This window comes from Teleopsis dalmanni, chromosome 2, assembly GCF_002237135.1.
Source record: "Teleopsis dalmanni isolate 2A chromosome 2, ASM223713v2, whole genome shotgun sequence".
Lineage (NCBI taxonomy): Eukaryota > Metazoa > Arthropoda > Insecta > Diptera > Diopsidae > Teleopsis > Teleopsis dalmanni.
Window position 1 is genome coordinate 83990425 of NC_051847.1, and position 144179 is coordinate 84134603.

General features: G+C 31.1%; 3 protein-coding genes across 3 annotated transcripts; all 3 read right to left on the reverse strand.

Moving 5' to 3' along the window:
- Nucleotides 1–2886: 2886 nt before the first annotated feature.
- Nucleotides 2887–88327, reverse strand: LOC119680591 (tyrosine-protein kinase Dnt). Its single transcript, XM_038093496.1, has 11 exons — nucleotides 88222–88327; nucleotides 58923–59949; nucleotides 40127–40254; nucleotides 39714–39951; nucleotides 39470–39638; nucleotides 39223–39383; nucleotides 37210–37352; nucleotides 5837–6222; nucleotides 5607–5747; nucleotides 3126–3425; nucleotides 2887–3059 (listed from the first exon to the last, which is right to left on the reverse strand). Exons 2-11 carry the CDS (start codon nucleotides 59032–59034, stop codon nucleotides 2948–2950), a joined length of 1890 nt encoding a protein of 629 aa, XP_037949424.1. The 5' UTR covers nucleotides 59035–59949; nucleotides 88222–88327; the 3' UTR covers nucleotides 2887–2947.
- Nucleotides 70678–74916, reverse strand: LOC119674950 (uncharacterized protein K02A2.6-like). Its single transcript, XM_038086107.1, has 2 exons — nucleotides 74052–74916; nucleotides 70678–73790 (listed from the first exon to the last, which is right to left on the reverse strand). Exons 1-2 carry the CDS (start codon nucleotides 74914–74916, stop codon nucleotides 70678–70680), a joined length of 3978 nt encoding a protein of 1325 aa, XP_037942035.1.
- Nucleotides 88328–105283: 16956 nt separating the features above from the next.
- On the reverse strand, nucleotides 105284–106498 carry LOC119674951. Its single transcript, XM_038086108.1, has one exon. It carries the CDS (start codon nucleotides 106496–106498, stop codon nucleotides 105284–105286), a length of 1215 nt encoding a protein of 404 aa, XP_037942036.1.
- Between the last annotated feature and the right edge of the window lie 37681 nt (nucleotides 106499–144179).

The following is a 144179-nucleotide window of genomic DNA, read 5'->3' on the forward strand; positions in this document are numbered from 1 at the left end:
TTATTACAACAATTTACACATAGAGATTTCGAGTATAGACGAATGTTAACGATCATAGACGAATACACACGAATGCACATCGATAATACACGATTCATTTAAATACATATACCATAATTTGAAATATTAATGTATATCATTATTTTTTTAATATGAATACATACAATATATATATGTAAAAATAAACATTTAAATACATATATCTATAATTCTTAATAACAAATAATTAAAATACAATCACAATAATTTTTCGTTTTTTGACATTTGAGTTTGGTAACTCTTTTATATTACTTTTTTAATTTTAATTACTCTTTTTATCTTTTAATTCAGTCAACATCAAAGTGAGTAGACAGACTTTTACACTTAACATCGAGAGTTAAAATTAATTTCAATTAGTTTCATATAAGTTATATATACTTTTGATTTATGGATTCATTATTTAATAGTTGTAGAAATTCAGTACACATAGATTTTTTTACTAAGAAAAAGTTTAATTCATGTTACTTTATCTTAAATTTTAGTTTAAAGTAAGTTACTTTAGTATAGTTATAGAAGCTTTGAGTTCAAAAATTGCTGTATTTAATTAGGTTTTGTTCTAAAGTCGAACTTAGTTTTACAGACTTAATTTATGGGTGGAACTTGAGAGCAAATACACAACTTTATTTGTGGCAGTTATATGTTATATATCACGTTTTATTACTATTTTTTAGACACCACATTTATTGATTTGTTAGATATGAACCCAAATATGACGGAAATACAACACTGTTTACTGTATTTGTAGAATGTAATGGTACGTTATACGAGTTTACTACGAAAATTGGAAGAGTTTAACTAAGGGATGTGCAAAGATTTCTTACTATAACAGTTTGAAAATGTTTGGAAGATTTTTGAAAGCTTCAATTTGAAAAATGATCCTTGATTTGGAAGGCCTCTTGCTGCAAGGACCGATGAAGTTATACACAACAGTTAACAAAACTGGGATGTAAGCAGATGTAATACGTCCCATTCAAGCGGATGAAACAAGAATTTAAGTAATATACATAGATCAAAAGTGCTAGAAAGAAAAAATATTGTATTTCAAAGCGGCAATGCTAGGTGACACACATTTTTGGTATCCCAGCCAGCTGAAATTGAGAGACCGTGTCTAGGAAGTTTTAATATGTTCATGTTCGTTGAAACTGATTAAGAGGAAAAATAACGTATTACCTCACATGAATCCTACATGTCACGCATTTTTGATGTTCCAGCTCAAATCAAGTGACCTTAATTGTCAAATTTCGATGCATTCACTGCTTAGTAAATTGAACCATGAGATTGTCACATTATTGAATCTTTACATTAATACATTGCTTGGGAAATTGATTTCAAAAAAATAACTATGAAAACTATTTGCGTTTATTTGCAGTCATAAGTTCCTGGGAATTTTACAATGAAGCAAAAATGAGTAATGAGCAGTGAATCTATGGCTTGCTTGGGTCAGCCTTTTATTCGATGCGATCTGTTTAAAAATTAATATGTGAGAATTGCGATATGCGATCCTTAACAATTTTTCCATAATTGTTTCTATAATTCTATTTGTTATAGGACTTTGCACTTAATACGAGTATCGGAGAATAAATTTTAAAAATTATCTTCAATATTGTATGCACATTGATAATATTGTATGTTATCATAGCAACATACTATTAGCAATACTCATCGACAAGCACTAAGAGATCACACAAAAAATGTACTTTTTACTTATTTGTAGTGTCAATAAATGAAGTATTAGTGATTTACAATGTGAATATATCTGTAGATAACATTTTGTATTTGTCGCTAATAAAATTATTTTGTTTTTTTGATTAATTAATAATGGTTCTGGTTAAAGCATATTTGGATTAGTAAAAAAATTTTAGATTAAAGAAAATACTTAGTTTTCTAGAACGACTGTGGAATACTTCTAACGCAATTCTAACATATGTATAGTTCAACAGGGTGCCTAACTTAGATTTTCTTAGCTTGGTTGCAATAATGCATAATGTGCAATAAACGGATAAGTAATGTAATATTCGAGCGAGAAAAGAATTCTTTCATTTTTTAAATTCAATTCTTATCCGCAGATATACCGAACATTTGCTCTGCAACCCTGCACTTAAAGAGGGTAGCCCACTTAGATGTTCTTTGTTAAGCCTTGTAAAATAAAAATTTTTTTCTGGAAATTTTTTGTATTTCTCCTTAAGAAATACTAACGTCTTATTAGAGAAATAGTATTTTAATTTTAAATGTTTGTCAAAGTTAACTTTCTACAAAACCACATCAACAGCACTTTCACCTCAAAGCCACATTAAATCAAAGGAAGAAAATTGAATATTAAGTAAAGTAACAAATTAAAAAAAAAATAATTCTTTGGATTTAGACTATAATAGTTACTTTGTGAAAATAAGGAAAGAAAAACTGGAATAAAAGTTGTGTAAAAATACTTATTTCATAAAATTTCTTCTTTACTTAATCGTTAAACACGATAACAACTTACTTAAGACAACATTAAAACAGAACAAAAATAAAGTCTTAAGTCGCCTAAATTTAATATAATATCTGCTCTTAATTAAATCTTAAAATCTCTTATACTTTTCTTGTTAATTACATATATAATCTAACTACAGTACGTCATTAAATGTTACTTTTCAGTTGAACGTTACTTTTATTCACGTAAAAATGTACGTATTTCTGCTTAGCTAAAAAGTAAAACTTAAATTTTTATGGCTCTACGAACAGGTAATTCACATACATACATTAAACACATTTTAAATGTAAATATTTAATTAATGTAGACGTAATATTAATTTACTAAAATGCAAAAAATTGATACCACTTAATTACTTAAGGACAATTGCCTTCCTCCTGTGAAACAATCGCATGTAAATGCAGCTTCAGTCGTGTCATATACACTATTGCGAATAGCTTAGATGTACTTGCCCAAGTCTTCATGGAAGTCTTGTAAATAAGCTACGAGCTGCGGAAATGATGGTCGTTGCTTTGGTTCTACAAGCCAACAACAGGACATGACAGTGAAACTGCAAATAAATCAAAATTTACAGTTATTAAACATACCTAATTTTGAGTCACTATCGGTTACTTACAATTCATCTGGACAATTAATAGGCTGACCCAAACGAAATCCGTCTGCGAGATATGGCATCAATTCAAAAATATCTACTTCCTCAAATGGTGGCATTGCAAGTGTAGCTAATTCCCAGAAAAATACACCCAAACTCCATATATCACTGTATGTGGTGTAAAAGTATTTCTTCTGCAGAGACTCTAATGCCATCCATTTAAGTGGTCGATTTTCATTATCTCCTACGCAGTGATAGTCATCGGGAAAGAGATCACGTGATAGAGCGTTGTCGCAAATTTTAACATGAGCGTCGATGTCCAAACTGCAAAGAAAAATTATAAGAGAGTATAAGAAGAAGGCTTTTGTTAACATGACATGTAAATGGATAATGATTGATGAAGTACACTTAAATATAGAAAAGGAATATTAAAAGTTCAATAAATATATCTATATATTTTATGAATGTGCTAAGAAAAGACAATATAATAGTGTGTTTAGAATTTAAGCTGTCATAAAAAGGCGATTAAAATCCTATAAAATCCATCCTGTGCAATTTTGGAGTGTAATTGATAGTAAATATGTTTTCATTTGTGACGCCTCACCAAAGATGAAATCTGGTACCGCATAATCCAGGTGCCTAAAACTTCGATTGTCAGGACGCTGGGTTAGTTTACAAAGCATTATCGTGGTTGCTGTGAGTAAACCCTGAAGCTATTCTAAAAGGGTGTCCACTTCATATCGGTGATATTTTTTTTAATGTGACGCTTATCAGAAAATTTTTTGAGAACATCGTTTGCTCACAATAGTGAAGTAAAGGAGAAACAATAAATTTGTTAGCGGACGATTAACTTAATTGAAGAATATATAAGTAGTTCTTAACACATCCAAAACTTTTTCAACCAAATCAATTATTTCTACCACTTAGGATTCGGGCACACACTTCTGTGAATACAGTGTTGTTCTTAATTTAAACTACGCAAGTTCTACGACTCCGGCAGCACTTTTAAGGTTTAGTCATTAGTGACAGACATAGATTTCAAATTATATATTTAAATATCAAAATAAACATTTTAGACATTTAACTCTTATTTTTGCGTAATAAAATTTCTTTATTCTGTAATAAATATCGCAGAAGATCTTCAATGACGAACGGTTTGTGTACCTTTATCGAATTGTTTATATCACTTGTACATATTTGTTTGTGACATATCAGAAGTCCTTCTGTGATCAGGATTAATCACAAAAAATGTTTGTATATAGTATAAGACCAGTTCAGAATAGGCAGAGAAACTATTGAAGATAAAAAATGACCCTGACGACCATCATCAACTGATAAACAATATATCAATGAAATCATAAATTTGGTAATCAAGAACTGTCGAATGATGATTAGTGATCTCGTCGATACTGATAAATTTTCATTTCGATAGATCAATATAGACTATTTTAAAAGATAGTTGAAAGTCTAAAACTTTCAGTCAAAACATATTATATACGGACTATAAACTAATCACAAATTTCAAATATTTTCTAAGACCACTGATGATGAGTACTTGGCAATGCTCGAAACAGCGTTGTATGGTCAGCCAAACTTCAATAAATTAACTGAAATTTTTGTTGTTGGCTTTTAGTTTCTATTCGAACCCATCTAATATTGATATATGTTTGGTAGCTCAAAGAAGTAATATCTCGTTGGGTGCCAAAAACACTCAATTTTTTTGCAAAAAGCAGCGCCGCGTTAAACTTTGTTAAACAAAGCTTTCTGAACCAGACGACGGCGCAAATGTCGTTTAAAAATCAATGTCATGTAAGCAATTTTCTTTGATCATCATAGTGTGGTGCAGTATGAATTTCCTCCGCCGGGTACACGGTATGCAATATTTATGTGAAGCTTTACACAAAAAAGACAGGCTGTATTAGATAATGCACCATCTCATACTGCATTGTTTCTTTAAAATTATTCAGAAAAAGAACTTTTTTTTTTCATTAACCATCGAATTCATCTCCTGACTTATAGCTAAGTTACAACGCTTTGTACTTTAAAGGCCATTCTAAAAATCAACTATAGCAATCCAAATAGCTTCCAAATTGGACAAACCGTTGTCGTAGGTATGCTGTGTCAAAGAAAGAGTACTTTGAAAGCGATAAAATAGAAGAATAAAAAGAAGATGGTCATAAAGAATCTCAATTTATTTTTTTTATTATAGTGTTATGGTGTCTTATCGCCCAACAGGTTAATTTATCGTAATCTATCCTACAGATACCTTTAGACCACAAATCTAGCATTATCGTGTCATTATTTTATTAGGCTCTTAAAAAGGAGCCTAATGTAACCTTTTGGGTAGTTTAAGAGAGTTGTTATAATAATAACAAATACAAGTAGAATAAAGGTGTGCTTTGTTATGTGAAATTCTTTAAAAAAATTAATTTATTAATTTAAGTTTTATAAACATCTTTTAGTTTATATAATAATTAAATTAAATAAATATATGAGTCTACTCACTAGCAGTTCCGAGTTGCAATGTCCTTGTGTATTATACCCAATGAGTGAAGATGTGCCAGTCCTTTGGAAACGTGTAAGCCAAATTCCACAAGTTGACGAGTGCTTAACGGGGAGTTCATTTCACGTGATTTTTGTAAGAATCTGTAGAGACAGAATTCATTAGGAAAAATATTTAATTAAGAACAGAAGGACAAAAATAAACATTTTATACGGAAAACCACAAAACTTACATTTTTAAATTTCCCTTGGACGGATATGGATATGCAATTTCTGGTGGTCCTGGCAAATCAGTATTAGCTAGCAAAGGTGGTAACACATTTAAATGAGCGACTCCAATTAGCATTGACGCATCCTGTAGTAAACATGCTACTTGGGTTAGTGAAGCCCCATCAACAACAGTTTTAATCAACACATCACAAGAGTCACCCAATTTGCCAGCGTAGATTCTGCCATATGTGCCTTCCTTAATGAGATGTTGACAAATTAATGCACCTGGCTGTACACTCGGTATACGACGTAGTTTCTCTTTCGGATCAGCACTGCGCCCACCAGTGCTAGCGCCACCAAAACTGCTAGCATTGCCATGACTGCTCTTCGGTGTGGACATGCTGTACACCTGAAATAGATAATAAAATTCAATTAGATAAGATTAAAATGGACTAGTGGAGTAGTGGAAAAGTTAGTACATTGAATTCACAAATTCCTGAACTGCAGTGCATTTGCATATATGGAAAGTTGTTGCTTATGAAGCATTTTGGGCATTTGCTAATGCGCAGCAGAGATGTGAACAAGTTATTTATGATGTACTCAAATTAAACAGAACGAATTTAGTACGCAAATTAAGTAAGGGTCAAGTCGGAATGTACAAATCCATAGTGGTAACACACAAAAACATTCCTAAAATAATTGTTGGCCATATGAAATGCATACATTGAATGCGTTCGCATTACATGGAGAGTCGGAATGCTCATATAATCCAGTTGAGAGGACGTTATTACTGGAAAAACTATTTAAACTTGCACAAATATAACGAAGGGCAGCACTCAATGGAGAACAATGCTAAGCAAAGGTTAATTGTTGTTGCACTGTTGGACTGTTAGACTGTTGCCCTCCACCAAAGGCAACGTCAACAGCAATGGCAGAAGCAACACACCATCCATGCATTCTATCCATTCATTTCAGCCGTTGGCTTCATTTGGTAAGTAAGTGGTGGGCGTGTGTTATGTTGCCATCCTTCACACAACGTGAATAATTTATAGGGTGGCTAAAGGATTAATTTGAGAAACACTTTAGGAAGCATAAAATACTTTGCTGCATATTACCAGGTACTTTTGCTCGTTTATAGAATTATACACAAGCAACACATGGAGGTACAAACAAACCCTGCTTTACGAGTACACACGCATCCACTCACGAACACAGGATAAGATTTTCCTTTTTTGGAAGGCAACCTTTTTGCTTTGGCATAAAAACTAGTGCTTCAGGCTCTTAATTTTTTCCTGCTTTTCTAGATAAAGTACATCCATCCTTTAATATTTGCGTTCCACTTCATAGGATTTACAACTTGAAGTTCATTCATAAAATCCTTTTCCGTTTGCAGATACTGCAATTCATAGCGCATTCGAAGGCTTTCAAGAAAATTTAAATTGTATCAAATTCTTAATGAAATAAAATAATTTTACGACTATTCACTGCCTTCCTATGTATTGTTTGTATTTATTTAAGAATGTTAAAGTTTAAAGTTTTGATAATATGCGAATCTCTAAAAGTACATATGTAACTTTAAATTTTTAAGAGACTTTAAAATTTTAAAGTTATTTGCACGAATAAGTAATCTTTCATCCAAGAACAAATAGCAAACTTTTAACTTTTATTCTTCTCGAATTTAAGAGTTCAGAAAGGAAGTGAGGTTGGAATATTATTTATTCAATATTTGCACAGTACGTTGAAAAGGAACGTCGAGCATAAAACCTTGTTGGTTTGTGAAATAAAAAAAACATATGAAGTTATCGTAAAGCAAGGCAGAGAGATTTGGACTGAAATGGCCACGTTTCGAAAATCATTTTCCGACGTTTCATATGCAAGTTTTGGTACTGTGTTTCTGGTCATGAAATTCTAAGTTTAAAAACCAAACTAAACAATTAATGAAGAGGATGATTTTTGGAAGTTCTTTGTTTGGAATGCGCGCACTTCCACAAGCAAGGTTTTGTACCATATACTTTATACTTCATAGAATTTTAAGTTTTAGACCCAATCTGTGTGTCTTAGATAAAGAATATTATTTTTAGAAGATCCGTGTATGCGATGATCGCAAATCCACATACAATTTATGGTACCACATACTTGGTCATGGAATTTTAGGTTTTAAAACCAATTTAGAATCAAAAATTAATTTGTTTTACTAATTTAATATTAATTTTGGAAGCTTCGTGTTTGTGATGGTCGCGCATCCAGATCCACATTTTGGTGCTACATATTTGGTTATGAAGTTTTAAAAATTTGAACTAATTTAAGTATTTGATTTAGAAAATTAATTTTAAAATATCTTTGTTTAGGATGTTCGCAATCCATATACATATTTTAGTACCATATACTCGGTCAAGAAATTCAAAGTTTGGAAACCAAACTGTTCTGTAAATGAAAGAGAATATGTTTGAAAGATTTTTGTTTGGAATGCTCTCACATCCACAGGCAAGTTTTGTTATCGCATGAAACTCTAGGCCTTAAGGTCAATCCGAACTGTTGATAAAGTAGATTATTTATCAAGTATGGCATCATACTTGATACCACATATTTGGTCATGAAATACTAAATTTTAAAACCAATATCTGCATTAAATATAAAGATTATTATTTTTGGAAAATTTTTGTTTGTAGTGATTGATAGATTTATTAGTACGTAGGCTTCTCTTATGAAATGCATCACTCTTGCTAGGCTTCAGCATTTATTTTCGAAGGAAGTGTTCAGCTATTTAGTTTTCCTGTTCTTACTTCCACCTTGCACATTTTCTATTTGACTAAACGGAAATGCCTTTTTTCGGCATGGATGCACTGGAGAAAGCCCTATTAGTATCGTCACGAGATTTGCAGATTAATCTTGTCTTAAGCCAATATGATTTTTGTTCTCGAAAGTTTGTAGCTTAGCCATATCATTTGAATTTTTTAGAACCAATTGTGGTATACAATTTATGATCTACTACTTTTAGAAAATGACTATGTATGTGACTATGGAGCACCGTTTAATGTGATCAAACTAGTACATTCAAAATTTTAATCTAAATATTTGATACTTTGAATTGGTTACTCTAAAACTATCTCATGTCTCTTGGTTTTTTACAGCAGTTGGATAACGTGAGAATTACAATTTTACTAACATTTGTGTTGATCCCTGCAGTAGCATGGACTAAATAATAACTACCAAATCATAACTATAAAGCCATTTCTGTTAACACTTGGGTAAAAAAGAATCTCTAGTTTTTTATAATTTACTATAATATATACAGATAACAAATATTCAATAGATTTAATATAGCTATAGCGAAAGCAGATGAGAGTCTTTAATGGCAATTGTTGTGTATCTACGATATGCACGCACGCATTATCTCCGAAATATTCAAACACCTTTCCCGTGGAGTTAATGTCTTACGACAGTTGTAATAAACTATGGAGCAATAATTTTCATTGGTCACTATCGAACGTGTAAGAAAGTTGAACAAAAAAAAAAAATTAAGCCTTCTGAAATTAGACCTTTAAGTTCTAATTGTAGATCTAAAATTTCTAATCTCAGAACGTCCATTGCATGTGATTTCTGCAAAAAAGTGTTTCGAATATTTAGCATTTCTCCCTCATCTTCCATAATCCATTTAATAGTCCAGAATTTTTGCACCTTCCGTCTTTAAGTTCTTATTTTAGAGCATTGAATGCATCATAAACTCCGTTTCCAATTACTGAACGATTTAAAATCTAAGTACTCTAAACTCTGAGCATGTGATTTTCACATTACAGGGGTGCGATTATGTAGGTGCATAATATCCACACCTCCTGCCATGATAATCCATGTAACCGTCGGAAATTTAGCGATATTTGGTTTATAGCTTAGATATTTATACAAATATGTGAAAGTGCTTACTTCAGTCAATTACGATTATTCGAGTATTTTCTCCAAACTTGATTAAATTTTTGCAAACATTGGGCATGATTAGAGCTTAATTAGTAATGAATAGGAAACATTACTCTAGTGTTGTAAGCAACGTTGCCAGTTTTTACTTAAAATTTAAAGTAATATTTGAACTATAAATAGTAAATTAGTTGAAGAGAATATTTCTGTTTGGGTTGGACTAGTTCCGTTCTGGTTACTGTTAATATTTCATAGCAATTTTATGAAAGACTTTTGACAATTATTGCATATTTTTAATATTTCCTTTACAATAATACCAAAATGTTGAGGTTCCTATGCCCGTGAGGTACTTTTATTAATTGTTCCTATTAATGGAAAAGTGAAAACATTAAATAATATATTCATTGGCCAGCCTGTATTGTTTTTGCGACATTATTAATGCGATCGACAATAATTTTTGGCATTTTATTTCAGTTCAAGAGTTTTTTTACAGTGTGTTTTATTTTTTATTCATCCAAGAGTCGAGTCACATAGGAGGTCTATGAATTTCATAAAAACCTCGATGTGGGCGGAGGCTAGTTAATGGCTTTTGTCTATCGTAAATCTTCATCAAGTAAAAATTACGCACATTTTCATTGTGGTTGCACCGGTGTTTGACTCGACAATCCTTGTTTGTTGTTGTTGCTTTTTATTTTTGGTGGATGTGTCAATTTTCGGTTATAATAAAAGACCGACAACAACAAAAATACTCTTGGCTACGGTAACAAAATATAAAAGACTGACTAAAATAAAATGCAAAAAAACACAGAGGATGGACGAAACAAACATAATAAAATAAAAAAAAAAAAAAATTGACAACAATTTCATTTATTAAAAGAAAGAACCGCAATATGGAAAATTTATTTGCGTTTCGCCACAAATTGTTGTGCCCGCCTGTGGTACTGCCATACAAAATACAAAAAGAAAAACAGAAACTGAAACCTGTACAGAAACAATAAAAACGACAACAACAACAACAGCAGCAAGAGCAATGTTCCTACAATACAACAAAACACATAATAACAAGAGCAATAAAAACAATACAACAACAATAATAATAATATCATCAGCAAACGATAACAACAACAACACAACAACAGTCACAGCAACAACAATGACAGTAACATTAACAAAAACAAAAGCAGCAGCAGCAGCAGCATTCAGTTTTGTGGCTGGCTATATACAGTGAAACAACAACAACAAACCGCTAATAATAAAAGCTACAAGCAAATGCAAAGGCAAAGGCAAGCGCAACATGTTTCAGAACATTTCGTAGGCTACTACTACTACTACTGGTATTATACGGCTATATACACACATCTATACCAATCTGGCAACGGTGCCCGCGCTCGTCATTTGTCCACAAAGAAATTTCAATTAAAACGAAACAATACACACTCCATCATCGCACTCGGGAAGCTCCGGTACCAGCGAAACTAGTGATAAATCTTTGTCGCCAAATAATATTGTCGTCGTAAGCTTTTGTTTGCAGCGAAATTGGAAACCCAACTACCTACCAATGTTGCCACTGTACTACTGCTTCCTTTACGTTATTGTTATTGTTTTTGGTTTTCGTTTTGGCTTTGGCTTTGGTTGTGGTTTGCCTGTTTTTTGTAATTTTTATGTGTTTTTGACTTTTTTATATACACTCTATTTGTCTCCACCCAGCCAACAACAAAGCGAAAGTGTAATTAAAACTTTGACTAACGATAACGAACATGAACTGCCAGCCAACACCATCTGCATGCAGAAATCTTGTGGACAAAGGGGAAAGCACGGACACGGGTACAGCAATTAAAGCATTTCTGTGGTATGGCATAGTGCAAGAATGGTACACATAGCAGCAGCAAGTGTACGCTGTGAAAAGCCATAACTTTAATCTTTAATAAAGTCCAAAAATTAGCTTAAAGTACACTGTTCAAGCAATAAACAGTATTAAGCAAAAACAAAACAAAAGCAACAGAATAACAGTTACAACAGCAACAACAACAGTGAAGCATTAACATTTTTATAACATTCATGAATTAACAGTGCTTTAAACGCACACATAAACATTGCTTGCTTGATGCTTGTCATTTGTGTAATCAATCTTTCAAATCAGAATTTTATTTTAATTAATTTTATTATCTATAATTAGAATTATGTAGAAAACATTTTATATGTTTTTAATTGAGAAAATAGCAAATGTCGCTGTGCAAATCAATTTTAGCTTTTAGTTCCCCCTAAGCGACATGCACCCAAATACACGTATACACATACGTATGTGGCCCTATTTGATGATTTTGTTGTGACGTTTGAAATGACAACCATGTGTAACCCCTAAGAAATTAGAACAACATATGAGAAGGTAATATCTGTATATGTGTGTGTGTGTGTGTTGAGGAGTTGCATTAGCAGCATATACACTACTATTATAATGAACGAGTAGTAAGTATGTTACACTGTTAGCAGAGAACAGAGCGAATGAAAATCAAACCGTAATACAAAAACAAAAGCAAGCACAAAATAAAAAATAAAAAAAAAACAAAAAAGGATCGAGGGAACAGGAAGAAGTACGAGTACGAGCAGCAAAAGTTAGAAAGCAACACTTGACAGGCGACTAGATTGTTTACATAACATTGTTGCAAGTTTCTGCTGACTGCCACTTGCAACATATGCATACGAGTATGTGGGTCGACCGACTCAAGCCAAGCGATACTAGTTGCAGCTGCAATGAGATTTGACGTTTCCAGATTTGGTGCTCCTCGCTCGTTCTTCCTTTTTGCTGTTTTTTTTACTTTTTTCTTTTTTGAGATTAGCGATAGCACAGATAACGAAATGTGTAACTTTGTATTTAATATTTCAACATTTTTCATCACGTAAATATTTGTAGCTGTTAGATTGCCAGCGGTACGAGGAACTCTTGACTTTGTGTAAATTATATGAAAACAATGTGTTTGCAGTTGCAGTGTAAAATGATGGGAATATCTGGAGTTTCACAGTGTTGACGACGACAGACATTAAGTTTTCAGTTAATTTTAACAAAAATTTATTAAAGTAAATGCACTCAGAGAAATTGCAAATGTCACTTATCTGCAAAAGTTGTTGAATGCGTCATTTAAACTTAGGTAAAATTTTTAGCAGCTACGAAGATTAATTACTGTTAATACCAAACGAAGATACGAAAACTAGATACACTGCTCGGAATGAATATCTGACACAACTCAACACATTAGAAGTAGCTTTTTAATTTAAAATAATGAAGAGAAATGAAAAGGTGACTTTTAGAAAATAAAAGAAAATGTTTTCGAATTATATGAACTAAATTATAGATTTTGTGATTTCAGATAGTGAAAGATAATGAAACACATTTATGATTGAATATTGCTCAAATTATTATGGTTTAGATCTCGTGATGAATTGTGAAATACAACATCATTCAAATAACATCCACGAAGCATCTAGCACACTGGAACTTTTTAAGGAAATTTCCGATGAACTGTCAACAAATAGTTGTCAATAGCTGGGTCATATCTTCATGGAACTTATTAAGAAAACTTTAGATGAACTGTCAACAAATGGTTGGCAATAGCTGGAATGTTTTGCTTTAAAGCATCAAAAGTTTAAAGATTGCCTACATAAATACCATCTCTTGTGTCAGCTTTCAAAGTAAAATTAAGTAGTGACAAATGGCATGATATTGAGGAGTAATTCACATTATCAAAATATAATATAACATGCCCAGGAAAATTTTAGGGCAAAGTCCAATCAGGACTTGTTGTCTGGCTTGTGGGATTATATCACATATATGTCATATATGTATATGGTAAAGCATGTCTGGCGTTAGAGGCGACTAGAATCCACCCTATACTGCTAGAAGTATAAACGGCAGTGAATGACTGGAGGAGTCTGATATTAATGGGCGTCACTGTCCAAAGTTTCAGCTATTCTGAGCAATGGACTTTTAGTGGAAGTACCGTGGTAGCTGTGATAAAATCAATGATTACGCAGGTAAAATGATCATATTCATTACTTTCATTCGATGTGAGTTACATTTACCAAGCAGGTGATGTTTCCCAAGAAACAACAAAGGTGTCATATGGGCCTCAATACCTTCTAAGAAGGGAGCTCTAAACGTAAAACTTCAATTAGTACCAACGGAATAATTTGAAATTCCAAATAATATACTGACTTTTTAATAAAAATTCCGTTATCCTCAGTTCTGATTATCAGATACGATATTTTATTGTCATTGAAAAAGGATTTTACATTTGACCTAAACCGGTTTCAATCACAAATAGTTATGTGTTTCTGATGCGAAATGAATTTTACGTTCCATTTTTCGAAGATGGAAATTATTCCATAAATCTACTTGGAAGTATGTAAACCTAAACTAAGCCAAACTCTATTGGTTTGCGCAAGTGATTAAGTTGACAGTTGGATAAAATTCCTTGAGGACCATTCAAACCGCCAATAATGAGTTTATAAGTGTAAATGTATGGATTTTATACCAAAACCAAATTAAAAGAATTAAATAAGTTGAAAAAAAAATATTGGCTAGTAAATAGAAAGTTTATTTATAAGTACTTCAGCAAATTCACTAATGCAATCCTCTCTTTCTCGTCACGTTGCCTACTTATACTGTATAATTAAAGCTAGTTAAGCAGTGCCAAACTCAATTGATATCAGTGAGGAATTAAATCTTAACTTCATTATTCAGTCCACGGTCCTGATAATAAATTTTCAATTAAACTAGACAGAAAGAAACCAAATATATCCTCGGCAAATGGAATAAGGAGTGAAAAGAGACCATTGAAAACATACGGTGAGGTTTGTCCAGATGAGGCATTTTACTATGAAAACATATTAAATAAGCCAGTTGTGGAAATTAATTTATCATAAATCATATCTCTGGGTATGTGGTAACAAAATGATGTTATGTATAACTTTAACAGAAGAAGAGAATCTGCGCTTCCATAATTAAACAACCAAACATTAAACAATTATTTGAAAGATTTAAATTTAAAAATTTGAATTATTTATTTAAGCTTTGTACTTATCTTGATATGCTAACCTTAATAATATAAAAATACAACAGAATAATTCAACACAACTAAGCATGAACTACCATGAAAGTAAGTCACATGAAGAATTCATGGAATTTGTGTAATTTAACACAGAACAATTGTAAAGCATCTGTGCCATGTAGAACTACTGGAAGGCGACTCAAACATAGTACAAATTTTTAATCCAATAAGTACACAAAAGAAGATAACCACACAAGAATGGCACAGCATACCGAAGTTGATGCTAAAATTCACATACCTTGCACTTAAAAAAATAAATGGGTCATGTACTGCAATAAAAGCAGTATCAAAAAATTCTGCATTTATCGGTAATACAATGCTACTCTGAGTACTGGAGTACAATGTATTTGGACTGACTCGGTATTTAGCTAAATGCTAAACCATGTAGTTATCTCCTTTATTCTTTCTCGGTAGAATTATAAGTCAACGCTTAAATCAATAGATTTTGATTTTATTTATTTATTCTCTGTGGAAATTTTTGGTAAAGAAATGATACGATTACTTCGACCAATAACTTCACATTCGTTAACTCTGTAATGTGATCTCAGATCCAATGACTATACATTCGTTAATTCTGTGACGCACAATTACCGAATTGTACGTTCTCAAAATGCTAGTTTCAATATGTTTCAATATTTATAATTTGACAATTTAAAAATATAATTTTCTTGAGTTTGCAATGTGATTAATTAAAAAAATTTATTTTATTTAAGTCTTGTTTTACTTCTTAATAAGACACAGAAAATCATTGTATAATTTTCTATTTTCGTGCAATTCGTTCGACCAGAATTCTTATACACTTGTTTTTGGGCGCAAGCACTCATTCATTCAAAATTCATTCATTCGATGGTTATTTATGTTACATCTCCCAAGTTTGCTCCCATGATACAGATAACAATTACTTGTGTTTGACAGTATCAAAAAATTTTGTGGTTATCGGTAAGACAATGCTACTCTGAGTACTGGAGTAAAATTTATTAGTATTTCATAAAAAAGGTAATCTTTTTAAAAAGGACAGCTTTTTAAATTTATTTTTTATTAAATTTAAAATAAAATTTTTTTAATACTATCATTTAAATATGACTCTAAAATTTAAATTCTATAAACTGGCTTAAACCGGAACGTATTTCATTATCGTTTTTATATTTAAAACATATTAATAAATGTTTCTAAATCATTCGTTTTCTATTCGGTACGTTTGAACGGATGTGCTCACGAATGCTTAAATGTGATATCTAATTACACGAATGCAGTTGATATCTAATTATAATGTTTGAGTGGCTTCAAGAGTAAACACTTAAAGTAAGGGACATGGATTATCTACTCCAAACTAAAAATTGATGTGTTTAAAAAGAAAGTAATCAACTTAAAAAAAAATAAAAGAGATATTATTATTCTTTTTAAGTTTTAGTTACTTGACTTTTTATGTTCCTTAGTTAATTTTCTGAATTGTATCAATGTTATCATTATTATAATGAAAGCTTGTGGTTCATTCGGATGTAGTAGTCTTGTTAGCTTTATCATGTCTAGAGAATGGATGACGACGTTCCAGCGATAAATATATTTGACGCGATTGTTGAAGGTAATGTAGAGATTGATCTCTGGTATCTCTGGTGGAGTTAAAGGAGCACTAACTGTACTTGAAGTACGAGATTGGAAAATGCGTGCACACATCAGAAGCGTCTGCAGAGGAGTGCTGCATCAGGCTGATGTCCGATAACGGCTTGGCATGACCGTAATCGGCTAAGTAAGAAAATAAATATTGTTAATTGCTGTTTTAATCTATATCTTCATTTTCTAAGTTGGTCATTACAGTCGTGAGTCGTCCTTGATAGTGTCTCAGCCAACCAGTCAAATCAGTTGCTTGCTGTCTCCATTTGTTAGTACTGAAAAGCTCCCGATCCCCTATTCCTTTCACCAAATATGCTGACCCGCGGGTACCAAATTAAACACCTTTCTAACCAGAGTACTTTCTGTCTTTCTGAATTTCTTTCTGAATTTTTATGAGCTTAACTATGTCAACGTTGCGGTAAGTCTTGCACAACTTAATGTTCCATCTAATTCGATACTAATTTACATATTTTAATCAGTATATTTGAGTTAAATGGGACAGAAACTACACTTTAGTGCAGTGTGGAGTACTCTTTAAAAATTTATGTAAATTCAATTAAAATTAACTTAATATGTGTGTGAAGAGTATTTAATATTATTAATTTCAAATATATAAAATAAAAAAAGCTAGTTAGATATTATCGATAATTGCAAAGCAGACGACCTAGCCAGAGAGAACGCTTCAGGTAATCGTTTGAAGCATCTAAGAGATATGGGCACACCGCTGGGATCATTTAAATAGTTGTTGAAATCTGTTTGTATTGAGAAATTTAATATCAAACGTTACCGTGAGACCTTTCATTTATGTTCAGGTTTTATGATCAGGTTTAAAGTATCATACGTTTATAAATAGATTTAATGGCAAAGTAAAAGAAGACAATATTTTTCAATTTTCATTGATAAATGATGAAAACATTATTGTTTCATCGTAGCCATTTTAGGGACTAGGATGGCGGAAAAATAATATTTTATAATGAGCTTGGAGTAAGTTATAATAACTCTTGCTAAGAGTAGATAATATAAACACCTTAATACTCTTACTAAGACTTACATTACATAGTAAATTTACATTACATAAATCTTTCTACCCATTAGGTATGTTAAAAAATAAACTAAAATTTTTGTTAGTGGGTTTGAAGTGATTGATAGTACCCTTTTTAAAAAATTTAGGTTTTTTAATAATTTTTTATATAAACCAATATTGCTACTTTATTCTATTCTCATCTACAGGTTATCCTGAAATACCTTGAACTAAATTTGTTTTTTTAAAAAGTGTATTATTTAACTATTGGCCAATTAGGCCGTCTTAAAAACAAATATTTTACAATTTTGGTGATTAAAATAATAAATTATTATATATTAAAAGTTTACAAATAAATAAAAAATGAAAAATATATAAAATTAAATATTATAATAATAAATTATCACATTTGACAGGACCCGAGTTCGATTCCTGGTACTTGCAGTTTTAAAAATAATTATTTACGAATAATTAAATACAAAAATTACTTCTAAGACCTCTGATGGTGGGTCAGCCAAAAATTCAATTAATTAAAATAATATAAAAAAATAAACTTTTGTTGTTGTAGTTCACAACTATTCGAAAAACCTCTTTATAATAATAAATTATGAAATAAATTATTTTTTCTAAAGCCACTTTAAAATCAAGAAATTGTAAATGCCCGGCTTAATTACTTTAGTAAATGATGTTAAAGATTTTTTGAAAAAATATATATATATATGTATATTCCCTTTTGTTTTTTTTATTCTACTTAGTACAGCTGCGGGCTTAAGGGATATATTTTTTTCGTCGAGGGAAAATGCAATTATAATCTTCGTCATTGAAATTGTTAATTTTCTTTGAAGTAAGCTCAAACATTTTGTATTAACTTTTCTTTTGCTAATAATGATTTTCCACATAAATGAAAATTAATTGCAAGTTTATAATGAGCAATTAAAAATGCTGAATTCTAAAAGTAATTAAGCTATACTTCATGTTTCTTTTACTCAAAATAAACTTTAGAAATATGATGATGTATTTTATAACGGACGAGTATTTTTGACGACTCGTTACAGTATACAAACGAGTAAATACAATTTTCAAACATATTTTAGGTTTCCACTCCCGCACTCGTCGAATAGAACCCAAAATTTTAAATTAAATAAGGTGTTGTGTGTGAAAAAGGAACAATTTTGGGTTTGTCACTCAATGTCATTACCTTTACCATTACCGTTGCCATTGCCATTACAGTTACAATTACAATTACCAACTCCATAATTATGTGATTTTGTGAAAATCGTGTCGGAAAGCGACAAGTAACAAAAATTTGAATAACCTTGCTCTGCTCCATCATTATGAATACCTTTAGCATCAGCAGAACTTCACAATGCACAACGTACCGCACCGCACCGAACCGCACCGAACCGCACCACACCGCATCGCACCTTACCATACACAGCAGTTTAATAATAGTGGTAGAGTAACAATCGTAGCCGTAGTCGTTCTTGCTGTCGCAGTCAATGGCGCCCCACCTGCTTTCCTAATGAACATAAATTAGACAGGTGTTGCTTGGGTACGACAAGCATAAATGATAATTTGTTGCTTGCTACTTTGTGCTGGTATTTCTGTATGTTGGTATGTTTGTGTGAATTCATTTTCAAGCGAATCGGTGTGTGTATGCGTATGCGTGCAATACATATTTAAGCCGGTACGACTTAATGTAGTGCGTAGCGGTAATCCCTGCAATTATATATCAATTTGCTTAACATCTAATTTATTTGTGTTTTGCTTTCGGAATAGCTTTTACCACACATACTCAAAAGAGCAATGTGTGTGTGTGTGTTTGTGTGTGCATATCAGTGGGAAACACTATTTGGTTAGAGCTTGACTCTAACCTGACTCACACACTTGGATTTATTTTTTTATGTTTGTTCGGTGTGAAAAGCTTTTAATCGTGTACGAAACTATTTACTTACAATTCCAACAAATACTCAAACAAATCCCTATGCAAATACCCAAACAAATCGTTTTCGAATTCAAACAGAAATGCCTTGTGAATGCCTCCTAAATACCTTCCCAAATACCTTTGAATACCTACGCAAGTGTGAAACTCAAATTTTAATAAGATTGCTTGTGTTCGATACTGTGGACTTGAATGAGAATTTAAATTGCTTCGGTGACGCAGATGGATTGATTTCCATCCATTAAAGAGAAAAAGTAGTTAACTTTTAGATTTAAATCAATGGCATGTGAATGCAATTAATGAAGATTATCACAAATTAAAAGGATTTTTAAAAGAAGATTAGTGAAAATACCGAAATGAAAGGGATTTAGTTGTATTTAGTTCAATTGTAATTAATGTAGATTTTTTTATCGAGCATATGTATTTACGCTTAAGCTAATTTTGTAAAACTTTTATTTCCATAATCAAGTAACTGAAAATTTTGTAAACCAAGTCACGAAATCCATCAGACACACCCCCAAGAGCGGTAGATACCGGCAAGTCAAAACCGGATAGTGGTGAACTTGATCTCGGCACATGCTAAATCGATAAAAATAAGTCATTAATTAACTTAACATAAACTGTTACATGTTTTCCTAGGATGAAATCGTTCATTCAGCCACCAAATGCTTTAAGTACCGGTAATCCAGAATCTGTTACCGTTGAGCTTGGTCTCTATATACGCTGAATCTAAAGAAATAAGTCCGCGAATAACTTGGCAAGAACTGATTTAGTTTCAAATTTCTTCCAGTTTTACCCTTTTTGTGATTATATTCATCCACGGCGAAATTTTTGATAACTAATTGGATAGAAATCAAAATCGAATGACTGTCTCCTTCAAGAATAAGTGCATCTTAATGATTGCAAATCTTGATTGTTCATCCTTACCGATGAAAAGTACAACAGACCAACTGTAAATGAAGTATTTCCCTAAGGTGGTTCTATCCAATAGAGTAAATTGGACAGAACCATCTTAGGAAAATACTTTATTGGCAGTTGGTCTGTTGTACTATTCATCGGTAAAGATGAAAGATTTGATAAACTAACTAAATTTAACAGGTTTTTGATCATTAATTAGATGTAATGATTTTGGCTTTATAATTACAAAGAGGTGCTCCAGTAGTATAGAACTTACTTTAGCGGAGCTCTGCTTTGACAGTTGGTCTGTTAGACTATGCATCGATAGGAATGCAAGATCTAATAAACTATGAGTTGAGTTGTACCTCCCTTTTAAATCTTCAGGTTTCTTGCAAAGAAAGTGATAGTAAACCCACAAATCATCGCTGATTACGGAAAATGAAAAAATAATGCTGATCTGCTAATACAATGGGTAAGTTAGTTAGAACGAAACTGCATAAATAGACAGGATAGCTTGTGATATGATGTCTTAAATGATATATTGAAGCCTCTACCTGGTAGGACATCAAGTTACATTGTTTATGATTGTTTAGCTTTGACTAGACCACATGGACAATACCAGATTTTAGTAATTTATCAAGAAGACGCATTCTAACCTTAAATAATGTATGGTATTTTTTTCATAATTATTATATGTAAAGGTGCATATAACAAAATTGAATTTTTATTTATATTCATTTTTCAAAGGCTTGGTTGGTTTAAAAATTTATAGAAATAGTAAATACTATAAATTTTCTGAACTTTAAGAGATGTATGCATAAATTTTTTTCGTATATCTGTTGAGCTTAAAGTTAACTGCAATTGGCAAAACCATTAAATATGTCACATTTTTATGAGCAATAAACTAGGTATATGGGATTCACATGGTTTGAATGAATGTTTAGTGGAAAATAGCAAAGTCACTTATGAAATGTTTCTTCAAAGCCACTAAAAAAATTTTTTATTTTGAATTCTGTAGGGTTCTTCCATGAAAAACAATAAACGATTCATTAGGTTAAAACGTGAGCTTAAAATTTGTTGAACCAAGTTCCTCTAATCATCTTCATGTTCTTGTTTAATTTTCTCTGTTAATTAATTTTTTAACTTTTTCATCTTTTTGTTAAATTTTTCTTTTATAAGTTTTCTTTTTATGTTTTCTTTTTGTGGAGTGTAGGGTGTCAATTTTTTATTTAATTAAATATTTGAATTGTAGGTTTTATGGAATACGTCGCTTTGCAAATGAACTAAAATTTAATCATTTATTGTTATTTACATTTTAATTAACATAATAATTGGATTTTTTTGCAAGAACTTCCATACGCAAAAGTTAAGTGCTCTCTATCAGCTTCTGCATAATTTACAATATTTTTCGTATGATTTTATTACAATACAGGATGGATCAACTGTAGTTCAACTTTTAAGAATTTATATATTTTTATTTGAAATTCAAGTTGAACCTTTGGTATTTGTAGTCTCAAAAAAATTATTCACGAATAATTGAAGAAGACCAGTGATAATGGATATTTGGCAATATGTTACTAGGAATAAGAATAATAAATAAGAATAATAAATAAGAATAATAAAATTTTGTCATTATAATTCACTACTGCTCAGAAATCTCTCATTTAAAACAATACTTTCTTTTGTTATAACTGGCTATCAAATATAATTTAATATGACATTCATTTTCATATAACCAAAAGAAAAAGAGATGGAAACTGCTCATTTTTTTAGATTTGTTTCCATTCCTGATACACCCGCCATTGCCGCAAACTAAATTTCTAAGGGATCCACATCTTAATCTTAAATGTTAACCTATTCTCGCGAATATAGTAGGCTCTCTTTCTCACTGTACCAATCTGCTATTTTTTAGTGTTGATCTTGCTCCGCAAAGCGTTCTAAACTGAAACATTGATAGAACTTGCATATAGTGATCATACAATATACTCTGCGCATCTAATGTAGTGTGGAAGTTTGTGTCTCAAATATTTTTTATGTTATGTTTTAGAATTTTGTTACACGATCTATTCTATTTGATTAACTACTAAACTTCCAGAAACTTTTTCATTACAGAATTCACATTGACCATCACGTCCCTGTTTGAAAACAAAGACAACAAAAGTCTTTTCATTACTCAGCATTATTACCATTACAAACGTTTAAGTTTGACTTTATATGGCTATTAGAATGTGTAAAAATTTTCGTAAGACCTCTCTGGTAAAATAGCTCAAACTTTTCATTTACGAGTTGTTTAATTTGTAAGTTTTTTTTGTCAAATAAGAAGATATTCTGCATTAATGTACAGATATATGCGATATTTAAAAAATATATCTTCGCTTACCATAATATTTTTTCAATCAATAGCCAAATGTTAAAGTTTTAAAAATGTAGGATGGTATTTCATGGATCAAGACTAGGAAAGATAGGCTCTATACTGTCTTTCATTTAAGAAATCGGACTTATAGAAACACCTTAATCCGACTAAGGGGCACAATAGTTCTTTTTGATCGGACTGTACTACCTATAATCTATAATTTTCTATAATTTAATTCTTGAATATGGGTGAAATATCTTCATCAGTGAAGATGAACGTATAGAGCCTCTGTAATATAACTTTAATAGTTATATTCGTTTTTACACAACGAACTCGAAAACTAGAGTAGAAATGTCCTCAACCTCTCAAAAATCAGGACACAGTGGAATTGAGGGAAACGAAAAAGCAGATGAACTAGCGAGAAAAGAGGCGACCTCATATTATATTGGGCCACAACCATTCTACAGTCCTTCATGAAGCTTTTTCAAACTTAAAATTAATGAGTTGCTGGAAAGAGCATTTGTATTATTGGGATAATACAATTGCCTGCAGACAAGCCTAAGAATCCATTCTGTATCGATCAAAAGCCAAAACTAGGGAGCTACTAATGTAGAACAGAAAAGGCATCCGACGTTTTACAGAGTTTCTCACTGGACATTGCGGAGTCAAAACACGTTTATCGAATCTATGTATTGCAAGGGACGATAGCTGCAGACTTTATCACGAAGAAGAGGAAACAGCAAAACACATTCTGTGTCAGGTAGTGGATTCTGCCTAACCACTTATAACGGAATTTGCCAACATCTCTCCAAAGGACATAATTGCATTTTTAACTGCTACGCACCTGTGGAAATAATGTGGGTTTGTCACAATAATGCTCAAAGGATGCAGTGACGTGGTGACATTGTTCTCCACACTTTCAAAATCTAATCTAATATAATCTAATCTAATCTACAACGAACTCCTTTTGCGATATTTTTTTCTCAGTTTTATCAGGTAACCTAGGAATCACTCTATACGATACCCTGTATATTGTACATTAGCACATGTGGTATATGGTATAATTCAATGATTTTAAATTTTTTATTACGTCAGTAGTTATGAAAAATTGTACATTTTTTTTATTTAATTCAATTTCGTTTTTCCTGGCAAAGGAAAAATGTTTTAAATGTTTTTCATTATAAATTCGTTATGAAAAAATATCCTTTCATGATTTTAAATGAACGCACCGCGCCGCACAAGTCTAGTGAAGCGTAACAGGCAATTAAATGTACACGTACTCAGTATTGGCAGCTAGGAGTTACGAGTTCCCGGTATTGATTCCTTTGAAGTGAACTAAATTGAAATTGAGTGTGCTGGACAGTCGGAAGCATACAAGTTACATCAATTAAAGTCCATAATTTCATTTCATAACATGTGAGCGTGGTATGAGCAGCTCCAAATATTGAAGTAACCTTTAATTAGCTTTAATTGAGCTGACTCTGATGTTTAAATATGCAAATTGCCCGGCGTTCGACGCATTTACCCAACGAAATGTTGTTATTTGTTTGCGACCTTTTCGAGCATGTATTGTGGGCTTCGGAAATTAAAATGATTTTTAAACTATTAACGAATAATTAAAATCGAAATAAAGACGAAAAGTAACAATTTACAAATTTAAAATCGATGAATAATTAAAACCACTGCAATCAGCTCTCAACGTCAATTGTAGGCAAGGCCAAAATCATTTCAAATATGTGGCTGAGAAATTAAATTATATTTTATTAAGTGAAATGCAGGACCTGTTTTAGCTTGAATATTCTGATGAGCCCTTTGAAGATTAATTAGATTCAAATTTAATTAGTCATCCTTTGAACAGTTAAAAATAGATTTACGTCATAAATACTCAAAACTTTAGAATTAAGCCACAATAACGAACGGTTCATAAAATAATATAAATATAGTAATGAGGAAGAAAATTTAGATACAATAATGTCGAAATTTCAATTCAATTCCAATAGATCGACAAATTTGTCATAAATCAATTTTTTATACAAGTGATTTATTAATTTTTAATAAATTTAGATTTATTTTCTAAATCTATCTTTTTAAATTCGCTCAACTTCTTTCTGTACCTCAAAACCTTTTTTAGATACTTGACGAAATCCTTTCATTGATTATTCAAGCTACTTATATCTATTTCAGAAAGTATCGCACCTGTAAAGCACTTTAATCGCAGGATTAAAACACGGATTAAGTGCTCTTCGGATGTGCTTTAGAGACATTTCTAGGGGCAGCGCCCTAAGTGTCAAGGATTTTCTTTTTCATTTCTGTTGTACAAAGGGATTAATTGCATTTAGTTTAACTGAAAAAGATTGCGTTTTAATGAATTCAATATTTTCCATCAATTTGTATACATCTGTAATGTATGTGATTTGTTATTAATTCTTCATGAGTTTATTGCACTCTACATAGATACGTTAAGACAAATGATGAGTGCATTTCTAAATTAAATCAAATTTGTAAATTTAGACAATTTATTTTACTGGGCAATACAGGTTATAGTAAGCCCTAATGTAAATTTTCATTCCACTTGCTCCAAAAATATTGACTGATTTGGTTAACAATAAGTAGTCGATAAGCATTAAACAGGCAGACTCAAAGTCAAACAATAAAACATCAGACCCAGTAGACTAATAAACAGTTTGAGCTAATAAATATCTTATCGCGCGAATATAAATATGTTTACTTAAATCGTACTTGCAAACCTGCAGATGTTATCAGGAAAGTACAGAGACAGAATTCTATATATAAGCACCAACGATGGTAGAATAGATTACCAAAAGACTGATTAGCTTTTAAACTACTCTTCTTGGAGTATAATAGAACCGAAAAACAGAAGACTATTAATAGGCTAATAGGCTACTTGAGATTTAATACTAAGGATGGCTGTTAGAACCAATATAGTTTATAATTTAGGAGGATTTATCCGTCCCAACGGCGAAGATTTTAGCATATTGAAGTCTCGTATTATCTGACAGAAAAAAGAATAGACAGACAGACAGACATACTGTTATTCAAATAAACAAGCAATAATGTATCAATAAAGTAATGTTACGGTAGTAACATTTCTTCAACGAAATTCGTTGGGCTAACAGAAACCTATCATAGAGATAGATTATGTCAAACGGGGTAATACTAAGAATGAACTATTTATATACGTATTCTACATTTTGATGATAAAACTGTAGGCAATGTTAGGTTGAATGTTCAGTGGAATTGAAAGAGAATTGCATATTATAAACTGTTCCAGCGTAAAGCAAAGGTTAACTTGGTCTTTTATTGCTTACAATTGGACCGTTTGAAAAAAAAATCAAGGAAAAGCAACGAGAATTGGCCAGTAGGAAATGAGTTGTGTTCCATCGTGACACTGCCCGGCGACAAATATCTTTGCTGACTCAGAACAAATTGGTGGAACTTATTTAGAAAGTTTTGATGAATCTTCCGTTTAAAATCCATTGCTTTTTAACATGATTACCAGACATTAGAGCTTGACATCTTGGTGCTCTTAACAATGTTTCAGTATAATGCGACGATATATGTATCCAGCGGTATTCCAAGGAATTCTGCGAGTATTAATTGAAGCTATATATTTACAATAAGTGGGCTATCTAACACCTCATCGCTTCGTTGGAGCACAACACCCGTTTGGAGAAAACAACTCTATATCGAATTAAATTAGTGAATTCAGTCATTCAATTCGCGTAACCCTTGGTCAGGATAGGCGAAACTGTAGGCCCTTACGCTCGTGGAATCACTTATTACCATTTATACTTCAAATAGTATCGGATGATGCCTACTTCATTTGAGTTGCCTCTGACGACACACATGCCTTACCTTGATAAAATTCTAACCGCTTTCGCGTGGGTGTGCATCTACCGCAATAGCCCGGATCTTACACCGGCTGACTAGCATTTGTTTATGGATAGTAAAAAATTGACTGGCTCGGACAAATTTTTCGCCGAAAGAAATTCTACTCCAATGGAATTACTAAGCTATTCTAAGAATGACAAAATGTTATAAATAATAATGGACAAAAAACTTGATTAAAATGGAAAGCAATAAAGAGACGGAAGCATAAAGCATTTAAAATGTAAAGAATGCTATCTGTGATGTACTACTCGTAGGATTTAAGATATGGAGTTCGTGAATCTAGAAAACGATAAAACTGAAACTATTTATTTTGAAATAATTTTAGATTTTACATAACTGATGAGCTATGATTATCTGTCTCATAATGCTAGTCGGAACTGATAAAGTCTATTAGTAGATTATTTTGTTGACATCACACTTTTAAATGCTTTTAGCTGAGTTTAACTGCTATAAATCGACAAATACTTTTATGACTATTTTAAAGTAACAGACCAAAAAGAGACCAACAATTTATGGTCCGTTTCGATTGATCAAGTAATAAAACGATTGTAATTTTCTGCAATTAAAAGCGTTGTTAATGTTACCGAAAACGACTGACGTGGGTGTTATGCGTGCAAGTTCAGTAGACTAGCAAAATTAATTAATTGGAAGTATTTGAAGCAATTTATTAAGTTTCCGGTCTAACATAATAAAAACATTTGTTTGTGCTAACTTCGAAATTAATTCAACTCTCCATTTTATGGTGTAATAGGCGCCCACATGTGGCATGAAATAAATGGAGCCTGCTGTTTGCAAATACGAGTTTAAGCTGGCTAACTCATTTGTTTCATTTGGTAATTTTCCACTTGGAAAAGTATGAAAAAATATTTTTGCTTTTAATAATAATACAATAATACTAGAATAATAACAGTGAAAGTAACTGAAGATGTCTGGAGTTAATTGGATCTTACTTGCCAATTGCGTACCATGAAATTGCAGGAAAGTAGAGAACGGAAACATATCAATCACCTTGTAATTAAAAGCTGTTGGAAATGTACACTTCAACCGGCACAATCTTTCCTCCAGTGCAAAGTAAATCCATAGATAAAATAATGCTATAAAATGACCACATCTTGTGCCGGAACTCGAAACACAAATCATAAACATTTCCTGCATTCCGTTCGTCTGGTATTCGCACATAAACTATCCGTACACATAGGAGTAGTTGTATTATGTATGTAGTTGTATTCCGCATAATACACGTACATTTGTCTGTATATATCTGTGTGTATTTTCTGTTGTCTATCTGTCAAGAAAAGTGACAAATTGTACAATTATTCGTTGGTAGTTTTTATTAGTAACCCCAAACGCCATCCGTTTTTTTTTTTTCATTTCTTTGATTGCTACTTGGTACGACACGACGGATACGGATGCTATTGTCCACCATTACACTATTGATAACTTCCTGTCAGCCACAGACCAACGGAAGTAAGTAACGGATATTAAACATTCACACAATTTTTCGCGCAAAATTACGTAGTCCAATGCAAATACCCGTTTCGAAAATGAAGTACCACACAGAGGTGTACGAAAGAAAGGGGTTAAGTGCATAAAATTCGTTTGTTTGTATATATTTTCATTCGTTTTTAGTCTAGGGGGAGATACATTTTCAATATACAGTCCCAATAGACAATCTGTCGTTGTAGTTTGAATAGTCCAGTCATAGAATTATGCATTTGATGAATACATTCGCTCCTAATGGAGTCACAATGATGGGCGTACTTGGTTCATTTTGACCTCAATCCGCAACTATAATTTTTATTTTATTATATTTATACAAACATTGAGTTTTGCCTGTGGTTTAGAGTGCGTCGAATTTCGCAAACTATTCGACTGAACAGTGTATATTTACTCATTACCCTCGTATTCATTGGCAGCAGGTCGCAAGTCAAGTGAGGTTGACCGATCACCAATATTTGTCGTTCCATGTTGTGTTAGTTGTGTGGGTTGAAGGTTCGGGGTATACAAAAGTAAAAATTGATTGACAGTCATACGAAAAAATTGTTAGCAATAAAAACCACAATAAGAAATGAGGTCGACGATATAAAAATAGTTCTGTGCAATTAAATAAAGCGCACTGGATTGGGTGGGAAAAACAAAAGCATAATAACACAGAATGACCCAATTTAATTTGACACAAGTTTCCATTAAGAACTGAAAGGATAATTAAACCAAATCAGTACGAAAAGCAAAAAGTTGGAAAAAAAGGATACGATAGCAATAAATGCTGCACAGAGTAATTGTTATAAAATGGAAAAGCAATACAAAAGTAAACAAGAGTAGCAAAAATATGGTTTGGTGTCACCGCAGGAAATGGAATTCGAAACTTCACAAAAACGAATTCCATTTTAATTTTTGTTTTGTTTGCCAGGATTGCAGTGAGCATGAAAGTAGAATTTTTATACCTCAAATAGGAGAAAGCTCTATGCTTTACTATTTAAATGATATACATTTAACGTTGACTTCGTATGGATATCCCTTCAGAGTTCTCGCAAACAATAAAGGGACACAGCAAGGAACTTTTTCAAAATGTTTACTTTAATGTTGCTTAATCCTTGAAATGTCGTTAACACTTATGTGATACGAAGATGAAATTTAAAAACATTTAAGCACATAATTTTATTCCCTGATTTAAAGGGTTTAATCATGTCGTTATTATATCAGAAAACTTTGATTCATTCTTTATGTGATGCATTTGATTTTATTTTTTGGGAACTTCAAACAAAATCCAACTAAGAACAGAGTTTAATTGCTAGAGACAGTGGCGTATTAAGGAGAGGGAAAGATTCAGTCCTCCTCTAACAATTTGACGTTAATACTAATATTATAAGAAGATAGGATATAAAATTCTTAAGCACTTAATTCCATCATTTAAAGAATATAGTAATATTGTAATTTCATCGCAAATTTTTGTTTCACTTTCATTGAAAGGATTTGAAATCTTTAAAATGGTAAAACATAAAATGGACATAAATTTGTAAGAACAGTGACAAATTCAAAATTTTAGTGGAAAATCACTCTTTGACAACATAATACAAAATATAGAAATTACGGGAACTGCAACAACACAGCCAAAAATAAAAAAAATCCACTATATCACTACCTTTTGACACAATAATGGTTCTGTTACTAATAAGAAATCGAATGCTTTCAATGAGTTAAAATATATGTGTCAGTCGTTCCTATGAAAAAACTTTCAGATTGTGTTTTAAAGCAATTTTTTTCTGAAAATCAAAAAAAGAGAATGAAGAAATCACAACTTAAGATCTTAAAAGCTTTAACTATAGTGGGGCATCCTACCTGCATAGAATAGAACTGAGATTTTTGGTGGCTTATCTAACCGGTCATCATAGCGTGCATTATCATCTTATTAAGATAAGCCTGTATCAAAATTAAAGAATGTCATCTCTGCTTGGAGGCGGATGAGACCTCCGCCTTACAAAGAAAGTGATTTCCAGCTTTGATTTGGTTCCGAAGTTAATCAAACCTAATTTATATTTTATTCAGTACTACTAAAACTGTCTATTTTTTGGTAAGCATGAATTCTATCAGAATTATTTGAAAATTATTTTAAAGCACCTGATCAATGTTCACTTTTGTGGACCCTTTAGAAGCAAAAAAGAATTCACCTCAATGTTTAAGTGCAAAGACTATCAAGCCGTTATGACCCAAATTAAAGAAGAGTGAAACGAAAAGGTTTGCATTTTGGTCTTTAGTAAACCTATAGTTTATGTACTTATTGGAATACTAACACGAGATTGTGCCATTTCGCCGTTTATTTGATCATAGCGTATTCCGATAGGTAGATTGCTATCTTCATGAGAAGGAAAAAAAATCTATCAATCACTTTCTATGGGTTTGTTTAGGATTACAAACGGAACGACTTCGATGTCTTCAATATTGTTTCTTTACTTATCTGAGAGCTGTAACGGAATCGGAGTTGTCATATTTCCTTAACTCTATGTGGAAGACCCAAGAGATGTGGAAGAGATTATCCCAAATATTTTAAAAGGTATCATAAAGCATTTGTCTCTCCAAAGCAATTTGTCTCTTCAAGCAATTTGTCTCTCCAAAGCAATTTGAATATGTAATATTTTATAATATAAATTAATTTTAATCGATTCTCTCTCTCTCTCAGTTCCTTTGAGTGGCCAAGTTGGGAGAGTACTAACCACGCACTGGAAAAGGCGTGCAACCATCACAGCGGTCTAAAGAGGTGTACTGCTTCAGGCTGAGACCCTGTAATGTGTTGTTGTGACTATTTAAGCAAATAAATATCTGGTAGCGGATTGTTACAGTCATTTAAGTAACTACGTACCCAGTTCCATTTCGTTTTAGAGGCATTTTTCTGGAAAGTGAGATCTGCTTATAAAAATTTTTCTTGATAATAAAAATTGAACTGAAAATGCTAGCTCATTGCATATTAATTACTGTTGAAAGTCATTTGCTGACGAAATATATTATCTTTCAATGATTTCAAAAAGCAACACGTAAATAAATTCTTAATTGCCATTCGTAACTTAGCATCTTTAATATTATTGCAAGTAGAGTAACCAGCATTTTATGACGATTCAAGATATTAAAAGCCCTAGTCTTCTTTAAAATAAAATCCTATATTGCCTCCGTAATGAAGTTATTCATTGCGTTTTCGGGTTTTTCGCTTTCAATTTCATTTCCTTATAACTTTTATTGGCTTGTATCTTGTATCTTATTTAATGAATGCTTGTAATTTAATAAGATTTTATTAAAAGACTTTTTGTACGTGTCTGCTATACGGTATACCTATAAGAGTACGATGTTAGGCAGTAAACAGAGTAAGTAAAAAGTATGAGGTAAGAATGAGGTAAGTGGATTCAGTTAACGATTGCTTCTCATTTAATTGTTGTTTTTGTAATAAGCAAATGGCTGCGACTATAGCTTAAGGCTAAAAAGTAAGTTTACAACATTTGTAAATGAACAAATAATGTCTTATATTTCATTTGGTTTACAGCTATGTTTTACCCCCAAACTTCATCTATGTTACTTTACTGCACAAGCAAAGTACTGTCATTTACAGTTACCACTCACCGAGTACACAAATTTCTTTAATGAGGCGACAACATTTTTAATTAGCACCTGTTATGCTTTATGCTAAAGCATTGAAGAATTTCAGGGCTGCAAATGGCAAATGGCAAAACATGTGCTAAGGGTCCATAAAATTAATTTCCAACCTGCCGCAGTAGCAGCCACAGCCGCAGTCGCACTCAAACTTAACAGCTACTGTAAGCATTCATTTTTGTGTACTGTAATTTAAATGACGGCACACACTCATTCATTCATTAATTTTCATTTACTTTAGCATAACGTAAACAAATACAAAGAAAAACAAAATATGCAAGAGTTCTACGGAAACATTTTATGAAGATGAGCTAAGACCAAGACGGTGTTAATACAAAACTTCACTAATGCCAACACACACACACCACACCATATATTAAGAAGTATAGTGTAAAAAAAACTCGCAAAAAGCTTTTTAACCCATTTAACAGTGTTCTATTTTCAATGTCGTCGCTTTCATTTGGTATATAATTTTATACTCCCTTTGGAGCGATCGGGTGGTCGGGTAGTCGGGCGGTTGTGGATGATGGTCGCTTACAAAGCTCATCGTAAAGTTGCCGCATAAACATATTTTTGTTATTCTTTTCATTGTGTTTGTCTGTCCGCTTGTCTGTCTGGCTGCGTGTTATTGTTATTTCAGCTTTACGTTTGTGCTTTGGCAATAACTTGTAAGTGTTTCTAAACAAGCACAAAGTCATGTTTCAACAGATGTAGTCTGGCTGCAGTGGTTACTGCTGTTGTTGTTGTTGTTACTGTTGTCGATTGTTCTTCTTGGCTTTAATATCTCATGTTTTTTTTTTTTTTTGATATGTAACGTATATATAAACGTAAATATTTTTTATTTCTACATCTATTTTCATTTTCTAATGTTTTTGTTTTCAAACTCTTATTGTTGCTTTCGTTGCTTTCCTTGGGTTTGTTTTGTTTTGTTTTACTTGAAACGCACATACACATTGATATGTGCCTAGCAAATTCAGTGCTAAACTCAGCTCACATTAAAGCAATTGCCAACGTTTATGGACTGATTTAATAGAAAATAAACGATGTGAGTTAATGTGGAGACAATAACGTACACACACACATAAACACACATACTTCGATATTCAAACAAAGTGAAGTGGGTGTAAGTGCAGCTGAAGTGAATTTGAGCCCCAACTCCAACTTGATTTTATTGCTAACAACGGCAAATGGCAGTACGACAGCAGTACAACAGCAGCGACAAAAACAACAATTACTGCGTGATGCTTACTCTAATTTCAAGAGCTTTACTTTAGTCAGAAATTCATTTAATTCTCTTCCGACTGGTTGACTATGGAGTACGCTTATACAAATACATAAATATTTATGTTTAAGTGTGTGCCTGCCTATGTGTTGGAATGTTTCATGAGCTGCAGAATTAATAAATGGGTCGCATCGAAGCATACTGCAAGCGTATAAGTAACGATATGAGGCGGGGTAATGAGGGATGGATGCCTTTCTGTTGGTTGTTGGTTGTTGGCTGTTGGCTTAATACTAAATACCAAACTCATCGCAATACGAGGGTGAAATTGAAGTCTAAATAAATAGACATAGTTAAGTAAACACGCGCTTTGAAATTGTGTATTATCCAAATCCTTATGAACTCTAACGAAATTAAAAATATATAAAACATTAAACATAGCATAGGATATTTAATTCAATTTTTCCGGTTCGAGTTTTTTTTTCCAATATACAAACATTTTTCTTCCTCTTCCATTTAATACAAGTGCAATTTAAATGGAGAAAATGTTTACCCACAATCTTTACAATTTATATCTAAAGAAAATCTCACTAAGAAAATTGACATTCTGCAGATTTTTAAAAATATTAGGAGTTCATATTTGATGACTTACTCATTATACATTAATTTAAAAAAAAATAGAATTTGGTACATACGTGAGTATGGAAAAGAAATGGGTATGGCTTTCACGAAAATTAAAGTAGGGAACTTTGTGAGATAAAATATATTTGATGTATGCTTTCGCAAATATTAAAAATTATGTAGGCTAAAAGTCAATGTGTGCAGAAACAAAAAAAGAAGAAACTGTTAATAATATTACATATACAGTAAAAGTGAGTTTTGAAATTAAAAGTAATCACTCTTAAAATAAAACATTTGAATATGAAACGATATTCGTATAATTTTTTTTGTGACGCATCAGGTGTATGCATAAGATTTTTCCCGTTAAATTATGAGATGACGTCAGTAAAAGCACGAAGTATATATTAATTTGAAACATACCTTCTTTTGTTCAACTGACATTAAACCACGAAAACACAAGTTGATTCCGCCAAAAACTACCGTTGAACTTTAAGCCTGAAAAAGAACATTTGCGGTACGCATTGCTTTTCTTATTTAATCAATAGAAAAAGGCAGTTGATAGTCATTGTTCGCTGTTAGAAATACATGGTCAACACAATTCATGGATTAGAATATGTGAGACATGGTTTCGACAATTTAAAAGTGGTGATTTCTATTAGTAAACGCGCTAGTAGATTACAAATCTATTATAGTTCTTCTATAGTTGTTGTATGATAACCCAACTCAGACTGCTCAGATTGTTGTTGTATGATGACTAAACTCAGACTGAACTGCCACAGACTGAACTGCCATTGGTAAAAACATAAAGTGTATCACAAGAAACAATCAACAGATTTTTATGAGCAATGAGGAAGATGTTTAAACTGGCTAACCTGGTCCCTCACAGTTTGAATGAATGTCAAATGACAATCGTAAAGTTACTCGTTAAATCATGCTTTAACACCACGCAAAAAAAAATCGTTTTTGTATCGAATTGTGACGGGTGACAAAAAAAGCATTTATTTTGATTTATTTAAATCACACTTTGATCGAAAGACGATTTAAATGGGTCAAAAGATATGGTAAAAGGTTTTTGTTACACGACAAAGTACCGTCTTACACAGCAAAACCAATCACAGACCAAGACAGACAGACTTTGAAATCGCTTGAATAGGACATCATTCTGACTATCACTTTTTCGCACTAATGTGGCATACGTTCGCAGAACAGCACTTCACTTACTTCGAGGAATTTTTTCTGACTTATCTGGCATGGTGTTTATAAATTATCTGTATGATAAAGAAATGTACAGAAGCCAATGGCTAATATTTTGAATAAAAATATTTTTTTCTCTCAAATTACGTGTTTACTTTACTAAAACAAAAAAAACCAAAAGTGCAACTGGTGTTTTAATGCAAGACAAAGACATTTAATCATTACAACTAGTATACCATATATATGGTTGGAAGTTTGCTTGGTTGCAGTAGAAGGTTGGCACGTAACTTCTGGTTGACTTCAATTAAAAAATTTTCGCCATTTTGCTACTACATTCGTCACAAAAAACTTTTAGATACAATAAAGCAAATTCGACAAGAGAGAATACTTTACAGTTTTTTTTTTACTATAAGTTTATCCAACTACTACAGTTAAAAAAAGTTTAATACTTCGGTATAATAAGGAACGCGCAGTTTCTCTGCGACGATTGCTATACATCAGAGAGAACTGAGTTGCAGTAATGCGATCTCTCTTAATAATATTCCAATATTCCTAGTCTATATATATACACTTAAATATAGACTTATATAGAAAATGATCTGTGTCTTTCATTCGTTATTGCCAAGTTGACGAAAGTAGAAGTAAATGTTTCTGTTCACGATCGCAACATAAACCCGTACTCTAGAGTACATCTAGGGAAGCACCCTGGTAGATCAAACTGTTAGTATGTAATAAGTACTAGATTTCGTTAGATGACGCGACTACTTTTTATCTGAGTAACCAATGTAAAATTTTTAATAGGTTTCTTCAGCAGTAGTGAATTACAACAAATAAATTGTATTATTTTTATTTAATTGAATTTTTGGCTGACAATACAGTTATTTTAAGTATTGCTAAATATCCATCATCAGTGATCTTTTCGGAATCAGTTTTATAATAAGTAAAAGTTTTATATTTTATAGCTTGGTACTTGAAGCAGAAAAATATATAGGCATATAGCATAATCGAAAAGGTTATTCAGAATAGCCGCTTTTATGTGAAGTTTTAGTCAAATTGTGGTGCCTAGAAATATTGTTAACGCGATTTAAATTTTAAATTGCATTGGAAAATAATTATCTGTACATCTATATTTTAGATTAAAGCAAGTATATCTTAGAGCTTACATTTACGTTGGACAGAAAAGTTTCTGTGTTAAACATTTTTTTAAAAATATCAAAAAATCATGCTCGAAACGCTGTAAGTAATAAGAGATGAGAAATTGAAATTTGCTAATTTGAATTATCACAAATTTGATTAAACACATCAAGTTGATATTGCAATTTAATCCTGCGATATTTGATCAATAATGAATACAGTATTATCGTACAAAATACGAATCTAGTTACTTTATTAGCAAATTTTTAATTTACACTTCCCATGCAAAATACCATAGAAATTTAATCCAATTCTGTCATTTCTTTACTGGATGAATTATTTCACATTTCGAATTTTGGTTGGAATATCTGCTGTCATGTTGTATCTATGACTACAGGTATTTATTAGCAGGAGACTCAATAAACTTAAGAACAATTTATTGAACCCCACAAACAAGCACACATGTAGGGCAATTTTCGACACTGAATATGAAAATTTGTACAAGAATTTGTTTCCTTGCAATCGAAATTATAAAACATAATCGCCTCACCGGGTTTGCCTATTTGCAGTTGCCTTTGGCATAATGAATGCCATGAGAACAATCCAAAGTACTGGTGTCTCCTTGTTAACGTACATGTGCTTAGCTTATATATGTATATACACTGTCATGTGATTTCAGTATATCTGCTTGTATACATGTGTGTGTGCTGTGTGTACGTATGTTAAAACAAAAAGTTTATTGCTTATCTTAAAATGAATGCACGAGTGTTCCATAGTCTATTAATTCACCCTTGCCGTTTCATGTTAGCTGCACCCTTGACGGCATTTTGCATACCAACCCAGTTTAAAGTCCCCCAACTCTCCCATGGGTACACTTTTCTTGCCTAGTAAGACAATGCTTACATCCATATTTATTAATGCTTTTTACGGTTTACACTCTTTGAGTGCTTTATCAAGTCGTAAGCATAAATAAGTTTAATTTTTATCTCGAACATGTTTCGGTTACAATGTACTCGCATGTCCTTGTTTGTAGTTATGTGTGTGTAAACCTAATTGCGCAAACGGCATCTCTGCCTGCATCAAAAAACCGTAAAACCAATCGCCCGTGGTGTATTTTAAATTTGAACCTTCAAACTAGAAACCTTCAAATAGGAAATTATTTTACAGGCATGAAGACTAAGTTGATTTACCCAATTTTAAATTTTGTACTATCCGGAATGCCTGCACGTGTTGAAAACGTAAAATCCTTTAATTTTAAATAGCGTTCAAATAATTGGCGCACAATGTTCTCGAAATATTATTGGAGAGGAACTTCAAACGCAAAAACAAAAGGAATACATACCTGGGTTAACTGTGATGATGCATAGTACGATATTCTCGAGGGACAAATCGATTCTGGCTTGGAATAAATTGTTTCGGTGATTTGATCACCCATCGGCAGTAGTGCTGTTGCATATGGCGAAGGAGTTGGTGAGTTACGAAAACCTAGTAAAATGTGAAAAATTGTTTTTATTAAATTAGTTACTAAACGTTTGTGAAAATAACTTTTCTATATACTTATATTAACTTAAATAAACGATAAAATATTCAATCATAATATTAATTCCATATCCAAATAGATAGCGTTAAGTCAGCCCGGTTGTTGTTATTGTGGTCTCTAAAGCCTAACATGATACGGTAGCAAACTCGGGTTGCTCACCGATTTTAGGGTGGGTTTCTTAGCTAGGAGCTAACAGCTGATATCAAACAAAAAAAATTCGTGGTATTATTTAACTGCAAACACCTATATAAATTTTGTAACCTTTCTCTCTATTCGCATGGTATAGTCCGTCGGTTTAAGTCTACTCTCTCTAACACAGTAATTTTCATAAGTAGTATACGAAATTTTAAAACGATTACTATTATGTTAGTTATTAGCAATACTACTATACGTATACGTAATTTAGAAACGATGAGGAGCTAACCGATATTCTGGAGCACCAGCGATCTCATATAAGTTCACAGGCAGTTTATCATAAAAACGTGGTATTGATAATATAGTCTAGAAACTAACAGCCGAAGAGCCCTTTAATATGTCTAAAATCCAAGACGAATCCAGGGACTCGGTCCGATGGGCTACACCGTTAAGAAAAATATGATATTGGTAGTTGGAATGTTTGGAACATCGAATTTTACGCAATCAACTAGAATATCAAGCAGAAGGTAGTTGGTGTTTGTTGCACTGTATTTGTGAAACGAAATTGCTTTGAGGCCTAAGAAGCTTCTAAAAATCTTGTACCAAAAGTCTGCAGTACATGCTAGCCCAGGATATAAAACATTCATTTGACATGCTTCTAAACCGCTCACTATGACTTTCAAAGTAGTGGTAATACTAAGGTAAAAATGGTTGGGTCACATAAAATTCATAGCTTGAAAAAGTCTTTTGAAATCATATCAGTTAACTGACAGTGTTTTAAAAGTTTTGGTACCAGACTGGTACAACAGCAGAAGTGATGTGGAAAGTTGAGGTTCGCATTGAACGCAATCCACATCAAAATCGCAATTGAAAACAAATGGTTTCTTAATTGCATATATTAAGAGGAGCTGTGATCACTATGTGCTGTGAGCACCATTTCCAAGAAACAAAAGATTTCACAAAAATTCGAAAAAAATCAGGTTCGAAACTGAAAAGTGAAAATGTTAAAGAGGAAAAGTAGATGTTTATGCACTGTCCTGGTAAAGACGTTTCTACATTTTAGAGACACAACTATTTAAACAAGTGTTTAGTAGTTTCCGACAATATCAGATAGAAACTAGCTGACTTCTCGGTATTGGTTGTTTTGCTCTTGATTCAAACTCATCCAGGGTGAAGTACATTGTGTCTCTACAAAAGATAGCGGCAATATCTCAAGAACTTTTATGTTAACTTTATTAACTTAACTGTATGTTAACTTTATTTATTAACTTCACTTGTTCATAAGTTTAAACAAAACTTATTCAGTTTTTTATTATTCGTATATATATCTTACATATGTTAGATACCATGGATACCTTATATATCTTATGTTACACTATATTAGGCATTTTTTTCCTAATTATATATTAATAAATTATTAATATTAATAAATTGTTTTTATCACAAATAATTTTTAGACCTGGCAATTCTTTTTCATTTTTATCGCTTACAATATTTACATTTTTAATGCTTTTTAATAACCACTAACGATTATTGCTATTTTGTCTACCATAGCGTTTTGTGTTTTAGTTCTCCTCATTTTTAATATTATTTGGTTGTTAATAATCAGTTTTAATACTTTTTATAACTTTTACCTTGAACATAAAACTCATTAAATGGCATAAATAAATAAGTACTTACGCTCAAATATGCTGCAGGACTTTTTAGTATCTGAGGGATACTTATTAAGACTAGCTATAGTTGCGTACGACCCACTGTTAGCACTGGGTGGTCGCCCTAGCGGATCAAGACGTATAAAAACATTTTGATGGCTACCATAAGCTGCGGTTGTGAAGCTTGTGCTTTAATATTGAAAAATAAAGAAAAAATCAATGCAAATGAAATTACTTTAGAATTCAATTGAGCTTTCGAGTATCTTTTAACTTACTGCAAAGAATCCTGACGTAATTGTTTACGTGCACGCAGGTACATTGCACTTGCAATCAAGCCAACCACTAATACCAAACCCAATGCACAGGCTGCAGCGCCTAACAGTGCTGGACCCTGCGATGGTGCATGTGCAGGAGCCGGTGATTGATTTGGTGCTGGGAACATACCTATTAGGAAAACCAATATAATAAAATTGTGTAAGCTTATTATGAACTTATCTTCTGCTACTTTAAACCACAAACCTTTTAAGCAAACTTTATTGCGTTTAAAATGCAATCTTGTATCATTAGTCCGTGGTGGGCCACGTACCACCATGTTGACACTAAGTGGTACTTGCTCGGTAGCGTTTCCTGTGCAGGGCAGATGCACCAAAAATGTTTCAATTTGCGACGGCACTAAGCCCTTGTCTGGTATACTCAGTGTGGGTGCCGCCAAAGCCTCCTGCTCGTGCTCGAGCTCTATGGTAATGGCATAAGGTAGCTGCAATAGTTTGACAAAATATAGGTTAATGGAGTGCAAATTAGTTTTTGACTACCGTGCAGCATTACAGGCAATAGAAATTTCGAAATTTAAAGCTGTTTATATTTGTAGTTCTTTTTACCTTAATGCACAGCACAGCAACAAAATAATAGAAATTTTCCTCAATAATACTTACCGGGTATGTTGTCAGACTCTGCCATGAGAATTCCAGATCATGTACATCCGCCGGCACAGGTACGGTGAAATGCATTGCGTATGTGTTTATTGCTCCCTCGTGAACATAAAATAAATCCGCTTCCAAGCCTGTGTCAATGCACATATAACATATTTAGCGACGTCGGGGAGAGGGGGATTGAAGCGTGAAGTAATGTTGCGTGAAAGAAAGCAGAAAGAAAGTAATGAAAGTAAAGCATAAATAAAATTGTTGTATCACATTATAAAGCAATTTGCTATTGTATCAATTTTCTAAAGGGACCTTTTCATGCTTGCGAACAGAATCTTGCATGCAGCAGGGCTTCTGGCTGACATTATTGAACAACATAATACACAATGAAAGATAAATGGAGCGGTCCGTACGGGGCTAGTTCGAGTGTCTGCTCACTTTAAGACACTCTATACCTTTGCTGCTATTAATTTTCTTACAAATAACTAAGTAGCTCACGTAGATTTGTACGCGTACTCGTATGTGCGAGTTAGTTTCCGCATAAAAATTGAAATTTTTAGCATATCGGATTTTTCCGTATTTCCTTTTTTCTATTTCAACGCTTAAAAGGATAAATTCAACAATGGATTTAAATTGCTTTGTATATGTAAGATGTTGTTGTTGCAACATAATATTTTCATCCATTTTAAGTGGTTCCAAGAAATCATTTACAAAACAAGCATGTAACATGACGAGTTCAGGATGCTTGAATTTAAATAAAAACTGCCAGAACTGAGCGAGCTGCAAATAAGATTGATGTAATTCCATGAATACAATATCGCAAAATTGCATGATAAACGAGGGAAGTCAAGTCGGTTCTGTCTGTGCATATAAATATTTGTATACTTCGACAGCAATTCTAATTTTATAGAAAAAAGGAAAAAAGTAAAATTTTCACTGAAACGAATAGACAAGTATTCGTAAAACATGAATCCGATATCCAGAGATATTCACTTTATTATTTTATGTAGTTTCTTAAACAATACTTAAGAAGAATATACTAACTGGACCAGAAAACTAGAATATGTCGCGAAAAAAGTTAGAAATTCTGGCAACTATTTGATAATATTTAATTTTTTAATTCTTAATTTAATTCTTCTAATATTTAATTCTTTAATTCTTCATTTAAAATAACTACAAATACTTCTCAACCCGACAAAGATGATGTTAGTACACAGCTTCAATGCTATATTTGCCGAATGATTTCAGGTTGATTAATATAGACAGTTTAATCTATGTGAATATAATCACAAATGTGGTAAACTAAAACATAGTTATTAACAAACTATACCCACTAAAACTACAAAGTTTGATAAATATTTTTATTATTATCAACGAATCGAAATTACGACAAAAAATGATTATAATAATAAAATCAAAAACTTGGTTTTACAAGATCGAAAAAATTAAAACGATTTTTTTGTGTTAGAATCATGGACCGTGAAAACCAGAAAAAGTTCCAACAATATTATATTAGTCTAAGGAAATATTAATACTCTTAACATATCGAAAATATACAAGTTGTTTGGATGGCCAAAACCTTCATTTAGTGTTAAGGTAATTCAGAAAAAGAATATACATAGATGCGATTCCGATTTCCTGAGCATTCTTATTTGACTTATTTGGATTTTAGTAGAGTAAGCTATCTTAAGTTATTAACTTTTACGTTAATTATACTTTCAAAAACTACACGCGCTATCTATCAAATTTCACATTGATAACACAAATGACCAATGGCAATAAGAAGACAACTCAGGTAGTCATCTGAACCGATAGCGCGTTAACTTGTTGTTACTTTTTACTTTTAAGCTACATATTTAGAAAACAAGTTACAAGATACTCACATACAGCGTAATGAAAGTTGTTGACAATAGGTTACCATATTAAAATTCATATCGTCATTACTATTAACATGGTCTCTAATATTATTACGTGATTGAGACTAATTTTCATCATAAGAGAATTATCTCAAACTATTTTTGTGTTTAATACTGACGAAAAGATATCTCTTTAAAAACATTTCTATATATTATTTTAATCTAAAATGTTAAAATAGATAAAATAGATTTAAAGCATACGCCATCATACAACCACCTGTATTCTTATGTTTTTATGCATGGATAGTTTTCTCATTCTGTTTACACTTTTTGCCTGCTTTACATGTCATAAGCAAACCAAGGATTTTCCCGCTCATTAATGAGGTCATTCAAACATTGGATCTTTATAATGCTTGCTAACTCTATTTTAAGCACCCTTTATGTTTATTTGAATGTGTATAATAAAGTTAATCTACAACAAAAAACCATTCTCGAGCTCACTTGTCAATGTTAGAATCGAACCAGATCATGTACGATTAATATATATAAAAACAATTCTTTGTTTCCTATCTTCTTAATATTAAAGCTTAAACTTTAATATTCTATGCAAAATAAAGCAAGTAGATATGCTATTGTAAATTAAAAAATTGTTGTTAAAAAAAACAATTAGCTGAGAAGTTAAAGTTAAGATGAATATTATATAGAAACCTCTTCTTGTCTACGTCTCCATCATCCATCTTATTTAGTCATACATCAGCTATGTTTAAATAGAAAAAAGTTGCAAATCTTTGTAGTATATTCTTCTCGATTGTTTTAACGTACGAAATTGACAAAAAACATTACTCTTATAATATCGACTAATATACGAAGAACATTAACAAATACCTATTTGCTGTTACCCGGTGATATCTAAATCGGGTTTAAGTTCATCCACATTTCTCACATTACTGGAACCTCTTAGAAGTGTAGCCTTTGCTATATAATTTAAATCTCCTAAATTTATCCATACTATCTTAAGGAAACATTGTTCTCGGTATCACTAATCTACCCTTATCATTGCGTCTTCCATCATCCCAGCAGTAAAGTTTATATATAGTCCTGTTTTTTTTTTTGGTTAACATTACGGACGCGCCCCATTAATTAATTTCGGTAAGTCATTGATAGTAACTTTCTTATAGTCTTTCTTAGGTGCTTGGATAAGAGGCATCTAAATATAAAGCCTCTCTACTTTTATCAACTCTTAAATAAGTGGTCCAACTTATACGAATGTAATCAATTGGCTCCTTTAACGTTAGTTTTGGAGGTTAATTTATTTATCTGTATTTTTTGTTGCTTTAAACATGCTTATTCCATTATCTGGAGCAGGTAATATCATTAATATCACTGATCCTTCTCTATACTTTTATTTTGTATTTTTTAATGCTTTAAATGTGTTTCAAACATATATTATCTCATAACATTATTTTAAGAATGCACTATTTTCTATAGCACCGAATCCTTCTATAATACTATTTTCAGTCATTTGATGCTTCTGATATCAAAAACATAATCTTATTTCATTATCTTCAGGAGGTAACATCATCAATAACCCTGATTTCTATCTATACTTGTATTTTAAACCTTTTATTGCTTTAACAGTGATCATTCACTGTTCTAAGTGAGTTCAATTTTATATCTTTTGATGCCTTTTGATGAAAAAAAAATAATCTTATCCCTTTATCTTGAGAAGTTACTGTCATCAATATCCCTGATCTCTCCCTAAATTTCTATTTTGAACCTTTTATTGGTTTAAATATGACCAAACAATGACTTAAGTTATTCAATCTGCAGGGTAAAACTCACATGTATCTAAATTGTGCACTCCTTTACAGATGTTTTTAGGAGGTTAAAGTCGCACAATGCGTATATTAAATTTGTTAAAAATACGAAAATATGACGAAAATTTATATTTTTTGTTTTATGAACAAGTCAACTAATGTTAATATGAGTATTTGGAAATATTTCGTCTTTCAAAACCAAAAAAAGGATGAAAGATAATACTTATTAGGCTTGTGCTATTTTCTGCAAGATGATTTACTAACTCTACATTCCTCAAGGGAATTATGCCTAGTTTTTATTTAAATATATAATGATTTTTAAAATTATTTGGCTTCATGTATGAATTGACTCTCTTTTATCTTTCCCATGTCTGTGCCAATGACAATTTTGGTAAAAAAATTATAAGAAAAATGGTTGTTGCGAACCTTTTGCGTTCGAAAAATAATCTAAAAAAAAGGAATATAGCATCAAACTGCTTAAATAAACTGAAAATAAAAACTTAAAACCTACTTTCTATAAATTGGATTCACAAAATTGAAAATCCAATAGTAAACTTAGAAAAGTTAATTTAAACCATCTGTCTGCCCTCGTATGTGTACGCCATACATATTTCGGCATTAACCTGTCTGCGAACTTTTATGCAAAATACGATATTTTCATTAAAAAGAAGAGGTGTTAAATGTGTAAGGTGTGAAGTGTGAAGGAGCAGATCCTACTAGAATTACAAATAATTTTATTTTACTTTATTTGTGCTTAAGTGAAATTCTAGTATCGTTTTCTACTATAAAAGCGACTGAAAACTTGTGTAAATATCTGAAATCGCTTTAGCCCTTCAACGTTTGTTTGCTTTAAGTTTAGTTGTTTTCATCAACTTGTCAACAAGAAGAGGCAAAAACAGAGGCAGAAACAGTGGTAGAGGCAGAGGCAGAGACAGGGAGGAAGGCAAAAGCACGTTACGCATTTCCGTCGTTAAGACCGTTGAAATGGAGGTCCTTTGAGAAGCAAGACATGAAATTAAATTTCTGTAGTGCATTATTTACTCATTGGGATCATTGCTAATCCTTTGCATTCGCATTGACAAAAGTTACAAGAGCAAGCAATATTTGGCAGATTGGGACGTTGACTATTTACTATGCGCACACAGACGACGGTTCGCTTCATAAGCACACTCCCAGCTACCATTCCAGTACCATTCCACCATTCCATGTGCCAGAATAAAGCGTGTGGATGGGATGGGGTCTTTGCTTACGAAACTCAAAAGCCAAATGGGAAAAAAGCAACATTTTTCGCGCTGCGTTTGAGTCGGTAGAGAAAATGGATTTATAAATGGAACAAAGCAAACGATTTTGAAACAAATTTTAAATCCAATTACGAGAAACAGGGAAAAGCATTTTCGTTAACTTTCATCTTGTCAGTTTCATTTCATTCATTTCCTTTAACAGTTTTTTTTTCTTTTTTTCGTTCTTTTTTCGGTGTTGTTTTTTGTTATTTTCTATGTTTTTTCTGCTATTCTCTGCACACACAAGCACTGCACCCCATTGTGAGTTCGAACATTTCAGGGTTTCTGGATTTCACTAGTCGCACTGAACTCAGCCACAATGTGCCCTTTTGTCCTTTTTTATTGCAAATACCAAATGCCAATTGAACTATGAGGTTTTTTGTTTTTGGTTGATCTAAGTGACAGTAAATTTAATTTATCACAGCCTTTTAATATTTTTTAAAATGACAATATGAAAATAAGATATCATTACGCACAGGCCAAAGGAAGCAGTTTAGATAAAAGACTAAAGGTCCTAAAGGATAAGAAAATAGAAAATAGTCACAATTTACTACACGAAAAAGGAATTTTCGTTAAGGGGACCAAAAATTGGTTTAAAGTTAAGTATAAACATATTTAAAAATGCCAAAAATAATGTAAAATATTGCAAAATAATTGACACTTTTTGTCTTTGGTTGGAGAGAAAATATGTAACAACTTTGTCAGGAGTTCACACAAAAATTTTGAGTAAATAGTATTTTCCTTTTTTTAATGGGTTTTAAACATTTAATTTCACTAAAAAAGGTCTATGCCCTGTTAAACCGAATTCTGAGAAAGAAAGGATAAAGTATGCAAAAAGAAAATGAGATTTTGATTTTCTTTAGATATCCATTAATGTTTAAATGATCAAATATCAAAGTCTTATAAGAGAAGAAGCAATAAATAAAATAAAAGCAGTTGAAAAGAGTTCAAATCAAAATTACGACTTGTTGAAGACTCTATTTTTAAGACAGGAATTAAAAAATAATTGTCCTATAGGTAATATAACTAAAATTTACAATATAAGTATTTGATTTTTATTCGTGTTCCATTATTATGAATTAGTATTTGGTCAACGTTTTTTTTGTCTCTCGGTTTTTCCTCTAAGTGAACTATGGCTAAAATTATGGTTTATGATTTAAATTCATTAAATTATTGCTCTTTTTTGAGACTAGAAACATTTAATATTATTGAAATATCTTCCTTCAAACGTTTCGAATTGAGTTGCTAAGCTTTTCATGCAAACAATAGATTGAATATTTGTATCATTCACTATGGTACAAATATTCAAATATGGTGTGTAAGAATTCCTTTTAATTTAATATTTTGCTTAGTTTATAAGATTGTAACAGGTGACGAACCTTGGATATAAGATTATGAACCAGAATGCATATATAGAAGAGCAGTCGACTATATTGGTGTTTCAAGATGAACCGAAGCTAACAAAAGTTGTTCACGTCCAAAGTACTTCGAAACAAGTGGTCGTTTGTTTTCTCAGGAAAACTGGTCATGTGGCAACTACGAGTACACCATTATAGGAAACAAAATGGTCAATTCTAAATGGTATACAAACATGTGTTTACTGGAATCCTTCAGTGAAATACTGAAAGCAAACAAGTGCCGCGGGAGCATTCTTCATTAAGACAATGCTCACACACAAAAAACTATTTTGATGGGTCATCCGCCGTACAGTCCTGATTTGGCACCCAATGATTCCTTCTTGTTCTCGAATGTCAAGAATAAAAATACTAATGTATTTTGTCGGCGGAAGAAACCGTTGTTGCATTTAAAAACTATATTTTGGAGTGGTAAATGTTTCTATTTATAACGTATCAAATGGCATTACTGATGAATGTGGAAACTTTGTACAATTTAACCACTAAAGTCACTAGGATATCCCACAGTTCAAAGCCAAATCGTCAAATGGACATCAAAACTTGGTTATACAATAGAATCACCTTTCAAACCAATAAAATCAATTTTCCATACTCAAGTATTTTTAAGTTATGAGTCTGAAAACCATTTCTATTGCATAAATTTAAGCTTGAAGTGAAGTTCATATGTATGGATTTAAAGTTGCTCAAATTAATTTTCTATATTTTTGTTCGTATCATTGTTAAGAAAATTCTGTGCTCAAATTTTGTTGAAATTTCATTCGTGATTTTTGCAACTGATAAAATTGTAGTATCATCAGTGAAGTTGGCAATTCAGATAAGATTTGGCTGAAGAACATTTGGAGTATTCATCAGGTAAACTTGACACAGTTTCAACTATTTTAGATGCAAAATGAAAATCTCTTTTTTTGATGACAATACTGCTGTTGACTCAACGAGCTTTTTTGAATTTTTCACCAATTTTTGCGCTACTCTGTCAAAAATTTTTGCATCATATAAAATTTCTGCAGTGAATTTTTTTTCTTCAATTGGTTTTTCTACAGGGTTATCTATTTTGTAGTTCCAGAAGTAAATGAAAATGAAAAATACTTGTGATTCAGATTTTTTCAAATAGTTATTTCCTTGTTTTACTTGGACCTCGCCATTAGATGTTCCATGTAGTATATTTCTAACAGAACTGGAACTTTTTAAGGTAATTTAAGATGACTTTTATGGCATGTATGTGACAACAGCTTAGCTATAAAATCACGGATATATGTTTTCGAACACCAAGATTTTAAGAATTTTTTATATTAACACAATGCTTTAAGTAACCCCGCAAAAAAACAGTTGGCTTACAAATTATTAATAGCCAAGTTACAAATATATACTTGGAGACGTTGGGACAGCGCACCGTCCAACAAGTGGCCTCACTGAAGTGAAGGATTAGCCGAAGTAGACCACGAAACGACTTGGTTCCTTTTTCATTCTTCGATTCTCGGATGTCGTTATTGAGTTAAAAATAAAGTGGCTTCCGTTCGCAAAACTATATCTCTTGTTATTGCAAACCTCACTTAGCTTGAGGTTGACTGCCAAGTCATCACGAACTCAATGATGTCCTCAGACAGCCATGCCCCTGCTTGCTAGTGCTGAACATTGGCACAATCTTAATTCACATAACCCATATGTGAAACACAATCCAATATAAATAGGATATTGACATTATTATACATATAGACATATAAAATCTATGTCTATAGGGCATTTCTATCTTTGTTTAAAAATTTTAACATTAAAATAAATACTGTTCAGTGGTTTTACTATATTATCCACTATACATTGTCTAAAATATATGACGTTAACACAATATATGTGAAATAATTGATAATAACCTTTTATCTTCATTATCTGACATTTTAATTTACCACTTACTACATTATTTGTTCATTACTGACCTCACTTACGACATGTATTATACATTCATTGAGTACCATCCATTAAGTACGATGACTATGTGCAACATGTAATAAAATACTTGAATTTAAATAAAGGATTTTTGTCCTTGAATTAATTTACCAAATAATGAACCTTAGTTTTATGTTAATTTTACCTCAAAAGTGTTTGGGAAACACAGTAAGGATCATTATTCCAAATTTAATGCAAACAACCACTGAAGTGGTGCTTCTTATCGGATCTATTAATTGCTTAATTATACTATAAAATTACTTTAATATTCTAATAAAAGTTAGTAAGGAATAATTTGTGACTCTTTTGTACAAAATTAATTAATTGTGTAGTAAATTAATTAACTAAATATATTTTACTGATTAAGTATCAAAATATACTAAGTTAATGAAATATATTACATTTAAATATAATAAAAATAAATTTAAAGAAAAAATAAAAATAAATATTAACACAATTTTTTTTTGTGTTCAATATGAAAACTTTTACAACCTGTGTATATTTCTTAAACATATCAATAAATTATTATTAACTAAATTTTGAATATACGGAACTAGGGAATCGATAAAAATATATACAGAGTGTTTCTGAACTAAGAACTTTAATTGTGGGAGTTGATTCTTGACTTCTTGACTCAAGAAGTATCATTAGATTATTATTTATAGTATACGAGGCCAGTTTTGATAAGTCGATGATAAATCTATTAAAATAGTTTTAAAATATTTTTGATATACTTTTTTGATATCAATTTTCTTTTATTAAATATAAACTATAGATTACTTTTCCGTTATAAGAGCATCTTTAATTTGGTCAGATGTTTAACATGCACAAGATTAGGAGAATTTGTAGGGATGTAAAAAGAAATTTGGGGCGCTAATTAAGTGGAACTGTTTGAAAAAAAAAACATTTCTAAAACAAAAATAAAACCTGACACGCAATATGATGGAATGGTTCAAAACTGGTTTACCAAGTATCGTTGGAGTTTTATTAGAATCAGAAGGCAAAGGCGAATACTTTTTCAAGTTTAACGGTTAATATTAGTATTTTAATATAAAAATTCTTAATTGGTTAAAACTATTTCTAAAAAGTTTAATAAATTACCTTATATTTTACATTTCTATCAATTATAGATATGGCTGTTTAAAAATGTGTATACAATGCTATTTGTCAAAACATGTCCATGTTTCATTGAAAAAATTTTCAACAATTTTTCCAGAGATATGGGTCTTCTTATTTTTAAAAGGAGCTCATAAATGGTATAAAATAATGACCCATATGCACACAAAAACATCACAATATATTTGATTCTTTCATAATTTTAACCGATTAAAGTCTGCCTATAGATTATTTCGTACGACTTTGATGAAATTTTAATGAATATCTATTAGAGGTATTTTTGTTGGTAGTTGAAAACAATTTTTTTTGGTATCCTGAAATATTCCTAAGAATTGGCACCTGTCAAGCGTTAGGTGTTATAATTTTTCAATCAATTTTACATATTTTTCATTTCTTTTGCGTAAAGGACTCATTAAACTGTCTAATAAAGGTGAGAGGTTCTCGTTTTTTCTTATTTCCTGCTATTAGATAGCACTTTTCGCAAGCGTTTTCCGTCAAAAAAAAATCGGTGATTTCAACCAGTGAAAAACTAAAATTAACTACGTAAATATTATGCAGTTCTATTTTTATGTTGTAGGTTCTTTCCTCTTATTTAATGTAAAAAAAAATTTATCGTGATATCTTTCGCGCTAGAATGTCTTACGTGTCTAAACTTTCTTGAGTATTTAAATAACCAATAGGCTAAAATAGGTTAAGCAAGGAAACAGATCAGCCAAAAGAAATGTTGGGCCAGTGGTCAACTGCTTGTTTAATCAAGAATATGGTTATCGCAGTTCTCTAACTAATAATAAAGTAACTAATAATAAAATTGGCATAAAGAGGTATGAAATCAAGACTGTGCAATTAAGTGATTTTCTTTAAGTAGTATCTATGTCAGGTGAAGTTGGAGAGTTAGAATTGTCGCACTACTTTATAAAACAAAACAATAGATATAAATACGAGAGAAAAATTAAATTAAAAGAAGACAACACAATTTGTTCATTTAATTATGGTACTTAAATAGAAATAATTTAAATTATATTAAAACTTAAATGTATTAATATGACACCTACCGTTTTTTGTTTTTTCTAACTGGATAATATATTACATGTATCTGATTTAAATAGTCAATATTTTTAACTACTCAACTTATAATTTTATTTTAATTTTCTTTTCTCAAAATATTTAACTGTAATATTTATAAAACCTTTCTTAGTAATTTAACAGAAATACTATAGTAATTGTATAGAAATCATGTCATAGTACTATTAGATTTTATACCTTACTAATTGTTAGTCTAGGAAATATACTAAACGAATAATGAATGCTACGTTATGAATTGACAATTTGTCGTTTATAAAAAATTGTCTCAAACTCTAACTAATATTAAATATTCCTGACAGTGTCAACGACTCACAATTGACAGACACCAATTCTGAAATGAATTTCTTTTGATTCCTGCTTGATTTGTCATCAAATTTGAAACATATTTACAACACTCAAACTCCCCAGTTTAGTCCCCAACATAATTTCTATTTTTAATAGAAATAAGGTTTCATTTCAAATCAACAATTGACAAAGCATAAAAAAAAATCAAACAAATTGGCCTTTTCCATTTTCCACCCTCAAAGCCTTCCATCCAACTCAGTCCCGCACTTGAGAAATATTTCCTTTCAACATTGCTTTTCAATCTTGTTTACGTTTGCGTTTCCATGGAGTGTTTTCATGTGGAAAATGCGTAAAATGCTGCAAATCACATTTTTTAAATAACTTCACTTGGCACTGCCATCGAAAAAGTTCTGATTCAACGCATACGAGTAGGAATACCAGACAGGATATCCAACGACTGCCGTTTGGCGGAACCGAATAGGGGACACCGCCGTGTAGTCATAATTGAACATGGCACGTTGAACTGTGCCGTGCCGCACGTCGATGTGTAAACAATGTTAAATGATTTCTTAGCAATTATTTACCTATCGTAAAATGGTAACAGTGTAAAATGAAATAAAAAATAAAAATTAACAGAAATATTATGTGTAGCGAAATCCCTTCATTTGCTCTTTGGCTGGTTGTTAGGTTAGGTTTTGTGATCAGGGGTGCGTAAGAATGCAATCTCGGCAAGTTAGTCTTTGATGTTTCTTCTTACAAATGTCTTCAAGCTTAACAAATTACAACAAAAAACAACAAATACAAAAAAAAATAAAAAATTAGAAAGAAATTACACACGAAATGCACAAGTGTTTGGGTTCATGTTGCCGGGCGCACTTAAAAATGTTATTAGTATTTTAAGAACTTTGAGGAATAAAGTTCCAACTCGCATAATTCTACAGCATCTCAAGCGTGAGCACAAACGAAAGTATCATGAACGTCATGAACACGCCAATCTAACATTTTTGCTAACTATGCGTTAAATTTCTTTTTAAAATCCATGTGATGCAGATGCGAGGAGCTGAGAGCTTACTGATTCCTTGTGCTCCTTCATGTGTTTATGTATCTGTGCACTATGTGCACACTATGGTATTGGTGTGTGAATTAAGTGGAATCCATTATCGCACAAACAACTTACAAAAATAGTTTGGAAACTAAAGTGAGCTAATGGCTGTAATTATCTTTGCAGCAACTTTATGCAAACTGCGCCTTTTTGAGTCAAGGATAAGTTCATTTTGGCATAGAGTCACGTATAAACCTGAAACCCCAGTATCAAGAACAAAGCGCGCAAAAAGAAAATTTTAAAGTCAGTATTAGTGTAAGAGTTCACTTCAATATGAGTTCAAAAGTATTAACTTACAACAGATAAATCCTTTAAGCCAACCGCGAAGTTACGCTGCTGATTCCGACAAAAAGGCGAACGAATTTTACTATCCTTATTACGGTGCATTAATATTAAGTACGTAGGCACATGCACATTCGAATTACGATAATTACATACCATCGTCCTTACACAAAGGGATACCTTCAACTTGCTTCACAAAGAGCGGAATAATTAATTTAATTAACTAGTGAACTTGAAATAATTACAAAGTCATTTGTGGAACAATTGCGCACGGAACAAGAAAATTATTGATCATTGCCTTTGCAATTTGTAATGAATTTGAAAGCCGTCAAACGAAACTGAATTTACACACAATTCTCCTCTTTTATGGAACTGGCCAGGATTGATTTATGCATGCTTATTGTAATCACCTAATTGTATTCCTGCAGGCACTTAAAATTTTGTTTGTTCATTCACTACGAAGTTTATTGTATTTCTCTGGTTATTTCTGCCTTATTGTTGGCTTATAGGAAATGGAATTTACTTTCACTTGCAAAATGGTACTTAGAACTTAGTGCTCTACACTAACCAATAAAGAACATATCAAAATGCAAAGTAACGATAGAGGAAAAGTTAGTCATTGTTAAAGAAATTGCTTATTAATCAGTTCTTATATTTTACCCCCTTGATTACTGTACGAGGGAATGCGATTTCAGGAAGAAGTCTTTTACAGTCTGATAGCTGAAATCTTCTTGGTATTAGTGGGTTCAAGTTTCACACCTTGGCTTTCATTGCTTTCTACTGCCAAAAGAAAAAGAAAATAACAGCGATAGGCATTTTATTCCTACAAGAGATAAGATTTAAATATCTTGCAGCTAACATAAAAAAGGCTACAGAGAAGTATAAGTTGTTGCAGTGGTCTTCGGTTCCAACAACTCCACAGTATTGCTTGTACTGGGCGTATAGATTACTGCCTTTCAAGCGAAGATTTATGCCATCGAGGACTGCGCTCAAGTATACCTTGCCAAAAGTATAAAAGCTACCTACAGCTGTAACTTCACATATAGCCAAGCAGTAAACAAAACATTGTATTTTTAGAAGTTTTCTTTAAGAACTTCGTTAGACTGCTTTAACATGCTGCAGCAACTGGCAAACAAATGAAAAGTGGTATTTTTCTGGGTGCCAGAAATCAATGATAATGAGTCCACAAACAATCTTGCTCGGATTAGGTCTGCCATTCAATTTTCTTATATATATATATTTCATTATGTTGAATATGTGTCAGAGTTTTATAGTGGAACAAGTTGATTCATAACAGGATCTCTGATAGAGAAATGGTTTGTAAACGAAGAAAGTTTTTACTGGTGTCACATTTCAGGTTAATTGTTGGCCAAAGAGCTGAGTCTTTCCTACAAGTATAGTAGAGCGTTTCTCCATTGTAGAACAGAACCGAGCAGTTTATCCAAAGCAAACTATAGACTATGTTGCCATTTCAACCATCTGAGAAGATAGATTGTTGGATATTTTTAGGAGAGAATGTGAACTTCAGTCACATTATTTTTGAATATTTACCTCAGGTATAGAATAGAAGAAGATTATGGTGTCGGGCATTCCTATTATCGTCTGATATTAAGATGTATGAATGAATAGCTGTATGAATGAATAAGATGAATAGCTGTCATTTTGGTCTTCAGTTAAAGAGTCGTTTAGCACTGAAATATCAACAAATGCGCTAGTACTTTCAGAAAAATATGCTCTAGTTATATTGATCTAATATTTTGTTGGAAAAAGTTTAGCTCATGTGGTAAAGACACCAACATGTTCACCCGACATTTAGTTAAAATCTGGTTAAATCAACCAAATTATTTTTCTGTTTGTAGCTAGTTTCCTGTTCACTCTTATCTAATTTTATCTATAAAAAATTATTGTGCATATGACGTTTTTTAACTTGATAAATTTTTCTTTAAAATACTCCAGCTTTTAAATTCATCTCAAATGTATATTACATAAATGGGGAAAGGGAGAGCTTATACAGTAATGACACTTCATTTTTTTATTAATATTCCAAAAACTACTTCAGTTATTAAGAGAATATATTTGAGGTTCTCAATTAGAAATATACTCGTACCAACCCAAAAACAGTAACGAAAACTGTGTAATCTGAATACAATCTCTGTCTTCGTCTTCTCCAACGCTTTGTAACTTGCCTTTGATTGTTTAGATTATTTTTTGGTCTCCAGAGTGTAGTAGTCGATCTGAATTTTGGTAAATAACAATATAACTGACCAATGATCATTTCATTTTCATTCTTGAGTAATTCTCATAATTGAAATCAGTATTTGTGTATGCATGCACACAATCAAATATAGTTAATGTACATGAAATTTTAACCCCCGAAATTCATCTAGTGTGGTATCCAGTCAATCCAGTGTATCCAGGATCGGATTAAATTTTTTTTGCTTACCTATTTATGAGTTTTTTGTTATGGTTAAATAATTTTCTAATTAATTTTGAAAAAATCGCTGACTGGCGTCGACTTACTCTTATTACAATCCATCCCATTTTGATAGTGTATAGTAAATAAATATCTAAACAATTCAGTAAAAGAATATCCAGAATTAGTTAAAGTAATGCGTACTTTCCACCAAGATATACGATTGGTCATATTTATTACAATATTTACTTATATCGTGCAAAATATTATCCCCAATCTGTCAGCAGTTAACCTGTAATAAAACACATTTAATTTTGACCCATTTTTTGTAATATTGACAATTTAATAGGTTTCTCAGGTGCTCAAGTTTTACAACCAACACTTGGCTTTCCTTTACCTTCAACTATTCTTCTGATACAATCTCCAATAATTTTATTGTGACATGGTTAAGTAGTAAAGTGTGAATACGTGTAATCGAGATGGCGCGGAGAGACGTGCGTGCTACTTATGCGGCTATTCTCCATTAACTAATTGGAGTTACGTGATTAGGCAAACAATCCTAAGTTTTACTACGAAAAAATAAGGAAAAAAAATCCAAAAAATAATATAAAATAAAATGGAAAAATACTGAATATGGAGTAGCTCTTTGCATCAATTACACTTAAGTGCCGGAAAATATTATTGCTCGTACAAAACTGGGGCAAGACCACTTTTACTTGTCATTAATCAATTTTTGAATCAAAACGTTTAACGGAATACGCACCGCAAACTAACGAATTGGCTACACCGTGGAGTGGAAGAGCATGGAGAAAAGTTCGGCAAGGTCGTTTGCTACTGGTGGGCCGAGTTATTGCCACTGTCACACTAAACGAAAAATCCATTAATAATGCTTTCTTGGCTTTCGTGTGATGATACATCCGTACACTTCAAGCAATTCACTTGGTATGGAATTGCCTTCAAATTGTTGTTTGCGGTTTTCCAGTTTAAGTAGTTTTCGCTTATGTTTTGTATTTGTTTCTGTTTTTCTTGTTGCTTTTGGGTTTTGTCAACGATTTATACGATTTATAGATTCGGAATATTAAACTCTTAGATGAGACAAGAAATCGATTTAGAAATATCGAAATTTTAGTGCTGTTATCAGATGTAAGAGGGCGAAGCTTATTAGTATGTCGTGCAGCGGAAAGCAGAACTGCTTTGGCTCTTCTAAGGATTTTTGTTGTTCAATTTAAGTTTCAGGCCATTAACATAAATGATGAATGACGTTTTTATATTATTTATCGATATCGCATTATTAATCAAAGTAAAAGTAGCAAACAAACTACGAAATGCTAAAATGCATGCACATTTGTAATTTATATAAATTATTTGAGAAAAAGAAACTTTAGTGGAACATGCTGTGATTTAGTAAAAGTCAATGAACAATTTTCTTTAAAAGCAAAACTTTAGCTCCTTTAATTTAAAGCTTAAAAGAAGCAAACCTGAAGGAAAAATCATAGTTTTTCTTCTTGCTTTTATTGAATTTTTAATGAACAAATTTTTCCGAAAAAAATAAACAATCTTTAATATTCTTGTTTACTCAAATGTGAAATATCTTGGTGGAATGAAAATTTAGCAAAAAAAAAATTCGTCTTACTCTTAATTCTATTAAGTAAATCAGTTATTGTTACTTTCTTACTTACATAAGTAATTAGTGAAATATTACTTAAGTCATATTGAAAAAAGATATAGAAAGTATTCTTATAATTTTTTTTCCACCCTTCACATTTATCTGTCATATGTCTCTGAATGATATAGTAACTATAACAATATGATAACATAATTTATATAATAATATTTTACGTATATCACATTACTCAATATGTCTCGTTTGCTGCTTCTATATACCAACACTATTGGTAAATCCACATGATTTGGAAGGATTCTACCTTCATATAACATGTATTGTATTAATTTCATGACATTTCTATAATACAGAAGCTTTGACATTTTTACGACAGGCGGCTAAAATGCCATTGCTGTAAGCTTTATATATATAATGTAATTGTTATAAATTTCTATGTAATTCAACATATTTAAAATAGAGTAAAATAAAGCAAATACTACTACTACTACAGTAGCTATGGTTTCCCTTCCATCGCACTCTCCAGATCTAGTCTTCAGCAATTACTATTTTTTTGCAGACTTCTACAAAATAATACAGGGAAATAAAATTGACCTAATTAAAAAACTGATTTACGAAACTTAGGACTATTTTTGAAGTAAAGATAAATCGTTCTATAATAAAGGATCAATAAGTTAAAGATTGTTTGAATGAAATCATACCTTCAAAACAGCTGAATTTTTTTTGTTGAGCAATTTAGTACAAAATAGGAATATTGAACAATACGCCACAATCCCATTTCATTAACAAACAATACAACTCTCTCATTTAGATGCCCCGAAATAATATCAGTCAACTATTGATCAATTAGGAATCAATCAATTAAGAATTAAATCTTGACTAAATCATTTCCGTCGCAGTTGTGGAAAGGACAATGAAAGTGCCTTACATCTTCTTTTTTAATTGATCGGTTTTCTTTTTTGAGGATCCTGATCAGCTCCAGGACCTCCCTCTGAACAGCATCTTAGGGTTTGTTAAAGGTTCATGGTGATTTTTAAACCTTTGTGTTCTTATATAGCAACATAATAGGCCTTAGTAAATTCTCAGGGTTGCCGATATAACCTAGGTTCATGTATCAACAACAAAAAAATTAGCACTCACTTAGATATTTAGCCATGAGATATTCGACCGTAAAAGCTGCTAAAACTGCGAAGAAGAGAAACTAAATTCTTTACAGAATATTTATTTATCACATAGAATCAGGACTAAAGATTACTCATATAGCTTATTCAGAACAACAACAAAAACAGATTTCTCAGAAATGTAATCATTCATAATAATCACTGATTTCATAACTGCACATATTTATAAAAATTACTACTTTCGAAAGATGGGTATAAAGAACACCGGCATCAACAGATTCTATGAAAGGCAGAGCGAAGCTTCGATCCTCTCTCGTGCTCTGCAATTAGTAAGTAAGGAATCCAGGTTGTTCATAAGGTTTTCATTAAACCTTCAAGATCCTAGAGTACTAGGATCTTGAAACTGTGGGGTTTGTCGAAATACTGATATTGTCTGGGTTAGCTAAAGAACTATTTTACAATATAGCATAGCATAGCAGATCTCTGTTGCAACCTGTCAATTCTATTAACAACAGCAATTATATATAATAAAATATCAATCAGGGCATTACTTTAAGTCATTTAAAGAATGACTATAGAAATACGCATCTATGTATAAAAAATTTACAAAATGCCTGAGACTAATATTTGTGAAAATGCAATAAACTCTAGCAATTTTTTAAATACTTTAAAACTGGCCATAAAGAACTGAATGTACATACTAATAGACATAAATGTTGAAAGAACGCGATATGATTGTAGAAAAGGGATGAGTATTTTTGGAAAAATGGAAATAGCTCAATAGTTTTTTAGAACTTCTTGAAAGTTGACATGATATTTGATTTTTTCCTTTAAGTAAATAAAAATTGGAAATGTTATTTATAAAAATTAGTTGAAAGTAATTAACAGTAGTTGATTGGAGCCAATCAAGTAGTTGAAATTAGGCAATATATATTTTCGAAAATATAGTGAAAATTTCCCAATAATGAAATTAACATTTTGACGAAGGTTTTTCTTGTCAATTTTAGAAAAATAACAAGTTGAAGGCCTCATTTAAATGTATGTACGAAATATATATAATTAATAACAGCAACGAGTAGAATATCTGTACACTATTTGATGAACTTACTTTTGAGTCGATTAAATAAATTTTTATTTATTGCTACATTTTTTTTTTTTTGCTTAATAATTCCGGCGACTTGGTGCACTGTATATAAATTCTTGTTCAAGTCCACCAAACAAAAATCTTTTATATAATTCATTTAAAGTGAGATGCTGCTTTCTACTTCCGAATATAAAGAAGCAAATATCAATTTTCACTGTCGCACAACACAATTTAATTTAATTTTAAAAAGCGTTGATTTCGTCGCGAAAATAATTAAATTCACTTTTGAATAAAATATCAGTTCTTTTGTATGCTACAACGAACCAATTTACTTGAATAATTTTGAAACTGATATTTCATTTAGTTTTATTCATTTTAAAATACAAACTTACCCATTAGCTTCATAACCTCCTTATGACTAATGAACACATTTAGGTATCCGTTTGCTAAAAGTGGATACCAAGAGACGATTGTGCACCAAAGGCAGATCCAGAATTTTGCCATTATGATACGTAAATCCAATGAAGTGTACTGCTTTTTAGCTGAATTTGTTATTGATGCAAAGTGAGTTGAAGTCTTTGCAGATAAAAAATTTTTTAAAATGTCCTTTTACTTGATACTATCTGCCACTGCTGTGAGTGAGACTATCGAAAGCCAATTTAAAATGGAATTTTCTTTGAAAGTTATCGGCCGTACAGCATATGTGACTCCCACTCCTTGGCACCGAACACTTCGTTTTGCAATTTTATTTTCCTTTGCGCTTTTCAGTTTGCTCCTATATGCAGACAATCCAAAATGACAGACTGAGAAGTTAGCCTGTAGGGCGTTCGCACTGCTGCACGTATAACAGACACACTGTCCGCTGTCCACTATCCACTGTCCACTGGTCTATTTGTTTATATGTTTGCAATAGTATTTAGGTATGTTCAAGTAGATATGTGTGTATAAGATTGTTTGATAAAACGCCTGTCTACAACACTTTGCAAAGCACAAGTGACCACATGACAACCATGCAGAATGACGACGAATCCTTTACATGGACAAGGGTGACGACTGTGATTTGAATTTGGTTTTGTATGCCACCTTAGCCAAGTGACAAGTGGTTGCCGCCAACAACACAACTGTATTGTGCTGCTCTGGTGCTGTTGCAGTAGACATGCATGGCAAACTGTCTATTTGGTTGAATGGCTGGCTTTTGCTGGCTATATGGGATTTGTGTATGGAGCGGATTGCTGGACGCAAATGCGCCACGTACAAAATGTGTGATTGTGCTGCTTTATGTGCTACGATTTGGATAGATTTTGTTGGGAGTTGAGAGTTGTTATTGGCAGATTAAACTGGTTTTTCAAAAACGTTAAACATGTGCCGCCATCAATGCTATCCTTTCCTGTATTCGGTTGGCTTCTGTTACTTATTTTGCTAAAAGAAAAAGTTGAAAAAAATACATAATGAAATTACAATTTTTTCGTTCGTTTTATATTAAAGAGAAAAAAGGTTAAAAAAATTACAGATATTGTAAAATGTTTTTTATAAAAGTTTATACATATGTGTTCTGCTTTACACGTACATTAAAAAACATTTTTGTACTTCGACCAACCTAAAATGGAAAACTTAAATATCGAGCAAAATAACTGTTGTGGGTGTTGTGGATGTAGTGGATGTATTAATATGTGAGTATGTGCGAAAGGAACTCAATTTCATAAAAAAAGACAGTAACAAAAACTTCCTCTAAACAATTCAAAATGTTTTAAACTTCTTGAAAAAGTAATTAAAAAGTTGAAAAGATTAACAGTTCTGAAGCAGCAACCGAATGAGCCAGAGTGAGTGAGCACGCAATGTACGCCACAAGTTGACATGTTGCCTGGGCTCCTAGGAAACCCGCACACTTCATTCTTCTCTACTGCTGGGGTAGAGTAGGCTACCACTCGCCTAGTCTTAATGATTTTCTTGACTTCATTGTTCTTGGTTTACTTTGGTTTGACTTGGTTTTGATTCAGAGCCATGCCTTGTTTTCGAGTATTTTGGTAGACTTTTGAGGAATCACAAGATACAAATACATAAATTGTATGCAAAAATACTGAAAAAAGTTTGTAAAGCTAAAAACACAATTTTGCGGAATTGTTGAAAGAAAATGAAATTGCGGAATACTTCAACATTTGAAAGTTACGTGAAATCTAAATAAAATATTTTAAGAAAGTCTTATTTAACAGACGAAAAATACTTTTTCTCCTTTAAGCAAAACCGAAACGAACACGTTATTTTTTAACGTGTAAAGGTGGAAATTTCGCAAACTTTTAGCAAATATCAACAAAAATACTGGTTGCAAGTTGGAAAGTTTACTGCAATCCTATCTGAATACTAATGGAGTACAAAATAAGGAAGGCGTACAGGTGAACACATTCATTTGAATATATGTATCTGTATCTATATTGCATTGAAAATCGCTGCATGTGTGAGATGAGATAACAAAGCGCAATGCATAATGAACCTATTTTATTTTTTCATACTAAAAGAAAACAAAATTGAATCAAATGCTACATATATTCTACTTTAGCACAAATGTTTCTTTTACCATCGATAACGTATGGAATTTTAATAAGTTGTTGAATTTTCTGAATAACATTTGAACATTCGAAAAATCAAAATTTAAAATTTTATAAGTTTATAAACAAAAATTGAATAACAACTACCAAAACTACAACTATTGATGAACATTTCTTATTTTTATAAATATTTTCTAGCATACAACATATGCTGCATTCTGAATACACAGTGCGTATGAGTAATATTTTTCAAACTAAAAAGATGCCCTTCACATGTGAGGGCACTTCATTAAATGTGCATAAAGATAAAGTACAGTACAGTGATTGAGTATACTGATCATCCCATTTGTATTTAATAAAATTTAGTTAAAAACGAAACAAAGATATTTAGAAATATAATACCCAAAATGTAATAATCCAAAAATGCAATAAATTAGTAATTGTTTTAATTATAGAATCGGAATTGTTCTTCAGTTGGGTTTAAAGTTAATCCTTTTCATTGTTATTTGAACTAAACTATTCATATTTTCATATTCTTTATCAAATCACTGTAAAAAATTCTCAGTTTTAGTTCAATAAAGTATTGAATTGTGGTATTAACTCCTGTTTATCGGAATAGAAACAATTACATTTATTGCATTTTACAATTGTATACCATTTTTCTTTAAAATCTCAGAAAACTGAATTTATGTTTGCTTGTAGTTTATATTAAAATAATGGGATATATAATACTATTACAAAATATATTATATAGTATGGGCATATTATAAAACTAAACTCGGTATTGGGTATAATATTCATTATCCAATATTCAATACCATGAAGTGGGTTCAAGTTTATGCCCATATTATACTACCACAAAAATTATTTATGGTAATATTCTTAAAATATTGGGTGATTTTGGTAAGAATTCTCTCTTTTTTTGCTGTATTTGTTAAGAGTATTAAGAATTTGTTATATTGAAAAAAAATTAAATCAAGTATATACTGGCCATTATTATCTATAACCTTATGTCATTTTTCGAGAGCTTCATATTTTCAGCTTTTGTCATTAATCGGTGAAAAACTTGTTCAACTGGTTTGCAGAGTGACGTCCAGAGGTCTTTTCATATCGATCTTTATAGTGGATAGGGGATACTGTAGTGATTTCCCCTATAGCGTTGGTGCTGCTAAAACGGGTACTATATATAACAAAAGTTATACTTAAAGTTAGTTTAAGTAGTACATAAAGACACAAATATAACTTGCTTGTAAAATTATTTGGATTAAAAAAGGTTAAGTTAAGTGGGCTTTCTAAATTTATTTCTATAATGCTATCCTATAAATATTTTATGCTTCAAATTCCATCAAATCACATCATATTTTTATTATTGCGATACTCTCGAATTCTTAATTTTTAACTAAGTAAGGTTAACTCAATTGTTAATCTAAATAGATTTATTATATCAAAATAATAACAAATTTTTTTTAGTAAACTTATTTGATTGAAGAAAGCTGAACGAATCGAATTTTCATTTAAATTTTATAAATTATCCACTTGTTTGATATAGAAAAAAATCTGTATAAATTATTTTTTATCTACGTACAAAATTATACTCTTCTACATTGAAACTAGAACTAGCATTTAATATATATATTTAAATTATATAATAATAATTATAATTCATTGTAGATAAAATTATTATTAAACTACTTACTTACGTTTATTAAACTATCAAACTAAAATAAGTTATTATTAAAACCGTAATACCATCCCTGTGATTAAGTATAAATAAGTCTAAATTTAAGTCTAAGTATAAATAATTAAGAACATATTAAATATGACAATGAATTGATTTCTAGCTAAACTTACTAAGTAATAAAATAAATTGTATATTTACGTATTAGATAAATTTCAAAAATATTTACTATTTATATTAAAAAGAAATATTTATGAGTTGCTATTTTATTTGGAAGTCTTTAGTTTTGTTTAACATTATCTTAAGTCTCTGTTTTATAAAAGAGCGTGACCTTCGTTTAATTTTATCGTAGGCTGCAGCCTAACATCTTGTTCAGTCTATATTGACTTAGTTAGTACAAGTCTTGTGAAAAAAAAAATTAATGAAAGAACTTATTTTCATTTAAAAATAACTCACATCAAAGCGATTTACAGGGTGTTTTCGGCATTTTCGATGTACATGCAAAATATAACTTCGTATAGGAGGTGAAGTGTGATTAGTAACAATATTTTCTAGAATATTGACTATAACATAAATTACATATAAATATAAACTTAATATAAAGAAATACTATTTTATAGTACATTAAATATTTTTGAATTTGATAATTAAAACGTCGTTGTACTGTAGTGGGTTTGAAAACTATGATGGCTTAATATAATTTTTTTCGGAATATGTTTAATAATATTTCCGGAAACGCACATTCTGCAAAAAACATCCATATTTTTTTACTTCCCATTGTTGTGTATAAATACTTTATTGACTTCTAAATACATGTTGTGAGAGAATTTTGCTTTTATCACATATTGCTTTTCTGTAAGCCTCCTATGACGCAAACTAACGAATCTCTTTTTCAATAAAAACACATAAATTCTTCAGTGCATACAACCACTGATGAATAAATTTGTGCATTTTTATTGAAAATAATGCTAGGATAGCTTGCCTATAAGGATAATTATGAGAAAACAGTGTATGATAGAATGAAAACTCTCTAGCAGGATCCATTTGAAATATAATTAGATATTAATACATAAAATGAGAAAAAAAAAGTCACAAAAATAAAATACATTTTCTGTAAAATTAATTAAAAGTCTTTTAAGTACAATAATGTACTTAGTTTCAAAATAAAGGAAGGCTATTTAATAGACTAAACATTAGTAAACAAGCAAAGGAGTTTGATTGAGCCACTTTAAATTGTCTTAGAACTGTGTACCTTTTTAGGGTCCATTGTGTAGATAACGATGAAAGTTCAACACATCTGTTTTGTTACTGCCTAACGCATACGTGGTACCGACTGTATTAGGGTGTCCTTATTGAGGATATTGGATAGCTCTAGAACGTCCCTCTAAAGCGCATATTAGACTTTGTCAAGGATGGAAGATGGTTTTTAAGCCTACGAGTTCTAAAATGGTAACACAATGTACCAGTTAGTTTAAATGGGTTCTTAAAGTCGCCGGTTTAATTTAATTCAATATACTCCACTCCATCGGATATATTTTCCATGCGTGCCATGACAAGTATTTCGTTGTTGGTGTGACGTAAAAATTCATCGACAATTTGTCAAACTATGTATGTGTTTTTGGTGTAGAAGTGTCTCGGGAACTTTTGCATCTAGGAAACCTTTCCCACAGTTATGCCAAATATGATGGGGTTTCGGATTACACCATTATAATCCTTATAATGCTGAAATTGAAGCTATTTTATCACAAAAATAAAATTTTATATTCATTATGCTGTCATCAGAGTTATGCTACCTGTTTCTCAAATTCTGGCTTGTCAGGGTCTCTAATCAAAGATTCTTTGCTTACGTCTGTATCAAAGAAATCGGAAACACTATTTTCATCTCTACAATTAAAGTTGTTCATAAACAAAAATAATTTCAAATCAAATACCCTGTATATAGTACTGCAATAAACTTTTATATTGCACACTGTTTGTGAACATTTCACATCGTTTTTAACTTAAAAATTCTTTTCAAAGTCCTTACAAAGCACAAGTACTGCAGATAAAAAATTATGTCACAACTTAACTGCAAAATATGCACAGCAAACTGAATTTTTATTATGTTTTTCAAATGGCAACTAAATAATTACAATAGCGATCATCATCAACATATTCGTTTTTATTTACTCGAAGCTGTGTGAAGGATATCTTCTGAAGGGACACATTTAAAGAAATTCTCATTAATAATTCAAAAGACAAATTCCACATAAACACAACAAGTACGTTACAGCAGCCCTGGAAGAAAAATTGTCAATATTCAGATGAACGAGTTGCTTTTAATGTGTTTGCGTAGAGCATTGGATAGATAGATGGAGGGATATATATAATAAGCCACCCGCACTGTAATATGAGGCAATCAAGCTGTTAGCAAAAAAATTATCTGTATGCTGATGCGGATACTTTCAATTTGCTAGCGAACGTGTTGCATAGTCACATATTATTTAGCAACGTCATGTGAATCATTAGTAACATTTTAGTAACTCCAGCAGCCTTAAAAGCAAAACGACTGATATAAACGAGTATTGTAGCAGAATTTGACAAAAACAACTTTGACTAAATACTCGCATGCTCCTCGTATCTACATAAAGATTAGTCAGCATAGTTTCACATACGCCTGTCTTCCACATCATCAATGACAAATTGGTTACTACGTTATTTGCCAACTTGCAACTCAGTTCAGTTCGGTTCATCTCAGCTCGAGTTTCTCATTTCTTATTTCGCTACTCGCCTGATTTCATTTAATATGATATGATAGCGTATCAAAATGTTTGTATTGAATCAGATGAAAAACTTTTCAATTACATCGTCAGACTAATGAATAATAATTTTCTGTCAATATGCGAACTTACATATTGCTTGACTCGCCCCCATTGCAGCTAATTTCCTGATTTCCTCTGGCATGCTAGCAGGCGGGTAGTTAACCCCCACCAGAAATATCGAAATTATTTGCAGCAACCGAAAATGGGAATGGAGCAATAAAAATGAACAAAATGTACGAGGACGTAAGTATACGAGTATTCCCGTAAACATTGGAAACCACTGTGGAACATTATTACAATTTCTTGAAGTTCGGAGTGGCAGTTTAGCTCATCATTGGGGAGGCGAAATTAAAATAGATTTCGCCGGAGGCTCAGTGAAAGCGTTTCATTTATGAAATGGCTTTTATAATTGAATTGAAAATTATGGCTTGTGTTTGCTGTTTCACAAAATTTTTTGGAAAATTTAAGAGAAACAAAAAAAAAATATAAATAAAAAGATTATTAAAATTGACTGAAACATTTTAAATACAAAAGTGCCAGAAGAGTGCTTTTATGGAGTCTGAAATTTAAGATACCGCGAACGCGTCGCTTTAATTTTTAAATACCACATCATCGTTTACTCACGTAAATATCTTTTAAGTACTTCAAAATTTATAATTCAAATTCTTTTTTTCTAAGAAAAAAATTCAAATATATTAAGATTTGGGAACTGTTTTAATATTTTTTAAGCTTTATATAAAAATATTACTAACGAATGTTATGTACAAATAAATATACTCTATATTATTTACTTAAGCATTGAGTAAATCAATTGAAAATACCACATTGCAAATTTATATTGAAGCTATATGAGCCAGTGCACTTGAGCACTTTTACTCATTCTTAACTCGAGGTATTTTCAAAACCCCTCCTTACGCCTTGACTGAATTATTGTTTATCACTTCATCAAACTAAGCAATAATTGACCACAGTTCTGCATACTTGCCCGACGAGCCTGTAACCATTTGAATCTGTCACTTTTCGTAAATAATTTCAGGACTCTATCCTTTATGTATTTTTTGATGGAATCAATCTTACAGCCCCTGAGGATGTCATTCGTCCTAATGTACCATGGTACTTTGAAAAGACTTCTCAGAGCCTGGCCTTGTGCAATTTCTAGCTGGCGAATAGTAGTGTTTGAAGCTTTGCTAAACGCGACACATCCATATAGAAGTGACGGACGAATTATTTGGTTATTTATCAGTTTCCAATTCTTAGAGATTTTCATTTCTGAATAGCGGTTGGGGGTAATGAAGAATTTTGGTACAGCTAATTCTTTACAGTTGAACATGTTTAAGCCATGTGAATCGTTTGTTCAACGCGATGCCGAGATATATAACGCTATCCTCTCAGTTTATTACCATATGAATTACTTAAATAAATTTTAATCACATTAATTACGAAGTAAAACTCTTCACTTCACTTTACAAACTTAAAGTTTGATCAAATCGCTAAAAATAACGCTTTTTCACTATACCTCAATACCTCATTTCTAGTGCTTTGAGATACTCTTAATACCCTTAAAATATAAAAAGGGCAAAACAACAAAATTCATTCCGTTGAATTAAGGTAATTTAACAGATCCTTTGTGCTCACCGATAAACAGTCTAACAAGTTGTCAAAATCATATACATATACAATAAAATAATCAAATGTCAAAGTGATAGGAAAAAGAAAAACAAATTTTAAGCGGAAACACCAGAACAATTTGAAGAATATACCACCAAAAGCTAACACCACTAAAAATGGCGAATAGAAACTTTGTCCTTGGGCTTTACAATTTCTTTCATAAAGCTCTGTATATGATATCGAATGATATCAAGATATCTAGGTGATATGTAATATGTTTTAACTGGGTACAATTTATAGAATATCAAATAAATTTAGCGCGTTTATAAAAGTGGCGATGCAGAAATTAAAAGTATTAAAAAATTAAGTGTAAAAATAAAATTATGAAAAGGAATAATATAGAATGAGGAAACTGTTATTTAAAAAAATTTAAAAGATTTTGTTATTTTTCTTCGAAAAACAAAAAATATTCAGTAGTCTCATGGAAAATGTTAATGTACCAAAGTACGAAGATTGAGATGAAAAAGATGAAAAAGATGAAAATATAGTAATCGAAGATTTCAATATAAAAAATGCATCCCAATTGACACTATACCCTAGGCAGTACTTTATTGTATTTATTGTAAATAGTGTATGTTTGGTCGTTCACCCGGGAAGACACTATATTCTGTAATTGTTTAAACCGGAGAGGTTTTCTGTTTTATAGGGAACTGTTGCCTAAGTAAACAATTAATGTGAAAAATAAGTATTAGCTGTTAAGTAAATTAAATAAGACAGTAAGGACATGATGTAAGAAAACTAGAGAACCATCGGTAAGGGACGTTAAGTAGATCAAAGATTAAGTAGATTAAACAGGCTAACCTGCCGAAGCGTCAAGGAAAAAATAATCCAGGATTATGCAATTTGAAGTTACAGCATAAGGAAAGCTGTTAAAACATTCATTATAAGATAGTATAACTTAAGCTAATTGCAACTTTTTTAATCTTTGACTGAGGCAAGCGATATTAGCACATATATATAAATAAGACTACTTTTTGGTACAGATAATGAATGCCTTACACTGTCTGTATCTCTGTTAAGACTTATTACACTATTCTTGTGATATTTAAATTTTATTTATTTGCACTTAACAACTAAGGAGTTATGTGTCACCGTTATTAATATTCATAAATTTCAAATTATAGTTGTGTACTTATAATTCGACTAATATTTTTGTTGTAATAATTTGTAAATAATTCATATTACAAGAAATTAGATTTCTTGTTCCATTGTTCGTACTTCTGGCTTATCCAAGTGTGAAGTGCCAAATAATGTACGAAGCAGCATTCCGAAATAAATTATTTAGATTTTGTCGTTTAATTGTGTGTACTCCTAGTTCCATGCTACTGGTATACTTAAAGGTATTCCACACAGACAATTTGTCGTTAATGTTGTAATGTGTTCCCACAAGTACTACACCAACCGATTCGAGTTATCTTATTAGTTAGCCTTCATCTCTACACTACTACGTTCTACTCAGTGCAACTGTGCTCTACTCGACTCCATTCCATTCGATTTCATTATGTATTGTATTGCATTGTATCTCGTATCTTTATTACTTGTTCCTTTGGCAAATGAAAGCAACGAAACCAATGAACATAAACGGATGTAATGCAGACAAAAAGCTAGAGTCGCACTTTACGTATAACTTTTTGTGTGTACAATTAAGTAAAGATACTGTTTATCTGTCTGAGCATAAATACATTTTCCTTTCAAGGATGATAAATAAGCGCAAAATATTGTAATTAGAAGTACTAAATTTAGTGAGATAAAAGGCGTCTAAAGTGGCGCTTAGCGCCATGCATTCAAAAAGCCAAATTTTAGGCGCACACACTCGGGGAAAGGACATGGATTTTAGTGTGTGCTCATAAAATTATTACATTTTACATGTGTAATTTTGCGGGTGTTCGGGGCCAGAGCATTAGTTGAGCCTAAACCATAATTAATTGTGCACAACTGCACAGGATTTCAGAGTACAAGTTAAACATTTGGCAATGTTTGTTGAACCTCGTAACACGTCAGCTTGCAACTTGCACAAAATTTTGAACATTAATTTAGCTCTACTCGCTCCTATGTATGCATTACTCGCTACTCGTATAATGTATGAATTGAGCTCTTCTAATGGCCAAGATGGTGCAGTAGCCTCTTCGCTAAACATAATTTAATACTGACACTCTGTTGCCTTCTGTCTGCAACTTTAGATGAATGTATCGCTATAAATATTGCCAAATAATTAATTTAAATTCCAGCAAACAAAAGTTAATATCAGTATATCATTGGAAACGCCATTTTTGCACTTTTCGTCATCGTTAATGATACCGAATTCTAATTAATTTCATTTAAGAGCCTATAATAAATCAATCGTAATTTGAACTCTTTTTCATTTCGTCGTAGTGCTATATACATAGCATTCACATTTTAGTGATACCAAAAGCTGAAGTTAACGTTGTACATAAGTATTCCATATATACGTATAGAAAAATAGCTATTAAATACTTTTAGAGGAACTGAAATATAGTAATATCTAATATAGTGATATAACATTTTATGTTTAACCTCTAGCCAAAAAATATAAAACATTTTAACTTTTATAAATTTATTATCTAGTTTTTATTATCGAAAAGGTAAAAATAATTTATTTTTTAGGAATAGTCAGTCATATATATAGAAATGTTAATTAATTAAGTCGATCTAAACGAAATGTAGTGTGGATTAACGGAAATTACAAATTAAGTTAATCAATTAAGTCGATATTAAAAAACGTAGTGTGCATTAACGGAAACTACAAATTTGACAATATCCTAATTTATAAATGAATATTAAAATGAAAGTCTCCTTGTAGCTTTACATGGTAATTAAAATTACATTTAAAACCATATTTCAGAACTTTTGTTATAGTCACTGTATTTCACACTTCGGGTTGCAAAACCACTAGTATTTATAAGAGTTAACTTTAAACTCCTTTGAATAGGGAGGGCCTCCTTCCAAAGAGCATATTAAAGTTCAAGGTGATTTTTAAACCTCTGGTTTCTTGAATGGTAACATAATGAGCCTAAGTGGATTCTTTGGACACCGGTATAATCTAACCTCACATATTTGTGAAGATATGTGCGATTCGGGTTTAATTAAGAAAACCAAAGATTTAAGAAAACTGATTAAAATTAAATTTGATCAATCAAAGTTTTAATAACTATAAGATAATCAATATATTCTGAACTCTATAAACTCTGGAACCAATGCTTAACTGTACAAATAAAAGATAGTATAGATACATTTTTTGGTAATTACAGTATTTGTTAGTGTTATATCTGTATAATTAGATATTTATTTATTCAAAAAAACTCCAAGTTATTATTATTTCACAAGTTCAAAATAACTGACAGAATTAAAATGTTAATTCTACTTTATCTGTCAACTGTCATCTTGGCAGAGTTGCCAACACCTCCCCTTTTGAGATTAAATCTCCAATGCGGTGATTCTAGGGTCTATAACGGTCAACAGGATGTCTAGTACGCCTTGGTCGGGTATACGGAACAACTGCCTCATTGTGCTTCTCAGTTTGAGGGATTGCAATCTCGGTTACTTCGTTGAAAGATTGATCTGGAGTCGAAACCATGTTGTTGTTAGTTATTTCGACCACATCTTTAGGTGTTGTTTCGTAGAGGCCAAATGCATCAACTAAACACTTTTCGTTGGCGATATCTTCGGAAGTACATATTTCTAAAGATAACTCATTTTCTTGATCTTTACGGTCACGAATTTGATTGGCATGTGCACGAATAAGTTTGCCATTTTGTAAGCGAACATTATAAATGACGTTACCTATGCGTTCGATTATTTTACCTTTTGTCCATTCAAAGTGTTTGTTTTTGAATATATTGACATAAACGAGCTCTTGTTTTTCGTAAAACTTTGGCTTTGCACCGTGCCTTTTGTCAAATTGCGCTTTCATTTTAAGTTGTGTATCGCACTTGTATTTAAACTTGGCATTTGGGTCTGACACCAGCGTTGGTTTAATCAAATCAAGTTTAATACGGATATTTCTTTTTAGTAAAACTTCAGCTGGCGATTTACTGTCCTCATTTTGCTTATTCGGAGTAGATCGGTAAACTTGTAGAAATGTTTGAAGATTTTCAGCAGTTACCCCCTTCCCATTTAACTTTTTGAGTGCTCGCTTTAAAGTATCCACAAACCTTTCGGCTTGTCCATTTGACATGGGATAGTACGGACTGCTTCGTATATGACTAATGCCGTTTTCCGCTAAAAACTCTTGAAATTGGTGACTCACAAATTGAGTACCATTGTCTGAAACTATTGTCTTCGGTAACCCAAATCTAGCGAAAATTTCTTTCAAGCTGGAAATTGTTTGAGTTGCTGTTATAGATTTTGTTTGTATAATTTCTGGCCATTTTGAGAACGCATCGATTACGACCAAATAGTAGTATGAATCTATTGGTCCTGCATAATCAATATGCAGCCGTTCCCAAGAATCAGAAGGTTTTGGCCAAGGATGTAAAGTTGTTTTTGTGGGCATTTTAGCTGCTGCGGCACAATTTGAACAACTTTTCACCATTGCTTCAATATCGTGATCGATATTTGACCAATAAACGTAGTTCCGCGCGATGGCTTTAGTACGACCTATGCCTTGATGACCTCGGTGAATTTCTTTAAGAATGCGCTTTCGGAAAATTTGAGGTATAATAATGCGTTGTCCGAACATTAAACATCCGTCAACTATACATATGTCGTTTTTTCGGTTAAAGTAAGCTTTTAACTCACTGTTGTTGCAGTTTGATGGCCATCCTTCAGTTACATATTCGAGAATTTTAGCTAAAACCTTGTCCTTAGCTGTTTCGTAAGTAATCATTTTGCTGGTAAGCGGCAGCTTATCAAGTGAGTTATGTAAAATTTGTTTACTTTCAATTTCAAACTCTACTGCAGCGATGACATAGTCTTCTGAAGGATTGATTGTGTTATGTATGAGTCGTGATAAAACGTCTGCATACCCAAAACTGTTAGTTGAAATAAACTTTAATTCGAAGTCATATGCAATCAGTTTAATTGCCCAACGTTGAAGTCTATTTGCTTGATGCACCTTAATTCCCGTTTTATCACCAAATATAGCTAGAAGAGGCTTATGATCTGTTTGAAGTTTGAATCTTCTCCCAAAAACCATTCTGTGAAATTTCGTAACCGCGAAAATAAGCGCAAGAGCTTCTTTTTCTATTTGGCTATATTGTTTTTCTGTGGGCGTTAGTGATCTGGACGCATGACATATTACTTTCATTGAACCGTCGTCAGCTTCATGAAAAATGCAAGCTCCGAGCCCATAGTTAGATGCATCTGCAGCGACTACTATGTTTTTTAGTGGATCGTAATGCGCTAATAATAACTCTGATGACAAAATTTGCTTGAAACCATCCAAACAGCGTTGATGAAGTTCTGTCCATTGCCACTGCTTGTTGTTTTGAAGTAGTTCGTCTAATGGTCCGCGGTATTTGCGCATGTGATTTATGAATTTTCCATAAAAATTGATAGCACCTAAGAGTGATCTAAGTTCGGATTGATTGGTTGGCGCAGGCATTGTCTTGATTGCTTCAATGTTTTTTGGATCTGGGCGAATGCCGTCTTTACTGACAATATATCCCAAGTAAGCAATTTCAGGAACTGAAAAATTGCATTTTGCGATCTTGAGTTTAAACCCGTATTGATAAATACGTTGTAGAACTTCATGTAAGTTGTTGTCATGCTCTTGTTGGTTTCTACCTGAGACAAAGATATCGTCAATGTAAGCTGCTGCGCAATCTAAGCCCGCAAGCATTTTATCCATAATTTGTTGGAAAATTGCCGGAAAAGTTTTGACGCCAAAAACCATACGCTTGTATTTGAATAAACCTAGATGCGTGTTTATTGTGAGAAGTTCTTGCGATTTGCTATCAACTTCGATTTGGAGAAAAGCGTCCGAAAGGTCTATATGACTAAATACTGTTGCATTGCTAATTTTTGCAAAAATATCCTCTGGAAGCGGTAGTGGATACTTGTAAGATTCAAGCGCGTCGTTAAGACCAGTTGAGAAATCAGCGCAAATACGAATGCTACCATTTGGCTTTTTGATAACTACGATTGGTGCGGCCCAGTCAGAGTAATTTATGGGTGCGATAATGTCGAGATCTTGAAGTCGCTTAATTTCTTCTTCAACCAAATGTTGAACTGCGTATGCTACCGGGCGCTTAGGTCGAAAAACAGGTTGACAGTTTGGTTTAATAATTAAATGTGCCTTAGTTTTATTACAAAGACCCATAGCATTATCGAAAAGTTCTGGAAATAATTTTTCCGGAAGAAATTTGCAATTTGACGACTTTATTGAAACATTACTTGCCTGTTTTGTTGTTGAAATTTGGCTGCAAATAGCGTTAAGCGTCATATCGCTAAGTTGAAAAGCAGTTATCCAGTCCAATCCGAATACGTTCAAATCGATCGTTGTAACGAAGCACGTAAGTGTTCTAATTGTGTCTTTTAACTGCACATCACATGTAAATTTTGCGTACAATGGTAAGTTTCCAGTTGCACTTTTAGCAGATTCTGGTTGTACTTCCATTGTATTTAAAATATTTAATTTGTCGAAATTAAATTTTGAAATGATAGTTATGTCCGATGCAGTATCAAATTGCAATTTGATTCGCACATTGTTGATTTTAACGTGGACATATTTACGCTGTGAAGCTGTGATGCTGTTCGTTGTGTATATACTGTTGGATCGTGGCTGTGAAAATGTTTTTGCTTTACCATTGCTATTATTTTTGTTGTTGCTATTGCATTTTGATTTTGATAAATTTTTCGCTTTGCAATAACCTTTTTTATGGCCTATGTTGTGACAGTCTTCGCATTTATAATTTTTGTATGGGCAGTCACGCACATAATGCATTGCTCCACAAAACCAGCATGGTGTTTTCGGTTTGTGATTGTTCTTAAGCTTATTTGCTTGTACTCGATTCACCTGATTTTCACGTGATTTATTTTCTACCAGCGCTGTGTCGGATTTTAAATTAATAATACGCTGACACTCGTTTGTAAGTTTTTCCAAGTTGATGGTATCAGCTTCTGTGTCCAGTTTGGTCAATATTCGGGTTCTTATTTCGAAGTCTGCTTCCGATTTCAGCCCCAATACGAACATTAAACATTTGAACTGGTCCAGTGACAGGCTATTCAATTTAAAATTTTCACATTGTTTATTAACCTCGGCTGCGTACGTAGTATAGTCGGTATCTGATTTGGTTAACTGTAAGCAGCTATAGCGTAAGCTGAATTGTGACTTTTGGAGTCCAAACAGTTGTTTTAATTTCTCCACTGTTGTAGTGAAATTATATTCACGTGGATGCTTAGGCAAAATAAAGTCCATATATTTATTATGCACAGCTGTACTGAGTTTTCTTAATAGAAGCCTGACCTTCGCTGCGTCATCAAGTTTGCTACCATCTACTAAGAACAAATCTTCATACTTCGTATACCACGTTTCAAATGTTAAGTTATTTTCTGGATCATAAACAAATTCCGTTAGACTCGATGCTAAAATCTCCATTGTTTGCTCCGATTTTTCTGTTTTCGGAACTGCTTTCATTTGCAAACACTCCTTGAAAAGTTCACGCATTGCTTCGGTGTCTTTCGCACGTTGGTTTTGCATTTCTTGGAAAAATAACTGGAATTCTTGTGGATTCATTTTTTTTTTTTTGTGTACATATATTTTTCAATGTAATTCCAAAAAAAAATATCCTCGTCGCCACTGTTATATCTGTATAATTAGATATTTATTTATTCAAAAAAACTCCAAGTTATTATTATTTCACAAGTTCAAAATAACTGACAGAATTAAAATGTTAATTCTACTTTATCTGTCAACTGTCATCTTGGCAGAGTTGCCAACAGTTAGCAAGATACAATACATTTCTTTTCATTACATTTCATTTTGAAGTCAAAGAAACTTATAAAAAATTTGGACGACTAAAAATACATGACAATAATCTCCGAGGCTTACAAAATGTTTAATATTAATACAATCATCATCATCATCATTCATAACTAAATAATCCATGTAGGACCTAAGCTTGTTTTACGACATTCCTCCATTCTTCTCTATTTTTAGCTTATATCTTCTAGTTAATGACATTCATATCACCAGTTAAGTGAGAATAGCGAGAAGAAATGGCTGACCGAGAAAGAGATGAAGTAACACCATTTGATAAGATCTGAGAGATATGAATATTAGTACAATATTAATAATTAATTAATAGAATCTTTAATCAATGATAGCAGTTACTGTTTAAAGAGCTTATATAAAAATAACGTTAACACGTTCACAAAAGAGACTATATTCAGTCCTGAGCAGAACTTTAAACTCAAGTACATTAAAGATTATTATTTCACACATTTGTACGCAATGCATGAATCTAAGACGGATTTTTGAGTGTTTTGTGATGGAATCCCGTTGTTAATGGTTGAAATATTCTGTCTCATGCCGTCAAATAACTTACTATAACACGTAAAATAAAAAAAAATTTTTAATTTATGTAATATTTATTTTCCTCACCAAGGTGTGAAGGTTTTTCAAGGTTCATTTGTATTTAATAAAAACAGATGATTGTCGGCATACTTATTAGAAAATTATATGAACTTTATGGATACAAAAGCAAATAATTTTGCAATTTATTTTGTTTTTAAAATAGTCAAATTTTTTAATGCATTTTGCACGTGTTTAAAGAATCTTATCCTGAGGAGTATTAATTGTGCATTCACACTGCATTTTTATTGTCAAAGCTGGAAAAATGAGAGGACATTAAAGCAATTTCTACCATAATGCTATTATATGCACTGTAGACTCTAAGAATCAATGTTCGTTAACTCCTCAACCCTTTTAAGTTTTGCTGTTGTTACATGGGTTTGTTGTTGTTTCTTATAACCTTCTGACCTAAAAAGCCTTTCAAGTTTTTATTCAAACATTTTTGTTAGTTTCTTTAATACTTACTTGCTATTGCAAAATTATTGCAGAAATTGTCACATTATCGCAAAATTGCTTTTATTGCCCCTCATTATTCCCATAACTCAAATAACTTTCTGATAAAAGTAACTGTGAAAAAGAATACGGAATGGAATGCATAATTTAGAGTTCTTCGTAAGAAGTTTGTAGTATGAAAAGGATATTATAACATGAATGAGCACAACAGAAAAAAACAGAGAAAAACACTTAACGGCTACAATTTAAGGGAGTTACGCATTTACTAAACGTTAACTCCGGTTAATCACTAATCAATAAAATGGGATAAAACGATTGCATTAAAATACGATAGGTTCCGGGATATGAAGAACATGAAGTCGGCTTCTCTTCGAAGATCCCAAAGTTAATTAATTGAAACTAAGCGAGAGCGCATATTGTACACGTATTCAGTTATTTGCAATATTTTTAATTTGAAAAGTATTGAATGCAGTGTAAATTCCAAAGATAGAGATCAACAGATTCATCAACCCATTTCGGATAGTTTCAAATAGACTATTTACACTAAACAGAAAAAATATTCATTTCTTGACCAGGTTCCTGAGAAACACTGCTGACTAAGATCTCATTTTAACAAAATGATCCTTTTTCATGAAGCTTTTTTGAAATGGAAATTGATACCTTTAAACACATTCTCTTCAAATGCCCTAAATTAAACAGGAACACACTTATCCATCTGGGTTACTTGGTACTGTTACAATATATGGAATTATACAAATTCGTTAAAGATGTTCACGTTAATTAAAAGTCTAATGATCGGTTCAAATAACTGTGATTGATAAAATAAAAATGAGGGTTGTATAAAGTATGTAGTACTGCTTAAACAGATAACAACATATCCGCATCAGAGATCTGTACTGAGTCCTCAACACTTGAGTCATATTCAAATATTGGCTCATGCATTAAACTAAAAGTATTTACACTTACCTACCTATACTCTTCTTCTATATTCTTAAGCTGGAAAAATGATTGGTATTCATTTGTTATCAATCACTGTGTATTCATCTCCGGACCCAAAGATCAGCAGAGCTATGGTGGGTATCAGTAAAAATTCATTAGAATTTCGAATGGGGCGTTTATCGACGCATTATCTTGATACATGTGTTTGTAAAGCACCGTGGTCTTATGCACCATATTTAGCGTGTGCATGTACCTACGCTAGTCAGGACTGTTACTGTATGTGACTCATTAATATTTATACGTGTTACATATATGGAGTAAGTGATTTGTAGGTTATTTATGAGTATTTTAAGTCAGACAAGAGAAAGAGAATTTACATTGATATTTTTTGGTGAGTATTATTAGAAAAATGTAATTTAGTTCTGCTCTATTGAATTAACTGAAGGAAAGTATCATATCAGCTGTCATACATTGCTTCAATAAATAATATATAACAAAAATAATGTGTTTTTTAGTGAATGTTTAATAATATTTTAACTTCTTTCACTCTCATTTCTTGTGCTCTTAGAATTTATTTAAAATCTGCTATGCGATTTTATTTTCGAATTTCAGTCTAATTTGTTTTCGTAAATTGAGGACACACACTCATGCTGTTATCTGTTTAAGTAAAGAGACTACTATGCCCTCTGAATAAGCAAAGTTAAACCCATATCCATTATCTCATAAACCAAACGGCAGAGTTTTTATTTAATTTTTTATTTATTTTTGGCTTGAATGGGATATAATACTTTAGAAAGAAGCAAATTTCGACGCTTCGCAGGACATGTGTTGTATTTTATTTTCATTATTAATTTTATTGATATTAAAATTTTTTATTAATACTTAAATTTATCAAAAGTCTTGACTCAAATGGATTTAATGCCAATTAAATTAGTGATTTTCAACTTTGATTGCATCAGAGTATTTAACATTTCAATTATTTAAGGTTATTATTTCTAAAAGTGTACTAAAGCAGAATTTATGGTTAATAATAAATGCTTGATTTCCATAGAAATCGTAAATATCCTTAAATGTATAATCATTACAAAACATTCAAGTGACCGCAATTTTATTTAAATTTTAATGCATATTTTAATCTTTTTTGTATGCCATACGCATACGCATAAAAAAAAGGATTAAAATTTTATATTAATATTTGTTCGTAGTTTTTACTATTTACTGTATTTTTTATGTACTGAAAATACCTAATTAATTTGATTTTCGTTCTGTGTACATAAAACCTAATTAAGTTTTATTCAAATTAAATGAAAAATCATAGTCGTTGCTAATATTTATTCACTAAAATCGCCTAAAACGATTTTTATGCAAATAATTTATTAGCAATAATGAATTCGCAACTTGTGCTAAAAAATTGGGTTTTGAAACAATTATTTGCATTTTTATACTTTTTCACTGAAAAGCTTAAAACTTCAATTAAAATTCCAAATGAGCTCATAAAGCTCAAATTAATTGCGTACGGAAAAACGTTGTAATTATCAAAGTTCGTGAAAATTTTGTTGCAAATTTTAGTTTATCGAAATAATAAGGTAAAAGCAGGAATTTAATTATATATTAAAACTACTGCAAATACTGAATACTGCAAAAAAATTTGGAATAAAATTAAAATTAAAAAAAAAAAAAAAAAAAATTAAAATTGCACATTTGTATTGACGAATACAATCAATTGAAATTAAAATTATCTACAATAGTTTAATGCAAATATGTCATTAAATAATTATGGGCGTGCTTTTTTATAACCTAGTTCAGATGAAATACTCAATCAATTTTAGTTAGCTGAAAAAGTAGAATTGATTGACCCAATGTTTGGGACTTCCAAAGTGAGCAGAATCCGCAAAAGTTATCCACGAACGGAGCAAATCTACTCATATGTTTTTAGAAAAACCGGTCATGTCGCAACTGCACCACTTGAACAGCATAGAATGGTCAATTTAAAGTGGTACACAGCTATTTATTCGCCGGATGTTTTTAAAGAATTAAAGAGAACCAACCATCGAAAGAAGATCATCCCCCAACACGACAATACGAACTCCAATACATCAGCTCAAATATGAATTTTTAGCATTTAAAACATTGATTTGATGGGTTATTCACCATACAGTCTTTACCTGGCACCCAATAACTTCTTTTTGTTCCCAAACTTGAAGAAAAATATGCGTGTCCATGCGTTGTTTTATGTTTTAATAGGCCGTTAAGATCTCCAACTCTCCCCTACGATAGATCTGTAACTATGATACTATAGGACTTTGATACGATAGAATTTTGATCAAACTTTATTTCTAAGAAATTTGTTTATTTACATCTGTCTTAGGCTCATCAATAATCAGTTCTAAATATTGTAAAATATTAATAAACAGTGGTCTTTGGAAATATTTAACGGTTTAAGAACCCATATACAATTTTTAGATTTGTTAGGTTTATTAGGTTTGAATATTCATAATTAGTGGTGATATTTGGAAATATTTAAAGATTTAATAGTCCGTATATAATTTTTTAGTCAGGGTTTGAACAATTTTTGTGTATTTGAAATTGATTTTCTATAGTATGAAAAATACTATTTATGAAAAAAGGAAACTTTTTTATAAGCACTTTAATGGCGTTTTCGATTGGTAAATCTGGATTAAATCTACATTTACTCTCGATCTGTCAAATTTTGTTGCCTATTCGAACATTTTAAAGGTAATCTACACAAATGGTAGTCGTGTTAGTAAACATTTATATTTATTATATAAACATATGTCGAATCAAATCACACTTTGTGCAGTCTCATAAAATAATTGTTAATTTCAGAGCAATCTTACTACTCTGGCAAAATGAATAGAGTATCAAGTGTTATACATTTTGCTCGAGAGTTATAAATTGCAAATGATAATTGCACTAAAAGTGAATTTAGATTGAAGAAGTTACCCCGGATTTAATAATCGAAAAGTGGTGGCCTTGTAATCCCAAAAAGCCCACTTAAGCACAAATAATGGCCCATTGTGGTCAGTATACATTTAACGCCGAAGAAAGGTAACGACTCCCCTATTAGGTAAAGGAAAACCAACCTGACAGTTCTATGAACTTGGCTAGGTCCCTAACATTACAGGATGACAACTCAGTCAGGTCAATTAGAAAAGGAGATCCAAGGGTTTTTAATCTTCTTCTGGCTAGGGAAGGGCACTGACACATGAGATGTAGTACAGTCTCCTCCTCATCCTCAGAATCACAACCTCGACAAAAGTCATTAAAGGGGAGACCCAGTCTCATAGCGTGCCTTCCTATTAAACAGTGTCAATCAATTGGGACAATCAAATCATTTTTTTGAATATAATGTGATATATAATATATTTTAATATATTATATATCACATTATATGATTATTAAATCAAATCATTTTTAATTTATAATATATTTCAATAAATAATTTTTTAAAAAAGTATTGTTGTAGTTCACAACTTTTTGAAGACCTCTTTATGAAATATATTAGTTTCTATTAAACATAATAGTCACTTCCGTCTTAAAAATGACTTTAATTTACAACTTATTTTCATAATATATTTAATTTTAAAATAATTTGATCATAGTATTATATAAGCAAATTATATCTAATAAATTTTTAATATTTTATAGCACTCAAAATAACGCATAACATTAAAACCCTATATTAAAACTCTAAAAACAATATAATAAAGTTTAAAATAAAATATATGTATTGCAAATAAAATGTCCTTAAAAGACAATTTATTTAAATTTTATTAAAAATTTCAAGGCATATGACCAACATATTTTGTGATTGAATTGTACAGTTTTTTACAACCGCAACACAGCACAGTTTTATCTTTCAATCTGGAACCTAAAAAATGAATATTTTTATAATAACAATAACAATCGTTATAAATCAAATATTATGGCACATTGTTCCTCAATGTCGTTTGGCGAAGTTGGCCCTAACTGTGAAAAAATTACTTAAGCTGCGGATATGTGGTAGTCATTCAGCGTTTCCAACACATCCAACACATCCAACGCATCCAGTGTACATCCAGCATTCCCTTAGATACACTTTTCACTTTAGAGTTTTCAACGCATCCACCACAGAGCAGAGCAGCATTCCGTATGCCGTTTGTGTAACGATTTAATGACATGGGAAATGCTCGTACATCAACTTCTCTATCTTTATTTGAGGTTGGGCACAAAGCACTGTGATGGGCAAACTTTTTATTATGACACAATTTAAAATTGATTTTTTAATGTGCCGTAGAAATATTAAATTCACTCTTATAAATTAAGTTTAATGGGAGTGACAGCGCACAGGTGGGAGTTAGAATATTTCAGATTTTTTTTTTTTGATGTACATAAAGAAAAATCGCAACAAATATCCGTGTATATAAATTTAATATGAATTCATAAGTGCAAATGAAAGATAACAGCAAATAAATCAGTTAATTTTTTTTCATACTATATTAAAAAAAAAATTAATTGTGCTTATCTGTGATAATAATAACATAAAAAAGTATCACAGGCTGTGGGATATTAAGGGTATCGGAAAATAGTGGAGTGAAGTGAAAGTGCTGAAGTATAGCAACAGCTATAATTAAGGGAGTTTTATATAGCGTGATTAAAACATTAATGATAAGATTTATGAAGTTTTTAAAGTGAGATATGGTAAGATAAATAAAAAATAATTATTTAAAATTAAATGCTATTTTTTCTATAACAATAATTAACCTATTGCTGCTAATGTTAAATGTGAATTTAGCAATATAAGCAAAAATACAAGTTTAATTTACTATTATAGAGACTTTAATAAAAGCAGCAATTTTGAAAATTAAATTTATTTTCACTAAAAACATTTGTGATGAATATCTAACCGCAGAGATAACGCAAATGTAAAATAATGAATTACAATATTTATATAAATAATGAAAAATATATAGTTCAATTCAGGCAGATAAGAGTTATTTGATTAAGGACCTTGTTGAAAATCAGCATTTTTCAAAATAAAAAGTGTTATTATCAAAATATTAAATTGAATTTAACAAGAAAAGCATAAATTAATAGACACAATTTTATTCATAAAAGCTCTTTGTCAATTTATATATAAACATTGAATAACACAAGTAATGTAACCAACAACTTTATGCTACCAGTCACTAGTAGGTGGAATAGCTAAACTATTGCTGTATATAACAATAAATTTTTTGGAATAACACAAGTCTTACTAAAAGCATCAAGAGATATATTATGAAAAAAACAGTAATTACTTGCCGCAGCATAGCAAAATCAACCGCTTTTCAAACAGAATTTCCATATTTTGGTAAAATAATATCCAAATTAGGCAGCGAATATTAGTATTGGTTTGGATGGACATAAATAATCATGATCGGACAGTGTGCAGGAAGTAGAAGCAGTGGTCATCCAAAACTAAGATGGATAGATGGAGTTGACTAGGATACAAGAGATTTAAGTTTGAGATGTTGGAGAGCGAAAGTGAGAGATCGAGACGAATGGAGGTGTATACTACAGCAAGCAAAGATCCGTGAAGGGTTGTCTAGCCAATGGTGATCATGATGATAGACATAAATATATGACTATACCCTATAAATATATTTGACATATTTTATTCTTTTATTTGTGATCAAAAATATTATAGAGTAATTTATTAACGAGCTCATTGGTCATTTAAATAGAAATAAAACAAAATAAAAGAAACTATAATTTGTTATTTATATTTAAAAATTATTTATATTTTATTAAAATATTTTTGCAATATTTTGACTATCTTCAATTTTCCTGAAGATGACTATCGAAGATAGTCGAAATATTGAAAAAAAAATTTTAATACCTAAAATATTAAATTGTTTTTAAATATAAATAACTTTTATTTTTTTTTATTTCTGTTTTTTTATTACTATATAATATTTTTGTTTACAAATAAAAGAATAAAATTTATATACATACCATAAACATATATATCTGACATATATATCTTTAGTATATTTTATTTTTGCGACTTTATATTAGTTTCAACAATTAAGTATATTAATTCACCCGAATTTGAGTTGGCTATTATGAATCATCGTAGAGGTTATATCTCACATTAGAGATTGATATTAAGAAAATAGAACTTTTCAGTCAAAAATATTTTTAGGAGGAAATATTCGCAAAATGTAAAGATATTGATGTAAGAAGAAAACTTAACAAGCTTATTTAGATGAGTGCAGTTTTTAAAAACACAAACAAAACTTTTTTTAAAAAAAATATATATACATATAGATCACTATTATATTTAAATCTAAATGTGTTTTTTAAATAAAGAATATTCCATGGAATAAATAATACTAGTATAAGATTATTTAGCTATTTAGATGAACTTTTTTTGTAAAGAATTGGGAGTTTTAAAGAAAGTGCAGAAGATGAATTAAATCGATTAAAAATATTACAAATTGTAGCTTCGCTCTAATACGAATCTTTTCTTTTTGAAAATAAAGATTATTTTTTTAATAAAATACTCCATGTGTAAATATAATATATTTAATTTTATTTACAGAAATTTTGAAGACACATAAGTTTTACAGTGCTAACATATGTATGTAATCCTGAGGTTAAAATGATTCATTAATTGGTATAACCAACAATCAATAATTTACTGAAGCATCCAAAAAATAGTTTTATAGTTACCATTTTCATATAATAGACATATATATACTCATTTTATTAACAGGATTTGGAAACAATACTTTTTATTACTAAATTTCATTTTTAAAGTCAAAAAAATATTTTCTTTAAATTATTTTTCAATAGAAAGTTTTTTATTTTTTTAAGAAAAATTGTAAAATAATTTTTTTTTTTGGAAATTCTATAATTAGTACTTAACAAAATTATTTTACGAGCTTTGTATAATACAGGAAGTCACTGTCGTTGCCAATTTGTTCCCTTGTAGCCCTTGGGTTCTATAATCAATAAAAACACTAAAGTTTTAATTGCTACTATACGCAGAGCGCTAAAAATGCCTCGCACATTGGCGCTTGCGATGCACTTTTTAAAAATGCGCTCTAGAACTACCGATTTAAGTGCCAAACGTGTTGATTTAAAATGCATTTAATGCGCTTCGAGCACATTAAAATATATAAAGTAATTAGATAAATAAATGAAATCCTACATATGTGTAGTAATTAAAGTAACAAAACTTAGCAAGAACGCTAAGTGTATGGTATATGACTATGCCCCGTTGGAACTACAGATTTGCTATACCCATATCTTTAATTTAACACTTGCAAAAATTATTGCCTGTAGCGACCCGAATTTACAGTTTGTTTCACAACTTTGTACTATTGCAACTTCACTTCAAAGATTTTTTGTAGATACAATGGTCTTTAGGTAGTTATTTGTGGATATTCATTGACCCAGATGCAACAGTTCAGTTTGTTGATATATCTGCTAAACGATTAATAAACCATATCACAAAAGAAAATTTTCCACAAAAAAGCGTCGGTATTTTTGTTTTCATGATTCAGATAGTTTATAAAGATCAAAACAAGAAATAAATAATCCAAGTTCCCAAAGAGATATAAATTTAGAAAGTTGTGCTTATCCAATCAATTTTATCCTATGCCTTGGGTGTGGTAAGAGATTTGATAAAGCACGTCGTAAAGAACCACAATTTACAGTAAATTTTGCAAAGATAAGATAAGACAGATAGGGTACCGTCTTCGACTACAAATGATCTTTTGTTTTGCCATAGACCTTAATCGAACAGATGATATTCCGCCTTTCGAATGAAAGCCAAAATGTCAACCGTTGGGAAGTTTCTAATGTCAGAAGGGGAAAGTAATTCCCGACCCAGTGATATTGTCCTTTCCCATTCATCAATAGATGATAAGACTAAAGTAATAAAATATATTCTACATAGCTGATGTACAAATTAGAGTTTAGATTCGAAGACAAGTATTGCCAATTGTGTTATCGGTAAAATTGAAAAGAGGATTCGAAATATACTATGTTGTCTTCAATATACCTATTCTTTTAAATCAATACCACTATTCACATAATTCAATGCAGTGCATTGCTTCGCATTGTAAAAAGCAACAAGCCTTTTTAAAAATCAGCGAATATTTGTAATTCAACGAATAGACTTGTTGATACCTTAATATGAGCTATTCGCTGCAAATCTCTTGCCCGAATATCTCTTATCTCTTTGTTGCTATTTTGCATTGTTACTGATCGTGAGGAACACTTTTTTTTATCGAAATTAATAATTATTTATTATTCATAAAAAAATTTTAACTCGTGACTTTAAATTGGTGTTTGCACAAGGATTGCGATTAATTTTTAATATAGTATTGTATCAGGCTACTTGGTTAATTATTACTTATACCATAAGTAGAGATAAGTAAAATACTATTTTTATAAGTAAAGAGGTATATCGAAAAGTAGTGAATTACAACAACAAAAATTCATTTTTATATTATTTTAATTAATTGAATTTTTTGCTGACCATACAGCTGTTTCGAGTATTGCCAAATACTCATCATTAGTGGTCTTAGAAGTAATGCTTGTATTTAATTATTCGTAAATAATTTTTTTAGACTACAAGTACCAGGTATCGAACTCTTGTTCTGCCAAATTTGAAGCTCAGAGTCAGCGTTCATTAACCAACTGACCCAAAGCCGTACTTGACTTGATGTTCACAACTTTTTTCTGGAACTTTGTTAATTTGCTGTGAGAGTTTTATTAATAAATTGCTGTGTTATATTAGAATGAAATCATAAACCAGCTGCAGAATAATTGAATTAATTAACTATATTTTTATTTTTTAATTGTTAAATTTCAGTACTATACTGTTTGTAGGGGCATTATTGTTATAAATAAAAATTTAGAGAAACTTTATTATTTTATTTGGTTTTGACTTTTATTTGGTTTTCAATATTTTGAGTTTAACCTGAAGTCGTCTTCAGGAAACTGACGGTTTTATATCATAACATTTGATTCTAATTTTATTTACATTTATATATTAAAATGATATACTAAAATATTGCCGTTTTTTTTTGATAATAATAAAATAATAATAAATGACAAAGTCGGCTTCAGGAAACTAACGATTTTATATCATAACATTTGATTCGTGTTTTATTTATTTAATATATAAATTAATATATTAAAATATATCATGGCCGTTTTTTTTTGATAATAATAAAATAATAATAAATAATAAAGTCGTCTTCAGGAAACTGACGATTATATATCATAACATGTTTTATTTATATTAAAGTGATATGGTAATATACTAGGAGGATAGCGTTAAATATCTTGGCATCACGTTGGACAAACGATTCATATGGCTTAAACATGTTTAACTGAAAAGGATAAGTTGTGCCAATTCTTCATTACCTTCAGAAATGAAAATTTCAATGCTAAGAACAGGAAACTGATATATAACCAAAAAATTCGTCCGTCACTTCTATATGGATGTGTAGCGTTTAGCAAAGCTTCAAACACTACTATTCGCCAGTTAGAAATTGCACAAAGCCAGGCTCTGAGAAGACTTTGCAAAGTGACATCCTGGGACCTCAAGATTGATCCCATCAAAAAATACATAAAGGATAGAGCCCTGAAAATATTTACGAAAACTGATAGACTTGCCAATACCGCGTTATCAAATCTCAGAATAATTTCAGGCTCCTCGGGGAGGTATGCAAATCTGAGGTCAGTTATTGTTTAGTCTGATGAAATGATAAACAATAATCCAATCAAGGCGTAAAGAGGGGTTTTAAAAATACCTCGAGTTAAGAAAGAGTAAAAGTGCTCAATTGCACTGGCTCAAATAGCTTCAACATAATAATATATTAAAATATATCATAGACGTTTTTTTTTGTTTATTATAATTTTTTGAATATATATGGTTTCATAAAAAATGCTTATATTATATATGTATATGAATGTCATTACCATTTAAATTAATATTATTATGAATATATTCATTATACAATGCCTACATTATAGACATTCCTGTCTACTTAACTTATTATTTTTTATATTTGAAAGGGAGTATAACTTTTTTAATCCAGCCGCAACTGTTTAACCGTGAATATATCTCATAATTGGCTTTAAGTTTAATTTAATTTAAATATTAATGTATTGCTGTGTGCATGTTCGTGTGTATGTGTGTATGTTATATGAATTACATATGTAAAGTATAATGATTTAATGCACAACAAACAAAATTAAATTACATGATATCGCAGTTTAGTGGAGAAGTGAGTTTTTAATTTACTCGTTTCAAGTGCTTACAAAAGCAATTCATAAAAATACATGAGTGCATATTAAAAAGTTTTCAGTTTTCAGTGCTTAGCGTTCAGTGTTCAGTATTCAGTGTTCACTGTTCACTGTTTACAGTATAGGATTCAGTATTCAGTACTCAGCATTTTTAAGTGAAACTAAATTTGCATAGTATATGGTATATAGTATGGGTATGAGTATGAGTACGAATACGAGTTTTATATTTTCATTCGTTTAGTTATTTTCATTTTCGCAGAGTTCCTAAAAGCTTTTAATCTTTGGTATATTTCAATTAGTGGCACACATTTTTCCATTTATTCATTCATTCACGTTTTTGCCTTACTCGTACTGGAATAAATGTCCTTTTTGTGGTTATCAACGCAGACGTTAGCAGTCACGCAAATGTGCTGAAAAGGGCATACGGAAAAGAACTGCTTTAAATAAAAAATAAGAGAAGAATGTAAATAAAAAATAGCACAAGAATAAGTCCAGGAGGATAAAAAATTTATATTTGCTTAGTTTCGTTAGATCCGTTGAGTGCCATTTATGGCGGCATTAGTGTGTTGCGGTTAAGCACAGATCCCTTAACAGTACGTGAACTACTCTACTACTCATGCTTACGTATAAATGTGCATACATATATCAAAGCGAAAGTCCGCTTGTTTAAATATACAAAAAAAAAACAAGAAAAAACAAGAAATATTGTATAAATGTAGGTTTGTGTGTGAAATACTGTTTATGAAAAACACATTAAATCCTTACTTATCAAAACGCAATCAGCTTAAATAGTGTTGCGGTCTCTCCTTGTATGAAACCAAAATTGATATGAAATGATATCCTTTCTATCCTTTAGTAATTCGACACGCACTCACGCACAATACTACACACACTATACGTATAGAGTTAAAGTCTAAGCCCTTGAGCATATAAACTTACTGATTTTACACAACTTTCTTAGGCTAACGACTTCTTATGATTTCATACCGACCCACCGACCGACCAACCGACCGACCGACAGATATGGTATAGACAGACGTATGCGACGAAGAAGCAACAAAAGGACAACTTACGGACTTAACACGACACTATGCAAACATACTCTTTACACATGTGATTTTGCACTTTCAGCAGTTTCCAAACAATATTTCATATATTCGCCACACAATGGAAATAAACAACGAAAAGGATTAATAAATTCCAATGTTCCTCAACGCATGAATTTTAACCCTTTAAGCCTTTTTAAAGCCACGCAAACTAATGTTGATAACTAACCGGAAATAGTTGTCAGCACTCAAGTGATAGCAGCATTGTGTTTCTAGTGTCATTAGAGTACATTCAAGTGTTCGCGTTCTTCGTTGGGGAACCTCTACCTGTACGCTCCGCCGTCAAAGGATAATGAATAAGCAATTATAATACAATTAAAAACAATTGTTTAGTTAGTAGTTTGTATACGGAGGATGAACGCGCTTGGACGGAGTTAATAATTATAAATTTTTATTGTTAATTTTTAATGTTTTTTATTTGTATTTCTTAAATACAAATGTATTTTTGTTGATATTTCTGAAATATTATTATACTTTTTGTTTTTGTGAACGATAGAAATGTAAAAATTTTAAAGCACAAAATCCAAACAAAAATTTTAAAATAACGGCAACAGACAGAACCGGAAATTAAATTTTGTAGTGTTGAAAAGGAGTTGCACGGAGTTCGTTTATAGGCTTGCGTTGTCGACCGCCAACTACGAAGTATTGCAATAGACTAAATTATGCAAAGCACGAGTATCCTGCAATATGTGTGGTCGCAAGGATACATTTATACAATTCTTGTTTACATAACATATTCACCATTGTGGGCACATGCGCATCTAAGCCACTCATTATGCAGCGCATGCCGGTCTCCAATTGAGCCATCCTGTCAATGCAACGCATTGCTACTAGGACAACAAAGGAGCCAAATTCTGTTACAATGTTTGTTGCATTGCAAATGCTCGTATATTTCCTACTCAAAACGGAAGTAATTCCCTTCAAGATAGCCTATAGTATTATGTGTAAAAATTTGCTGCTGGCAATTCCGCGTATTGTTGAGAATATTTTCATATTAAAGATGAGTTACTTACGTTCTTAGGTGTTTGTATGAAGCACTAACATGCAACTGTTGCGCATTTTTTTGTATTGTTTGAGTGACAATACATGCAGCATGTGGTGTGTGGCATGAAGGCCGCACATTTTGGGCGGAAAACCAAATTTTTATTGTTGACCCCCGAAATTACAAAACAAACTAAAATGATAAACAAAACATAAAAAGAAGAAGAAAAATCTAAATAAACTAGTTGATATAAATTTTTATTCGCGCTGCAGCTGGAAATAAAAGTTGAAAATTTAATGGCGATTAGTATTGTTGGCCATAATCGTTTGAATTTGAATATTACTTTTATGATTATATATTTTCTTTATTTTTTATTTTTGTAATTCATTTTAAAATAGCCAAATTAATGTATAAATGTGCCAATGGTACAAAGTAGAAAAAAATTTCAATAAGACAATTGACTTCGGAAATTTTATTAAAACAACAGAAAAATTTTTTCTGGCGGACCCCAGTCCGCCTCCTGTGCGCTTTCCGTATCTTTGCATATCATAAAAACTGATTTACTGTAAAATGTCTGTCAATTAAAATTTTAATGAAATAACTTTTAAAGTACCATTTTTTGCTCGGACATCAATAATGAACCATTCGGTTTGACTGACATTTAAAAAAAAATTAAAAAGAAATTCTTTTAAAAAAAAAGGTTGATTAAGTTTATTGAAAAAAAGCAATTTACTCTGACAGCCGATATAAGGGTTAATAAAAATTTGGGAGACATATTGTTAAAAAAAGGACATAATTATAATTAAAATGTCTTACAGTACTTAAAAATATTGTTATTCGATTTATTTGAAGTTGTGATATGACATGACCATGACTTTGTAATAAAAATTTTAAATTTTGGGTCTTTATATTTTTATTTAATTGTTTTAAAATAATAAATACAATCACATCAGTTGTACTTTATAACTTACTTGAAATTTGTGAAATTAATTAAATAAATATTGAATAAAAGCCATGTTTTTCTTTCATTTAAGTTTACATTTATACCTTTGAAGTGTAATTTGCATGAATATTTTTGCAGTTCTAGTAACAAACTTTAAAGTCTTATGAAAAGAAAGACCTCCTCAACTTCATCTGAAAAACAAAATGGTTTAACAGGGATAACAAGGGTTAGCAACTCACCGCTCCTGGCGAGTTGCATCACAATGGGCAACATAACCTCCGAGTGAAAGTGCTGAGAAGTGTCAACACGCATCTTCTGAACCTAACCTAACCATGATGAATACGCTTTTTGAAACATTGGGATCAAATTAGTGCCGAAACACTATAATCAAAAAATTGAATGAAAATATTTATAACTTTTAATATCTTCTAAGTCTAAAAACACATCAAAGTACTCTTCTACCGATATAATATACTTTTCCAACGTTTTTATCAACCTAGAAAACAATTTTAAAAGTCGATTTATGGAACTCTTAAATACCACAACGACTAATTTTTCATATTACAAGATGATAACAAGAAAAAATAAGTAGTTAATAATAAAAATATAAACAATAAATAAAAACACATTAAAAAACAAATAAAAAACATTAGTAACAATCTATTCAGGTCATGTCTTCTGCAGTTTATGGTCAACACAACCGAACTATAGAGTTTATTATATTAATAGAGTTGAAGAAATTGGATTAAATAGTGTTTGTGATGTTAGAAAAACAACCAACTAAAAATGTGAATATATAAGTATAGCTGATAAAATTGATTATGTGAAGCAAAGTTTGATTGAAGATGCAAACTGCCTTATATTTTATAAAACACTAGATATTTTGGCAGAGTAACAAGATTACCCTGAAATTAACAGCTGTTTTATATGACATACTATGTTCAGACAGACAAATTTCCAAATTTACAAATTTCGTAAAAATTGTTCACAAATCGAATGTTAAAAATTACCTAAAAATTGAATTTTGTATGGAAAAAAAACAACTTAATTTCGCTGAAACAAAATTTAAATTAAGATTTTTGTATGTCTAAACATAGTATTAACAGGTAAAGCATGATTTGATTCCATATTTGTAATTATGAATAATATAAATATCTACTAACACTGCTACAAATACGTTAGATTACTCCCAAATGTTATATTGGGCTATAAAATTTGACTGATCGGGAATAAACCTATATTTAATCAAAATTTATGACACCAAATTACTATAAGTAAATTACCATAAGTAAATTACTATATATTACTATAGAAGTGATTATTCATACTTTTCAAGAATATTGAACACATTTTGCTGTCAAGTACATTCGACTTAATCGAGTTGCATTTATTAAAGTAAGAACAATATATATATAAATATATTTTTATATATGTACGCAAGCGTAATACAAACTGCAAATCTTAAAAATGATGTAGTTAATGAAACTCACTTTCAACTTGTTTCATAAGGAGATAATATTATATTAAAATAAAAGGAAATTGTCCCACACCTAATAGTCCAAACAGAAATAGAGTATATATAGTAAAATTCTTGATGTACTTTAAAAAGTGCTACAAAGTTGCACAAGAACAAACAATCATTATTAATTTTTTTTAATGATCATAATTTTTCAGTATTCTGTATTATTCTGGGTTTAAAAATAAAAATGGAAGTAAAAACAGGTTAAGGTTTTAGCTAAAGTGTAATGTAGAAATGTAGTAAAGTAAAACGTACTCTTAATTTTTCCGTTTTGCAGATACTTTTTTCTACACATACAGAAATTTTGTTTTAAGTAAAAATCGTGATATATAACCTAATGATTTAAGACCCAACTTTTATTGTTACAAGACTTCACATACTTATTATCTTCAAGTAACTTATATTATGCGTCGATGATATCAAAATGTTTCTACAAATTTATTTATTTAGTTGTGAGTAAACATTAAAATCAGTTTTCAAGTTAACTAAGAATAAGGAATTGGTCAGCTAAGTCCACCATATTTTTACAAATTTAAAATTCGGTGCAAAACGTTTCGATAGTTATTAGAATTATCAAGCATAAGATTTAAAATTCTTACAAAATAATTACAATTATAAAGAGTTTATTAAAGATTGTTCAGGTAGCAAGCGGGTGTTATATAATGGGAGAGACTGGGTCTGACAACAATAGTATGTATATCAAAATAATCGGAAATCATGCCACGATTTAGTAGTCTAACACGAATCTTCTTTTATGTTTTTGGTTTTTAAAGTCCAAAAACTGTTAAGTCAACTTTGGGTTGTGTAATAGAACTACTACTTTTTTGTTAATTAATTAATTACTTAATTACAAAAATTTTTTTTTTCATTTTATTACTTAAATGATTTTAAAATATATTATTTTTGGTAGTTATTTAGTGTAAATACTATATGAATTAGTAAATTAACTTTAATTATATATTGAATGGATATTGTTAGATTTAAAAGAAGTCCAGTTCAAATACTACCTTAATCAGTGTGTTAACTTTAATTATATATTGACTTGATAAGCTTAGATTTAAAACAAGTCCTGTGTAAAGTTTCATTCGACTTGCTCATGAATTAAAAAACTTTAATATTAATAGATATAGGGACAAACAGACACTCATTGCTAAATCAATTCATATTCTCGTGTTAATATAAATGGTTTATAAATGGTTTATATAATTTTGGCACCTTCTCCACTATGAGACAACTATTTTATGTGTTCAGTTTTATGCGTACTATTATAAGGAGTTTAACTATTCGCAATTTATATATTGACTTAATTAAATTGTTTAAAATTGAAGTTAATATATTTGAAATTGGTTATTTCGCTTCATACACAATAAAATCATTTCCATCTACGGATTATAAATAGACTGTAATATAAATGTTGTCACTTCCATAGGGTATTCATGAACAATATATGCAATTAATATCTTTTAAAAAAATGTACATCAATCGGAAACTACAGCATACGTGAAGCGTTTTGTTTACAATAAACGCACGTGTTAACCACTTAAAGGATATAAGGCAATTGGCAACGATAAAACAGTGATTTGTTCCTTCTGATAAACCCCAGAGAAACACATTGCTACAAATCACTTTGTCGTTCCTCCACAGCGAACTTTACGTAAGTGCGTTTCGTAAGTCTGCCGAAGTTCTAACTGCAATAAAATTTAAGCTGAAATACAATAAAAATGTAATAACAGAAAAAATCACAGACTGTGCTCAGCAAAAAAACGCCAGAGTGCATTATTCCGTGATAACAGGCCACTAATCTACCCTAAATTCAGTTGAACACACTTATCTGTAGAGTAAACACTCATCGCACCCACTTAATGAGCCTTTTGACGCGTGGAATTCGCAAGCGAACGAAGGTAGTCTGTTGGGCAATCCAACATACTACCACCGTCCCCCAATGCAGTTTAAACATGGTACAGCCTCACAAACCATTGCATTAGTTGTTATTAAAAAAAGGCTTCGACACATGTACACAATACACACACAGCAGCTGTGCGCTGAGACATTTGTAGTTGTGCATAAATCCTCTTGAACCGGAAGACTACAAAGTGTGAAAATTCACACCAACCCTCTCCTGACTTGTGCTATAATCTAAAAAAGATGCAGTAAAGCAAAAACAACTGTGGAAGTAATGACAAAAAATGAAGGGCAGAGTAAACTTACGAGTTGAGCACACTTCAAATGCACAAGCTCACGACCTGCTATGTTCAGACGTATGTCGGGAATGATATATGTAACAGCACCAACAAATAGTATCAAATCACAAATACAAACGTAAACCAAATCGGAATGAAATGTTGAAGCGAAATCGTTTAATGCGAAATGTAAACAAAGCTAGCACGTGACCAAAAATCCCATATCTGTTGCAGAAGGACGTCAGAAATGACGGAAGTATATGCAACAACCACAAGAATAAGAATGCAAGCATACCACCATGGTCCTTTAGACGAAAGGCTGCTTCGAACACAATGCCCACAGGACAAAACAAACTTAATAAAAATAAGTGCAAGGAAAAAGTGTAAAAATAATCCTGAACAAAGGAAATGAAAACGTATTCAAACTGTTGGACATGACAAGGCAATTACGCGAGGACAGCAGTAAATTGATTTTTGCCACGTCGATTAAAAGTGCTTTCGTCAATCTCTGCTAGACAATAGACTGTACGTAGATGTTCAATATGGACTGCTCATCACTATAACGTTTACTTATCTAATTTAAAAAAACAGTTTTATTAGTGGTTTATTATGGGATTATTTATTCATTAACAATATTTGCATTTTTATAACTTAGTTTTGAAATGTGAAAAAAATAACGTATTAATAGGGGCTAGAGGTTGATCTATAACATCTATATAGACCAATTTAATATCTGCACAAATAAAACTAAGGGAAAAAGAATAATCGTATATAATTATTGTCATATCAGATAAGATTTTAATATAGTAAGAAATAAATAATATGTTCATTGATAAGTACTTAGGCAAGAATACCCTGTTATAATACCATATGATTACAGATCGCAGTCTATAGATTTACTCATTTAAGCCATTTAATCGTTATCGTAAAAAGTAGTAAACTTATTGGATCCATATCAGTAATATATATACAAAGAATAGAGAAACTGTTCAGTTAAATGATTTCTTAGGATGTATTTATGATACGTTGATCAAAAGCATACAAAAATTTCAAACTGTGAACTTAATTTAGGTGGTTATTTTCACTATAGAGGTGGGATGGATGCAATAGAAGAATTGAATGATCTTCATACTATCTGAATGATTAGTACTTGAAAAGTTCTCCGTTCGATCAGATACAGAGTAAGGAGTTTTTATGTAGTACAAAAAAATAGATATACAACCGAAATTTTATTAGTTCTTTTTTCAGTTTCTCATTGATTGACATCAAGTGTTTGGTAATGTTAATAGTTAAAAGGTTGACAGTACACCATAAACGTGGCTCTATTATCCTAACAAGTAAACTGACAAATATTATTGTCAGCGCCGAAAATGTCGACAAAATGTAATAAGTAGTATTGGATGATATTAGAATAAATTTTACATAGTTTGCGGAGCTGTAGGTGCTGTTGTTGACCCTTTTTTTTTGCACAAAGATTTATACACAAGAATATATAACGTGATGCCAACGGTTTTGACCCAATATTATACTTCAGAAACCATAGAATCAACAATTCAGTGCATTGATAGGGCAACCGAACCCCGAAAATGTAAGGGCTAAGCTGTCAACCGGTAAATGTATGGCTAATATTTTATAGAATGGAAATTACAGCTTCAAAAATTGTGTTACAATATTATTATAACATCACTGGACAAACAAATTCTCTTATTTACTAGACTTTAATCCCACTAAATATACTTTTTTTTTGAAATATGAATACTTTGGTTGTAAAACAGAAATTTTCACCAGATGATTTTTAAAATCGGCTTTAATAAATATATTGAAAATTTGAACACTATCTACAATTCAGAAAGTTTAAGGAAGTTTTAAAAATTTTTTAAAAATTTTAAAATTTTTTCCTTCTATGGTGCATAAATTTCAAACACTTCTTTTAAGCATCAACTGATATTGTTAAAGAATTTAAGTGCATTGATATGTTTGATTATATATGATCTGTTCTAAACGATTTTAGTACAAGGAAATAGCTTGTTTTATGAAAAACCTATTTTAATTATATCTGTTTAGGTTTCTTATAAACTATTACTATCTGTATATTTTAAACATAACATAGAATAGAGAGTTTAAATAATGTTTCTTTTGTTTTTTGGTGGTGAAGAAGTGGAATGCCTTATACGCCGTCAGACCGACCGTCCTCGGAATAGTGTGCCTGACTCCCTTACATTAATATGTAGTATACAGACTAAAACACTACCTCCTTGACAAGATTTATTTCTTCTAGGTACTACTTTCGGATTGCTTCGAGGAGAGTCTCTTTTATGTTGGCATTTTGAGCTATACTTCTATGATTTTCGATCTGCGTACAGACCTTTACTTTTTCACGACGTTTTCTTGATATCTCCATTATTTATCACCCGAATTTCGGATTCTCCTTTTTAGGTTCAATTTCTTCATTTTCAGGACTTAAATCATATATGACTCTATCATTTGCCAGTTCTCTGGATTAATTCTCATCTTTTCCGCTATATTTTCGGGATCTATTCGTCCAATCTGGGTTATTATCTTTTCTCTAAATGTAAGCCACCTATTACAGTAAAAGAAGGTGTGCTTTACGTCGTCCCTGTCTTCGTCTTCACCATAAAAGTAATCTGGTAGATCCGCATTTCCTATGTGGTACAGGTAGTTACAAAAATAATCACGTCCGGTCAACATCTAAGTGAGATTTCTGTCTCCCAATTTACGTTTGAGCTAAGTGATTATATTTGGTGTCAGTCTAGCTGTCCATCTTCTTTGAGTGCTATTGTTTTATCTTTGTTGCCACATTTCGATGATTTGCTCCTAATCTTCTCTTGCTATTTATTGAATATAATAGTCGGACATTTTTGTTTTGTGTACTTTTGGCAATCCTTTGATTGAAAATCAATTGAAGTTACATCTGCTATTACAAAAACTGCTTGAAATGACATAGCGCAATACGCAGATGTGATACGTAGAGCTGCTCTCCTATCCGCTACTATTTATATGTAGATAGTTATAATTTAGATAGTTATGGTAATACTAACAAAAATATTAAAAAAAAATTTATAATTATGGATTTCTCCTCATAGAAATAATTACAGATCTGTGACCAAACTTTACGATTCATCTATAAAATGTTTTTCTTAGTTTTTTATTGTTGCCACATTAAAACTTTACAACCAACTTAAGTTTTTTATGTTAAGTAAATTTGAAATTCGCAATATTTTCAGTTATATGAATTCCGATATTTTCACAAATAACCAATATATACTTTTTTACATATCCAAATATAAATTATTGTGGCACTTCTTATAAGTTCTCTATATTTTACAAAAAATTCTGCCAATTTAAAATGCACGGTCACATCCTCAATATTAATGTCTGCCTGTCTGTCTGACTATACTTTACAATGTTGACCTTCCCTTTTTTTTAATTTTTTAAATTAAATGAAAAACGAAAAAAACTATTGTATCCTTGTAGATATTTGCTGATATTTATAATACAATTTCCAACAGTAATAGTTCAACATTTTTGGAATAGTTCCAATAATTTGTAAATTTTCTTAATTACAGGCACTTATAGTTATTTACGAGCGCATCCAGAACTCATATAAACTACAGATTATGTACTTTAAAAGCAGTTTTTCACCCTTTGTTCTCTTTATTTTCCTAAAAGGATGAATGAACTGAAAGTTAATAAAGCAGTAAAAATAAAAATATTTAATAACCTTTAAGAAACCTCACAAAACTCCCTTTTGTTGCTTTAACATATCAAATGCGAGTTATGTGTAATCTTACATGGCGCAATATCATGATTCAGATATCGCACTTCACATTTTTTATGGAAGAAATTATGAAGTTTCAAAGATAATAATGCGCCAACACTTCATACTTGGCATTAATTCAAATCAGAGTTGAATGCCGTACAGACTGTGTGCCAACTTTCTTCGAATGAATTTTGGAATAAAAATTATTTTTTCGAGTCCCATACCCATTGATAAGAATACACTAAGAAAAATTATAGGAATCAGTAAATATGGATATTTTAAGATTGTTTTTGTAACTCATTTTGTTTGAGTTATTTATTAAAATTTTCTTGGTTTTTTATTTAATGTTAAAATTGTTTAATCTTACCTAACCTAAATTAGTCCATTCAGGTTAATCTAGTCTGAAGTAGACCAAGTTGGTTTGTATACGATTTATGTATGATGAATCCGTCTCTAAGTCTATTGCATCTATTACTAAGGATCTTGTTGTAAAAATCTTAGTGATTGAGTTGTCCTATGCATAGAGAAAAACCTAGGTTAAGTTGGGTTTAAAAACGAATCTGTGACAGACTCTACGTACATTAGCCGCGATTTTTTCTTGAGTTGTACTCAAGGCTCAGGCTACATAAGTAACTATATAAATAAATAATAATAAATACGGAAAAAATTTTCAAAAAACTATGACATGAAATGGTGGGAACGATATCGGCTATCTGGGCATGCGGATTTGACAACGGGTTTAAGTAGAGGACGTTATTTATAACAAATGTTTTTACTACGTTTAATGCTGAGATAACTTACTTCCCGAAAAGAACTAATGAAAACTACACACAATACTCACTAACTATTGTATCCAATTTTTATATTGATTTCACTAACAACAGGTAATAACAAGAAGACGTGTGAGATGGCAAGGGTACATATTATTGGTGTTTTTCACACAATAATTACCAACATAGGAGACCAATATCTCTACTACGGATTGGTACTATATTGATGTATAGCGTGACGGATTCAGTCGTATTAGAAGAATGTCTAAAACTAAAATCGGTGGTCAAATGAGTATTTCAAAAGTTTCTGACTTAGTTTTATGCTAGACTAAATTAATCTACATGTCTGAAGTCTACAAACCGCAGTTTTCAAAATTGATAATACGTTAGTATATAAGGTCCATATGACTTCTATAGTAATGTTTTCATTAATGAACTCGTATAAGTGCTGAAGAATACTAAAAATTGGTACATGAATAGAGTAGTAGATTAAATAGTGTCGAAAAATACACTATTGTAGTTTTTTAATGGTTTTTCTCGAGTTTTTGTTTTGTTTCTAGAGTTATTCAACTTATGTGTTAGAAGTCTGAAAGCACGGTATTTGAAAATTGATAAGAACATCATTGAACACAAGACTTGGAAGGTTACCTCGGCTGTCTTTCTATTTAAGTACTTGAAATAGACACTATGTTTCTATGGCGAGTTTCTAAACGTAATTGAAACTTTGTTGATGAGAAATAGAAACCAGAACATAAATAGAGTAGTATTTTAAATACTGTTAGAAAATATACTTTTTTAGTTATTTAATGGGTTTCTAGCTATTGTCATTTGAAAGCGATAAAATTCTGATACTCGCATTGATTGTTTTAAACGCAATGCGTACATTTTTTACTGTGTATAAATTTCTATAGTATTTCATTTTTTCTATTTCATAGACAAAAATAACATAATAAATATGAAATTATGAAATGAGTTGATGTTATTATTTCCACAATTGCTGATACTTTATTTTTGCGACAACTTCGTTATGCTTTTGCGAGTACCAAGCCAAAACGCGTCAAAAATCACAAGTAAATTGTTTAGTACTCAAGCAAACTTAACCGCACCGAGGGTGTCAACAATGACACAAAACTTCTACTAAAGTTGACAAACTTATCAGGAAGAGCATAAAAACTGTAAAATAGAAAACTAAAAAAAAGACTACAAATTGAAAGTACATATATTTTATAGAGCCAAGTACGAGTACTCATGTCACATAACATACATAAAATGGATGTGAAAGAAGAAAAATACTACGCCCAATTGTCGTTACTTGGTGAACTCGAAAGAACTGAGTATTGGAGTAGTGGAGTATAGAAGAATTGAAGTAATGGTGGCGGCATGTATCCAACGATGCGGGAGCATTAAAGTAAATGAAGCGTAACGCTTTGTTTTCCTTTGATTTAGTTTTATGAGTCTACATCGGATGTAATTGAATTATGCAAGTTGGCGCCATCTCCGGCAACAGACGACTTTATTAGCATTCGATCATAATAATATATTTCGTCTTACATACACACACACAGGCACTGAAATATACACGTGAGTAAAGGAAGGCGCAACTAGGAGTATAAAGCAGTTGGAATGGTGTGGAATAGTAGCTTTGCTCCTTTTTGTGCCACACATTGCACATGTTCCGCATTTCTCTCTACAACAGGATATCTACATGGATACGCTTTTTAGTAATGATATTTGAATTTTAGATGCTTGAGAAACATAGGAAATGAGTTGGAAAATATGTCTGCGGTTTCTCTTTACACTTTTGCCATTTCGAAAGGCAAAAACTGTCAACATGTAAAATGTCAAAAATATCAAAAAACTGCAAAACTAATGAACTAAGAAAAACACAATTTAATAACGACAAATTATGCATTAAAAATTTTAGATTGAAAAGCGTACGAGTCCTGCTAACAAGCTTTCGCTTTTATTTGATTCCCCAGGGCGTGCATGAAAAATCGATTTGTCAAATATGAAACTATTCCAGTAAACCAATAATTAATATGTTTCCGTAAGAGTTGCCATTGTCAAGGGATCACAAAATTCAGCAATCAATCAGTCAGTCGCTCTATCGGTCTCTGCAAAAGCGTTACAATTTGTTTGGTTTCGTAAGTGCTGAGACAAAGTGGTGGCAGGGCAATATGTCAAATTCACAGGTTTACAGTTTCAGCATTTCATTATAAAAAGGGTGGGTGACATCATTGCATAATAAACAACCACCCTCATACTGGGTTCATATAAACGCCCGTTGCCCGTGTCCAATTACTTTCAGATTACTTGCCTCATTTTTATTTATTTGATTTTCTCTTCCGTTTTACGTGAATTCTGTCACACAAAACTTCAAAAGCGCCAATACACAAATCACAATCCAAACACTGGTTGCTAGGTAAATATTTCAATTCTCTAGTTGAATTTCGCATAACTCATCCTGGGAGGCACAATAGTATCGAATATCAAGAGTATCGATGAAAGTGCGTGAGATGCGTACATCAACAAAGTCTTATACACAAACCGAATCAATGGCAATAGCAATTGGAAAAAATACTACAGTAATTGTTAACACAGCCCCAAAAGGCTTTTGGCAAACAAAACTGAGGCTAACTAATAACTACTGGCTGGTTCAGTGGTCAACTACGGTTTGATATTGCAGCGAGGCTTCGGCAACAGTTTTTGTTTTGCTGCTGTTAAATGTCGTACATGACTGCAAAATGCATGGATGAACGCCTTGGCACACGGATTGCATATCAAATGCTTAACTGACCAATTGGGTCATGCATGCAATTACGACCAGGCACAACGTTGTGCACATTAGTGCTATTTTTTCAGTAGTTGCTCCTGGCTTTCGTCCTTATGAATGAGTCTGTCAGTTCATTGAAGCTGTCGAAATATCTCACGTTTGTCGTACGTGATCAAAGTTTTCAAAACCTGACTGCCTGCTTTTTTTGCTAGATTATGTGTGTTTATACGCGAAGTCATACAACTTTTATACTGAGCGATGGCTTAACAATTTTGCTTGGCAAAAACTTTCAACGTGCAAGTTACTGTGGTTGGGACCAGCTCAATAAAGTTAAATAAAATATTATTTACAAAAAAAAATATAAAAAGGGTATAAGAAATTTTAAAAATTCCAAAAAAAAACACACTCACTCAACAGTAAAATATAAAAACAATTTTTTAAATGTATCACGTCCAGATATACTCGTACGAGCAAGTATCTACAGATCGACTGGCTTTCCAAAAATCTTTAAATTGGCAGGCAGGTGTTGTTGTATATTGTTGAATTAACTTAAATTGCTTTAAATATATTTCATCTTCTACAATGTTGAATACATATTTTTTTCGGGAAAAACTGAATTTAATAAATTTAATAACATATGAGTACAAGAACAATATTTAGCAGTAATAAAATAGTACGGAAGCAAAACAACATTTTCCACATTTTGGAAAAATATTTTCCTGTCTATGAAAAATTAACAAAAATCATTTCATAGTAAATTTCGTCCTATAAGTACAAAAATGACACCAACATTTTATTAATGTTTCTTCTTTTATTTCTATTTTAGCCTTTCCCTGTGGAGCAAAGGGCTAAGAGCAAAGGGTTAATTTATCTTATAAACTTTGAACTATATTTTGATCACGATGCAGACAAATGTATCTGTGCTTCAAATAGCTCTGCAGATAACCGCCGCATTTCGAGTGAAAAGTGCATACATTTCTATACACCAATGCCGTTTATCAATACAAGAACAATTGCAACAGATTAACGATGATCTTCGGTGGCTTGAGTGCGCTGGGGGAAGTGGAACATAATGACTTGACGTAGATCTGCTCCATAACATTCTTTAAAATATTTCCAATTCTTGTGACGACTCTAAAGTTTTAATTGTCTTTAATATAATGTCATAAGGAAAACACTACTAAAATTTATTGATAAGTTGATGTGCTCACGAGGTTTGACCCTAGGGAGTCAACTTCACAATATAATTTACCGGTTTAACTGGTCAATACTAATTTCATAAGTAAACTTAACAATTTGTATAAATTAACTTAAAAGCTATGTTTTATATCCAAACTTATTTGGCAGAATTTTAATTTGCAGAGGTATAATTGTATGTTTAATATGAATGAATAAAATATAATCAAGAATTCATAATTTTAGTTACTAGTATTCAAATTTTTCGAGTAACCTATAAAACCATATAATCCTGTGGTTTTATGTATTTATTGGTCAACATGTTTTGGACATTCATAGAATAATACATTCGAACATACTTATTTCTCGAGGTATTCTCATAACATACTTTAGCTAACGTGATTTGTTTTTCATAAAACGGTAATACTATATCTTTCTGTCAGTTAGACGAGCTCAAGTTTTTCTTGCCTATTAACTGTTTTCCCAATCCTTTTACTGGTTCGAAAAGGGGAATTGGACATAATTCCGCTTTTTCGAACATGTCCAATTGATCATGGATTTCATGCCGCTTTTTCTAATATACTAAATGTCAATATAATTTAGTTGTCGTATTGGGTCTAATGTGAATTATTTTTTCATGAAAACTGTCAAAATAAATGCCAATGCAAATAGTCAACTTTTGTAAAACCCCGATATCTTGAGAATTTATATAAGTATATAGGGTATTGAAAAATGATGTAGCAGTGGGTTGAAAAATTGTTTTGTGTGTTCTACACATATTTCTTAATAGAATTTAATATTATTTAATATATTATTATTAATATTATATAATATTATTTCTATTTTTATTAATTGAAAATAATAATATTTTGAATCCGTGCTACCACATATAATATTTACTTTTCATATATTTTTCTTTTCATATTTACCTACTTTTCATATATACCACTCAATACTAACTTCTCTTTTCGTGCATCACTGATTGACTTCCAAATAGCTGATATATATATGTAGCGTAATGATTTGTGTTTATGTACTTCCGTATGATAAATATATCGACAATAAATATATTACAACGTAGGAAGAAATTCCGAAGTCAAGTATCGTTGCGCGTTTTAATCCCTCAGCAGCAAACCATCATCTTTCTTTACATCACATATATGTCTCATGTCTATTCCTATATACCAAGTAGTAACAGCTCTGCTGGTTTAACTTATATCAAGTTTATTAACAGTTACTTTCAACATATTAGGTGTAGTAAACAGAAATCCATTACTTTCCCAATAGATGTCTCGCTCAGATACGACCAGCTTTGGGCAATGTAAGAGGAATGTCTTCCAACCGGACAACCCCAGGACCATACACATTGATAATGCATCGCCAAAAGGAACGTGAGTTTGGTTCAGAAGTTTTTAATCATCCACCTTCTAGACCTGACACCAAGTGATTACCATCTATTCCTGTTCATGCCGAACGATTTTTCTAAGGAAAAATTCATTTCAAGAGACGCTTGTGATAGTCGACTGTCTCAATTTGTTACCAATAGTGACAAAAACTTCTATGAGACATACTGAAATTACCTTCAAAAGGACAACAAGTTATCGAACAAAATGTCGCGTATTAGACCTGAATTGGACCATTCTAACTATTGTAAATAAACCTTAAGTTTCATGTTTCATTTTTCATATTATGAAATATATGCATATTTCAGTTTCATATTATAACAAATTTATTGCTAATATATGTTGTACTCTAACTGCAACTCTATTTATTCAGTGTAGTTTTATACTATCTCAATCAATTAAGAATACATTCCGTTGAGGAGGCACAGTTATCAAAATTGTCCCATTCAATTCACTAACGTTTATAACATTTAATCCACTTTATATCAATTATTCCTCTTTTGTCTTTTCTTCCAGGAGATGATTTTTACCGATTGTTGGTTTCTATTAATAAGAAGGACAAATCATGCAACAAATAATGCCTCTACGAAAAGAATAGTATTGAAATTTAACAATTAAAAATAAAAATATAATTAATTAATTAATTCAATTATTCTACAGCTGGTTTATGATTTCGTTCTAGTATAAACACAGCAAGTAAAATAGTTAATAAAAACTTTCATAGTAGAAGTAACAAAACTCCAGAAAAATATGCGAACAAAAAAGTCAAGTACGGTTTTGGATCAGTTGGTTAAGGTGCGCTGATTCTGAGCTTCACATTTGGCAGGACCCGAGTTCGATTCCTGATATTTGCAGTCTCAAAAAAATTATTTGCGAATAATTTAATACAAGAATTATTTCTAAGACCACTGATGATGGGTTTTTGGCAATACTCGAAACAGCTGTATGGTCAGCCAAAAATTCAATTAATTAAAATAATACGAAAAATAAAATTTTTGTTGTTGTAGTTCACTACTGTTCGAAAAACCTCTTTATAAAATTAATAATACTAATATTTATATACTGAGCTTGAAAACTTTTTTATTTTTTCGTTTGACTATCATTAATGGTTGCAAACTGTTAGAACATAAATTTACACTATCTGAAATAAAACTAATTTTTCAGGTATAATCGTAAAGCCTTTTTCTAATATTTTTAAATGACAATGATAAGCTCGGTATGCATGTGTTTATTCCAAACGTAGATTTCACATAAAGCTGCTAAGCAACTGGCGATGGTACCGGCAGCAAGTACGATCCAGGCAAATCTATAATAACTTAATTTTAGTGGCTCGACCGGATAATCATCTAGTAGCACAGTGCCGTATTTTGCACGTAGAGCCATAACACCAGCATCAGTCTTCCACTTTAGCCATAATCCACTAGCTTTAACTCTTAATAAAAAACTATCCAATTCTTTGAGAAATGATGCGTTCACATGCACTGGAAAAGCCTTGTAACACCAACCAAAACACTCCTCGGATAAAGAAAAAAGTGGTTTATACATTTTAAATTGTTGCATATGTAAAAATCTCCAAGTGTCTTCTAGAATGACATACCCAGCGGAGTGATTTAAATACTTAACGATAGGTTTAAATTTAACTACGGTCGCACTTCGTAATAATGATGCTCTTTCGTTCGATTGCGTATATTCCTCAAAGCTTTCGTGATGTGATGACGGTACATTAATGACCAGTTTTGCATCCAATATATCGGATAGAGTTCTGATTCGTTCCCGAAAGACTGGTTTCATGTTGTACGCCGTTAGATAAGGAAAATAATATGCACTAAATATGAAACCGAACACAAATAACAGGGTGTAGAAGACAATCACGCGTATAGGTGCATTTCTTAGTTGTATATTCATATTGGGACAGTAGAGCAATATAGCGACGCTGTACGGTATATTACGCAGTATCGAATTGGATGCGGTTTGCTTGGGATATTCAATAAAACTCATTAAAATTGCAATGTAGAAAATACTGCAGAAAAGTGTGATCCAAATGTATCGATCAAAAGGCCAACCGACATACCAAAATTTAGGTATTTCATCGTCGAGCGGGACTAGTATACATTTTTTCGTTATTTCCAGTGGGTAACTGTATTGGATAAGTTTTTTACGATCCGTACAAGTGACACCATGTAATGACGTGTTGTAAATATTCCGACGAATTTTGTCAAAAATTTCACTGGAATTTAGTGTATCAACTGTTTCCAGCTCTAGATTATACTTTTTATATGCAACAAAATTTATAATTGCTTGCAGGTATGGGCCGTAGTATGATTTCTGATTCTCCACATGAATGAAAGTAAAAGCACGGGGTGGATCTTCCACAAATGGTGAAAAAAATTTATCGTTGATTGTTGACATATTAGAAAATCCTTTTATGTAAACAAAAATTTTGTTTTGAAATTAATTCAAATTCGAGTTTAAATAAAATATTTTATTTTTTGTTAAAGCACAGCAAAAACTTGCGGAAAACTATAAAGTGGCTAACGCCTGTATAGCGTTTTTATATGGAAATTCTGATTTTACATGAGCATTATAGTGACCTTAATTCACCTTTATTAGACCGAAAATCATTAATTTAATTGTTTCTACACTCGAAACCGTTTAATGTGAAAGCTTTAAAAACAAAACAAATTAATAATTGGTGACATTTAAGGATATTTGCATAATGAAATATTTACATACTTGTGCTATGCCATTTAACGTTTGCAGAAATATTTAATCGCGTTAATGTTCTATTTGCATGCATTTTTTCTCCTTACATACACGAGTTTTACACTAAAATCGTTTTTTAATTAATTAGAGAAAATATATATGTTTAAATGAATTTTATTAAAATTAGTTGAAAATTTGTTCAATGAATTATTAATAAAGTGCACTGACTACCTTCTATTGAAAATAGAAACAATGCGTGCAGAAAATCAAACACTAACCTTGTTCTAATATCAATTAATTGAAAAGGTTGAAACATAAATGGATTGAAAAATAAAACTTCCTCAATACTGTAGGTGAAGTAAGGAATTTGAAGAAATAACGAGGAAGTGTTTAAAATCACATTTAAAGAAATTATATCAAATCGTCTATCAAATCTAAACAAAAATTTTCAATCCATCGAATTCTTGAGCTGCCATACAGTTGTTTTCGGTATTTCAAAAAATCGATCAGCCTTTGAAAAAATCTGTTAGTTTAGTTCTCCTTGTTAGTGCTGTTTACATTAATCGGATAATTTCAAAACTTAGTAATTCGATTATTCGTATAATCATATAGCAACGAAGCCTCCGGAATCAGATTTTTTGTAAATCCGGAGTCTTCGAATATCCGGATTCGCGATAATTATTCGTAATGAAATTATTCGGAGACTTCATGAAGAAAACGTGCTTTAAGTATATAAATAGAAATTATAATTTGTTATATTTCTGTGTTTATATAATTCTATTTTATTTATTCAAAATCATTTATTCAATTATCAATTAATTATTACATGTGCACGCGCTTTTTTCTATCTCCCCTTTTCTTCGCATGCTCCAAAACAGCTGATCACCTTAGTGATGCCATCTCGTTACGATAATTGATTTTATATCATAACATAATTATATATATATAAGTTATTTGAAGTATAAATTTTTTATTTAGTAATATCTAATAGAAAACAGAAAAGAAAATAAAACACAGATATTATTATCAGCGTAAAACACGAAATACACAAAATTGAGCAAACCACAACAAACTCAAATCATCCCTAAAAAAATTTGTATTTATTTGTGTGATGGACATCCTTTAACTTTTCCTCACGAAGTCTTCGATTGATTTGACTGCAAATAATAATTACAAACTCGGATATTCGAAGACTTTGGATTTACAAAAAATCCGAATTTTTTTTTAACTTCGGTGACTTTGTTTACTATTCGATTAATCGGATTCTCCGAATACTTCGTAAAATCGAACATGAACAGCACTAATCCATGTATAAATTTGAACCCTGTCAACTTTAAACCGTGGGCCACTTTGTTGGTCAATTGTAATGCATAGGACTTAGTTTGGAATCAAGACGATAACTTGATGAATGTACATTAGTAAATATGTTTATGGAACTCTTATTTAGATAAACTGTCAAATATAAAATTGGTAGTGCTTTTTTCTCTGAGGGACTGAATAAATCTATTGACAGGAATTGTACCCCGTCACTTTATTTATTATTTATTTTAATCAGGCAATTGTAATGCATAGGAGTTAGTGTCGTATCAAGACGATAACTTGATGAGTGCACATTAGTAAATATGTTTATGGTACTCTTATTTAGATAAATTGTCAACTTTAAAATAGGTAGTGGTGTCGGCAGTGAAGTTTTCTCGCAGGGACTGAATAAATCTATATATTATTAGCAGTGATCTCAGGCGAAAGTAATTGCTATTAGAGAAGCTATTATTGAATAAGACTTATATTATAGATAAGATATATTAAATACCAAACAGTCCAACTACTTCTAATTTCTTGGTTTTTGACTGCTGCGCAGCTCTGAATGAAACTCTGACGCAATTTAATAAGTTCCTACTCTAAGTTTCCGGTCATAAGGATATTTTCGGTAATTGCAAGGCAGACGAGTTAGCCTAATGGGGTGCTTCTGAAAATCATTCGGAACATCTGAAAGATCTTGGTATAACGCTAGCATCAGGTAAACACTTTAAAAATTTTATTGTATTTACTAATTTAGAATAGGTAGGAAGACTCAACGACATCAAAGATATTCTGTAATTAAATGCAAGTTGTTCTCGTTTAATTCGGAAAAAATCTACCAATCTCATTTAGCTGCCACTTAAAAGTATCAGTCTTGTGATGCGTTTAGGCAACTATGCTGGAATAATAAATCTTCTGTTTAAGTATTCAGTGCTTCAAATCTATTGTGTTACTGTCAAGCGCATACGCAACATCGATTGACTATACTACAGAATAACTTTTCATGAGATATTAGGTCACTACGAGTGTTTTCTTGGACCACCTAGAAAAGACTCTTTGTCAAAGGGAGAAGCTCTGAGTTGTTGAACGGTAGCACAATGGGTCTATAGAATTATGTGAATCCTTTGGATCTAAGGATTATGTGAATCTAATCTTATGAGACATCAATTGATCTTGATTGTCATTTTTTTTAAATGCTGACTTAAAACAATTATGTGCTAAATTTAACATTTTAGTTCTAGTCAAGCGAAAAAAATATCACTAGTTTTTGGAGTGGAATTTTTTTAGTTTAGAATTATTCATATATGAAAATCTAAAATGACATTTTAACAAAACTTTTTGATTAAAATACAGCAATTTTTTTTTTATTTTGATCAACACTTAATGCTTCATACACCCGCGTTCCATATTTTAAGCGAATATATTAAATGAATAAATTAGTAAAAGTAATATTTCCTGAAAAATAAAATAAAATATTCCGTATGTTTTATATTTTTTAAATTGAATATTTTCTGAATGAAATGCGGTTAACTTAAACCAAATTTAAAAATGTGGAAACCTCCAAAAATATTTATTCAAATTAAATTTGCATAAAATTTCGAGTAAAAAATATATATCAAACACTTTGAAATGCAACAAAAATGTGATGGACAAATACAATGGAAATTTTGATGATTTTTGCTTTAATCTACATGCTAAAAATATTTAAATATTAATTCAAATTGAGATCAACTTTTTATGCACAAAAAACCTCAAAAATATATTTAATATGCGTTAAACATTTTATATAAAATATTAACTATATCATATCCTTGAGCCTAATATCAGATTTTGTATAAAACGTTATTGTTTATTGTAATTGTTGTGATATAAATTTAATTAGTACTTCATTTAAAATACAAATATATTTTCATTTTAGCATTTTAAAAACTCAACTATGTATATATTTTATAATAATAAATTGGCTTTTGGCAACTATTAATAAAATACATTCAAGTCCAAAGCTTACAAACTAAAATGGTATCCATGGCATTTATAGAAAACAATACACAGCAGGATAATTAGTGAGCCTTAAGCAATTTAGAAAAAATTACACTGCACATACATATTCAGTTAAATTGATATTTATTTAAACATTTTATCTAAATTTATAGAGTCCTGTGTTATTATTCAAGCAGCAGAAAATTATAGCCTTCCAATTTGTAAATATTTACAAATAATGAAATTTAGCAGCTTCGCAGGAATATCTACTACATAATTTTGCTGGACATTTTCCTTTATGAAGACACAAATCATTCAATTAAGTTTATGGAAATGCAAATATTTGTATAATGAAATCCTAGGAAAATTTTAATGAACTTGAAATCATAATAAACAATAAATATTCAATATTCTTAAGGATACAAAAGTTACCAAGCAGTAACACCATATATAATATTTCATATTAAAACCACATTCTACCTACGAAATTATTCTGGAAAAGCTAAAATTTACTGTCCTGCTATTTAAAACTCCAAGAATTATTTCGATAAAATATGTTGCCTACACAAAAATGCCTCAAATGTAGGAAAATGTTGTCCTAGAAAGAAGTTTTATCAGTAACATGCACCTTTATTTTGAATTTCCACGAAGTCGCCATATGGGCAGGAATGCTTGTTTGGCCCAACCCAAAATTAATCCAACAAAAATAAGTATTGTATGGTCAGGTCATTTTATTGTGATTTTTATCGATGTTGTTTGTGTATATGCAAGCTAACATTTTACTTAACACAAAATATAGTGTGAAATTTATTTAATCAGGAGACAAAGGTGTGGAAGAGTAAACATTAGATATTCTGCCTATAAAATAACAATGAATTCATTATATGTTATTTTGTTGCTTTCATTACAAATTTAATGGTGTTTTAAATTGCAAGGATATGAAGATTACGAGTACATTACTTATATGAATTTATTATATATTATAAGGGACAAAAAATGACGTACCCCAACTCAAACACTATAATATTCAACTATATTTAAGCTAGCGACTATTATCTGCATACGGGGTTTGTTCAAAAAATATAGTGATTTCAAAGTTTGAACACTTAGCATATATGACTCAGAATTTTTATTTAAGTTGATATACGAGTACATATTCTTATGTAGACAATGTGAGCAGTAGCGAGGCGTCAGCTTTTTGGCAAGGTGTTCACAATTTGATCAAAACAGAATTCCAACTATAACGTATTTTCCCTACTCCTGAGTTTTGTCCTTTCCACAAGCAAATAGCGTACAAGACCAACAAAACAATTTATTTAAATGTTCGCAGCCTGTGATCCACTGGTTTTTATGGTAAATAGCTGTAGGAAAACGGCGACTTACGACAGACTTCGACATTTTTACATCAGGTATCAAATTCTTCATATCTGGAGTTGGTCTATTCATTTAATGAATTAAACCCTTTTTTTGAGGAGAACGTTTAAAAAAAGATATTTGAATCAAATCTTTAATCACACATTTATCCATTTCTAAATATTATTTTTCACTTCAAATTTCTTTAATTTTTTTCTTTACATTTACCATTTGCTAGTATAAAATTGCAATAATGACTTTGTTTTTGGTTTATTTCCAACCTCTACATAAGAGTAAGAAACTCTCATGCATTCATTTACTCTTTTACTTTGTATTTACTACACACTCATATAAAACGGCAACCGTGACTTTGATTGTATTTGCACGCTTTGTATGAACTTGGGGTTCGGTTTAGTCCACTGAACCTCTAGTCAAATGTAAAGCGATTTACGCTCAGTTATTTCTTTTCTCTTTTGAATTCACTTTGCATAATATTGGAGGTTCACTTTTTTTATTGAACCGCTTGCACGCATTAATTTAAGAGTTATGATTAGTTTACGTACGTACGGGACGGTACGCAGATCTTAGATCAATCATTGAATAATCATGAAGATTATCAGGAATACTCAAATTATATGTCATTAAATTTTTTGGATATATTTGGCATGAAACGTGAGTCAGCAATATATGTTCTGAAAATGGTCAATTATGGCCAAAAGATTTGATGAACATAGCTCAATAGATTTACAAAAAAATGGATAGTTTGACACAAATTCTATGTTCCTCTTTTTTCTTCACGGCTGTAAACTTTTTTTGAACAGCACTCTATTTAGTACTTTTTGGAGTCATCGTTCAATGTGTAGCACACTTCTAAAAAAATTTTTTCATTCGTCTATCTCTAGATTAAAGTCAGTGCACTAAGCCGTCTGCTGTCTCGCAGATTTCCAGTTAAAACTGCCTGGTCTGCACTGGTTAGCAAGTCTGCATTGGAAATGCTATCTGAGCATTTTCAAGATTTTGCGCGAGCATTTTTTTGGATGTCCTTTTTAACATATCTCAGAAAGATGGTTTGACAGATGTTAAAGATTTATAGTTTCGTTCTTATGTTGAGTTGAGTTGAGTTATGTGATTTCTAAATATTTTTCAATTACTCTAAAGCAGCTTGTGCCTTTTCATGCGAATTGCAATATTTTGATTTGTAACAGCTCTTTCAAGGTATGTGGGTTGTTTATTTTCAGCCACAAGATTTACGCCGCACCATAACGGCGGTACATATTTTGAATTTTGCTTGTATTTATAGAAGCATAAATATATATATATATATATACTAAATAACCCGACAAACGTTGTTTTGCCTTATAAATTATTTCTAGTTTCTAGATAAATTCTAATGTAGACAAAAAGTAACTTACTTATTACAAGTGTGTAAGTATGTAGTGTATGCATGAAATAGGCATGGAGCGCTATGAACGAAAAGAAAAATAAAAATAACAAACGCCAAACAATATTATTTTTAAGTTATTATAGTTTATTTATTAAATTATTAATTTAAAATTAATAGATTTGTATGATACCAAGTTCCCTGGCAACAACTGTTGTATCTTCAAATTTAAATTGTCTTGGATTGACTGTAAATAATAATAATGATAATGGGACAGTAACATTAACCAACAACAGTCGAAGATAAAGCACTCAGTGTGTCTTGGATTAACTGTAAATAATCGCCCCAAAGCGTTCGATTTAAATAAATTGAGACATGCATTAACTGGTGAAACTTGCTTGCGGGGCATCCATTTTTTTGTTTGAGCCCATGTGAAAAGGCGTGGTACTTGTGAATAGAGTAATGTTCTTGCAAAGGCACCAAAATCATCCGTACTGTTACACAATTCAAAAAATGCAGTGAGTGTAGATTTAGGTGGATTTGTACCACGATCAATCACTGTCTCGTTCGTGAAAAATACACGCTGACCGTTTTCAAGATGACGGCTAACTAAACAGCTGCTGAATCCCGTTCATGAATTAGAAAACCGAAGATACGCCAAGCAGCTTCATTGGAGCTGATGTACCGACCAATTTGGTAGAGCGTAATTTCACCGTTTTTGTTCATTGGAGGAGCATTTACATTAGTATTTTTCTACTCTAAACACAGCCATATCACTGCCTTTATGGACATACTTATATATTTGATGCTCTTCACAGAACTGTAAAACTCAACATTTATATGAGCATTGTATGTCTTGTTTAGCAGAGGCGAATACGGCACCACCCGCCATTGTCCCCCATTATCGGGATTTCTTCGACGATATATTGGATATCCGTCGGTATTTGTTCTAGTATCATTAGTGAAATCTTTAGAAAAATTTTTAGTACATTTTCCATCTGCCATGCAAGGCGAAGACGAGGAAACGAAGTGGATGTAAATGCTCGATGTACTTGTTGGCGTAGTTACATAAAATATTAAGAAAAAATTTTTCTTTTTCAAAAATATAAACAAAATTTATGTCAAAAAAATAAAAAATTTTTTGTTAAAGCAATAAGGATATTTTTGCCCTAATCACTTTAGCGGCATGAAAAATAGATAGTAGCCGATTCTCAGACCTACTGAATACGCATATAAAATTTGGTAAAAATCGGTAAAGCCGTTTCGGAGGAGTACGGTAACTAACATTTTGACAATGTTAATTTTATATATAAGATATATTTATATATTGACAGATCAATTGATTATTGTTAAACATTTTATCAAAATTTGTACGCTATGTAAAAAATTATTGTTAAGAGAAAATTAATAAATTTGGCGAAAAATTTCAAAGAAGTGATGAAGATGGGGTTGGCGACACGGACGTAAATTTAATGCCTAGTGAGATTTAAGTAATATCATCGATGAACTAGCTTGATCAAAGTATTTATTTGAACCTGCTTTTGCCAGTAAATACTGCGATTGTAGCAAAATAAGATTGAAAATTTAATTTGCATAATCCTTTAAAATAAAAATCCTGGATTTTATAATAATAATAATAAAATTTTCTTTGAAAAACTGGAATAAACTTTTAAATAGTTAATAGGAACAGAAAAAATAGGGATAGTTAATACTCAGATTAATAATATTGGTCTTGAAATTTGTTTTTTCAGATTTTAATGAAACCAGTTACTTTATATTCATTTTGTTGACTAGTTGATTAATTGATATATGATTGTAATTAATTTATCAAATCAAAACAGGTCCTTGAGTGTTTTGATCTTCTACAGCACTTGCAACTCAGAATGAGGTTAGCCTTGACTGGGTTCCGGGCCACAGGGAAGTTTTGGGAAATGAAAAAGCTGATAAGCTAGCCAGAACTGCATCAAAAATTGCTCTTACAGACCCTCAAACCAATTGTGGGATAAACAGGGCCAGTACAAAACAAATTATCAAGGAAAGGGAAAATCACATGTGGCTGGAGTACTGGGAAGACTTCCCAGGACTTAGACAAAGCAAAGCACTGATAACTCCGTACTCCAACAAACACATCCTTACATTCTCAAAATGTAATTTAAAGTTGTTAACAGATTTCTTTACAAATCATTATGATGTGAAATATTCCCTTTATAAACTACAATTATCTGCTAATTCAGAAAGAGATTATGCTTCGAAGATGAGTTTACTACCATATTCTTTGGGACTGTTCAGCTTTAATAACACACAGAAGAAACTTGTTTCATATAGAACTTCTGGCACCAGAACAGATTAAGAACTCTTCTCTAGATTTAGTCCTGGATTTTATTCACAAAGATTTAATAGGCTTTGTTTAATCAATAGTGAAACTGGTACAATAAGACTCTTCTGGCCGCAGTACCGGGTGTTGGGCAAGTTTCACGTCTACTTTAAAAAAAAAAAAACATTAAATTATTTTTAACAAAGTCGGAAAAGATACTTTAGTGTCCGTACGATGTAATTTAGTATTATATAGAATAATATTACATTGGTGCAGTTCCGTTTTGCTTATAAAAACTGATATTGTCTATGCAGATATTTCCTGAAGCAGTTTCTTGTAAAATAATTTTGTATTGTATAATATTCTAATAACATTTCTACTAAAGTTTCATAGAATAATTTATGAAATCTTTTTAAATCATAGTTCTTTTGAAGACAAGAAAATGCATTTTGTTAAAATCTGTTAGAAATATGATGATAGTACAATAGTTGATTTTTAAACGCGTTTAATCGGTGTGAAAAATACTTTTTTGTGTTGGTGAAGATACAGCTTAATGCCCACAACAAAACAAGAACTACTTGTTGCAGTAGCTAACAGCTTTTACTATAGTCCAGTTATAAGTATTGTATACTATAGCTAGGTACATTTGCTTAACCATTCGTTGGAGAAAAATCTAGTAGTTCTGAATAAAGAAAACTGATAGCCACACCATCTATCTTCATATTTAACATCAAAATAAGTAAATATAAATTTATCTTCTATACAGAATCATATATAAAATATTTTTATATACAAGACACTCTTCGATGTACCTTATTCACTTCATGGTTTTTAGAAGGATGGCTTTTACTTGTACATAAGAGGTTCATACAATGGGTGTATGATTTCAATGATTTTTACTTATTTAGAATTTTATGTCCACTGGCACGAATTTCTGCCATTTTAGATAGTAAATGTTTTGTATCTGAATACTTGACATTATTTGTATATATTTCATGTATAAGTACTAAACATAAAGCCTTTATATAAGAGAAATTTTATTACAAATTCAACAATTATATTCTTGATTTTATTAAGTTTTATTGAAACTCTTATCAAATTTAATAATTGGCCTAATACTTATTCTGTATATTGCCGTTTGTACTCATAATGTCAGATTACAAATATTCAAGGTAGTAAACAGTTTTACATACATATTAATATTCAAATATATGAAGTATTTTTAATGGCGCCATAAATAACAGTCTTTCATCAAGTTTATGTTATAATTCTCCTTTCTTTTGATTGCAAATAGTTTTAGGTTTTCATTGAGTAAGTGTGTTTGTTATGATTGCCAAATAAATACTTACTCTGCTCTTAGAAACACCCCGTGGTTCAAATGAAACGACAATAATTGCTTAATTTGATTACGTGTACGTGCTTCCATAAAAAGCAACTCAACTGAACACGGTTCCACACAGGAAATTGGCACATACGAATATTAAATCTCACTCCAAACGTTTGAAAAAGTTTTCACCGTCAATGTGGCAAACACATGGCATACACAGGACGCTTTAGAGCATTCGCATTCGCATGCCAGCCAATGTAGAGACGTCAGAGAGTGGGTATACATATTATTTAGTTCCAGATTCAAACAACTTAATTTATGCTTTAACAGAATGTCGCCTTGGAATTGGCAACAACACGAACATTGGCGGTAAAACCCGTGCAATAATTAACAACACCCAATATGCTCAATTAGAGCCAAGTAAACGACATGGTTGGCACTACGAACTAGAAACGGTCGGAGAAACACGCAGCACGCACTCATATACCACACCAACCAACCAACCATCCATCCATCCGAATTACTTTACATCAACTACAATCACACACAGACGCGATAAAAAACTTTAATTTCTTAATTAACCACAAAAGCGGTTGTACTACAAAAATGTATTATAGCAATTAAATTTAATGAACTTTTTCAACAAATGTTATTTTTCATTCTAAAGTAAACCAAAATGTTAAAAAAAAAATTAAACAAAAACTATTTCAATTTTGCTCATATAAACGGAAAAAATGCATTAGAAATTGAGAAGTAGCTTGAAATTATAAAACTAAATGCGCGAAATAAAAATGGAGTCGTATTCTTATACTATATGTAGTATAGTACTTAACATTCTTGAGATTATCTATGGGTTTAACGATGTAACCTCAATATTTTTTTCTAACTCCGTAAGAGAAAAGAGAAAAGGAATGAAAAGTTATAGAGCACTTTCATGACAATTTTTACCACCCTCTCATAGTAATTTTATTTGCACCAGATATGAGTAAGTGAACTGCGGTCTGCAAATTACCAGATTAAGCATTCCAATATAAATAAGCATCATAATATAAGACCACTGCTTCGACCATTTGCAATAGTCGAAACAGCAGTATGGTCAACCAAAAATTCAATTAATTAAAAATAATAAAAAAATTTTTTGTTGTTGCAATTTCACTTCTACTCATCCATAAAAAACTTTCTATTAAAAATAATAGTTTGTATTAAGAAAGGTAAGGTAAAATTAAGCTTATAGCAATTACAAGATTTATAAATAGTCTAAAATTGTCCTAGTTGGGCCTTTAGGCCCACAATAGATCTTTTAGGTCGGGGTGCTTTAATAGCCTATTACTTAAATAAATAAAATAAAAATTAAGAATTTAATTTCGTCAAAATGGAAATACAGAAATGGTAGAAAAAACATACAGGATAACATACACAGCGGATTTGATTTGCATTTCAAATGATTTAGTAATGAGCATTTAAACCAAATTGCCCTCTGTATTCACTCAAATGGTGTCGTAAGTTTCTAAATATAATTTTAAGAAACCTGGACATAAGGAATTTCCACTAAAAAAACATTCGTGTAAAAGTAAATTTTTGATTAAAGATATATTATAATATATATTATATTAACACAAATCAACAATACCTATTCGTGGTAGTTCCTTGGAAATTGGTTTAAATTTAGGAAACTTCGACATCTCGATCATGTCAAGACAATAAAAAAAATTGATTTTGTCACGTTAGTGGTATTTTCCTTCTTTTTTTTTCTTTTCTTTTCCTTTCTTTTTTTTTCTTTTCTCTTCTTTTATTTTTTACAATTACGATTACATGTACTTAAATATGCCACATCCTCCACCCAAGTAAGACAATTTTTAGTTTAGTACTTTATCATATAGAATCATATGAATAATGAATTATAGTTAAGTATAAGTAATAAGTAGATGGTATTTAAAGTTCATATTCCTAAACTGATGTATATTAGTATGATATGCGCTTCAAGATTAGAAGTAGGTTAGAGTACAAAATTTACCGAGAAAAGTGAAGCCTACCCACAAATTATTAACGCAAGTAGCAGTGTGAATTGACACAAATAGAGTTAATTTACAAGCTATTTGCTGAAATGTTACATTTAAACAGAGTTCCACAAAATCAATTACATTGCTAATACCATTACAATCAATTATAGTGTAATTGTAATTGAGAATTGAGTTGTGAGATTAAAAGTGAAATTCGAATTGAGAATTGAATTGCTAGATTACAAGTGGAATTGGAATCTAATTTCTAATTCGAGGTAATTTTCAAAAGTAATTGAAGGTAGAAGAAGCATCGAAATTTCTGAGCAATAGCAAATTTCTAATTGCTCAGTAATTTCGATGCTTCCTCTTCTTTCAATTACTTTTGCAAAGTACCTGGAATTAGCAATTTCAAAAAAACAAATAAAGAAAAACAAGAAATATAAAAACTCAAATATTTAATAGTGATGTTCAATAAAAAAGAGATCTGTCTTTAGCAATAAGAGAAGGTATATATCCACTAATAAATTGTCACACAGAATTAATAAAAATTATATTATTTTGAATGTAAAGATATAGGTATATATATATATTCAGTGTGGGAGGAGCCTTTGTTGTGCCTGGGAAGGGTCGGGGAGGGTGCCACACAGAATTAATGAGAATTGTGAGAACACAGAATTAATAATTTAGAACTGCGCTTTAAACGAAAAATTCTCAACAACACAATATATTTAGTGGTCCTGCTCGTTTTCGAAATATCCGAATTTTCGAAGAGTTTGAATATTCGAATATCAACGAATGATATGAATAGTTCAAACTATTCAAATTATATTTGTTATCGCTGTATAGTTCGAATATCGAATTATTCGTATGATATTGATAAATTATATATGCTAACTTAATAACGCAGTATTCCAAAAGTCATCAAAGTATAAACGTTACGGTGCCAGAAGCATCTACTGAGTACGGGCAATAAAATTGAAAAATTTTGTTGGGAAAGCTAAAGGATATAGAAAAACATAATAAAACAGTTGAAGCAGTTGGCAAGAATATATTGAGCAGCACATGAGAATAGTGAGTTTAACCAACTATAGAATGAAAGCAGAAAATAAACAAGTATGGCAGAAAATTGTAGAGTAAGCAGTGTTTCGCTAAGAACTGCAATGTTCTTAGCGAAACATGATGAATATAACATACAATAAACTAAATAAACATTGAAGGAATTTTAATAAGTACATGGCTTTTAACAGAGAACGGGCAAGATATAAAAGTATTTTTAGTATATGCCAGAAACAGCGAATTTATGATTAATAATATTTTAAGAACAGTTTGAGCTTTATAAAAGAAGATCAATAAATCTTAAGAAGATTCTTAAGAACCTTAAAATGTAATTTTGTTTTTAATTTTTGTGTTGTCGAAACTATTTTAAAATCGGTTATTTTTTCAAGAATCTCAACTTTTATTTCGAGTGTCATTATTTTTTAGTATATTTCTTTACATATTTCGGCAAATTCCTTATATAAGGAATTAGGGTTATTAGGATATTTAGCCTACATCAGAAGAATTCCTAATATTTGGAATTAGGAGTAGAATATTTTGTATTCATCAGGAAAATTCCTTATATTAAAAGTTTTCTTGATGAAGGCTAAAGCGAATTTGTTACGTATAGAAATATAATAAAAAAATAACACTCGAAAAATATCTTAAAATTCGTAAAAAACAAAACCGACTTCAAAACTATAAGATGTTATGCAGTTCTTTTAACTTTTTTGATCTCATTTAACCACTGTGTGGTATTGGACATAATCAAATGACAACTAAAACTTATACTTATAAATGAGCCACTCTTTTCGGTTTACTCATCCCACAATCTTGGTATTAATTACTTTTCTTCTTAGTGCCTTGTCCGTTTCGAACGTTGGCTAACATTCTTATTATTTTCGATTTGTCCCCAGTTCAGGTACTAAGTTTTAATTAAAAATGAGTGTAGAATATATTTATATTAATCAAAACAACAAAACAAAATAATTATATGTATGAACATTAAATTTAGCAGAACTTAACTACTAAAATGTAATTTTTTCTCAAGGCCTTGAAAAAAATGTACTTAAAAACTTTTGAATATATTTTTACCTGTACGTAAGCAAAATTCTTTAATGAAGTTGGATTTTATGACAAAGTTTTCTTTCAAAATTTAATAAATTTTTGGTAAAGTTTGACATAGTGTTTCTGTGTTCTTATGAGTAAACACATATTTACATACAACACTCTGTGATATATAGTATAAGTGTAGAAGGAACTTTGCATAAACTCTCTACACTCTACACTTTATTAAAAACTTTTTTATACAGTTGTTAAATAGGATAAAAAAAAATTACAAGAAAAATATTAAAATATATTTAAAAGGCTAGTACTTTACACTTTGAGTGAACCGTGAATTAGTGAAAATTTGTGATAAATTAAAAACAGTAAATATTCCAGTAAATGTACATGTGCGGAGTGAGCGATCGTGTGAGACCCTTAATAATGTTAACGCAATTACGAATATATTTCTATTAGAGTAACAAAAAGGAATGGTTCAACAACACAGCAACTTATGAGTAAATGTGACAAGGAACACTTGTTACGAGTACTAAAAAGTTCCCCAAACCCGAACTTCCCCGAGTTGGCGCCAGACAAAAAAGTATTTGTCAGACCAGCAAAGGACATATAACACCAGTCGCATGGCATATAATTCATGTATGCGGCACATTGGTTGTAAAGCAAAGACTGGGTGGTTGGGGAGAGAAGATGCTTTTTGGAGTTTACATGTCACTTGGCCATAAAAATGTTTACGTCTGACATGAACCAAAAACAATTTGCATATTTTTTATACACATTTTTACTGGATAACAACTTAATTTAAATGTATTCGAGCACCAAACAGTTCGCGCTCCCCAACCCTTCTTCACTATGAATTCAAACACAATACACTAGAATAATTTAACCAAAACTTTAACCCAGAAAGCTGAAAAGGGTTGAAACAAGGCGAAGGTATTAAGGCATTAAGGCTTTTAGTTAAAGTGCAATACTTGCTCGTTACGTACATTTACAAGATTGCTTTGTAAATTTATTTCATAAAAATTTCGAGAAAATCAACTTTTTAATTTAGTAAAATTGTATAACAGCACATAAAGTTTAACAAGTAGCTTAGCGAATAAAAATGACTACGTTTTTCCGACATGCAGCAGACTTACTATTTTCTCTATATCTTTTCTTTTGTTTTTGTTTCTTTTTTTTTTATTTTTGTTGAGAAGAAAGAAAATCCTTATAAATTACCTGACGTTGCGCCTTTTATTATGCACGTAAAACAGTGGCAGCGCATGAATGAGCAAATCATTTCATTTTCACTTAATATGCTTGCATCTTTTCAGGCATATGAAGACCTGAAGACCCAGCTATATATAATAGACAAGCAGAAGAGGAACAGGAAATGCTGCAAATGAATGGTTAAAAGACTATTACAAAAAGGCAAAAAAAAAAAACACATATACCCGCAATGCAAAAACTGCTCAAGGATCAACCACATTATTATTACGGTTGTAAGGGCATTTCAGCATCTGCAATTTTCCTGAATTTGAGAAAATATGAATTGTATGGCAGTCATTCCAGCACCTGAAATGCAATTTATTTTCTGTCTTGCACATTTCATATATCGTGGTGACTTTTGACTGACGCCATATTTTTTGCAACATCTGCACCAATTTTGCGTAGTCTTTCTTCAAGAAAATGTGCGCTTTCTCCTGTGACACTCTTTCATTTTTCACAGTTTTTACTATGTCACCTCCTGGAACTTCTTTTTACTTATTTAGTTGTTTACTTTTACTATTATTTTTATTTAATTTTATAAGTTTTTTACGCAAACGTTTTGACATAAAAGCGACTTGAGGACAAGTAAATGTTTCACCTCACCGCTCAACGCTTAAGGATTGCAGCCACAAAGGACAAAAGCCATTGTGCTTTAACATCATAAAAAAATCCATCTTATCGAACATATTTACCCACGTGAATTGTAAGTATTGTGAAGAAGAAATATTATTAGAAAGAACATTGTTGAAGTTCGTTCGAAATTCGATCTAAGTATTCTTAAATGTCATAAAATAAATCAACCTTTATGGTCCCAAGTAGTCGAATCCTTAAGAAATGAATAGTATTTGAGATAAAAAAAATACAAATAAAAAAAATAATAATAAAATAAAAATCAGAATAATATAAAAAACAGCATAAACTGTAACAGAAATATTTTTTATTATTAAAAAAAATATCTTTATTTTATGAAATAAAGAAATTGACAACAATACTTTATTTAAATTGATTAAAATATTTTTGTGTTGTTCCGGATACTGTCGAGCATTCAACATTTTTTTAACTCGAGATGCATTCAGGTTTAATTATCCATATATAATATTGAAGTATTACGTTGTCAGTTTCAGGATTCCAAAACTGTCAATTTGAAATGTAGGCTTGTAATATTGACCTTTAAAATTTTCATATAAAATGATAACTGCTGATATGTATTTGACAATATCTACAACAGCGGGGACAGTCCAAAAGTGCAATTCAATTGATTGTATTACTATCAATTTTTCTACTTAATCACTTTTTCACAATTGTAAAATTTTCATTATATAAAAATTTTAAAGAAATTTTTCTCTCAATAACAGACTTTTGATAAATTCATTTTTCACTATTAATTTGTGGTTGTGGGTAACTGGTTCATTGCAATGCCAAGTCAGCAGATATTCTCCGTTGTCCATAATTAGCGATTTTTTGCTATTTTGTTGCCACATTCCTCACAGGAAATCTTGAGATATAAGAACAAAATAAAGATATGAAATTCACCAGGTTGAATTTTAGTAATTTAACAGATCTTATGTCCTTACCAATGAACAGTCTGACAAACTGTCTAAAAAGTACTAAGTAAGATATAAGAAGAAGACAAAGAAATGGAATTCATCAGGTTGAATTTCAGTAAATTAACAGATCTTATGTCCTTACCAATGAACAGTCTGACAAACTGTCAAAAAAATACTAAGGAAGATATAAGAAGAAGACAAAGAAACGGAACTCATCAGGTTTAATTTCAGTAATTTAGCAGATCTTATGTCCTTATCAATGAAGAGTCTGAGAAACTGTCAAAAATGTACTATGGAAGATATAAGAAGAAGACAAAGAAACGGAATTCATCAGGTAGAATTTCAGTAATTTAACAGATCTTATGTCCTTACCAATGAACAGTCTGACAAACTGTCTAAAAAGTAATAAGATATAAGAAGATATAAGATATAAGAAGAAGACAAAGAAACGGAACTCATCAGGTTTAATTTCAGTAATTTAACAGATCTTATGTTCTTACCAATGAACAATCCGACAAACTGTCAAAAATTTGTTAAGGAAGTAAGAAAACCTGTTTATTCTGGAAGCCAAAATTGAGCATTCATAGAGAAAATGAGTACTTGGCAATAATCGAAACAGCGTTGTATATGGTCAGACAAATTTGAATAAAATAACTATAATTTTTGTTGTTGTCTTTTCATTTCAATTCAAATCCTTTAAGCCCTATACGAACTTTTTAATTAATTGTTTCTTTTTCGTGTAATTTTCTTGAGTGAGTACTAAAAGGTATTGTATATCTAAAGCGATTTCCTTGATTTCGACACATCAGTGATCAGAAAGAACTGTAGTAAGCTTTGTAGTATTTACAAAGCTTCGCTTTTAATGAATTTTCAGGAATTGATCTTGTTATATTGCAATCATGCTAACCGTTAAGTTATACATGACCGAAATTTTTGCGATTTATTATTGACAAGCTGAAGAAAGTAGAAGAAAATACTTTTGTTAACGAATACTGGGTTATGTTCCAGGGTAACATAAACCAGTACCCCTAAGGACACATCAATAGAGGTACCACAGTAGACCAAACTGTCTGCTTTTTTATTCCCTTCTCAATAAAAGTAATATCAGCTAGTCGATTTAGTTCACCAATTTCCAGATACAGAGTATTCTTTAACTATCTTTGATTTTATGGGCTGGCAATAATAATAGGAGCACTACATCTTGATGTAAGGGTTTTATTGAAAATGTTTATAAATTAAATTTAATGAAGCATTAATTGTTAATGGTTCTTGTTAAATTATGATTTTCATGTAATAACTGTATATTACGTATTATTATATATATTACATATAGAAACCTTAAGAGTTCCACAGCGTCTTTGTGGGGAATTATAGTTGCCATTATACCGACGGATTACTTTTCATATTAATTTTTCTTCCTATAGTATTCGTTACACTACTCTTTACATAGAATTTTACATTTGTTAAATAAGACATACATTAATTTAGGTATGCGTTACAGATATATTAAACGACTACTGTGAGTGGTGAATGAGTTTGTTCACACAGCCTGGTATGTCAGCACCAGACATTAAATCCATGGTAACCTTTGAATAAATACAGTCGCTAAGGAAAAAAATGTACAGAAGCCTACTACAGAAAGCTTCATGGACATGCAAACGAAGAAGAAAACAATGTTCTGAATGACTAATTACTCACCAGACCGTAAAGGACTGAATGATCTTATTGACAATTAACAACAAATTATTATAAACTGAACCTGGACGTCAGAAGAGTAAGCCATTCGATTAAGTTAAGCAAAGAAAAATACATATAAAATAAGTGCGAATAACCAATGAACCAACAAAAAAATATAAAATTTATTTTAAAATCTTTGCAATTTTAATTTTCAATTTTAATTGCTGAAAATTTTATTTAAATGCTATGAACTTTAAAATACAATATGACTACGAAACAATTTGAGTTTTTCAGTCTGAGAAAGAACAGTAACTCTCGACCAAGAAATAAAATAATAGACAAATGGATTGCCTTCCTAAATGATTTTCTTGCATTGTGGGTTGAAAGCCAAGTGCAAAGTATTTGTGTTTTTGTAGAAAGGAAAACTTTCTTTGATGTTTTTACACGAACAGGATGAAGACAAAGGAAATTGTAGAAAATAATTGCAACTTTCTAGTTTTGAACAAAGAAATTAACATAATTAAGACAAAATAAATAGCAACTTTAAACTCCACATTTCTTGGGTCGGCTCCTGAGTATTGAATATAATTGCACAATAACTCATCCAAAATTCAATTAATCAAGTTGACTGTCAAACTTTTCGATTGCAAGTGCATTTATTACAAGCCAATAAATTGAACTGTAAGTTCTAGTTACACTTCAACTCTGAAGTAGTTAGATACAATTTCAAAATATTTGCACTTGTATCACAGATTTGTCTAAAATAATTAGTTTTTAATAACCTTTTCATATTAATGTAAAGTAATTAGTTTCCATTTGACACATCCTTCTAAATAGTATTGTTTGTGATTAAATTACATTTTGATATTGCATTTTATTTACAATGAATTTAACAGTTACATTGACATGATAACTAATTGTTGATTAAGACAATTTAATTGAAGTAATAATGATTTTATTCTAATATAAACAGGGCAAGTGAATTTGTTAATAAAACTTTCACAGCAAATTAACAAAACTCCGGAAAAATATGTGAACATAGAAGTCAAGTAAGGAGCGTTGACTCTGAGCTTCAAATTTGGCAGGGCACGTGTTCGATTCGTGGTACTTGCAGTCTCAAAAAAATTATTTACGAATAATTAAATACAAGAACTATTTCTAAAAAACAATACTCGAAACAGCTGTATGGTCAACCAAAAATTAAATTACTTAAAATAATATAAAAATGAATTTTTGTTGTTGTTGTTCACTATTTTTCGAAAACCTCTTCAAGTAATTTTATATTTTATTACAAATATTTTAGTAACTGCAGTTGAGAAAGTAGAAATTAATTTTTTTTATTAGACAAAATTTAATTAATTTTCACATATTTATATATAAATGTTTTCAAATAATTTTAGCCGACAGTAGATATTTCTATCAAATAATGGGTTGACTGGTATTGCAATAAATTTTATTAAACTTATTAGGAAGTAGTATTTTAAATGTTTATTTAAATATTCAAAATAAAACACACCTTTTTCTTGCTTTATTATTTTATTTCATTGATAAAAGAAAATTAATCTGAGTTCACAGAGCTTTAAAAAAAAATACTGTCATATATACACATATGTAGACTTGAAAGGTATTGCATCGATGGTACACTGTTAAAATATTTGCACGATTTTAAAAAAAAAAAATGCACTTAAATGTAATACACAAAACCATCTATTGCTTCTACTATCAAATTTATTTTTAATAATGCTTTTCAGCTATTAATATTAATTATATGCAAAAATGGGAGGAAACTACTTTAGCGCAGTGATAAGATTTTATTTAAAAAAAAAAACACAATTCAAATCTGAATTAGAAACTCGATAACGGATAAGAAACTCGACTGTGGATAACGAAAAACTGTAAGCACTGGAGAAAAAAACACAAAAGTGTTAGAAATGATATTAAGTTAGGTAAAGATAATATGATTGCCAGAGTAATAGACTAATGTTCAGCACCACTGCTCAGTACAGGATTTTAACTTTACTATTTATGAAACCATTTTAAAAGATAAAAATGAAAGACAAGACATATATGCTTAAGAAATTCGCCTTGCTTTCAGCTAGCGCCAAACAGAAGAAGAGTTGTCCACGTTTTCTTCTCCCCCTTTAATTTTACAACTTCAGCAATATTCATTAGAGAGAACTCCCCGTCTACTATATGACTACTATATAGCCGGGGGCCGGTAATACAACCGAAAACCTAAGAGCTCTTCGATTTTGTTAGTCTGAGTAAGTCTCCTTCTTTCATGATCTCTCTAATATTCATTGAAGTAAGCTCCCAACCTAAAAGTGTGACTATCAAAAAGCTAGAGATCAATTATACACCTTCTCTTAGAGATGTCCAGTTTTGTTGGATTAATAAGTCCTTTTCTTTCTCTGATTTTCAAAACTTCTGTAATATTTATTGGATGGGGTTCCCTCACCATACAGCATGACTATCAAATAGCCAGTCACCAGTTTTAAAAGCCATAACTTTAGAGATGCTATCTCTTATTAGACTGAATAACTCACTTAATTTTTTCCTAACAAATATTGGGCACATTGTACAAGATTTGTAGTTTTTTTAAACAAGCCTGTGCTTAGACAATTGTTTTCAGGTGGCGATAAGTATTTCGATGTCTTTTCGGTTTGCGCTCAGATAAAGAATAATTTCCTGTCTAACGAATTAAATGTAGTACAGAAGCTGACAGAAGCTGTAAGCACTATGCTAGACTAAATTTTGGAAATTTTAAATGCAGATCTATTAATGATAAAGAGTTCAATACTGGGTTTGTAGAAGATACACCGAAACTAAATGCGCTTAAATACTGCTAAGATTCTGTTATAGCGGTTTTGATCAGAGACTCATAATTGCTAATAAAACGTGAACGCATCATTTCAGTTCAGAGACCAGGAATACAAAAAAGATCAGGAATAAAAAAGTATAGAAGCAGTGAAGAAGAGACAAATTCGAATAATATGTAGTCAGTCAAAAATCAAATACATATATCAAATATTTTTTTAAAGTTTATGAAAATGTCACTGCTTGACTTTCTCAAAAATTAAAATCTCGAACTCGAAATTCGTAGGAATTGTTTACTTATTTTAAAACCCTATAAACATATAAGTTTGTAAACACTGACAAATCACAATTTACTCAACTAGTTTGTGTCAATAGGGGAAGGTGCAGATTGTGGTAAAAAATATTATAAAAATCATTAAGAATAAACCAGAAATTAATGTTTTCAGACATTTGCTGTTGAGTTTTAGGATTATATACATAGTTCCATAACACACAATCTTTTCACGCATGTCAGAGTACCGACACTGATATTCTATGCACCAATCGACAGGAACATTTCTCAGTCTTCATAAAATTATGTGAAATTCAATGAGAACATATCGATATCATGTCAAAATCAACATACACAGTAAGTACATATGTTTTAGGACTAATGTTTATGGGTTTTTTGATCTGGCAATACATCGCACGATGTTGAAAAAGAGCAAAGACATCGAGCGAGCAACGTCCACAATCAAATTCTTTATAGCAGTGCTTCACAGTTGTAAAGGATAGGGTTTCATTGCCCATCGTATGGAAGTAAGTATATCGATTCACTATCTTTTCACAATTGTATTAAAGGAAGTAATAGGACATTTAACGAAAATTTCTTACGAGTTAATCTAATCTTTTAGCTGAGATACAGCTTTCAATTCCCTGTAAACATAAATTGCGGTCAAATAACCAAACTACGAAGCGTTCTGTATAAGTTAAAAGTAAAAAATGTAAACTTTTCTTGTAGAAAAGTTCACTGACACTTAACTAAAATATGGCTGCGGTTATCTGTACTCACAATATAAAAAACCGACCTCTGCTATTTGAAATTATGATGATTATTAACAGAATGCTGGAAAAACAATGCACGGAAAGCTTAAGAATGCAAAGTATATAAGTAAATTTTTACAAATTTAAATAAAATATACAAACTATGCAAACCAGTTACGCAAATTAGAGTATACAGCTTCATTGTTATCTGAATACTACATTTTAGCAGATGCAGTTTTATTCAAAACAGCAATAAATTAATTAAATTTTTTAATAAATTTCATTTAAATTAAATTAAATGATTGAAGCTATAATTTTAAAAGCAGCAGGTAAAGTAAAAGTATTATTTATTATTTAGCAAAGCTTCAAACACTACTATTCACCAGCTAGAAATTGCGCAAAGCCAGGCTCTGGTACCATGGTGCATTAGGATGAATGACATGCTCAGAGACTTCAAGATTGATTTGATTGATCAAAACATATATTGACGATAGTGCCCTGAAATTATTTGCGAAAACTGACAGATTTACCAAGACCGCGTTATCGAATCTCAGAATGGTTACAGGCTCCTCGGGGATGTATGCAGATCTGAGATCAATTATTGCTTAGTCTGATGAAGTGATAAACAATAATCCAGTCAAGGTATAAAGAATGGTTTTGAAATTACCTCGAGTTAAGAAAGAGTAAAAGTGCTCAAATGCACTAGCTCAAATAGCTTCAACATAATTATAATTATTTATATATTATATACATATATCATTATAATTTATAAGCTATTTTTTTTTTTGTGTTTATGACATTCAACCTGTTATTTCCTTACAATTGAATGGAAGAGTCGCGCCTTATGAAAAACTTAGGATTGTTGATTTACAAAGTTGATTCTTCTAAGGTCACTAATGATTTTCGGAGTCTTAAAGCATTTAATACATTCTAAAAAATAGAATATACCACTTCTCTGCGGGCACTGGACAAAATGAGTGTAAACTCGTTCTACCCTGTAGTATCTCTTGTAACATATGTCTACCGGCGCTCAAAGAAAAAACACCAAAACACTTGTTGCATCTATCTTCACGCTTGTCCAGAACCAAGCTTAAGCTTTTGGGTGCTCCGTTCTTTGACGCACTCAGCAATATTTCCAGCATTAACTTTGGTTGAACACTCGCATTTATTAATCATTCTGGTTTATTCCAACTCGAACATTCTTCTATCCATTATTACGAGTTATTGTAGAAATAAAACGGCTTTCTTACCTAGTTGAGAGTTATTCGTTCCTCCCTCTACTTCGATTAACTAACTAGCCCCCTTCCTCTTCACAGATAATGCACTGCCAAAAAATAACCTAGTTTAACAAGTTTCTAGTTTAACCCCCGACCCTCTTGGTACACTGGTATCTGTGCGACTGTTCTATTGAGTTCAAAAAAACGAATTAAGCAAATTATGTCGCTTGTATCAAAAGAAACTTACTGTTTTTATTAATATAAAGTCTTGCTTACTTTGGGACCTTCTCATAAAGTTCAGAGCATATAAAGAATTAAATATTATTTACGAGTTCAGCTTGTGGACAATATAGAGAAAGTAATTAAACTACGTAGTAGAATAAATAATACATCCAATAATAAATTTCGTACTTTTATTTCAACCTTTAAGACATTGTCAGAATCATTTTTATATGACTTTATTCGACAAAAATTGCTCTATTTCATCAAAATTATTAATAGTAGAGTTGTGGAAAGGCAATACCAATAAATATTGAAAATGTTCAATCTGAACTGAAATTGTATTTCAAAATTTCATCAAATCCATTTTAAATAAATACATCAAACTGTAACTAAACAAATATCTTTCTCAATTGAAATGCAGGAAACGAGGAGTTGGCAAGGAAACGTCAAGTGCATGCAAAGGCAAATGAAAAGCTTTTCAGGAAAAGTGGCGCACACTGAAGGAACTCAACTGCTACGCTGCGCACATATTTCATATCCAATAAACGACAACTGTTTCAGTCAACAACCCAGTGGGAGCCTGCATTTAATTTCTAAAGTCCTTACTTAAGGTTTATTACAGCATTTGTAATTACATTGCAAGTGCTGATACCGATACTCAAAGATACTTTGCCTTTATGTATTTTTAATATGCATTCAACTTTTTTCAAACATTTATTATTAAATATGGGACAAACGTAATTAAAATTTGCTCCTCCATCCAGTATCGCAAGAGTGTTTGCAGATACTGCCAAAAAACAGAATACATACATACATTTACTCGTACGTATGTGCTCGTAAATGCATAGACTTCTATTTATCTACGTATTATGCATAACACATATGTATGTTGAAGTATCTAAAGGCATACAATATACTCGTATGTACAATGTGTTACTATGATGAATTGTGGCAAATTTTATGCTTCCTCAAGTGTACAGCGCTTTGTTAAATCTTGAATGAAATTTCGAAAGCGAAATAATATTTGATATTGCTACTTGAGTTTTAGTGCTAGTGTCGTCTCAACAAATGGGATAGGAATGGATGGCAGGGATGAGTCGTTGGAAGCCAAACCAAACCAAACCAAACCAAACCAATTTAACTGACAGTCTAACCGAAGTATACCATAACATTCAAGAGCATAATTTTATGCAATAAACGAACAGTCGCCGTGGTAACTCTCTTTCAACATAGACACACACAACTCAAATACCAAAATCAAAATTCACTCATGCACATTAATGTGCAACTTGTCGGTGAAAAAGAATATCTACAATAGCACAACAGCTAGAACAGCTAGAACAGCTACAACAGCTAGAACAGCTAGGATGGCAGCTCTGCCGGAGAACTCCTCACCATCAGCTTCACAGCTTCCGCTGACGTTGGAGCTCATACCTTTTCGTCGCCTAAAATATGAAATATCCTCGTTTTTGTGTGTCGCACGTGCAAAGTGTCAGCTTAAAGCAAGGAAACACTTTGGGATTTTGGGAGTTTAAATCATGACTCTCAACTTCAGTTACCTTCCTAACTGTCACTCCAAGCAACAAAAATTGTTCTTCATTCTTGTCTATTTTATTGTTAGCGTTGCTGACATTATTATTTGAATGTCGGTTTTATTGTTGGAAACTTATTCGAAATTAGCATTGCGAGCCGAGCCGAGCCGGCAGCAGAATACGGATACGGATTTTATATGTTTTTGTTAATTTGTGCAAATTTCATAACGATTTTTGCCAGGACAACAGTTTCTGGAATTTGTTCAGTTTAAAAGTTTTATTCTTTGCAATTGAAAATTAAATAAATTTATTCAGCAACATTCAGAAATATTTTCAAATATTATCATATCTGGTAATGCTAAATTAAATTAACTAGGCAACATGAACAAAAATATCTGAAATTAATTAAATCTGAATAAAACAGTATTTTTCAATTTATTTTATTTCCATGACGTATCGAAAATTAACAAGGACTAATTATTTACTATTGAATTCAGTTTGAATAGCAAACAAAAATTTTATTGAATTGCCAAAGCGAAATCAATGTATCTCAAATGAAAGTCAGAAAAATCAATTAAAACTAATTCTCTTCCCCCCAATTTCAGAGGTTCGAATGCCACCCAACCTCTTTTTGTTGCTAGGCATAAACAAATTTTGTATCTGAATCTATGTATTTTTGTAGGCTTTAAACATTTTTTGCCAATTAAGTTTTTCAGCATGGAAAAAAAAATAAATTAATTTCATGCCCCAAAACATTCAAATCGAAAATAATTGTCTCGAAACTTAGCCATGTTGAGATTGAGGCAACAAAGCGTTAACAGAATTCTAAAGTGACAAATATACTCTCAAAACAGGATTTACACATCCTGTCGCCTTTGCTTTATAACAAAAAGTTCTGTTTCGACTTTTTCACACATATCGACATTAAAGGTAATTTGATTTTCTTTGCTACTTGCTGAACCATACAACTTACGATTACTAAAGTTTCTATTGAAGCGAATTTCAATTAAGATTAAGATTAATTTCGCATCTTCTATAAAAGTAAAATCAGTTGATGTTAATGGTGATGGTGTAGGTGTTATATTTGCAATAAAACTAATATAATTTTAAATTTTATATGAATAAAGCCAAATATAAGGTTAGATTAACTAGATCCTGTATCCTCGGAACTCATCAAAAGAGTTCGCGTGAACACTGCAAGGCTTACTACAGTTTTTTCGGGTCATTGGTGTATGAGAACACACGCAGAGAAACTACGCATACCTCATAATAAACTATAAAACATTTTCTCTGTGAATGCCCGGCTTTGGCGTCCAGAAGAAAAAGACTGTTAGGAAGATACTTCTTTGACAGTTTAACAAATTGTTCATCGGTTAAGATTGTTCATCGGTCATCTGTTAAATTATCTAAATTCGTCGGATTGGATTTAGTCTCTACTCTTCTATCTTTGGCGTATAAGTATGGAAGTTACATGGAAGTTATCTAATGGTCTCCCACTGCAACCAACCAACCACCAGGTTAGTTAATGTTATACCGGTGATCTCTAGGAAATCCACTTAGGTCTATTGACCAATTGTGTTACCGATTTGTGTTATCGGTTTCCCAAGAAGAAGTTGTAATTGAACCACCCAACGTGTAGGCGACCGTCCTGAACGTCTGCATTCGCTTACTTTACCTATTCTTTACCTATACAACCAGTTGTTCTAGAGTTCCTGATTACTTCGCTACGCCTTCAAGGTTAAATATGAGTTTTAAATCATTTTCATACGACTACTCTTTACATTTACTTCTTTGAGTACAGAGACGTTGCCTCGGTGAGAAGTCCACGGAATTTTTACACGCTTCTATAGACCCATACTTTGAAGGACTCAATCTTCTGACTGTCCAATTTTTTTATAATCCATAGGAAACATCAAAACGTTTACAAGACGAAGCTTTGTAGATTTTATTATAATTCAATCTTTCTATATTTCTATAAGATTTATTGTTGCAAATCTTGTCATTGTTATACGGCGTATAATTCTTTCAGAACTACCGCCAGTGTTAGTTATGAGTCGGTATCTATTTACCAAATATTTAGCTCATTTTTCATAAATATTTAATAAATGAAAACAATTTCCTTTGCTCTATATATTTGAGCATCTACTTAATTTAAGTTTATAAAATTAAGCATCTGTTCCAGGAGTCTAAACCTTTTTTGGAATCTTTATATAGAATTGCATGTACAGAACTAGAAAAATATGCGCATTTTAAGCATATGAGAATCATATTAACTCGTTAAAGTTAAACGTTTTTGCTGTATAGACTTTGTAGACACAATTTGTTTTGTTTAATTGTTAAACGCTTCATAAGGTCAACTAAAATAAGCACTAAGATAGAAATAGAAGATAATGTCATTTAATAACTCTACTTTGAAATATGTCTGAACAATTTTCTAGCAATTGAAGCAATTTTAGTTCATTAAAATCTGGAATCACATTATTACGTTTACAAAGGAAACCCCGAAAATCACTTCCTGGCGATTACATGAAGTTTATAATTATAACCTAATAAATTTTTAACTATGTAAAAGTATATGGAAATACAACAACAACTCACCGAGTTATTCGCGACAAGCTGTTTTCCATAAAGCTATTTAGCTCCCCTAGGAACATTAACAAATGACGTAAAGTGCGACGGTAAAGTAAAGCGATGTTGGGAACAGTGAAGCAATTGTTCGTGCTTCGATTGAATTTGCAATGTAAATACATGTGCGAAAAACACCACCTGAGAAATCAAACGGAGTGGCTTAAGCTTGGACTGTGTTCGTACGTACGTATACGTTTTGAAGTCGGGCAACAATAGAACAAAGACGTCCAACTGCATTGCAAAGGGAAATTACAATATATACTAAGAGTCGAAGCAATGGTGCAGATATAGCTTAAAAAGTGCTAAGTTTATTAGTGGTAAATTGTACTCGTATTTGAGTAGTATTGATCTAAAATTGAATGTAAATTACCACAACTTCGGTGTAGAAGCTACACAATCCCCGCGTGATGCACGTGAGAATCGCGCATCTGGTTTTGAATGGTTCAATGTATAAATTATGTTCAGTAAGAAATCGAATGACAATGACAAAAATATCACGATTTTATAATAAATAAATTTCATGCTTTGAGAAAAGAAACTTTACAATACAAAGGACTAAAATCTTTTAGGTTAATTTATTTAAGCTTGGAAATCCCTAAATGACCATTTTAAAATAGTTGAGCTTATCTTTATATCCTTTTATTGGCTTAGATAAAAAAAATATAATAAATTTTATCCACACACAAAAGCTAACACATAGCAAGACGATATTCTGCCACTTGGAAAAAAAGCACACGAGTTTGTATGCATGAGTTTGGAATCCTGCGAATCTCTAGGAGTGAAGTGAGTTCGGTCGCCATACGAATTTGAAAGTATAACGGAGCAATCCAAAATGGAGTCGTTTGTTCACTTTATTTCCTTTCTTTTATTTTAAAAAATAGGAAAAAATTATTTTCCTTTTTAGAGATAATAAACATTAAAACTAATAAAAGTCATGAAAATATTGTGTTCTAAGGATATTAAAAACTGTGTATTAAATAATTTATAAGTGGAGCACTTAAAAGAAAAATTGTAAAATGGGATTTAAGGATTCATAGAATTCAAAATGTTAGTTTTATGTTTAATTACGTTGGCTTTATGACGTAGTCTAATTCAAAAGGGGAACCTGTAAAAGGGAAAAGTATAAATTTCATATTTTTTAAGACTTGATTAAAAGGATTACTTTTTTTAATAATTTGCATTGGGACTCAAATTTAAAACAGTTTAAACACTATCTTTTTATAATAAAATTTATTAAAAAATAGAATAAAAATAGAAAAAAAATTAAATTAAGTTCTGATATAGCTTCACTTATTTTCCTAAATTTATTTAATATTTTGACACTAGTATCTATAATTAAAAATTTATTCCCTGAAATTGTTTAATAAATTTCAATTATAAATATATGTTAAGTTCATTTCCGACAGCATTTTTTTTAGTTAAACAATGGACTAATTGATTAGATAATTGAAACACAAATTATTAGGCAATTATGGTTTAAGTCCTCAACAATTAGACAGACGGACACCAATAAATCGATTAAATTCTCGTAATGGTTATGTACTCATGTGATTTATATGATTTATGACATCTCATTAGTTGCAATGTAAACATCCAGATAAAATGTAAAAAGTGTTTTTCTATGACGAATACTATAAACTTTATAATAGTAAAATAATTTTTACTTAAATATATTTTAAGCAGACAATAAACTATTTTTTTAAAAAAATCCTGTTTAATATAGTACATTAGATTCAACAGCACATAATGCTCTTGTTCTGAAAACATATATAAATCAGTAAGAGACTTTGAAAGAAAGTTATCAAAAACAACAGTGTCTACAGTTAGCGATGACAACAAAAATTCGATGTCATTGTTAGATACGCCGTTGGGCAGTTGTAAACACTAGTACTTAGTGATTATTGCTAGTGCTGGAAAAAAAATGTTAGGTATATATACAAAGTTGCTGCAAACCATAGCAACACACTTAGGCTTTCTTAGGAGTTACCTTCAAAGCACCTAAACATTTTTAAAAAGTAATATCATAATTTATGAACTCAATATTTATAAGGTAGATACTCAAATTATAGGAATAATTTAGTAAGTTTTAGTGAAGAGAGGAACGAAACCTCCTCAATTAGTTAAGAAAGCCATTTTGAATTCACAAAAACTTTGTAGAGAGTAGAGAGAGATGGTCAAGTTAAAACCAACTGAGGCATTTATAAGGTCAAGATTCTGGACAATGTTAATGCTTGATATATCGCCGTCTGTGTTGAAGAAGGAGGCTTAAGTCTGAATAAAATAATACACAAACATTTAAGTAGAATATAACAAGTTAAATCGCATGTACTCATATAACTATTATAACGAACATAAACTAATTCGCACCATGTTATTCAGAATAACTCAAACATTATAACAATCTGTATAAAATAAACTCAGAAGTATTACTTCGTTATTAGTTATATTATTTTTTGGTGTAAAAGTGAAAGGAGTCAATATGTAAAATAGAGTAGATAAAGATGTTTCTTCAGAACAACTACTCTTCTACATACAAAATATTACCGATTTTCTGTTCTTTTGTGCCACATTTCGGAATATAGTTGACTAAACATGTTGTGTCCACAAATCGCTATATATTATTTCAGTTATTTACTAAATTAATTTCTAACGTGAAAGATAAAAGAAACTAAATTCTTAATATAAACTCGTGTTTTTAATAGAGATGTTTTTATTGAACAGTAGTAATATTGGAACAACAAACATTTTTTTTTTTTTATTTTAAATTAACTGAATTTTGACTGATCATACAGCTGTTTCAAGTACTACCAAATTCGCATCATCAGTGGTCTGGGAATTATTTCTTGTATTCGTAAATAATTTTTGAGACTGCTAGTACTAATGGTTGAATTCAGTAGCTAACTGACCCAAATCCGTACTTGACTTTTAAGTTTAAGTTCTTTCTTTAAGTCTACTAGTTTGTTTGTGAATAAAAAGCTAAAACTCCTAGTCGTATACTGAATTTTTCAATTCAATAGTAGTGAAAACACAAATTATATGGTTAACTTCGAATGTACTTCTAGCTATTAGCAGTTGGCTAGCTATACTAACTATTCAAGATACGAGGGTCACCATTTTTGTTGTGAACACAGTCCACTAATTAGTTTGACATTTTTGACCACCACTTCATTTCTAATATGCTATTATTTGAATGTCATTTCTATTGTTAACCAAGACTTGACTATTAGGTCTCAGCGAAAAAAAATAGAATGAACCAGTCAAAATTATCGTCGTGTAATTTATTCAAATTTTTTCAATGGTTGAAAATACAAGCCCATCAATAAACTTGCTTTTGATGGTAAAACGCTATCCACAGCAGGAATGGACCTATATAAGATGCTCTGTCATGTGACAAAGTATATGTGTAGGTATGGTTACGAGCCTGAAACTAGACAGTAGTAGAATGTATGGGTGTTTCAAAATGAAATAATTTCAACAAATTTTTTTTAATTAGAAGTTTTCAACTAGATTACTCCATTTAAGATTAACTTTAATTTTATAAAACGTTAAATTTTAAACAAAAAAATGTTTATTACAAAATGTTAGAGTACTAGAGTATATCCTTTACTTCCAGTTTGTCTATGCCACTGCTTTCAGCACGTATTTTAAAAAGTGACTTTTTTTCAATGACTCTAATTTCTAAATACCTTTCCTTTTTCACAATGGAATTGCAAATTTAACTACAATATTTGCAGTTTCCTTTTGTTACTCGTACTAATTTAATTTTATTTTCAGAAAGATATGTTATCACTGAAGCAACAATCAGGCTTTGAATTTTTACAATCTGTTATGAATACCATTAAGGATTGCAATTAAGAGCAATGATTTTCATATCATATTTTAGATGCAGTTTGATTTAGATGCAGTAAGTTGGATTTAATCGATTTTACTAATGTAGAAAGTCAAATGGTTCACTTTAAAGTAACGAAAATAAGGCAAACATCAGAGTGACAATATGTATATGTAAACCAACATAAAGGATAACGTATGTTATAGCAGCGAGTTTTCAAGCCAAGTGGTCTATAAGTATATTGTCTCTATTAATAGATTTGAAGTATTTTAAGTGATTGGTGTAAACGTATAAATCAATAACGCTACAAGCCTTAGAAGTGAATATCGAGTACTTCAATTTTGAGATATAAACTAATATATTTGAAACATTTCTAGAAAGTAAGAGCAAAATTTGTAGGAGATTTAGATTCTAATAAATAAATAAGTAGATAGGAATTTGTAAGATATTGTTGTAATAATTATATGACTAAAATCGCTAGTCATGTATTATATTATATCATATTAAAATTATATAATATTTAAAACTATACAACTATAGTTAACGGTTCAATAAAATAAAAAATTGTGGTAGGTTCTCCTAGTTTCCTATTATGCTATTATTCTTAATCGAGTATTGCTTAATATTTACTGAAAAATAGTTATCAACGATTAATAGTACATCAAGAGACGATAACCTAAGTATATAACATTCAAAATTCGATCTAAAAAAGAAAATACACGAAACTATATATATATATTAAGACATAACTAACCCATTAACTTTACAGGAAGTTCTCTTAATTCTTTAAAACTACGAGTTGATTTCGATATTCTTAACCTTTATTAATCGGTTAAACTCCTAAGTCTTTGACAGAAAAATGATTATTAAATAATATAAGTCACAGTGCTAACACATCACGCGGAATAATCGCTTGACTAAGAAGTTATTTTGTCCTTATAACTATAGTAAGATAACCCTCCTCAGCAGAACAAAGCTGTGTCTGTTCTGACGGTTTTTCTGACAAGTCACCATTATCTGCATTATTACCTCAACAAGAGAAGTTTATCTGGAGAAACAAAAAAACTTTTCTCTATCAAAAAAAATGGTTCTTAAAAAAAACAAGTGACGCTGCTGTTTTGTCCTTCCTCAGCATAACAGAGCTGAGACTGTTGACAGTTTTTCTGACAAACATCATTATTTGCGATATATCTTCTCAACATGACACGATCTGTCGAAAAAATAGAATGAAAAATCTACTTAGACATAGATGAAAATTATTCATAATTTTGAATAACTGTTCGGCTTTGATATAAGCCAGGAATCGAATACTAGATCGGGAGCTTTAATTTCTATCTGACATCAGAAAGTGTTTTTATCAAATTGTTTTAATATACACCAAGAAACGAATACTTGGCAATGCCTTTAATATAATATTGCTGATATCTTCAATGAAAAACTTCTATTTTTTTTTTATTCGAATGACGTGTGTATTATTTTCAGTTAGAAACTCTTATTAGATTTCAGGTTCAGAGAATAAATACGAATAAAATAACGTACCACTATGTCACGATCATAGTGCTCCGCTTCGTTGGAATCAACAGACTATATTTATTTCTACTCTATTATTTTTCTAACAGTATAATGACCAACATTACCAATATCTACTTCTACATTACATACTAATTTTGTTTTAACTTCGTTTTTCATCAATTCAGACTCTCATCTAGTATGTCTTGCCCAGCTCATGTACTACAGCAACTTTATACTTTAGAAGCCGTCCTTCTTGAGTATCTTGAGCAAGTACAAAACCCCCTACTAAACAGCATTCTAAACTTTACCAAACATTCTAGGTGGTTTTAAAACCCTCAGTTTTCTTTACATACGATAACACAATGCGCCAATAGACCTAAGTGAATCCTCTAGAGATCGTCGGTATAACCTAACCTAACAATTCAGGCAGCTGAAGGTACATATTATATATGAAAGTTCATTTAAATATTTTACTCTTTCTTTATAATTACGAGTATATCGGTATACCATATATTTTAACATTTTATTACATATTAATTTCTAAATTCAAACATTGCTTTAATGGTATGTATAAAATTCAAAAGAAACATTATTTTAATTCTATTAAATACTGTATAAGCTTACAAACGACTTTTACATACACAAAATAATCCGCTCATAAATCGTTCTTTAAACACATCACGTTCATTTAAAGAACGTCGTTATAGGTTCTACATATCAAACAAACTATTTTTCGAATAGTATGAGTGGACTTTGCCCTACCGTCTCAATAGTTTTAGAACATTTTTGTCTGAAATGTATTCGCATTAATTAATTTATAATTTTTACATCAGATGTTCGAAAATTTATTATCTATTTTGAGGAAGATTTATTGCGATACATGCTCATATTATGCAGTATCAATAAACAAACTTTTAAAGATGCAAAAACAAATATCAATAGCAAACCCATTTCCACATAAGTTGTTAGCTAGAACCCCTCGCCCTACTGATGCTAAAGCCGATAAGCTTTAAGGGTGTATGGGAGTATGGGTGTTTGGGACAACATAAAATTCGAATGTGTTTTGTGGGGATGAAGACTTTATCGGCTAATCCAACGCATAAAAATAAAAAAATATTACCAAACAATCTATAAAATTTCACTCAAAGTTATTGAGCTACTTTAAAACTGGCAAACGCTGTAAAATAAAGGCAACAAATTAAGTAAACACGAGTGTGTAAGTCGGGGGAGGGCAAAGTTCAATATTTGTTCCGAAACTCTCTGCCATTTCAGTTCTTATTAGTTTGTATAAAGGACGCAAAATGTTTTATGAACAGTTAAAAAAATTAATTAAAGTGATAAGGATCGGTGGTATGGAAATATACTCGTATGTATGTAGATACATTACTCGAATGGCAAGCGATAATGATGTTACAAAAATAAATGATAAAATAAAACTTCGAGTAAACTCTGTTTTATGAGATACATGAGCCGTAGGGTAGTTTTACTATGATTAATGATAGTAAGTATGTGCATGGGCCAACTAAAAGCATTTATACCGCAACTAAGAGCCTCATGGCCACATACTAAAATATCAAACCGAAGGACAATTCTCTATCAACAAATGTACATACATACATATGTGAGATATTACATATATAGTATTTCGTAACTGAAAAATGTGTTCACATAATTATTTGGATAAAAAGCTGTCAATGGATTTGTGTACTGCCATATCACTTAAAAGCAATATAGTACATATGAAACTCCCACTTTAATATAAATATCGAAAATAACATATACACGATAGCATTAAGGCATATACCGGTGTACGGAATTCATTTTTATCAAAGGTGTAGACAAAATATTTAAAACACATGTATTAAAAATATATTAAATATTATTATTATGTTATATATAATAAGAAAAGACTTCATATTCATTATTAAAAAATATCAACAATTAAATGAAACCAATAGTTTTATAAATACCTTACGCAAATAACTTTATATGGTCCATTTTTACTAAACATTCATGCAAATATCAGCCAAAACTACAATATATCCGGTGATCCTGCCATGTCTCTAATAGCTTTAAGAACACATACTGTAAAAAAACAAAAAAAAATATTTGTAGTAAAAAATTTTTACTTTAAAAGTGTATTAATATTTCAAAACCGGTTGTACCTTATGATCAAAAAAGAACGAGAATTTAAGAAAAAAAACACATCATTTTAATTTTTAATAATTTTCTTTATTATCGCCTTCAAAGTACTCTCATGCATGCCAACACTTGATTCAATTTTAGTTCACGCAGCGCATTCTCTTTTATGGCCTCTATGGTCTCAACACGCGTTCCTCGCAATGGCAATTTGAGTCGGGAAGAGGAAAAAGTCACACGGGACCATATCTGGAGAGTACAGTGCTTGGTTGATGATATTGATGAAGTTTTTGGCCAAAAACTGCGACACACCCAACGCTGTACGAGCCGGTGCGTTATCATGGTGTGAAATCCATGAGTTTTCCTTCCATAAATCTGGTCTCTTTTTGCGAATGAGCCCCCGCAAACGACGCATAACGACCAAATAATACTCCTTATTGACCGTTTGACCGTCCAGAAGGAATTCATAGTGCACCACACCACGAATATCCGAGAAAGCAGTCAGCATAACCTTGATTTTGGACCGACTTTGGCGTTCTCTTTTCGGTTTCGGTTCACCTTCAAAACACCATTCGGTCGATTGTTTTTTGGTGGGCATGTCAAATTCATAGACCCATGTCTCATCACCAGTTATGATGCGTTCGATGAATGTGGGGCCACTATCTGCGTTGGAAATCATCTCTTTGGCGATATCACAACGACGCTTTTTTTAAATGAAATTCAGCTAAAAATCGCCATACGAAAATTTTTCGATTTCTTTGTATAGACGCCAAACAAAAACTAATCGTACGATATGCGTTAAACTTTGACAGAATGTGTATAATATTGTTGCCAGCGTGAAAATAAAAAAATGTACCGATTGGATAAGCGCGGGAATTCAAAAAAAGAACGAATAAGTTCTTTTTTGATCACAAGGTATATTAGCTTTTATACTCATCCTAAAACTTATCAACAAAAGTTTTCCAATAGTTTCTATTTCTTGCTATTCATCTTAATTCGTTAAACCATTTGCCAGTTTCATGAAGTATTGTTTTCTTCTAGGTCATTTTAAGATTTCAAAATATTCCCGTTTTCCATAATCACTTAATCATTTAATTCAAACCTCATTCACAAGTCCAAGCTTTTGTGGTTCGAGCATAGATGATATATTTCGATAGAAAACATTTGAAAGAAATACCCCTGAGGACGCAATTTGAAGTACGATTCGTGAATTTGCTTATCTTCACCATCGGCTTGCGACTTGGTGCATTATCTTTTTTTTAAAATTTTTCTACTTAATTTTAGGCCACTACTTTTGATTTCATTTAACAAACACTATAATAAACTTGAACAATGTTTGCTACTGATGATTTTTTGCTTTTCATGTTAATCAATGATTAGTATGTCGCGATCACTTTAGAACGCAAATGTGTTACAGCCTTTCTTAACTAATTTAAAAAGCGTTCATAGTTATCAAATATGTGGTACTGACTTTTTCAATAAAACCCATTTAACTCATCTTGTTAGATCAATTTTGCCTATTCTATGAACTTACAGTGATTCTCTTCATTGTGCATCGATGAAATGGCATAGTGCTCCGTTAGTACTTTAGTATATATACGAAGAGCAGCTTTGCTAACGCCCAAAATGGTTATCGTTTTACTCCTATCTAATCTAGAACATAAAGTTCTAGCAGCCTCGCAAACTTCTCGATGACTCCTCAACTAGCAGACTAATCACGATCAGTGCTCCTAAACATTGTATACATCGGAGTTCATACCGAACTTATCAATTAAATTTTATAAATATTGGTGTCGACCCCAACTGTTGGTATGTATTTTGCTTGATTTTTTATTAATGATTAATCTTTATTAAACAATGAAGTTAGCCAAAATATTTATTTAAATTGATAAACGGATTTAATTTTAATTTTATCAAAATAAAAAAAATAATATTTTAATATTAATCATATTTTTTCTTTCAGAGTAGCAAAAGAATACTCGCAACTTACGAAAGGAAACATGTGCAGCAACAGCAATGCTCTTAAAATATTCAGAGTTAGGCTTACTCTCAAAATTTTGCATACCTATTAAGCTTCAGTGTGGCCAAATAAATAAATTATAATTGTGAATATTCACTGGAAATGTGTTGCAAAATTCCAGTCATCCGTTAAAATCATATGAGCATTTCGTTTACTTATAAATTCAAATACATAAATAAGTAAATTAATATAAATATAAAAAATAGAAATGCCAACCATTGCTTT

What these genes read in the sequence shown, in the direction of transcription:
- LOC119680591 (XM_038093496.1), bottom strand. Translation starts at nt 59,034, where the DNA reads ATGGCAAAATTCTGGATCTGCCTTTGGTGCACAATCGTCTCTTGGTAT. An exon ending in AGAGTCTGACAACATACCCG is followed by an intron (nt 39,952 to 40,126) that starts GTAAGTATTATT and finishes AAACTATTGCAG; the next exon opens with CTACCTTATGCCATTACCAT. An exon ending in ATTGCAACTCGGAACTGCTA is followed by an intron (nt 3,426 to 5,606) that starts GTGAGTAGACTC and finishes TTTTCTTTGCAG; the next exon opens with TTTGGACATCGACGCTCATG.
- LOC119674950 (XM_038086107.1), bottom strand. Translation starts at nt 74,916, where the DNA reads ATGAATCCACAAGAATTCCAGTTATTTTTCCAAGAAATGCAAAACCAA. An exon ending in CAACATAGGCCATAAAAAAG is followed by an intron (nt 73,791 to 74,051) that starts GTTATTGCAAAG and finishes ATACAATGGAAG; the next exon opens with TACAACCAGAATCTGCTAAA.
- LOC119674951 (XM_038086108.1), bottom strand. Translation starts at nt 106,498, where the DNA reads ATGTCAACAATCAACGATAAATTTTTTTCACCATTTGTGGAAGATCCA.